Source organism: Panthera pardus, unplaced genomic scaffold (genome assembly GCF_024362965.1).
Source record: "Panthera pardus isolate Hobbes unplaced genomic scaffold, ASM2436296v1 HiC_scaffold_6, whole genome shotgun sequence".
NCBI classification, from domain to species: Eukaryota; Metazoa; Chordata; class Mammalia; order Carnivora; family Felidae; genus Panthera; species Panthera pardus.
The window spans coordinates 426,569-553,033 of NW_026526991.1; the positions used below are offsets into that span (position 1 = coordinate 426,569).

The window sequence follows — 126,465 nt, forward strand, 5'->3', positions numbered from 1 at the left end:
GCTCTTAGTTTGCATATGGGGAAAGGGGGCACACAAAAGCAAACGAAGGTAACTTGTCCAATCTGTGGTCAATACTGAGCCACTGAATACAAGTGTGCAAGCCTTAAAAGGGCGCTGAACCCGGGTGGCAGGAATCTCAGGGTCAAGATCTAGATCTTATACCACCTGGGGGGTGGCTCCGGACCAAAAATCCCTTGCCTTCTCTGGCATTGAGTTTCCTGGTCGCAGAACTGGGATTAGGCTCCAGGGGCCCTAAAAGCTCGGAGACTGTCATTCTAGCAGAGGAGAAACAAACAGCACCCTAAGACGGGGTGCTGAAAATCTGAGAGGGTTTGTATTCCCCTGAACTTCGCCGGAAGCCTCCGCGCCCAAGGATGCTTCCGTTGCCAGGCAACCGCCCGGCCGGCGTGGTCCCCCGCGTCCCGCTGAGGAAGCCGGGAAGAACCCTACCCTTATCAAGATGGCGGCGGCCACAGGGCGGGGGGCGGGGTTGGGCGCTGTCGGCCCGTCCAGACCTTTCCTCTGTTTCCGCTGTTTCATGCTAAGGGCGAGCTTCCGCCCATACTTGTTCTCGTTTCTGGTTCTCGGAGCCCAGGGAGCCAGGGAGGAAGGCTTGTCTGCAGGGATCGGGGCAGATACCCGGGTGGTGGAGAAGGCGGGACTTCCGCGTCTCGCCGGAAGTGACGCGACAGTCGCGGCCGCAGACAGGTGGAACGGCAGGTGGGTTCAGGTGCCAGCCCGGCCTGGACCCGGCGGAGGGACTGACGCTTCCGGTGAGCGACCGCGGTAGCTCCCAAGGGCCTGGAGACCCGTGGGGCGGCCTCTGGGGTCTGAGTCCACCGCCCTGGCCTGGAGTTCCCCCCTGTACCCAGTAAGAACCCTTTACCTTCCCGCCCCCAAACCCCGGGGACTCCCCCCACCGGCCAGAGGGAAGGGGGAGGGTCCGGCTCTCCCGGATCGCCGCGGTGGAGGTTGACATCTGGGCACTGCGGGTCCCTAAACCCTACGCTCTTTTCTCTCCCTGATCCAGTTCCCCATTCCTCTGCCGAGCTGGGCAGTTAGCCAGCCCCCCTCAACTCTCGGAACCATGTTTGCAGACTTGGATTATGACATCGAGGAGGACAAACTGTGAGTATTTTGTTCCCTTCAAGTCCCAGGGATGCACGAGCCCCAAGGGCCTCCAGATCCCCAGACTTCCCAGGTCCAGAGACCCTTGCCTCTCAGCCCGCGGCGGTGGTGGTGGGGGGGGATTGGGTCTTGTCCTGTAGCAGAAATGGACCCTGCCCTAACAGGAGCTCACCCTCTGTAGGGGGCTGTGGACACATTAGCAGATGATATTCCAGGAGAATGGCCTGGCGACAAGGAGAGATCAGATGGGCCAGGGCTTTTGCTGGGATGTTCAGGGAAGACTTCGGAAAGAGGTGGCCACTGAGCCAGGTTTTGAAGGTGAACAGGAATCTCGTAAACGTAGCTTGCTCCCCGGCACAGATGATGAGTGGGACAGATTTTTAAAAATTGTTCGCCTCCTTACCAAAATGTATTCCCCATCACTCCGCTGCCCGTGTCCTTAGTGCTTCGTACGGTGTTCGACGTCAATAGGTTGTTAGCCAACGTTTGCTGAACGAGGAAGTGAGCGAAGGCAAATATTTTTCCACAACACATAAATAAACGCTGACCTCGTAGTGAAAGCTGAGAGGTAATTGAGCAGAGCGATTGAGAGATGGGTGACGGATAGTTTAACAGGAGCCTTCCCTGTGCCCTCGGTCATCCTTCCTCCCGGGGAAGCAGTCTCATGTCTTTTCTTTCTAGCGGAATCCCTACTGTGCCCGGGAAGGTGACCCTCCAGAAGGATGCTCAGAACCTGATCGGGATCAGCATAGGAGGAGGGGCCCAGTACTGTCCCTGCCTCTACATTGTCCAGGTACTGGCTGCCTTGGAGGTGGGGGTGAGGTCCTGGAAGGGGCGAGCCACCTCCCTACTTGGGCATGACCAGGGCAGGTTCATCCTCCACTCTGCAGAGCTGATGGCTCCCCGTCGCTGAGGTCTGACCTCCTCAGAGAGGCCTTCCTGACCCCTCCCCCTCCAGCCGGCGTGCCCTGGTTTTCTTGTCATTTCAGTGTGTTCTTTTCCTTCTCAGCACTTGTCACCGTCTCTAATCACGGGTTTGCCGGTTAGTCGTTCTCTATCTAGCCGCTTCCCAGACTCCGCGCGGTGAGGACAGGAGCCGAGTTTGCTTTGTTACCGCAGTCAGCACCCAGTGGCGTTCCTGGTGCGGGGTCGACCTTCGGTAAAAATGCCTCTCATGAATCCACGGAACCGAGTCTGCCCCGAGTCCTGGTGCAAGTCGAGTGTAGGGGGGAGTGTGCAAGTCCGTGAAGTAATAACGGTCTGAGTTCAAGTGTCACCTTCCCTGCTTAGCAGCCAGTTACTTAAACTCTCTGGGGCTCAGTTTCCTCACCTGGAAGGTGATGGTGTAAAATGTGAAGGTCACGGTGGCGGTTAAACAGAATGCCCCAAACAGTGCCTGGCATCCAGTAAACACCCATGAGGTAGTAGCTGTTACTATGTTTATGGCGGCTGTTCATTTTCCCAGACGATCTCCCGGAGGTGCTGAACAATTCCGTGGTTCTTGTCAAAGAGACTGCCCTGGTGATACTCTGTCAGCCGTGACTCAGGAGTGGGGACAGTTTTCTTTACCCCGTGGCTGGTCAGGAGTGACTGGTTTTTCGGTAGCCTCGGAAGGAAACTTGCCACCTCAGACGTAAACTTGACCTGGCTTCTACCCTGATCTAACTTTCTCAGCTAGGTAGTCATCGATGGCAGATGGGAGACTGTAGTCTCCCAGGATCTTGCAAGAGTTGCTTCTGGGCCTTGGAGACCGAGATTCCCGGGATCTGGCCCGGCCTGCTCAGGCTCAGGGTGCTGCCTTCACGAGCAGTTTGGTCTCCTGTGACCCAGGAGGTGTTAGGGAGGCCTGGCCCAGGCCTGGCCTCCTTGCTATGTGCCTTTTGGGCCCCTGCCCCCTCCGCCTCCTCACCTGTTTGGAGTCAGTTTTGCTTAAAAGAAACTGGGATTATACACTCATAGAATTTGGTTTTCTAAAAATCGAATTGTGTTGGGTACCTGCGTGGCTCAGTCGTTGAGCATCTGACTTTGGCTCAGGTCATGATCTCACGGTTTGTGAGTTCGAGTCCTACATCTGGTGAACGTGAGCCTCCACTGCAGGGAAAAAAAAACAAAAACAAAAACGCAAACCCCACTTTGGGTGAGACCTGCTTCCCTCTCTGTCTCTCTCTCTCTCTCTCTCTCTCTCTGCCCCTTGCTCACTTGTGCCCCCGCCTCCCACTCTCAACAGAAATTGAATTGTATTTTTATCAAAGCATATCCGATTTGCTCTGGACAAGTCAAGAGCACCAGAAGGCCTGTGTCAAATAACAGCCCACCTCTCCCACCCCTTCTTACCACCCTTCCCCACCCCCATCCGCCCTTCCCCCACCCCATCCGGCAGCAGCACCGCTTTTCCTCCCTTGTAGCTGTTTCTTCCGGTGCGTTTCCATTTTTCTCAGACGCTTATCTTGTTACTTCTTGGTCTGTCACTTGTAAATATCTGTCAACTTTTCCCAGTCCGGTGGATGGGAACGTTAGCTGTCTTCCAGAACCACTCTGCTTTCTCTCACCCCAGCCCCCCCAGCATAGTGAGTTTGCAGTTTCCGCGAACCCACTGTCACCACCGTCAGCGCGGCAGGCCAGGCTCCAGCTAGGGATCAGGACGTGAAGAAAATAAAGAGCCCGTCCTCCCTAGCTCGTGTTGTAGGAGAACGGTAACGCGCTGTTCTGCATACTGAGCTTAGGGATCCTCCATGGTTGTGCCTTTTAAAAAGATTATTTAAGGGGTGTCTGGATGGCTCAGTCAGTTCAGCGGCCAACTCTGGATTTCGGCTCAGGTCATGATCTCACGGTTCACGAGTTCAAGCCCTACACTGGGCTCTGCCCAGACGCAGACGCACAAATTAGCGTCTGTGCTGGTTATTTTATTTTATTTAATTTTTTACAGTTTATTTATTTATTTTGAGAAAGAGCAAGCATTAGTGGGGGGGGGGGGGCAGAGAGAGGGGGAGAGAGGGAATCCCGGACAGGCCCTGGGCTGTCAGTGCAGAGCCCGACGCGGGGCTGGATCTCACGAACCACGAGATCGTGACCTGAGCTGAAATCAGGAGCCTGACGCTTAACCAGCTGAGCTACCCAGGCACCCCGTGTGCCGGTTATTTTCGATTGGTTGGTCATCTGGTTATTATAGAGGTTGTTTTTTTCTGGATATTTTATAGAAAAAGAATCTGCACACGTCACCTTTCGTATCTTGCTTCTTTCATAATGTTTTTGAATTTCAGTCAAGCTGTGGCATATTTCAGTAATTCATTCTTTTCACGGCTAATCTTCCATTTTGTGGATACCCCACAATTTGTTTACCCGTTTGGTGGACATTTGGGTTGTCTGCACCTTCCGGCTGTTACGAACGACACCACCGCAAACATGCACGCGCAGTTTCTGTGGGGACACGCGCTTTCCTTTTTAGGGGGTGCGTACCTGGCAGTGGCAGCGGCATTGCTGGGCCCCCCGGTGCCTCTGTGTTTAACTTTTTGAGGAACCTCTGTCTCCATTCTTAACTCAGTTTTGTTTTTTGAAGTCGTTTCTTGGGGGGCACCTGGGTGGCTCGGTCGGTTCAGCGCCCAACTCTTGATTTCAGCTCAGGTTGGGACCTCATGGTTTGTGAGTTCGAGCCCTCGTGCTGACAGCTCAGAGCCAGCTTGGGATTCTCTTTCTCCCTCTCCCTCTGCCCCTCCCCCGCTCATGCTCTCTCCGTCTCAAAATAAATAAACTTAAAAAAAATTTAAAAATGAAGTCATTTCCTGGGTTTTCTCCCTTTGCACTCTCCTCGCACATTCAGGGCCCTTTGGCTCTTGTCGATAGCGCTGCTATAAACGTGGGTGTGCACGTGCCCCTTCGAAACAGCACACCTGTATCCCTTGGATAAATACCTAGTAGTGCAATTGCTGGGTCGTAGGATAGTTCTATTTTTAATTTTTTGAGGAACCTCCATACTGTTTTCCAGAGTGGCTGCACCAGCTTGCATTCCCACCAACAGTGCAAAAGAGATCCTCTTTCTCCGCATCCTCGCCAGCGTCTCTTGTTGCCTGAGTCGTTGATGTTAGCCGTTCTGACAAGTGTGAGGTGGTATCCATTGTTTTGATTTGTATTTCCCTGATGATGAGTGATGTGGAGCATTTTTTCATGTGCCGGTTGGCCATCTGGATGCCTTCTTTGGAGAAGTGCCTATTCATGTCTTTTGCCCATTTCTTCACTGGATTATTTGGGTTTTGGGTGTTGAGTTTGATAAGTTCTTTATAGATTTTGGATACTCACCCTTTATCTGATATGTCATTTGCAAGTATCTTCTCCCATTCTGTCGGTTGCCTTTTAGTTTTACTTACTGTTTCCTTCGCTGTGCAGAAGCTTTTTATTTTGACGCGGTCCCAGTAGTTCATTTTTGCTTTCGTTTCCCTTGCCTCCGGAGACGTGTTGAGTAAGAAGTTGCTGCGGCCAAGATCAAAGAGGCTTTTGCCTGCTTTCTCCTCGAGGATTCTGATGGTTTCCTGTCTTACATTGAGGTCTTTGATCCATTTTGAGTTTCTTTTTGTGGATGGTGTAAGAAAGTGGTCCACGTTCGTTCTTCTGCATGTCGCTGTCCAGTTTTCCCAGCACCACTTGCTGAAGAGACTGTCTTTATTCCATTGGATATTCTTTCCTGCTTTGTCAAAGATTAGTTGGCCGCACGTTTGTGGGTCCATTTCTGGGTTCTCTATTCTGTTCCATTGATTATCTGTTCTTGTGCCAGTACCATACTGTCTTGATGATGACAGCTTTGTAGTATAGCTTGAAGTCCGGGATTGTGATGCCTCCTGCTTTGGTTTTCTTTTTCGAGATTGCTTTGGCTATTCGGGGTCTTTTCTGGTGCCATACAAATTTTAGGATTGTTTGTTCTGGCTCTGTGAAGAATGCTGGTGTTATTTTGATAGGGATTGCATTGAACACGTAGATTGCTTTGGGTAGTATCGACATTCTAACAATATTTGTTCTTCCTATCCAGGAGCATGGAATCTTTTTCCATTTTTTTGTGTCTTCAATTTCTTTCATAAGCTTTCTGTAGTTTTCAGTGTATAGATTTTTCACCTCTTTGGTTAGATTTATTCCTAGGTATTTTATGGGTTTTGGTGCAACTGTAAATGGGATCGATTCCTTGATTTCTCTTTCTGTTGCTTCATTATTGGGGTATAGGAATGCAACCGATTTCTGTGCATTGATTTTATATCTTGCAACTTTGCTGAATTCATGAATCAGTTCTAGCAGTTTTTTGGTAGAATCTTTTGAGTTTTCAATATAGAGTATCATGTCGCTGCAAAGAGTGAAAGTTTGACCTCCTCCTGGCCGATTTGGATGCCTTTTATTTCTTTGTGTTTTCTGATTACAGAAGCTAAGATTTCCAGGACTATGTTGAATAACAGTGGCAAGAGTGGACATCCCTGTCTTATTCCTGACCTTAGGAGGAAGCCCTCAGTTTTTCCCCTTTGAGGATGAAATTAGTGTTGGGTGTTTCACATGTGGCTTTTATGATCTCGAGGTATGATCCTTCTATCCCTACTTTCTTGAGGGTTTTTATCAAGAAAGGATGCTGTATTTTGTCAAATGCTTTCTCTGCATCTACTGAGAGGATCATATGGTTCTTGTCCTTTCTTTTATTGATATGATGAATCACGTTAATTGTTTTGTGGATATTGAACCAGCCCTGCATCCCAGGTTTAAATCCCACTTGGTCGTGGTGAATAATTTTTTTAATGTATTGTTGGATCTGGTTGGCTAATAATCTTGTTGAGGATTTTTGCATCCGTGTTCATCAGGAAAATTGGTCTGTAGTTCTCCTTTTTAGTGGGGTAAGAGTCTTTTTCTTGTTTTGTCTCTCTCTCTCTCTCTCTCTTTTTTCCCATTTGTACTTTTGTTTTTTTCTGAAATTCCACATATGAATGAAATCATATGGCATTTGTCTTTCTCTGACTTACTTCGCTCAGCATCATACTCTCTAGATCCATCTATGTCTTTGCAAATGGCAAGATTTCCTTCTTTTTTATGGCTTTGCATATTGTGTCTCTATATACCACATCTTCTTTATCCATTCATTGGTCGATGGACAGTTGGGCTGCTTCCATATCTTGGCTGCTGTAAATAATGTTGCTATAAACATAGGGGTGCACGTATCCCTGTGAATTAGTGTTTTTGTGGGGTGAGTGGGTAACTCAGTCAGTTAAGCGTTCAACTCTTGATATCAGCTCAGCTTGTGATCTCGTGTTTCGTGAGATCGAGCCCCACATTGGGCTCTGTGCTGTGCGTGGAGCCTGCTTGGGATTCTCTCTCCTCTCTCTGCCCCTCTTCCCCGTTCACACACACACACTCTCTCTCTCTCTCTCAAAAAAATAAATAAACATGAAAAAGAAAAGAATTAGTGTTTTTGTTTTCTTTGCGTAAATACTCAGTAGTGCGATTGCTGGATCGTAAGATGGTTCTATTTTTAACTTTTTGAGGAACCTCCACACTGTTTTCCAGAGCAGCTGCACCAGTTTGCATTCCCACCAACGGTGCCAGAGGGTTCCTTTTTCTCCACATCCTTGCCAACACCTGTTGTTTCTTGTGTTGTTGATTTTAGCCGTTCTGACAGGTGTGAGGTGGTATCTCATTGTGCTTTTGATTTGAATTTCTCCGACGGTGAGTGATGTTGAGCATCTTCTCATGTGCCTGGTGGTCATCTGGATGTCTTCTTTGGAGAAATGTCTGTTCAGGTCTTTTGCCAATTTTGTAATTGGGTTATTTGATTTTGGGGTATTGAGTTTTGTAAGTTCGTTATATATTTTGGATACTAGCCCTTTATCAGATCGGTCACTTGCAAATATCTTCTCCCATTCTGTCGGTTGCCTTTTAGTTTTGTTGATTTTTTCCTTTGCTGCCCAGGACAGGAGCCGCCTTCCTCGGCTTACTTCCTGATCATGGTGGAACACATCCTCCTGTAGCTTTCTGAGAAAGGCTGCCGGGGAGGTGAATATTTTGAGAGCTTGTGTCTCTGAAAATGCCATTATCCTGTCTTTGTTGTGATTTTCATTTTCTTTCCATCTGACGCTTGGCCAGATCAAATTCAAGAATGACAAGTTTCAGGGGCGCCTGAGTGGCTCAGTCGGTTAAGCGACCGACTTCGGCTCAGGTCATGATCTCGCGGTTTGTGAGTTCGAGCCCCGTGTCCGGCTCTGTGCTGACAGCTCGGAGCCTGGAGCCTGCTTCATATTCTGTGTCTCCCCCTCTCTCTGCCCCTCCCCTGCTCACGCTCTGTCTCTCTCTGTCTCTCGATAACAAATGTTAAAAAAAAAAAAAAGAGTGACAAGTTTGAAAATAATTTTTCACTTAGAGATTCGATGGCATTTTATTATCTTTGGACACGAGCACTGTTGTTATGTCTGATGCTTTTCTTATCTGTGACTCTTTATCTGTAATGCGTTCTGTCCTTGAAATGTCAAGACTCTTGGGAACTTCTTCTTGTCCTTGGCAACTTGAAGGGCCATGACGATGTCTCTTGGCACAGGCCTTTTTCTGTCTGTTGTGCCGGAGCCTCAGAGGGTGTGTTCCTCAGGGAGCCTTGTGTCTTTCTCTGCCCTGGGAGTCTTGAGTATTAGCTCTTTGATGAGATCCCGCTCTCTGGTTTCTGTTCCCTCTTGTGGGACCCCTCTTGGTTGGTGTTGGGCTTCCTGAATGAACCTTCTTATATTTTTCTTTCTCTTTTCTTCTGGCTGTCCAGTTTGTCAGTTTCCTCGGCTTGGTTTCCCTAGCTTCTTTGACATTGTACATTTCAATTAGATTTTGCATTGCTAAGAGATCTTTCCTATTTCTGAGTCGATCCTTTTACATCATCCTGGTTTCCTTTTTCTAATCACCTTGAAGATGTTAATTATGGTTTTCCTTTTGTTTTTCTGTTACCTCTGCTTTGTCGCTGCTTCCTATGGTTCCTTTTTTTCTGTTTAAGTATTTTTCACGTGGGGCACCTTTCTCAAGTGCCCGTCCTTACATTAAGAATGAACCATCACAGGCACTTACTACCATGAAGATCCGTGTGCAGGCCGTGTCGGGTGGGCTTCCCGTGGGGCGGTCGGGCATCAGGCAAGCTGTGGGGGGATCTCCCAGTGTCTACATCGACGGGCCGTTCAGGGCAGGGGCCTCCAGTCTCCCTCGGGGAAGGGCAGTAAGCCTGGCTGCTGGCATTCTGGGGCCCCAGTGGGGCTAGAGGGCTTTGGGACTCGCTAAACCTGAATCTGTCTAGACTCGTGCCTCACTCCCACCTCCCTCGGTCCCTGGGCCTGAGTCGGGAGCTTCTCTGGGGAAACCCATCTCCATCTTGCCCAGAGAAGGGGGAGTGGGCGGCTGTGTGGACAGGGAGGGAGCCCAGAGTTGAGTCCGTTCCCTACTTTCTACACCTTGCCTTCTACCCACCTGTGGCTGTTTCCAGAGGTCCGCTTCCCGACCCTCTGGCAATTTCCAGCAAAGATTAGATCTCTCTTACTAAAGCCCCTCTGCGAGCCCTTGGCTTCCCACTGTCCAGCTTCCAAGGACAGGTGGATCCTCTCGCTGGTGCGGTCTCCTTTATCAGTTTTTAAAAAAATAATCCCCGGGGCGCCTGGGTGGCTCCGTCGGTTAAGCGTCCGATTTCGGCTCAGGTCATGATCTCGCGGTCCGTGAGTTCAAGCCCCGCGTCGGGCTCTGTGCTGACAGCTCAGAGCCCGGAGCCCATTTCCGATTCTGTGTCTTCCTCTCTCTCTGCCCCTCCCCCATTCACGCTCTGTCTCTTTCTCGGTCTCAAAAATAAATGAACGTTAAAAAAAATTGAAAAAGAAATAATCCCTGTGTTCTTAGCGTGATGCTCTGCCCACCTCCCCCACCCTGCACCCACAGGTGTTTGACAACACCCCGGCAGCCCTGGACGGCACTGTGGCGGCTGGCGACGAGATCACCGGTGTCAACGGCAGGTCAATCAAAGGCAAAACGAAGGTGGAGGTGGCGAAGATGATTCAGGAGGTGAAGGTAAGCCTGCTGCGGGGGTGGGGACACAGGCACCCTTCTGGGACGCCCAGCCTGCCAGAGGCCCCGGCGGGCCTGCAAGGAGACGGGCCCTCTCTCGGCTACCTCCTTGGTGCGCCGGGGTCTGGGCCACACTCCAGCCTCCCTCGGTGGCCCCCATGTGTGGTCAGTAAACACCGCTCCTACTCGAGGACTGGCGCTGCCTTGGCGGGAGAGTGGGCACCTTTCGGTCCCCTGCCCTTCAGCTCCCAGGGGAGCTGTCGGACTCGAACCAGGGCCTCAGGGCAAGCCAGCGTGTCCCCCCCTCAGGGCTGGAGCTGGAGCTGGAAGTCCAAGGTGATCCCGCCGGGGTCAGTAGACCCTCGATAAATGTCAGTTGGGCCATGCTGGGCCTGGGAGGGGAAGGAGGAAAGAGAAGCCCCCCCCTCCTCATCCCTGTAGGGACTTTCAGTCCCCTGGGTCCTCCTGGGCTCACAGACTCCCCCCCCCCCCCCCCCGTCCTCTGAGCCCCCCATGGTGCCCACGAGGACGAGAGCTGTTGTGTGTGCACAGCCTTGACATCAACACAAGGATCTCCCGGCTCCCGTGTTTGGGTGCGGGCAGGGACTACCGTCCCCATTTCACTGGTGCCCGGAGAGAGGAAGGGATTGGCTTTGGTCACACGGCGGGACCAGAGCCCAGGTCTGACTCCCGCTGCTCCAGCCGCTGTCGGTCCTGGGGCCCTGGCATGCTCTGCCGCAGCCCGAGAGAGAGCCTCGTGCATCCGCGCGACTCTGGTGGCGTCAGGCCAGTTTGGTTCCCCTTCAGGACTCATTTTTGAAATCCTGTTTCGCATTCGAATGGATCCTGCCCCAAGTTCAAGGGTCTTAGGATTGCGTGGATGAGAGTGCCCGTGGTGGCCTCACGTGGTTAGGGAAGGCTTCTCAGGAGAAGCCGGGCACTTCTCTTCCAGATGTAGAATGCGACGTGCGTCAGCCTCCCTTGCTGCCTCGGTCCCTGGGAGGTTGGGGCCGCCCTGCACCTGCTCCTTGGAGCCCCAACACCGGGCACAGAGAAAGTATGCAGACATACTAGCTGAGTGAATGGAGGGACCCCTCAGGATGGGGTGGCTTCGAGCGCAGAAGACACTCCACGTGGGGCAAATGGCGTAGCGAAGGCTTGGAGCATGGCGTGCGTCGGGGAGGCGGGGCACCTGATCCGGCCGGAGCACGGGACATCAGGGACTGCCACGCCGTGAGCTCTGTGGCAGCAGGGACTGTGTCTGCCCTTGTCCCCGCTGCTTCCCCGGGGCCTGGCACATAGCAGGACGAGGAGGGACTGGAAACAAACCGGTTAAGGCAGGGCCGTGTCACAGCCCTTGGCCTGGCATGGCAGAATCCATAGTTGGTCTGGGTCCTTCCCGGGGCTCAGGATTCTCTCGTGACCGCAGATTTGGGGGCGGACAGGCCTTCCCCAGGGAAGGGGCCTGGGACCCAGGAGACTCCATCTGAACTCTGCCTATCCTGCTTTTCCAGGGGGAGGTGACTATTCACTACAACAAGCTGCAGGCGGACCCCAAGCAGGGCATGTCCCTGGACATTGGTAAGCTGGACCAGAGCAGGGGCCCCACAGGCACCTGGCCCCTCCTCTGCCTCTTTATGACAGTGTGTCAGGAGCTACGTGGCTTTTGACCAAGCCAGTGCAGAGGGCCTGGGAGGACCCACGATGCTCTCCCGCCTGCCACTGGCTCCCAAGAATCAGTCCTTGATTTCGCTCTGCCCCGTGTTTCAGCCCTCTCCCCTGGCCACCTCCTCTGGGACCTTGCTGCCTTAGGGTGGCCCCTTAGAGGCCAGCCCCTCACCCTTCCAAAAGGGAGGGCGGCTCACAATGAGGCGTGGTGCCCCATGACCACCCGCACGCCCCTGCTCGGCCCTGGCCTCCTCTTCAGCCTCCCTACTCCCGGGAGGGCTCGAGGTCTGAACTGGACCTCAGGCCTCGGGCCGAGGGTCGCAGGCCAGCCCCTCCTCCCACGGCATTCCCTGGGACAGGTTGCCTCCTGCAAGGGGGGCTGGGTTTGGCTCTGTAGTAACTTCAAAACTCCAGGCTGGACAGCAGCTTCGAAGTCCTCTGGACCAGCCGCCTCATCCCGCATCAAGGCCTGCGGCCCAGAGAGGGCTCTGCGTCCCCTGGGTGAATGCACGCGCAGATCTCTGGGCTCTGGAGCCCGGCACGCTTTTCCTCCACCCTAGGGCCGCAGCCACCTCCTGTTGTTTTTAAAGGAAAGAGGCTAAGAGCAGGTCAAGTCTGTCCTGAAGGTTCTCCCTAGAAAAGCCCTGTGGTGCCATCCCGGTCCCCTTCCAGGGACTAAGTATACGAACACATACACGATACTTGAGTCCGGGGTCTGAGGCCACTCGTGGTTGAGGGCACCTCCGCTCCCAGGTGCGGAAGGGACAAGAGGCTCTCCCTGGTTTGCCTCTTGGCATTACACGTATTTAGCTCCTTCCAGCTCCCGACACTGCCCTCGTGTGGAGTGAATAGGGCAGGGGGCCCAGCACGCCCTCCTGGGGCTCCCCCCACTCCACGTTCACCCCTGCACTAAACATCAGCGCGGCCCCTCAGCCCCTGCCGTCGCTTGCAGTGGGAGATGAGCTGGGGCAGGGATGGCCTGAGGGCGCTGCTGTAGATTACCTGTCACTGAGTCCACTGAGACCCTTTCTCGCCTGGTCCCAGTGTTGAAGAAAGTAAAGCATCGGCTGGTAGAGAACATGAGTTCGGGGACCGCGGACGCCCTGGGCCTGAGCCGGGCCATCCTGTGCAATGGTGAGTCCTGTCCTCCCGCCCAGCTGCCCCGGGGACGAGGTCTCAGGCCCAGGCTTCCGGAGAGAGGGGCGCCTTGGCTGCCCACGTTGCTGATGTGGGTCCTGCTGCCTGTGGGGCTGACGGTCACCATCCACTTGCCCATGGGCCTCTCTGCCTCCCCAAGAGCACCCGCAGCCGTCAGCCCAGGCGGCCATGGCCCCCACACCCCGGTGGGGATCCTGCGCCCGGGGCACAGATGAGACCAGCACACAGTATGGAGGTGCTTCCTTCCAGCAGCCCGAGCCGGCGCCTTCGCCACTGCCCCCGGCTGCTGTCACAGCGTTGGCCGCAGCCACCGCGTGCCCTCTTCTCCAGTGTGGCCCCGGCTCCCTGCTCCTGTACCGCCCACCTCGCGCCTACCTTTCTCCAGAAGGTGGCGCTGCTGCCCTCGTCTTGGTGGTTTCTGCCCGGGACTGGGGGTGGGGGCGGGGAGCCACGGACACGCACGTTCACACCCACGCATGTGTGTGGCCAGCAAAACACTTGGTCCTGCTCCGACCGTCCCCAGCCCGGATTTATAAATAGCAGTTCTGCCGTATATATATGTGGGGGCGGCTATAAATGCCTATATATATATGGTAGGCTCAGCTGGGCCTCATTGGCTGGGACGTGGGGGTGGGGTCTGAGCCCGTTCCAAACGGCTACAAAAGTGGCAGCTGCTATTTTCAGCTTCTTGGTGTCTATAAATCCCGGTCACTGTAGTTACCATGCCTTGAGACAAAATTAGAACTGGTTGTTGTGTTTTTCCCCCCAAACCTTGCAATTTCCCCAGCCTTAAATAGGGTTTCTAAAATTGAAGCTGTCATGATGTCCCATGACCCAGCTAAAAACAACAGCGCGGCCCTTACGTGGCTCCTTTCCTGCCAGGCTGGCCAGGTGCCAGGGCTCCGGGGAGCCAGTGCCTGGGGGCCGGCCGGTGGCCAAGCTCCTGAATGCCCCCTACCAGGTGCCCTCCTCCCCCAGAGCCCACCCTCCTCCCCGCCCCCTGACACGCGGCCACTGTCTCTGCCCGCACTCCGCTTCTGCTCCCCTCCTGTCACTCAACAAGCCCTCAAGGTTACTCTGGTCATTTGTTGCCCCCCCCCCACACCCCCTCTGCTGGACCGTGAGCCTCGAGGGCATGACTTGGAGCTCATGACTCCGGCACACGAAAGGTGCTTGAGAAACACAGCCGTCAAGCGGGTGGAGATGTCCACCCAGGTCCGGTGCCAGGTCTGCCTCCAGGCCCCTCCCGAATTGGCCTTCCTGCCCCACTCGGTTCTCCCTTCTGAGCCCGAACCTTCTGAGCCGTCGCGATGGCGATGGCGATGGCTTCTGCGGGAGGGGCTGCGCCGTGCCTGCGTGAGAGTTGTCAAAACAGCTCCTCTCTGGCTCCTGCCTTCCTCCTTGGCTGTGGGCAGGGTTTGTGTTAGACGTACGGGAGCCTTGACTGCTCGAGAGGGCCCGCCTTTGGCTGGCGGTGGGGAGCCACCCCCGGGTTGGGCCTCGGGGAGGGCCCAGCCGGTTTTCGCTGGTGACCCGCACTGGTGCCTCCGTGGCCGTCGCCTTTCTGGCCCTCTGATATGCCCGTCCTGCGTGGGGCGTCGGGGGACAGCTCGTCTCAGGAGCCGCCCCGGGGGCGGCCCTGCCTGTCCCACGCTCGCCCGTGGTTTGGGTGGCCCGGGTCGCTACGAAACACTTCCGGGACCGGCTGAGATGCCAGACCCCCCCGCCCCTGGGACCCCGGCCCGTGCCAGTCCTGCTTCTCCTCTGGGCGCTGCCTCTCCCCTCCCCAGCCTGGCTCAGGCCGCCCCTGGCTCTCTCCTCGCCCCACGCTCGCCGAGACTCACTGGCCTCACCTTCTCCTCTGACCCCCGCAGACGGGCTTGTCAAGAGGCTGGAGGAGCTGGAGCGGACCGCCGAGCTGTATAAAGGTGAGCGGGCGCACACTCTGGCCGCCGGCCGCGTGCCCGGAGGGAGGTGTGTCCGGCCGGGCGGTAAGTGCCCAGCACGGCTCCGCCCTGGGGTAGAGCTTTAGGGCCCTGCGGCCATTAGGAACTCTTCAGAAAAAGAAGCCTCTCATCACTTCCTTTTTCTGACTACGGAAGTAACACGCATCCACAAAAAGTCGAGCGGTGGCACGCGTAGACAAGGCGAGAGTCTCTCAGAGCCCCGCCGTCTCCCGGAGACGAAGCCCATAGAAGGCCTCGTTCACCTTCTGCCCCCGCCAAGTCCTGGCTCCCCTGTCTGACGGTTGTTCCTCTCGGGTGGCGCTGGGGGCTAAGCCTTCGACCCCAGGCCCTAGTGTGACTGTGGGAAAAGCCAGCGAACTCAGGAACAGTGAGGGCCCGGGGGTGGGGGTTGGAGGCCGTGTCCCGGGGGGCCCTTGTGGTCTCACCACGTGCCCCCGTTCCCCTCTGGTTGGGTCTCTCCCGCAGGAATGACAGAACACGCCAAGAATCTCCTGCGGGCCTTTTATGAGCTGTCACAGACCCACCGGGGTAAGGGCACCCCCAAACCTGCCAAGTGGCCCCGGGAAGACCCTCACTCCCTCATCAGCTCAGTCCTTCCCCGTACGGTGAGGGTGTGGCTGATCCCCTCCCCGGGACCTTTCTCACGCCCCCACTCGGGCGGACCCCACAGCACCTGACCTCGGGCCCTTTCCGGGCCGGGCCTTGCCTAGATGCTGGGATATAGCAATAAGGGAGGCCAGTCGGGAACGTGTGGACCAGCCGGTCTTCTGTGGGGGCCCAGGCTCTCGTCTGGGCCCTGCCCAGTCTTACCTGTACCGCCTTACTGCGTACGGGGCCTTTCTTACTTGTGGTCTCATTTCCTACAAGGCTGTTAGCTGGGCAGGGCAGGGCAGCTGCAGTTAAGCCCCGTTTCCGGTTGGGAAAATGAAGCCCCGACAGAGGAAATAGTCACGCAGCTCCTTAGGGCAGAGCTGGCCTTAGGACCCAGGCATCCAGACTCCCAGACCGGTTCTCCGCTGTCGGGCAACGCTGGCTTCTCCAACCTTGACCGAGCCTCCTTCCCTCATGCGCCGGTCACTCTGGGGAACGAGGGCCACTCCGTCAGGTACAGCCCCGGCTCCCTTAGGGGGTACAGACCCAACTCGCTTCAGGCGTAGAACCACCTACCTGGGTTTGTAGACTTCATGCGGACCTTGGCCTTCAGCCTGCCGGGCCCCCCTGCCCTGCCGCTTCTCCCCACCGAATCCCGGGCTCCTCCACGAAGGGGTCAAGTAGGGGCAGCCTTCAGGGCAGACTTGTCCCGCAGCCTTTGGGGACGTGTTCTCCGTGATTGGGGTGCGGGAGCCCCAGCCAGCTGCGAGCGAGGCTTTTGTGAAGTTTGCCGACGCCCACCGCAGCATCGAGAAGTTCGGCATCCGGCTGCTGAAAACCATCAAGCCGGTAGGTCACGTCGAGCACGCGTGTGTCAGCCTGTGAGGGTAGAGAGGGGGCAGCGCGGCACGCAGAAAGCGTCCCGTACTGGAGTTGGAACCCTGGGGTGCGGGTCCGGCTTGGTCACCGACGTGGCCGACTGGGGGTAAGTCGCTCTGTCCCCCCGGCCTCACTCGGCATTGACCGACTCACTCGTTAAGTCTGCCCTTGGCCTGGCCTGGCCTCTCGCCCTTCAGTGGACAGAGCCGTCTGGGAGCGCCCTTTGGCTCTGACGCCTGAGTCCACTAGAAGGATTGACGGATCGGTGTCATGCTTTGTCAGCTGGCCAGCCTGCCCCCTGCCCCTGGGGGACTGAGCATCCGCCCCCTCCATCCCTTCCAGATGCTGACAGACCTGAACACCTATCTCAACAAAGCCATCCCAGACACTCGCCTCACCATCAAGAAGTACCTGGACGTCAAGTTTGAGTACCTGGTGAGTGGAGTCTCCAGTCTCTGGGGAGGGAAGGGTCTGGCACCACGGGGAGGGAGCCCCCCTGGAGGTTTGCCCCTTAGTGGGCCACAGGGTGGCAAGCCGGATGGGGCCAGCCTCGGTCGTGTCTGATTGAGGGTGTGGGACCAGGGACCTGGGAGGTACTGGAATTGGGCAGCAGCCTGGACACTGGCCCCAACTGCTGAGAGGGGACTCTGGGAGGCTGGGAGCCTGGGGTAGGCAGAGGGCTTATTCTGGACCACTCTGACCTCTTGGGATTTTGGGGTCACTTTTACCAGTGGGTCAGTGGTTATAAAGTAGGTACCAAGGGACATTATTGAGTTTTATGTTTACGTAATAATTCTCATGGTCAAAGGAGTTGAGGGAAAATACTCTGTGAAGCAAGCCAAGGTTCCTTTGCTGCAGGACTTCTCAGAGCCTTTGACAGGCCTATGTGTAGCATGAGTCTTCAAGGGCCTTCCCACACTCTTTTGACCACGGAATCCCTTCTTTCCCAGAGCATCTTGAGTTTAGTAAACGCTGGGCTGTTTTCTCAGGCCCTTGCCAGCCTCCCGGATGCGTGCTCGCTCCCGCGTGCTCCCACGTGCACCTCGCCGCGGGCCTCCCCGAGCAAGGGCCGGTCTGAGTGAGGTGCCAGCCTGCCCCTGACATGTCTCAGCCTATCCTCGTTGAGGATGCGCAGGGCCCAGGAGGCCTGGCGTGGCTGCTCCTTGGCGGGGGGCGTAGGGGTTCTGTGGCGTGGGAGGAAGTGGGGCACAGGGTGGCCAGCCCGAAGGTGCCGCCGCCCTGACATCGTGGCCTCGCCCGTCCCACACAGTCCTACTGCCTGAAGGTGAAGGAGATGGACGACGAGGAGTACAGCTGCATCGTGAGTCCTCAGGGGCTGTCGGGCGGCCCTGGTGTGGGAAAGGGGGCTGTACGCACCCCCGCTTGTCTCCCAGGCCCGAGAATGTCCTGGGTCTGCCAGGGGCACCGGGGCGGGGGGGTCAGGCCTACCTGGGAGAGGCTTGGGGTCTGGCCGGGCTTTTGTCTCTGGAGCTGTGGGGCTCTGCGCCCCAACCCTGGCCAGCTTGCCGTAGGACCCCCCCCCTCCCGAAACCAGCCCCTCTGGGCCCTGTGAGGCTCTTGCGGGGAAAACCTGACTTTCCTCCCTCCCAAGAGGTGTTTTTGATCTAAATTTTTCATATTTTTAAAAAATTTTTTTTTTAACTTTTTTTTAAAATTTATTTTTGAGACAGGGAGAGACAGAGCATGAACAGGGGAGGGTCAGAGAGAGAGGGAGACACAGAATCCGAAACAGGCCCCAGGCTCTGAGCCGTCAGCACAGAGCCCAACGCGGGGCTCGAACTCACGGACCGGACCGCGAGATCCTGACCTGAGCCGAAGTCGGCCGCCTAACTGAGCCACCCAGGCGCCCCTAAATTTTTCATATTTTTGATGGCAGGATCCACCCTAGGACTAGATGTTCCTTGTTTAATGTGGCGAGGGTTTGGTTTTTTGTCCCCCCCCCCCCCCCCCGCCAAAGGTATGAGCAGGTGCTTCTGGCCATCCCTGGCGTCCTCAGCAGTGGTAGCTTTGACGAGTGCCCTGTGTGCAGGGGAGTGAGCTGGCGGCTGGGCTCTGCAGCCTTCCTGCCCCCTGCCCCCATCTGTCCCAGGGCAGGCCCCGCCCGCCCCCTGCCAGGTCCCTGACGGTCACCTCCCTGCCCCAGGCCCTGGGGGAGCCCCTGTACCGCGTGAGCACTGGCAACTACGAGTATCGCCTGATCCTGCGCTGTCGCCAGGAGGCCCGTGCCCGCTTCTCCCAGATGCGCAAAGATGTGCTGGAGAAGGTGGAGTTGCTGGACCAGAAGCACGGTGAGGGGCGTAGGTGGGCGCCGGGGGGCCTCGGGGGCGTGCCCCGGCCCAGCCCTGTACCGCCCTCCGGGTTGGGGGCGGGGGGCGGGGGCTGCCGGCCTCTCCCCATCTCAGAGCCGGGAAAACCGCGGCCTGGACAGGTAGGCGCTTACGTGAGGTCCCACGGCCAGGCCATGGCGGGGCTTTGAGTCCGACCCAAGAGGGACGGTCCTGGCAGAAACGCAGCCCCCTTCCTGGGGTCTGGCCTGAGTGGGGCCGGTCCACGCCCTGTGGGCGCAGTGGGGTGCGGGCCCGGCTCCCCCTCTCCCTGACGCGGGAGCTGGGAGACCCGGCCTTGCCCGCTCCCAGGGCGCGAGGCCTCCGCGGGGCGCGGGGGCGGGAAGCCCGGGGGGAGGGGCAGGGGGCGCCCGGGCAGGCTTGGAGGGGCTTCTCCACCGGCGCCTGTCCGCTTGCCCCCCCTCCCCAGTCCAGGACATCGTGTTCCAGCTGCGGCGCTTCGTATCCACCATGTCCCAGTACTACAACGACTGCTACGCGGTGCTGCGCGACGCCGACGTCTTCCCCATCGAGGTGGACCTGGCCCACACCACGCTGGCCTACGGCCTCAGCCAGGAGGAGTTCACCGACGGGGAGGACGAGGAGGACGAAGACGACGAGGACACGGCAGCTGGGGAGCCGTCCAGGGATGCGCGAGGGGCCGCCGGGCCCCTGGACCAGGGCGGGAGCTGGTGTGGCTCCTGAGTTGCCCCCGTGGGGTGCGGAGCTGGGGGGGGGGGGGGGGGGGGGGGGCAGGGTGAGCGGGAGGACGGCGCCCGGAAGCGGGGGCGGGGCCGCCGCACGACAGGGCGGAGCCGAAAGGCCCTGCTGGCTTGGGGCGCCCACCTCCCTGCTCCTCTGTCCTAGCTCAGCGAGCCCGAGCCCGGGGCCCCCGTCACCAGCCCCCTCCCCCCTCCCTCCTCCCTCCCCAGCCAGATGGAGAGCTTGGCCTCTGGAACTGCCTTAGGAAGGAGAGAGGGGGCGGAAAGGAGGAGTGGTGGGAGGCGGCAGAAGTCCAGGACCCGTCCCCCCTGGGCGGCGCCACTGTCCCCACCTGGAGCCTGCCGGAGCTGGGGGGCCGTGGGTGGACGGCCGAGGTTGAGGCCAGCGTCTCACGTACACCCGCACCTCGCCCAGGGCGGCCCCACCGCAGCCCACACTCACACCTCGGCGGCCTTTATTTATTTCGTGCCCCCGGCTCAGCCGCTTCCCCGGGGAGGGGCTGGGCGCCGGGCCTGTATCGAATAAACACGAACCCAGACGGAGCTGGGCTCTTCGCGGTGGCCTCAGACCCCCCCTCCCCTCAGCGCCCCGCCTGCTGCCTCCCCGGTCTCCGGGGAGGGTGGGCGACAAGATTTGTGGACGTTCCCTTCGAATATGTCATTTACGCCTCACACTAGCTCTGTGACTGGCACTACCGTCCCCGTTGACAGACGGGAAACCGAGGCTAGAGACGTGTCTTGCTCAGGGCCACCCAGCGTTACAGGGACAGGGTGGGCTTTGGAGTTCAATCTGTCGGGTCCCCGAGGCTCTGGGGAGCCTTTCCTGTCCTCCCGTATCTTTGATCTGTCAGTGCTTCCGGCCAGCAGCCCAGCCTTTATTTGGGGAAGGACAGGACAGACCCTGAGTCAGGAGGCCCCGAGGCCCCACGTCGGGGAGAGAACGTAGGGTGCCCCCACCCTCCGGCCGTGCCTGTTCTGCCAGGGCCGTGGGAGAAGGGCAGTGGAGAAAGCCACCCTCGTACCCCGTGTCTTTGCAGGGTGGCCGTGTGTCCCATGAGCCGCGCATCAGTCTCTACCTGCGGTCCCGTGTAATTAATAGTGTCCTTGTTTGGACACTGAATTATATGGTCATCCCAGGAGGGAAGAGTCCGGGGAGGGGGGGTGGGGTGGGCAGAGGCTAACGTGGGGTGGGGGGGAGAATGGCTTTCTGCTTATTAGCTGTGAGTTCACGGGTCACGGGCAACAGCCCGAATGGGACTGTCAAGCGTGGAGGGAGGGACGGGCTGTCGCTAGGAGCCCACGCAGGTCCCCCGGAGCTGCCAGACCAGACCGCCTCTCTGAAGGAACAGCCAGTGTGGAGGCCAAGGGCACAGACTGCAGCCAACCACCTGGATTCCAGTCACAGCCTCTCTAACCCTGAGCTCCTCCCTGACCTCTCTGTGCCTCGGTTTCCCTGTCTGTGATTGTGGCCAATAACAGGTCCCTGCCTTAGTGGGCTATTTTGAGCATCCGAGGAGGTGATGCCTGGAAAGGACTTAGTGCCTGGCACAGTCTGGGCGCCGTGAGTGTTAGATCAAACGTAGTCACTGCTCCAGTGACCCAGGGGGAACCTCAGACCTGTGTGAGCCAGCCAGGCACCTGGAGGGCTCCCCACATCCTGTGTAGGGCCTGGATGGAAAATGAGACCAACAGGGAGGTCGGGGGGGGGGGGGGGGGGGGGGGGCGGTCGCTGGGAGGATGGGCTCTCTTGAGCCCATGGCTGGATAGTCCGGGTCTGTGGCGGGAAGGCTCTTCCTTCCCACGCTTGGGCCTGGTCCCCACACCCACGATTGGGAGGGAGAGAAGCCGAGAAAGTGGTGTCAGGTTTGTGGGAGGGCTCCCCGCACTTGGATCAAAGCGCAAGAGGTCAAAAGTCAAAGTGCAAGAGAGACCGCTAGTGCCCCGGAGTCTGGGAACACCTCCCCCTCCACGCCCCACCCTTCCCCCCCTCTGCCACTTCCTCCCCCGACAGCTTCCAGGTCTGAGGGCCCCCGAGCAGAGCCTCCCAGGCTCCTTCCGACCACCGCCCCCCACCCCCGACCCCCCGGGGGGGGGGGGCAGCCAGAGCCGCCAAGACGCAGGAACAGGACTCGGTCTCTCAGCGGAGCTTTATGCACTTGAGTTTCACGCAGGCCCCGCCCCTGGCGGTGCACAGCCGCTGAGCGAGGGCAGGGCCTGGCCGCGGCCTGCTGGGCGGACGAGGGAGGCGGCCCACCCAGGACCCCAGGGGCGACCTCTGCAGAGCAGCCTGCAGTACTCCAGGCCCCCTCGGGACAGCCAGGGCTCTGAGAGGGTCGGCCCCGTTTCCAAAGTCACCAGCCACCTCGCCTAGTGCCCCCCGAGCTATACAGACTCGGGGTCCACGCCCAGCTCTGCCTCCGCCTTTGGTTCCCCCGGCCCAGCCCCGGGGCTTGGCGCCTCCAGGGCCTGGAGGCTGCCGGGCTCCTCAGCGCCGGCGGGCAGGGCCTCAGCGTCCTCTTGGGCCTCAGCGTCCTCAGTGTCGCTGGCCCCGCCCTGGGCGCCTTGGCTGGGCGGGGTGTCCTTAGAGCGGCGCAGGCAACACTTGGTGGCCACAGCCATGAAGATCCCAGCCAGGGCCACCTCAGAGCCGGCCAGGTAGAAGATGATCTCGTAGTTCTTCAGGGCGTCCACCAGGCGGCCTGGGGGGCAGGGAAGGGGAGGTAAGGGTCTGCCGGAGGGGGGGAGGGGGGGGGACTCCACCCACTGCCCTTCCCTGCAACCTCAGATAAAGGGCAGTGCCCTCCCTGGAGTTGGTGGGTTTACATTTGAGGGATGCAGACACCCACCCCGGTCTTTGTTCCCGTTTTACTTACGGACGCAAAACACCACCCGGGTTTTGCCATCTGAGACCTTAAAAACGTCACCACCTCCTGGGGCCTCCCTCAATTTCTTAAGTCGTGTGGACTCTTTGGGGAGGCAGCACCTTTCAGTTTACAGGGCACCCCGTCCACCCCCAGATCCAAGCCCCACACGTTCCCCGTGACTTGCCCAGCTAAGGAGTAGGGAGGGGACACTGCGCTTAGCCTCGCCCTCCTGGGGGTCCCCAACTCTTGCTCTTTCCACCCAACTTCAGGGGCCTGGCCCAATCTTCAGGGGCCTGGCCCAGCTTTCCCTCCAGCTCCCTCCCGAGCCCCCTCCTGCCTCTGCCAGGAGGCCCCGGTTCCCTCGACTGAGCTTCCCTAGACTCTGTGGGCTCCGTCCTCTCTGGCCATTTTTGTGGCGGACCGCCCCAGGCTGTGACCTCTTGGTCTACAGCTCTGTGGCCTCGGGGAGGCTTCCTTGTGTCCCCCTCCCCACCCCCCACCCAGGCCGGCTGCCTACCTGAGTCCCTTTGAGCACCACTCCCAAACTTGCCTTCCTGCCCTGCCCAGCCAGCCACCAGTCCTGTCCCTGCCCCTCCCACACTTGGCCCTGCAGTGTCCTTCACTGTCTCACTCCCTGTTAGATCTACCCCCCCAGGTCACATGAGAAAATGGAAGAGGGCTCCCTGAGCCTCTGCAGGTGGTGGGTGGGGGTGGGGGTTGTGGCTGTGGGTGGGGGGCTTGGAGGCCACCCTCACCCAGGTTAGATGACAGAGCTGGATGAGGCCACTCGGCCAGCCCAGCCCTGGAAGGAGGGGGCAGCTCACTCCACCTCAGGGGCAGCCTGGGTCCCAGCAAAGGTGGCTCCCCTCCGTCCCGCAGCCTGACCTCAGCGCTGCTCACAGGCAGGCCCCCTGCTGTCTCAGGGACGACCTGCCAACCCTGGAGAACCCTAATAGCCACCGCCCCGCCCCTTCCCAAGCTTAATTCCTGCCTCACTTGTGAACTGCCTCACAGTTTAGGAACACTGTCCCCTAAACGTGCCCTATGCTGTCCTGTGTCCTCTCCTGTGGGGTCTACCCTGCTCCGTGAGGCTGCCTTCATGCCAGCCTCTGCAAGAATCCTTTCCTGGCCTCTCATCATGGCAATTTCCAAGAGGCAATGACTGCAGAGTGCCCAGGGGGCACGCACCGTGGAAGGCCCAGATCGTGTCGGGGCACAGCAGCTGCACCAAGCGAGGGCAGGGCCTGGCCGTGGCCCGCTGGACAGATGAGGAGGGAGCCCCTCCCTGGGCCCCTGGGTCACCACCCCATGTGCACACTGAGCACCCCCACTCTGCTCCTGGTCTCACGGCTGGTTCCTCAAACACACCGTCCCTACGTCCCTATCCTGGTCACCCTTAGAGGCTGGGGACGCTAAAGCACTAGGAGGCAGTGCTCCAAACTAAGGGCATCTAGCACTGGGCAGGGCTCTGCTCAGTTTGGGGACTGCACCTGTACTAGACCTCTGTGCCTCAGTTCCCCCCATCTGCGAAAGGAGAATAAGCATTTGCACTTCACAAGGCCTTTGTGCCAACGCTTGAGATGACCCAGCGGGTCAGCAGCCGTCGATGGCGGGCTCTTCCTGGGCCTTCTTGGCCTCTCCGTCCCCACCCAGGGCTGGTAGTACTGGCTTGGAGGAGGGGTTCATTGGCCACGGGCAGCCCCACCCCCCACCCCACCCCCAGGCTGTCTCGGCCAATGGGTCCCTTCCTTTCATCCCTGGAAGCTCCATCTGGGACAGAGAGGGCGCTTTCTTCCATCTAAAGGCATTAGCCCGTCACCCCCCTCCTCCCGAGGGGCGCACCGGCAGAGGGGGGTCCAATGAGCACAGCCACGGCCTCGACGAGCAGCACCAGGCCCAGAGCACTGGGAAAGCGGTGCGACCCCACGGCTGCCATGAGCACCTCGAACTGCAGCGCGCCCACCATGCCGTACGAGAGGCCGAAGGCGACGCAGAAGGCGACAAGGGCGCCGTAGGAGCGCGCGCGCGCGCTGCTCAGGTCCGTGAGGCCATTGGCCATCAGGGCCAGGCTGAAGAGGTAGGCGACGTGAGGTCGTAAGCGCGCCAGGCCCGCCAGGGCGCCGCACGCTGGCCGCGCCACGATGTCTACGAAGCCCACGATGGACAGCAGGAAGGCGGCGTCGGCGTCCGGCACGCCCGCGTCCTTGGCGTAGTTCACCAACAGGATGGCGGGCACGAAGAGGCCGAGGGCCATCAGGAACTTGGTGACGGCGTACACCCCGAAGGCGCGGTCGGCGCACACGGCCACGTCCAGCAGGCGGCGGCGGGTCCGGCCGCCAGGGGGCGCCTCGCGCAGGCGCAGCCCGGCGCGGTCCGCTTCCGCCTCCCCGGGAGCGTCGTCCGCGCTGTCCCCGCGCGGCCGCGGGCCGGGTCCCGGCGGCGGCCGCATGACGGCGCCGCAAGCGCAGCAGTGCAGCAGGAGGCCGCCGAGCAGCAAGAAGCCGCCGCGCCAGCCGAAGTGCTCGAGCAGCTGTTGGCCGAGCGGCGACAGCGCCGACAGGAACACGGGGCTGCCCGCCGCCGCCAGCCCGTTGGCTAGGGGCCGCCGCCGCTCGAAGTACAGCCCCAGCATGATGAGCGACGGCTGGAAGTTGAGGGCCAGGCCCAGGCCTGCGGGGCGAGGCGGCGCTGTGCCGGGGTCCCCGAGGGCGCCCCCACCCCAGCCCCGGGCAGGAGGGAGGGGGGGAGGGGGAGGCCCCGACGGGGCAGGCAGACCCCCGGGGGAAACTGAGCCGAGGGACGTCAAGGACCGCCTTTGGAGGGGAAACTGAGGACAGAAGGCATTGCCACAGGGACTCCCGACCCCACCCCCACCCCCCACCTCACGGCCGGGCCCCGTCCGGTAGGGGAGGTGAGCAGTGGCCGCCCTCACCTGTGAGCACCCCAGCCGTCAGGTATAGCTCCAGGAGGCGCGTGGCGAAGGATGCTAGCACCATGCCCGCCGAGGCCAATAGCCCACCCACCAGCATCACTGGGCGACAGCCAAAGCGGGTCACGAGGATGCTGGAGACCGGACCTGTGGGCCGGGCACGGTCACCGCTCTGGTTGGACTAACCTCCTTTCCCCGTGGACACTCCGGGCTTTGCACCTCCCGGCCCCAGAAAATGGCTCAAAGGGATAAGGTCACCAGCAGTTCAGAGAGGGCAGCGTCTGGCCAAGGTCACACTGCTTGGCTGGGCCAGACCAAGGAGACAGCGGCCGGCCGAGGACTCACGGGAGGGACCCGTCTTCGTCCAGAGCCCCCATCCATCCCCAGTCTTCCTGAGAACAGGGAACCCCAAGCAGAAGAGGTGGACCCCACTCCCTTTTTTTTTTATCTGCACAGCAGGAATCGCCCCTTGGGCTGCCCAGGCTCTTTCCAGAAGAAAGAGGAAAGCCTCCTCCTTTCCGCGAGGCTTGGTCAGGGTAACGCCAGCATTTCCCCCACCGCAACAGGTGGTTAGGGCTCAGGGGAGCGGGGAGCCGGAATCTTATTTAGACCGATTTCCCCACCTGTAACACAGGCGGGCGCAGGTCTTTTGGCAGAACTGGAGGGGTCCTGCCGGCTGGCCAAGCTTGCCAGGTGTGTGGGCTCTTCAGCCACTGTTCCTTTCCTGCCCTTTCGTCCCCTCTCCCTGGTGCCAGTGTTCACAGGCAGAAAGTGGTTCCCGCGCCCTCCCCCCGAGGGGTCTGGGGAAGGCTCATGGGGTCCGTGTCTCCTAGTCCCTGATCCCTGCTCTCAATCCCGGGCCCGGGGTTGGGGGAGGGACCCGCGAGGGGGGCGCTGACCCGTGCCGTAGAGCATGGCGAGCATGATGGAGGACACCCAGGCCGTGTCGCTGTAGCCCGCTCCGAAGTCGCGCATAAGGGCGCGGAAGAAGACGCTCACCGCCTTGGGGAAGCCGTAGGCGAAACCGGTGATCACGAAGCAGGCGCCCAGCACCGCCCAGCCCCAGCCGCCGTCTGGGGGGCCCGCGCCCCGCCGGGGGCCGCCAGCGCCCATCGCGGCTGCCTCTGCTGGCGGAGGGGGACGAGAGGGAGCAGCGAAGGTTTGTAGCCCAGACCACAAAGGGGGATGGAGACCCAGCGTGGGGGAAACCGAGGCACGGGGCTACCCCTGCTCAGAGAACGAGCCAAGAAGGGAAACCCAGGCAAAACCTCACCCCAAGTGTCCCCTCCTCCGAGGGGCCCATGAAAGATGAAGGGGGGGCGGTGGTGGTAATGGAATCGCTCCCACCTGAGCCTGAACTTCAGGAAGACTCCCTCTGGAAGACTCCTTGCCCAGGGACCTGGTGGTGGCAGGAGAAGGGGTGCTGGTGAATGGGAGCGCTGGGCGGCCAGCGTGTGCCCCGTGTGCTTGGGAATCCCCAGTGTCCCCAGTGTGCAGGTGTGAGGGTCTCAGCACAGAGGGACTAACCCCACGTGTGGGACAGAGAAGCAGGTGCCAGCTGCAAAATGGGTGGGGTTTATTTTCTTCCTTGGCCTTGCCGTATGTTCCTAATTTTTCTCAATGATCAGAAATGACTATTGTCATTTAGGGGAAAAAAAGAAGAAGAAGAAAAGAAAAACCCAAGAACATGTAAGAACATCAGCCTTGCTTCAGGAGCAAGGGAGCCGAGTTCCGGTTCACCCCGGCTTAGCCATGGATTTGCTCTGTGACTTGGGCAGTTCCCCTTCCCTCGCTGAGCCTCTGTTTTGCCACCTGTAAGATGGGTGACGGATTATCCCAGGCCAACCAGGAGTCTTGGTGCCGGGGTGGGGGGTGATCAGATCTCTGGTTCCACTGGGCAGATAGGGACCTCTGAGGGGGCACCAAGAAAGAGAGCTTCTGCTCTCCAAATCCCTAGCAGCCTGCCCCCCCCCGCCCCCAACCCTCCACAAGCAGAAAACAGCTCTAAGGCCTCTCACACTCTTGGCTCTCCTCCCAGGGGTCCACACAGCAGCCTCATGCACCCCCGTAACAGACGAGGCTGGTGGGCCTCCCCAGTAGGGGGGACCAACCCACAGCCGGGCAGAAGCCTCCTTCCCTCCCACCGCCCCTCTGCATGTGGGGTCTCCTTCCTGGCACTGGGGAACACCAAGATACCCGTGGGAATCTGGGACTCTGACCCTCTCTCACCAGGACGGGGTCCTGGCTTTTCCTGCCTGTTGTCCCCTCACCGCGGCCGCAGCCACTTGGAGGCCAGGACAAGGGGGTGGTCCTGGCGGCCCTCGCCCCCCACTCACCTGAGCCGTCCTGTGGGTTTGGGCGTCCAGCCTCACATCTCCCGAGGCCTTCCGGGAGGGGTTGCCCCCCCCCACCCCGGTTCCCCCTTGAAGCCTAGCCTGAGGGGGGCGCACAGCCGAAGACCCCCCCCCCCCAGGCTTGCCTACAGATCAGCCGCTGGTCAGACTCACCCACGGCTCCCTCAGGCCTGGAGCTTAGAGTGTTCCCCACCCCCACCCCGCTAAGAGGCTTTTGCCTGGAAAGGGAGAAGGGACGGGGCAGTGACCGCAGCACAGGGCCAGGCTGGACCCCACGGTGGGGGTCCCTGTCTCAGGCCCTCCCAGCAGAGCTAGAGAGATAATGAGGCCCCTCCACTGGGCAGAGGACACACAGAGCCCTGCTCTGGTGGTGATGGGAGAGGAGGATCCTACTGGTGCTGGGGGCGCAGCCCTGCCCTGGAGAGACCCCGCCAGCCCTACTCACCTCAGCGCCTCGCCTGCCCCCCACCCCCAGACCACATTCCAGGAGGGGCCTCCGAGGCTTTCCCCTGGATCAGGCTAATCCAGGTCAGAGAGCCTGGGACCGAGGGGGTGGGGGGGCGGAGGGGCCAGAACAAAGGGCGCTGTGTCCCAGGCTGTGGCAGGGTGACTGCTGGTGGTCCTGGACCTTGGCCACTGCCACCCCTCTGCCTCTGGAGAGGCCACCACAGCAGCAAAGGGACTGGGCCCGAACTGGGTGGATAGACCCTGAGGGCTTCAGGGCAGACCTAAAGATTTGCTTAAAATGAGGGATGTGACAGGTGCCCGGGGCGGGGGCTCAGTCTGCTGAGCGGCCGATTCTTGTCGGTTCAGGTCGCAATCTCACGTTTCGTGGGTTCAAGCCCCGCATCGGGCTCTGCGCTGGGATTCTCTGTCTCCCTCTCTCTTTGCCCCTCCCTCACTCGCTCTCTCACAAAATAAATAAACTTAAAAAAAAAAAAAAAAAAGAGGGATGTAAAGGGCTGTGAGTGAGCGGGTCCTCTCGGGGAACTCCTAGTGACCTTCAGGACCTCCTAGACACCGTCCTCCAGTGGGAGGCTTCCACGCCCCACCCCCCACCTGTCCCCCCAGTTCGACACCGCCACTCCTGCTGCTGTCTCCTTGCTTTATTTCTCCCCGTTTACAAAAGTTAAACCGGAGGACGTATGGGGGGTGGGGAAGGGGGTGTGCGGGGCTCCTCCCTCCTGGGGCAGAGAAGGGGAAAGGGGGTGGGGTGCACGAGACAGGCCCCCAGGGAGAGTCCTGGGGCCCTTGGAGGGGAAGAGACTGTCCTGTCCCCCATTCTGCCTGCTTTACTTTGAAGGTCCCGGACCCCAGGTCAGTCCCCTGGGAGGGGCAGCCACCCCCAGTTCCAGGGCCCCGGCTTCTTGGGTCCACCGCTGCTGCTTCTGCTGCTGCCCCCAGCTCCCGACAGCCCCTGGGCAGGTGTAGGGACGAGCTCAGACCCCGGATGGATGAGGGCGCCTCAGCGGATGAGGGGCGCTGAGCGGTCGTTGGTGACTGTGGGCCGCAGCTTTACGGTGGCAAAGGGGTTTGTGCCCCTGCGAGGGGAGAGGTCGGGGTGAGAGGGGCCCAGGTTCCCCCCCACGCAGCTGGCTCTGGCTCCAAAGAAGGTCGCCAGGTGCCTGAGCCAGTGTCCACCCCGACCTCCTGCCCCCACTGGTCACCTCTCACCCCTGCCTCATCTCCCCCCTCCCCAGAACCCCTGCCGAGCCCCCACCCCCACGCCGCCCCCAACTCCTGTCCTAGGACTCACCGAGGGAAGAGCTCTGGAGGGTGCTGTTCCGAGGACATAAGTTTCTGCAGTGAGGGTGGAGGAAAGGCCAGGTTTAGGGGGGGAAAGGGGCAAGTGAGCCCCCACCCCTGCAACTCCCCATTCCAGGAAGGCAGACGACTAGACCAGAGGCCCCTGCAGGCCAGGCTTCGGGGAAATCAGGCCCGGGCATTCCGAAGCTCAGAATTCTGTGGATTTCAGACTTGAGAAGCCTCTGGGCCAGGGCACCAGCTGCTCTCCCTGCACCCCCACCCCCCACCCCCGGTCCTGCCCAGCCAGCCCCAGCCCAGGCTCCGTCCGACCCAGGACCCTGCTCTTGCCTCTCCCGGGAGGTGGGAAGGACTGGCCTTTTCCAGTGCTCCCAGCAGGACCACGGGGGCTCCAGTCCCTGAGAGGAATGTTTTCCCCCCACCCTCTGCCCCAGGCTCAGAAGTCCATCCCACACCTCCCTGCAGATTAGGCAAACTGAGGCTGGGGAGGGAGGGCCCCCCTCCAGCCAGCCAGTGGCAAAGCAGGGAGGGTCACCCGGTCTCCAGTCTCCCAGCCTGCTGGATGAGCCCAGGGCTGGGGACTGGCTGGGGGGGAGGGGGCTCACCTTGACGTCACTCGCCACCCCCATGCTGCCCACGCTGCTTCGGCGGTTACTAGGCAAGGGCGGAGGTGCAGGGCTGGGGGCGCGGCTCGGTATCCGGCTTGGGGTTCGGGAGCCGGATTGGCCGTCCCAGTACTCCGAGGGTGCTGTAGAGTTGCCCGGCCGGCCCAGGAGGTCATCAAGGCTGTGGCTGCCCCGGAGGGGGTAGGATCTGAGTCCAGAGCAAGGAGGGACAGGAAGGGGGTCAGGCGTCAGGCCCCTGCTGCTTCCCCCACCCCCGATCTTGCTGGGCCCCTCAGCATCCTACAGCTTCTTCCCTTGCAGGGGGCGGGGGGGAAGGCCACAGGGCTTGGAGGCAGTCCTGCGAGGAGGCAGAGGGACGCAGTGACTCTGGCATGCGGAGAGGTAAGGGTCCCCTTCCTCCGGGGACCGAAGGAGGCTGGGTGCACTCAGGACTGCCACTCACAGATGTCCCCCTGGGGGGTGGGGCCGCTCCCCCTGAAGTCCCCACCCCCGCCCCACCTCCGACCACCCAGGTACCTGGAAGGTAGCTCATTCATAGGGTTCATCAGGTTCATGGAGGTCACTGGGGTCAAGGGGTTCGTGGGGTTCACAGGCACCTCCTCCAAAGGCTTCACGTAGGCCTCGGGGAACCAGCCGCTCCTGCGGGGTGGAGGCAGAGGGTCCCATAGGCAGAAGGCCCAACAACCGTGCCCAACAGAACGCTTCCGAGGGCAGTTACTGGGCAGCGCTGTGTGCCAGGCCTTGCTCGAAAGGCTGTGCCCAGAGTAACTCATTGAATCCCCCCCAGGAGACCTTTCTCCACCTTCAAGCCCAACTGTCCAGCTTCATGTCCCGCCAGGGGCTAGGTCACCTTGGGGGAGCTGGAAGTCCAAGGAGGAGAGCGACGTGTCCGAGGACACGTGGTGACCGGCTTCATTGGCTACTCGCCGAGTACCCACCACGTGAGGGCCCACAGAGAGCCCGACACACTTCCTGCTCCCCGGAGGCCCCCGGCCCGGCCGACAGGCCCACAGACGGATGATTACCAGGGGACAGGGGACAGGGTGGGGGGCCCGGGGATCACGGGCAACTGTACCAGCCAGGGGAAAGGGCACTCGAGCCTAAGGTGCCTAATACCAGCCAGTGCCCTTTCCTCCGCAGCCCTGCCCCTTCCCTCCACCCTAGAACCCTGGTTCCGGGGACCCCGGGCACCCTGCCCTTAGAGTCCGTGCCTGGCTGGAGGCTCATCACCGCCCCTCCAGAACAGCCAGGGTTCGGGGAGAGGCACTTCGCGTGACGTTCCTTAGCTTTTTCAGACCCCGCAGAGCCCAGCGGATTCTGGCAAGCACTCTGGAAAGCGTTCCCCACAAAAAGCCACCTTAGACCTCCAGACCCAACCGACAGCGCGCTCTCGCCTGAAGGTAACTAGGAGCTATTTCGCCTCAAACTGACAGACCAGAAGCATTTTCCACGCGTTTTGCTTCTGTCTTCACCGGATAAAACTTGCCACCTTCTTCCCTGACCTGTGAGGCACAGAGGGAACGGCAAAATGTCCCGGGAACGTGGGTGGAGAGCACCGGCCCCCGGTGGTTTGACACTCAGGTCCCCGGGGGGGGGAGGGGCAGTCTGCTACACGCCTGTTGTGGGGACTTGCGCGGGTCCACGAAGCAGGTGTTTCCAACCCTGGTGGCTGTAGCCATCTCCCTACGTCGCCAGCACAGCCTTCCGTTCTTGATCCAGCAGTCCCCGGGCCTCCACCCCTCCATCCATCCGTCATCCCACCCTGCCTCCCGCATCCAGGATCCACGTGGGCAACCACGCACGGACCGCCAGTCCCTAATCCGTCTCCACCTGCCTGCCCTTCTACCAGCCCGTTCACATGCTTCCCCACTCACCCCTCAGTCTATATATGCACCCCACATCCGTGCATCCTCTCGCAAGCACCTTGACGTGCACCTGCTGACTCCTGCCTCTAAGCCTCCATTCATTCACTCAGGCCCCTATTCTTGCCCTCCTTCCTCCCTTCTCTCCCTCGCATGAGTGCGAGTGGGCACCACACCGTCTCCGGCCCGTAAGGCCCCGTGGGGGGGGGGGTCACTGCCTGGCTCCAGCAAGCCCCCACCTCCCCTTTTCCTTTGGTAGAAAGAGTAATCCTTGCACACTCTCTTTTCTGGCCGCCAACACCTGCTCTCCTCCAGGCTCGCGGCGACCACAGAGCACTTCCCCACCTCCCCGCTTCCATTCACGGGCGCGTCGAAACCGACCCCCAATTTGCCTTCTTTAAGGATCTGCACGGCCCGCGACCGCCCCGCTGGGCCTGTCGGCCTGCTCGGTCCCCGCTTGGCCTCTGGGCCCGGCCCCGGGGAGGCCACAGCCTGCTGCGCTCTGGGTAAAGAGGGGCCGCCCTGTTGACCCCACAGTAAGTGCTCAAGCAGTGGGGTTGCTGCAGCCTTCTGCAGCGCAAGAGAGAACCTTCCCGTTCGTTCCTCTCGAGGGCCACCGCCCTGTACTTCCTACCCCCCTTGGACTGGATGAGGACACTGAGCGCCGCGCGGGAGAAGGGGAGAGCCGTCTACCGCCCTGGGGCTGGAGGTTGGGGGGCGAGGAAGCCTGCGGGCCGGTGGGCGGGGGGCGGGGGGCTCCTTCCACCCCCCTCCCCTGCGCCCCGGGGGCGCCCACTCACGTGGACGAGCCCTCCAGCTTGCCGTAGAGCCAGCCGTTCTGGGCCTCTGGCACTAACACCTCCACGACGTCTCCGGCCGAGAAGCGCAGCAGCGTGTGGTTGGCGCCCTCCGAGTGGGAGACGAGGGCGCGGACTCTCCGGGCGCCCCCGCCGCCGCCCCCGCCGCCCGGGCGCTCGCCGAAGGAGTTGGAGCGCGAGCGCTGGGTGCTGCCGGCGTAGAGCGAGGCTGCCGGGGGCGGGGAGAGCGCGGCGGCGCGTGGGTGGCGGGTTCTCCCCCGCGATCTGGGCCCCTTCCCGGCCCCCGCGTCCCCGGCCCTCCCTCTGCGCTGCGGGGCGCCGGGGCCACTCACAGGCGGACGGCGTCCGGGGCAGCGACCGGCGGTCTGGCTCCAGCTGGGACGCGGACCTCGCCTCGGCGGCGGGCTCGGGGCCGGGGCCGTAGGAGCCGGAGCCGTGCCGGCTGCGCGGGGAGCTGAACTCCGCGAGCGGCCGCTGGGGCTGCGAGGGGAGACGGGCAGGGGAGGGTGGGGCGGGGAGGGGAGGGGTGGGCCGCGGCGCCCTAGTCCAGCCCCCACCCCCAGTCCCAGACGTCGGCGGCGTAGGGGTTCTGGGGCCTGCGGCCCAGCCACCACGGGGGCGCCGAGGCCGCGCCGGGGAGGAAAGGCCGGCCCAGGGGCGCTGCGTAGACGGGGAGCCTGGGGGGCAGGAGGCTCCATGGGGGGGGCCTCGGGCCCCAGGGCGCCGTGGCGGGTGCGGGGATCGGCGGGGGCGCGAACAGCGGCGGGGGCGCCCGGGGCCTCACCATGTCCAGGCGGGTGGGCGTCAGGCGGCCCGAGGGGTAGGGCGGCCCCAGCACGGGGCCCAGCAGGCCGGGGGAGTGGGCGCGCGACGGGCTGCGGCTGGCCTCCGACTGCTCCTTCCACAGCAGCACGCGGTTCTGGAGCGTGCTCCGGGCCTGGCCGCGTGGGGGGGGGGGGGGGGGGGAACACCGGGGTCAGCCAGATCGGAGCTGGGGACTCAAAAGTGACACCCTAGGCCTGGGAACTCGGGCCCTGCAAGCTGTGGATGACGGGATCGTCAAGCCGGAAGGAGCCAGAGATGGCGGCGGGGTCACCTCGTAGGGTTCGCTAAATAGAGTGAAGCCAACCCAGGAAACTACAACTAAGGAAACGTGGCAAATTTCCAATCGCACGTGTGCTCCTAGATCCAGCCATACCTGAACCCCTTGAACTAAAGGGATAAACTAACCAAAGGGATAAATACCTCTCCTGGGTAAGCTAGTTTGAGTGGTTTCCTAAAAGAGGCCCTTCAAATACAGTTTTTCCAGTGTATTCCTTTCAGTCTACGTAAGCACCCCTAGTGCCCCTGGTACATAGGCATCTGTTTGAATACTTTCAAGGACAGGAAACTCAGCAGTTGACCCCGCAATTCATAACAACCTGGGGTGAGAGGGCTTTAAATGTCAGACCTGCTGTGTGCATTTATCATTTTTTTAGGGGCGCTTGGGTGGCTCAGTTGGTTGAGCGACCGACTTCAGCTCAGGTCATGATCTCACGGTTGGTGAGTTCGAGCCCCACGTCGGGCTCTGTGCTGACAGCTCGGAGCCTGGAGCCTGCGTAGGATTCGGTGTCTCCCTCTCTCTCTGCCCCTCCCCCACTCATGCTCTGTCTCTCTCTCTCTCTGTCTCAGAAATAAGTAAACATAAAAAAACGTCATTTTGTTAATTTTCTGTATTTTGCGTGTTGACATCCCCGGGGCTTTGTTAATCCTGCCCAGATTGCCCCTCCCGGGGCCCAATAATTCCTAGAGATAGTAAGCAACTTGCCAGTAAGCAAGTATGCAAAACAGCTGGTTCAAAACCCACATCCCTAACCACCTCCCTTATCTAACACACACCAAGCCAGTATTTCCCCTGACCTCAATCACCCCAGTGCCAGGTGCCAGACAGTTAGAACCAACCCCTAGAGCCCAGAGCCCAGTGAAATTATTCACACCATCCCATCTTTCAATGGCCTTGACCTCTCTGTGCTGTCACTCAGTCACTTCTATCAATTAAATCCCAGGTATGATCAAAACACCGTGCTCTCCTCCGTTACAGAGGTCTCCCCCTGGGAATGCAAGCTGGTGCAGCCGCTCTGGAAAACAGTATGGAGGTTCCTCAAAAAACTAAAAATAGAACTACCCTGCGACCCAGCAATCGCGCTACTAGGCATTGATCCACGGGATACAGGGGGACTGTTTCGAAGGGACACATGCACCCCCATGTCTATAGCAGCACTATCGACAATAGCCAAAGTATGGAAAGACCCCGAATGCCCATCGATGGATGAATGGATAAAGAAGATGTGGTACATAGATAGAATGGAGTATTACTCGGCAATCAAAAAGAATGAAATCTTGCCATTTGCAACTACGTGGATGGAACTGGAGGGTATTATGCGAAGTGAAATTAGTCAGAGAAAGACAAAAATCCTATGACTTCACTCCTATGAGGGCTTTAAGAGACAAAACAGATGAACATAAGGGAAGGGAAACAAAAATAATATAAAAACACGGAGGGGGACAAAACAGAAGAGACTCTTAAATATGGAGAACAAACTGAGGGTTCCTGGAGGGGTCGTGGGAAGGGGGAGGGGCTCCCTGGGGAAGGGGCACTAAGGAATCGACTCCTGAAATCATTGTTGCCGTAGATGCTAACTAACTTGGATGTAAATTTAAAAACTAAATACAGGGGCGCCTGGGTGGCGCAGTCGGTTAAGCGTCCGACTTCAGCCAGGTCACGATCTCGCGGTCCGTGAGTTCGAGCCCCGCGTCAGGCTCTGGGCTGATGGCTCGGAGCCTGGAGCCTGTTTCCGATTCTGTGTCTCCCTCGCTCTCCGCCCCTCCCCCGTTCATGCTCTGTCTCTCTCTGTCCCAAAAATAAATAAATTAAAAAAATAAATAAATAAAAAAATAAAAACTAAATACATAAGTAAACAAACATTAAAAAATAAATAAATAAAGGCCTCTCCCTTTTCCAGTCAAACGTCTCCTCCCCCGAGGCCAAGCTCAAGACCGTCACCTTAGGAATAAGCAAAGCTTCCCTTTGTGGAGCATTTACTCTGCGCCAGGCCCAGTGTTAAAGCTTCACCCGTTATCATCTTATTTGATTCTTGCAATAGCCCTGGGAATTAGATGTCACTATTACCACCATCTTATCGAAGAAGATACTGAGGGTCAGAGCGGTTAATGACTGGCCCCAGGTCTCACAGCCAGTGAGCCTCGGCGTGGCCTGCACTAGTCCGTCTTGAGGCAGCTTCCCGGGACGGCACCTTTGGACGCTTCCTCCCTTCAGTCTGGGCCAGCTGCTGAAAACCTCATGGGGATCTCGGGCAGCCAAACAGCAGCGACTCCGTCACAGGAGCAAGTGGCCAGCGGGTCACTAGGGTGGACAGCCCCTCCGTTGTCTTGTCACGGTGCTAGGGCGTTCTGGGAGGAAAGGTCCCGGCACCAAGTCCCAGCCTGGACAGCGCAGAATTTTACTGGCTTTCGTCAGTCCTGCCTCCGGGCGGTGTAGCCAGGGCTCGGGAAGAAACACCGCACAGGCTTTCAAAACCATAAAGAGACCGTGGGGGGATTTCCAAAACAGGGATGGGGTGGGAGAGCCAGTCTAAGTATGATACGGACCCACCCCATGCTAGAAAAGACGGATACATTTGATTAAGTCAAGATAATTCTTTTAAGCACGGCAAAACCTACAATAAGCAAAGTCAAGCGATAAATGACAAACTGGGAAGATATGTGCCTCTCATCACCGAGGAAGCTCTAATCTCAGTAACATATATAAAGAGCTCCGAGAAACTAATAAGAAAAATGGAGGAAACGATGCTGATATCACAGTGAAGGGCGTCCGATGGCTCTGAAACACGAAAAGGTATCAGTCTCACTTGTAAGACGATAAAATAAAACCACGTCTGGAGAGACCGTCTTTACCTCGCTGGCTGGCAAAGAGGGAAAAGTTTGCCGTCACGCTGTCATTGAGGAAAAGAGGATCTCCTATTTTGCTGGCAGAAGGGTAAACTGGCACAACGAATGCCTACATCCCTGGGCTCGCCAATTCCATTCCTAGGAATGTATCCTGGACATACGCTCGCACAACTGCGACGAGCCCGGAGAAGCTGAGGGCGAGGTGGGCCGAGAGGCATGCTATCGACCAGACGCAGACTCAGCCAGGGTTGGTCACGGGAGGTGCGTGAGAATGACCGCTTGCTGAGCTCAGGCCCTCATCATTCTTTCTTTTAAAAAAAAAAATTTTTTTTTTATGTGTATTCATTTTTGAAAGACAGAGAGAGACAGAGCAGAAGCAGGGGTGGGGCGGAGAGAGAGGGAGGGGACACAGAATCCGAGGCAGGCTCCAGGCTCCGAGCTGTCAGCACAGAGCCCGACGTGGGGCTCGAACCCGCGACCGGTGAGATCGTGACCTGAGCCGAAGCCGGATGCTCAACCGACTGAGCCACCCGGGCGCCCCTCATCATTCTTTCAATCTTGTTCCAAATCTTGTGCGTTCTGTTTATAGACAGAGTGACAGGTAAACACGTATGTTTGACTATCTTCGGGAGTTAGATCTTGTGTGTCCTAAAAACCAGCTGGGTAGAGCAACACGATACCTACCCCACATCCTTAGCAAATCCATCCCCTAGAGCCACGAGGAGTGAAAACGTGTCCACGCAAAAACTTTCACTTATATCCCTGCTGGCATTATTTCTAATAGCCGCAAAGTAGAAACGACCCAGATATCCATCCACGGATGAATGGATAAATAAAATGCGGTCTATCCAGACCATGGAATGTTATTTGGCAATAAAAAGGAATGATGTACTGATTCCTGCCACAACCTTGATGAATCTCAAAAGCGCGAAGCTTCGTGAGAGGAGCCCGTCACGAGGGACCGCGTATCGCATGATCCATGAATTACGTGCTGTGTGGGTCAGATCTCAAGAAGACCATTTAAAAGAAGGTAAAACAGCTCTGGAATGGAGCCCCAGTCCGTGGGAGAGAGGAGGGGCAGGGGGAGAAAGGCTGAGCCCTGAGCTTGGGGCTGGCTGTGGGGACAGCGTCTCCCACCTCTGCTCAGCACCGGGGGGTCCCTGGGTTCAGAGACTGGGGAAGGGGCTTGGCTGAGGCGGGGAGGCGGGAGTCTGCTGCTGGCCGTGGAGGGCAGCCGACTGCAAGCAGACAGATCTCCTGAAGGGTAGCTTTTGTTTTCATCTTTGGAGGCGGGGACAGAGCAGGGGCCGGGAGATCCTAATCCCGCTGGGCTCCTTCGCATGAAACTTACATCATTACATCAACCTTGTGAAGAGGGGATCATTTCCTTCTTTTGCCAGAGAAGAAATGAGACTCAGAGAAGTGAAATCACTTGCTAGGTCTGCAGCCGGGGCGCAGAGGCTGGGAAACTGAACGAGAATACGAAGAAAGAGAAATAGAAACGAAATAAGAATGCACAGAAATCGGAAGCATTGGACAGAGGGATGAGGGTGGGGCGGGGGGAGGGGGTGCGGGGGGAGGAGCCCTGTTGGGGGCATCAGGAATAGAGAAGCTGCCTGGGTGGGTGGGTCAGGGACCCAGATGGAAATAGAGACAGAGCCTCTATTTCATAGACACAGCGGGGCTTTAAAAATATTTATTAAATACGTGAATGGGGGGCACCCGGGTGGCTCAGTCGGTTAAGCGTCCGGCTTCAGCTCAGGTCATGATCTCGCAGTTTGTGAGTTCGAGCCCTGCATCAGGCTCCGCACTGGCGGCTCAGAGCCTTCTTGGGATTCTCTCTCTCTCCCTCCCTCTCTCTCTCTCTCCTTCTCTCTGCTCCTTCCCCACTTAAAAAAAAATACATAAATGAAAGAACAAACGATATTGGAAAATGCAGGGACAAGGTCATCAATTTATGAAGGCACGGTGGAAAGATCATGTCCCAGTGTCCTTGGCACCTCCTTCTGTACATCCCACCAGCCCCCCCACCCGCCCCCCAGAGGGGTCAATAGCTAGACTAGGCCAGGCGGGTAGGAACTGTGAGGCTTCAGCCCCTGTTGGACCTAGAGAAGACAGCAGGACAGAACTTTGACCAGTGCTGGGCTGGCAGGGGCCTGAAGTGCTCCCGGACAAAACACAAGAGGCTCTTAAATATGGAGAACAAACAGAGGGTTACTGGAGGGGTTGTGGGAGGGGGGGGCTAAATGAGTAAGGGGCATTAAGGAATCTACTCCTGAAATCATTGTTGCTGACCAATTTGGATGTAAGTTAAAAAAAATAAAATTAAATACAAAATAAAAATAAAATAAAATAAAAATGTCAAGAAAGAAAGAAAGAAAGAGAGAGAGAAAGAAAGAAAGAAAGAAGTGCTCCTTTCTCCAGGGAAACACAGTCTGCACGAGTGTGTTGAGTTTTGAGGGTAGAGCATAGCTCCTACTCTCAACCAGGTACCCTTGTGCAGTGCACGACCTGTGCAACCTTCCCCGGCAGCCCTGTCTGCGGGGGTTCTCCACATGGGTAGGCTACATTAATCCCTATTGCTGAGGCTGAGTGAGAGCTGATTTGCAACAGGAAGACCTGAGTTAGAGATGGGGTCCCACTGGAGTCGAGATGGCTCCGCTGCCCCCTCCCCCCACATTTGTCAGTACCTCTGCCTGAGCCCTTGCAGCTCACCTCAGAATGGGAAGAGGACCATGAGGAGGCAAAGGAAAGAAACAAGGTACCTAAGAGGACCCAGTGGTCAGGGAGGAGAACCCAGCAGACCACCCAGGCAGCTGAAAGAAGGGGTGACAAGCTTAACAAGATCTTGACCGGAGCCTTTGCTGCATAGCAAACACCTTCCTACCCAGACAAAGGTCAGGACTGTAAGTTTTAAAATTCAACGGATGAACTGGGGCGCCTGGGGGGCTCAGTCAGTGAAGCGTCCGACTCTTGATTTCGGCTCAGGTCACGATCTCACGGTTGTGAGATCAAGCCCCGCGTCAGGCTCAGCTCGGAGCGTGGCGCCTGCTTGGAATTCTCTTCCTCTCCTTCTCTCTCTGCCCCTCCCCCGCTCATTCAGCCTCTCTCTCTCTCCCTCAATAAACGAATAAACCTAAAAAAATAACACAGTGAACAGATGAACTCTAAGAGAGAGTAGTCCTGTTGAGAACACAATCCGTTTCCTGACAAGTCAAGGGGAGAGAGATCTCAAAATACAGACCAAGAAGAGACGAACACATGGGGGGGGGGGGCGGGGGAGGGGTCGTAGATGTGGAGTTCCAGAAGGAGGAAAAGGAATGACGGCAGAGAGCTAATAATTTAGGAACCAGAAGAGGAAATAGCTCCCCTGACCTGAATATAGGCCTGAGCCCGCAGAGGGAGGGGCCCGGACAGGCGCTCGTCTATGGGTAACCAGACAAGTTTCTGAGTCCCAAGGACACCAAGAAAATCTCCAAGCATCCGGAGAAAGAGCCAGGACACAGACCAGCACCCGACTTAGCATCCGCAACACGGAGCGCTAGAAGCCGGAGGAACATCATCTTGGGCCACAGGAGAAAAGGGCCACAGCTCTGGAGTCCCGCAACCAGCTAATGTGCCACCCGGCAGTCAGGGTAAAAGTGGGACATTTGCAGCTATGCAAGGATTCAGACGATGTGTCTGCGGAACATGTTCAGTTAATTGGGACAGAAACCTCAAGACAGTGGGAACGGAAAGGAATGAAAACAGTGGCGAGCGGTGTATCTGGTCACGTGGGTCATGATGCAAAGAAATGACGAGTGAGAGCCTGGAACTAAAAGTCCCGAAGTTTTTTGGCAAAACCAAGAGCCGGAGTTGGGGAGGATGAAGGGAGGAGTAAGGCCACATCTTAGAGTGCCGGGGAGGGCAGGAAAATTCTTCCCAAGGCCTTATCTTAAGGGCTGGGGAGGGTGCTCGATGGACAGAGTAGTGTGGGGGGGGGGGGTGTCCGTATATTTTGGAAAAGATAATAGATGAATATCGATTACCATGAGGGTCACAAGGTGAGGTCATCGTGAGTAGCGATGAAAAGGACAGTAGGATTTGCAAACTAATAAAGGGGAAAAGGAGGGGCGCCTGGGTGGCTCAGTCGGTTAAGCGGCCGACTTCGGCTCAGGTCATGATCTCGCGGTCCGTGAGTTCAAGCCCCGCGTTGGGCTCTGGGCTGACAGCTCAGGGCCTGGAGCCTGTTTCGGGTTCTGTGTCTCCCTCTCTCTGACCCTCCCCCGTTCATGCTCTGTCTCTCTCTGTCTCAAAAATAAATAAATGTTAAAAAAAAATTTAAAAAAAAAATAAAGGGGAAAAGGAAATGTATAGTAACACAGCCACAGCGGCAAGAACGAGCGTGGAGGAAAAAGAGGCAACAAACAAAAAAAGGAAATGCATTCGACTCAAGTTATACAGAAAGAATAAAACAGGTGTATCACTTGTCGGGTTCAATGGGAACGAACTGAATTCTGCTATTGGAAGAGGTGGACTGTCACTGGTAAAAAAAATCAAAACTGAGCTATACGTTAGTAACAGAAAACACACTTAAGGAGATAACAGAAGAGAAAGGAGGGTAATTTTAATCTCAGGCAACGTGAAATGAAAAGCATCAGACTGGCTTCTGAGAGGCCTTAAATACATAACTGGTAATATTTACAGAGAAGATTAGATAGTTATAAACCCAACAGCACTAATCAACAGGGCAGCTGAATATGGAAAGCAAAATCCATTAGAAATCCAATGAAAGGGGCGCCTGGGTGGCTCGGTCAGTCGGTTAAGCATCTGACTCCCGCTCAGGTCATGAGCTTACGGTTTGTGAGTTCAAGCCCCGCAGCGGGCTCGGTGCTGACAGCTCAGAGCCTGGAGCCTGCTTCGGACTCTGTGTCTCCCTCTCTCTCTGCCCCTCCCCTGCTCATGCTCTGTCTCTCTCTGTCTCAGACATAAATAAACATTAATTTTTTTAAAAAAAAAAGAAGAAATAAACATTAAAATAAATAAGTAAATATTTTTTAAAAAAGAAATCCGGTGAAAAACGAAAGACTCTCTGATCGGTCTAGCAGACAGAACAGAGCAAGAGCACAGAGGATTTAAATAATACGATAAAATGATAGGCCATAACTCAATACGCCCATGAATTAATGAATTTGCAAATAGTATCTGCACGCAGGAATGAGAAAGTAAACGGTTCCTACGTGAACGAAGAAAGGCGTGAATTAGTGAATGAGTGTGAGAATAAGCAAAGTCATGAACGAAGGAATCAATGAATGAATAGCTGATGACACAAATCAACATAGAAACAAACAAAGAAATAGATGGGGAGAGTAAACGAATAAAATAAATATCTACAGAGGGGACGGAAGGAAGGAAGGCAAAGGCAGGGGACTCTCTGGGGGTAGCCAGCTCACAGAGAGCACAGACCTGAGGAAGGCCCCCCATTAAGCCCGGCCCCAGCCCCCGCTCACCCGGCCAAAAAAATGCAGGAAGGTGTTGGAAAGCAGCAGGTGCTTCTCGGCCAGGAAACGATAACGCCGCTTCTCTTCCAGCTCAGCTGCCCGCTGGCTCTCGGACATGAAGGCCTGCATCTGTGCGTGCAGCCGGTTCACGCTCTCCTGGGGGAGAAGCGGCTTCTAGCAGGAGGCAGCGGGTGGGTGTCTGCCACATCCCACCTCCCCCCAGTGCCGGCTGTCCGAAGCCCCCCTGTCCTGCCTGAACCACCTCCTCCTGGAGGCCCTCCCTGGAGCGCCCAGCCCATCCTGGCTCCCAGGCCCGCCTCTCATGGGCATCCTCGTGCTCTGTGTCCGCCCGGCCCGGGGAACTCCTCACGGCCATGCCTCTTTCCCTAGCTCCAGGCACCTGGCCAAGCATGGAGTGGGGCCCGGGGAGGTTGGTTTAAGAAAGTGTGAATGATGGGGCGCCTGGGTGGCGCAGTCGGTTAAGCGTCCGACTTCAGCCAGGTCACGATCTCGCGGTCCGTGAGTTCGAGCCCCGCGTCAGGCTCTGGGCTGATGGCTCGGAGCCTGGAGCCTGTTTCCGATTCTGTGTCTCCCTCTCTCTCTGCCCCTCCCCCGCTCATGCTCTGTCTCTCTCTGTCCCAAAAATAAAATAAAAAACGTTGAAAAAAAAAAATTAAAAAAAAAAAAAAAAAAAAAAAAAAGAAAGTGTGAATGAGTTGATTCATAAGCCCCTACTTGGGAGGGAAGATTCTGAAGAGGAGAGGTAAGAGCTTATTGAAGGAGCCAGAAGACTGGGGGCGCCTGGGTGGCTCCGTGGGTTAAGCGTCCAGCTCTTGATTTCCCCTCAGGTCATGATCCCGGGGTCGTGGGATCGAGCCCCGCGCTGGACTCTGTGCTGACTTTGCGGAGCCTGCTTGAGATTCTCGCTCTCCCTTTCTCTCTGCCCCTCCCCTGCTTGCTCTGTGTCTCTCTCGAAACATAAATAAATAAACATTACAAGAAAAAATAAAGGAGATAGAAGACGAGACAGGAAAGGAGATAGAGGTCTTGGAGACAGAGGCCAGTCAGGGCCAGGGCCAGGACCCCCGAGCTGGGGAGGAGGGCCGGTCCTAGCCGGGGGCAGGAGGGAGCGGAGGATGGCAGGGACCTGCGCTACCGTGATCAAGGGGCAGCATGGTTGAGGGCCTTCGGTTTTCTCAGTGAAGTGGAAGGCGGGAGGCCTGGGGAGGGCCAGGAAGTGACAGCCCAGGGAGCAGCGCTGAGGGTGGCCCCGGAGGGCCCGTGGTGCCCAGCCCCCAGGGGCTGGCTGAGCGCTCTGGCTTTGCTCACGGCAGAGGGCATGGCAAGTGGCCCTCCTAGAGTTGGGCTGATGCTGGGCGGGGGACCTGGGTGGCAGGGGGGAAGGGCGATTGTCAGGGCGTTTCCCCCCCCCCCCACCGGAGCCTGGCTTGGCCCCCCAGCCCACGCACCTTCATCTCCCGCGCATTCTTGTCCCTCTTGCGCTCCATGCGCCACAGCTCAGACATGTACTTCTCCAGGTTGGCGGCTCGGTGGCGGTATTCGATCTCATAGTGCTGGCGGCTGTCCTTGGGTGGCGTGGCGAGAGGGGGGGGTGGGGGCTCAGCTGGGAACACGTACAGCCTGGGGCCAGTCGATACCCAGCGCAGGCCGCAGTGTGCTCATCCATCAAATGGGGAGGGGCAGTCTTGCCTGTGATGGGCTGGGGGGGGGGGGAGGGCCAAGGTGGGCGGCCAGACTTACTTTGATGAACTGCATGTCCAGCTTCGTGTTCTTTTCCATGTGTTGCAGCAAATCTCCATGGAACGTCTGCACCTGTGTGGAGTACAGGGTGGGGGTGGGCAGGGTGGCCCCGATCCTTCCAGACCCCAGCATCCCTCGCGCCGCCCAGTCTAATACAGCCCACCGCGTTCCTCACACCCCAGGCACCTGCCCAATCGTCAGAGACACGGTCATAATAAAAGCACCCGGAGGGAGGGAGGATTAAATGGTTAAAAATGCGAAACACTCAGTGCGGTGACTGGGTCGCAACACACGGTCCGATACGCGTAGCAACGTCTTCTGGTTCTTAGACTCAGTCTGTGCTTTGGTCATGCGGTACCCTCTGCCTGGAATGTGCTTTCCAACTTGAAATACCAGCTTCCCTGCCCCCTCTGCCAGGAGGCCTCCCCGACTTCCCCAGCGGAGTCCACCGCTCTCCCGTTTTCTTTCCGGAACGTGTATACGTTTGTTCGTTTACTTTTCATTCTTCGAGCCACAGGCCAGATTTCTTCCTGCGCCCCTGGTCGCAGCCCCTTTGGAGATGCAGCGAGCCGCTGTGGGCACGAACGTCGTCTGACCCATCTCCGTGTCCCCAGCACCGTGGGCGGGGCCCGACCCAGGGAAAGCGCTCACAGCTGTTGAGAGGTCCTAACTGAGGGGTGGCCGGTTCGCGTGACAGGTGGGACGGAGGCGGCTGACCGCCTGCGTGGCCAGGAGGCCGGGGAAAGCTACTGGGCTCAGGCTCAGAAAACCTGCATTCTAGATCAGCCTCCAACTTGCTCTGTAACTTTGGACAAGATGCTGCCCTCTCTGGGCCTGTTTCCCTATCTATAACAGGGAAGTTTCGGCCCGATGCTCTTGAAGGTTGAGCTTTATGAACCTGAAGAGCTTTGACGCTATGGGCCTTGGTGGTCACCCGGCACATTCCCCCACCCTGCACCCACTCCCGTCTCTGCTCAGCCTTGTCTGCACACCCTCTCCCCTCAGCAGCACCTGCTCAAGAACCCTCAGTGGATGCCGCCTGCTGCCACAGGGGTCCCCATGCTGTGCTGTGGGCGCTCTGTCCCTTGGGGCAGGGCACTGCCCAGAAAGAGAATGCTGGTAATCTTCTCCTCGTATGCGGGGAAAACCAGCCAAGTATAAAAGTTGCAAGTTTCACGGGCCCCTGGGTGGCTCAGTCGTTTAAATGTCTGACTCACGATTTCGTGGTTCGTGAGTTCGAGCCCTGCGTCGGGCTCTGCGCTGACAGCGCGGAGCCTGCTTGGGATTCTCTCTCTCTCTCCCTCTCTCTCTGCCCCTCCCCCGCTCTCGCTCTCTCTCTCTCTCAAAATAAATAGATAAACCAACTTTTTTTTTAAAGTTGCAAAATTTACATTTTTTTCCCTCCCATAATTGTTTCTGAAACCCTGGTAACGGCTGGTCTGTAGGGGAGCTTGAGTGTGGCCCCCTCGGGACTGGCCACGCCTTGAACCCTGAGTTGTGGCTGCTGGTGAGTGTGTGTGTGAGGGGGGGAGGGGGGTCAGTGTTATGAGTGGCACCAAGTCCACGTTTCTGCCCTTATCTGCTGGACCCAGGAAGTAAGGAAGTGAGCCACCTCAACCCGCACTGCGGGACCTCCCAGTGGAGCCCTCGGGGCGCCTCACTTGCCCCTCCCCGGGCTCTGCTTCCCCCTGACCGGGCAGTCTAAGACTTGTGCTTGAACTCCGAGCGTATGTTCTTGAAAATCTGCACAAATCGCCCAAAATAAACAACGGGGCTTGGGGGAGATGAGGGGTTGGAGCAGACCTTCAAAAAGCCCGGCAACTTTGTAACCAGAGCACTAATAAAATGGATGAGTGGTACCCGGAGACGAACTTGAACCACGCCGAAGGCCACAGAAAATATCTGCAATGCGCAAACCCGACAGAATGGACGCGGCAGCTCCGCCTGAATTACCTCAGCGCTGGCAGGCTGAGCCGTGCAGGGGGGTAGGGGACGGGAGGAAGTAGGACTGTCACAAAGGTAGGCAAGGGAGGCTGTGCAGCCTGCCCCCAGCTGAGGGCCCTGGGTGGCTGGGAGCGGTCTCCCCAAGGAGGCTTGAGTGCAGGAGCTCTTTTCAAATGTTCTTAAAATACAGATCAAAGGGCTCTTGCTGTCAGTGCAGGAGACAAGTTGGGGGCCTTTCCCCGCCTCCTAATTCTGTTTGCCTTTTCCCACTCTCACCTGGGAGATGTCGCTGTGAATAAGCTAACCTTGCATGTGATCAGATGTCACTCCCGTCACGTATGAACGGAGTCACACCGTGGATATGTGTGTTAGAACAGGGCGGCTGGATTGTAATTCTTCCCATTGCCACAGTTTGGCTGTGATCGCCAAAGGGGTAGAGGGCACAGACCCAGGAGGTCCCATTAACATGGGGCCCAAGCACCAATGGGTTAATGGAAAGTCTTTGTCAGGCTCCAGAAGAAACGAATCTATTAAGAGGTTGATAACTGATGTGAACTTTGAGCTCTTGTTATGGGGAAACCATAGGACTGTTAGCAGGTGGCTTCTGAAACAAGGAAGTCATCAACCCCGGGCAGGTCAGATTCCCAGCAGGTCAGAAAAGAGACTGCCCTTCCCAGAGTTTCCTCTCCTGGCATATCCTTCATTACGGTCCTGTGAGCACCTCAGTACAGAAGCTGAGAGCAGACCCACTGTAGAAAACACTCACTGTAAGCTCTATGTGTTGACTTCCTTCAGTAACTTACAAGAGATCTTTTTGTCGCCTACACAGGAAAACCCCCTGAAAGAATTGTCCCTGTGAGCTGATCCCACTCCTGCCCTCTCGTTTGCTCGGGAAGCCCCTCCAGTCAGTCTGTGCCCCACCATGCCAACAAGAACGTCCTTGTTGAAATCACTGACACTCCACAGTGCAAAGCCAGCTGTCAGGACTCATCTGACTCGTCCTGTGGTCATCATCTGACACAGTTGACCATTCCCTCCTCCTGAAACACCTTCCTTCCTTGGCTTCCAGCCCACTGCCCTCTCCTGGTTTTCCTCACACTCCCTAACCTCCACTCCCACTCGCCACCCTCACTGCCTCTTGTCTGTCCCGCTGATTCCCCCTCATCTCCTGATCTCCCAGGGCCTCTTCCCTTCCCTTCCTACACCCACTACCTCCATGAGCTCATCTGTCCACGCGCTCACGACTCCCAGACGAACAACCGAACCTAGACCTCGACCCCAAACTCATACATACAACTGATGTCCACATCTCCATTTGGTTTTCTGATAAGCATCGCAAACTTATATCTAAAGCCGAGTCCCTGATCTCTCCCCTCCACCCAAACTGCTTGCTCCACACTCAATATCTCCCACATCAGCTAATGGCAACTCCACTTTCCAGTTGATCAGAACAACACCTTGAAGTTACTCTGACTTTCCCTTTTCTTCTACAACTGACGTCTACTCCATCAGAAAGTCTTATTAGCTCTACATTCAATCTGATTTCTTCTCAACACTACCAGTGCTGTCACTTTCCCAAGTTATTTCAGTCCCCCCCTAGATTATTGCAACAGCCTCCAAACTGGTCTTCCTGCTTTTGCTTTTGCCCTCCACTGCTGATAATTTTTTTTTAATGTTTTTATTTTATTTTTGGAGACAGAGAGAGACAGAGCATGAGCGGGGGAGGGGCAGAGAGAGGGGGAGGCACAGACTCCGAAGCAGGCGCCAGGCTCCGAGCTGTCGGCACAGAGCCCGACGCGGGGCTCGAACCCACGGACCGCGAGATCGTGACCTGAGCCGAAGTCGGTCGCTCAACCGACTGAGCCACCCAGGTGCCCTGGTATTTTATTCTTAGTACAGGAGCCAGAGTGATCCTACTAAAATAATGTCAAACAATGAACAACTCGAGACAAATTGAAAAATTCCAACTGTAGGAATGCCTGGGTGGCTCAGTCAGTTAAATGTCTGACTCTTGCTTTCAGCTCAGGTCATGATCTCAAGGTTCATGAGATAGAGCCCCACATCAGGCTCTGTGCTGACAGTGAGGAGCCTACTTGGGATTCTCCCTCCCCTCTTTCTGCCCCTCCCCCACTGGTGTGTGTGCATGCACATGCTCTTGCCCCCTCAAAATAAATAAGTAAACATTAAAAATTCCAATTATAATGGCTAAAAAAATCAAATATGTAGGAATAAATCTAGCAAAAGATGTGCAAGACTGCTACCCTGAAAATGACAGGGTGTTGCTATGAGAAATGAATAAATGGAGAAGTATACCATGTTCATGGAGCAGAAGTCTCAATATTGTTAAGATGACCATTAATTTATGGATTAATGCAATCCCTCTCAAAATTTCAGCAGACTTTCTTGAACTGACAAGCTGATTCTAAATATGTAAATGCAAACATTGTTGAATGTCCAAATTAATTTTGAGAAAGAAGAACAAAATTCTTAGACTACTTGATTTTTAAGACACACTATAAAGCAATAACAATTAGTACAGTGTGGTATGGTTGTAAGGATAGACAAATATATATCAGCGGAATAGAGTAGAGAGCTCAGAAATACACTCACACATATACAACAAAAAATTTTTTGACTAAGACAGCAAGTGACTTCAATGGGAAAGCAAAGTCCTTTTGAAATGGTGCTGGAACAATCGAATGTCTATACAGGGGGAAAAAGAACCCTGACTCTATGTCACTTCATACACAAAAGCAAATTTAGGGTGGGTCATAGAAATAAACGTAAAGCCCAGAACATACAGCTTCTACAAGAATACTTAGAATATCTTTGCCAAAGGGGTAGGCAACGATTTCTTAAATAAGATATGAGCACAAGCCATTTCTTAAAATTGTCAAGTTAGTAGAGACAGGTGCTCTTTTTGGTGTTTGCTGTTGCCACAGCATTGACTCGTGAACTGTAAGGTAGTTTACTGAGTTTAAACAGATTCCACCTTTTGTAAAATGAAAACCATAAAATAGCCAAACTGGGCTTCCCAAAAATCTAACTTTCTGTTCATCAAAGACACTATTTAGAAAATGAATAGACAAGCTATAGGTTGGGCAAAAAACTACGCACCATGCATATACCTGACAAAGGACTCATATCTTGACTATATAAAGAACTCCTATAAGTCAACAGTAAGTATTACCTGATAAATGGGCAAAGTACTAAGCAAACACTTCATGAGACAAGATATGCAAATATCTGGTAAGCCTGTTAAAAGTCTTCAGTCACTGGCAAATGCAAAATGAAACCACAATAAAGTACCATTCCATACCGTCTAGAATGGCTAAAATGAAAAAGGCTGACAACATCCAATGCTGGCGAGTGCCTAGAACAGCCGCAGCTTTCAAACATTGCTGGCAGGGGTGCGGCTTAGCACAAGAGGCTGGGAGAGCTCTTTGACGATTTCCTATTAGAGCTAAATACATGTCAACCCTGAAACCCACAGATTTTGCCCCCAGGTATTTTCCCAAGAGGAATGAAAATGTATATCCACAAAAGACTTGTATAAGAGTGTTCGCAGCAGCCCTCTTCACAATAATCGCAAACTGGAAACAACCCCAACAACCATCAACGGAAAAACCAGATAAACACATTGTGGTATCTTCGTTCAGTGGAATACTAAGCAATCAAACAACAAAGCAGCGATGCCCGTGAAGTTCACCGAGGGAACGAGGTGGGACGCAGAGGGATACTCATGTACGATTCCCTTCATATGAAGTCCAACAACAGGCAAAATGAATCTCTAGAGCTAGAAATCAGAAAGTGGTTGCCAAAGAGGAGGAAGACTTTTTAAAATTCTTTAAAAAAGGCTATTTCTTTATTTTGAGAGAGAGAGAGGCAGAGAAAGAGGGAGAAAGGGAGAATCCTAAGCAGGCTTCACGTTGAAGCGTGGAGGCTAACGCCTCAGGACTCGATCTCACAAACCCGTGAGATCATGACCTGAGCTGAAATCAAGAGTCAGATGCTTAACCGATGGAGCCACCCAGAAACCTTTTTTTTTTTTTTTTTTTTTTTTTTTTTAAGGAAAAGTGAAGAAATGAGAGTGACTGCCAATGGGAATGGTGTTTTGGGGAAGGGGGTGACAAAAATGTCCTAAAATTAGGTAGTGGGATGGTTTCAAAACTCTGTGAGTACATTAAAATCTTCTAAATCGTGCACTTTAAGGGGGTGAATTTTGGGGTGCCTAGGTGGGTCAGTTGGTTAAGCATCTGATTCTTGGCTTTGAATCAGGTCATTATCTCATGGTTCATCAGTTCAAGCCCAGCATGGGGCTCTGTGCTGACAGTGCAGAGCCTGCTTGGGATTTTCTCTCTCTCTCCCTCTCTCTCTGCCCCTCCCCTGCTCGTTCTCTCTCTCTCAAAATATATAAATAAACTTTTAAAAAAGGTGAATTTCAAGCTGATATTATATATTTAACATAGATTATATCATATATAATATATTTATATTCATATGTACAATAACATATAATATATATTATATTATATATGATAATATATATTATTGTGTATACATATACAACTATGATAGGACTTCTATTACGGACTCCATTCGGGGTCTAGGTATTAAATCATAATATCTGGAAGTGGAGGAGAAAAAAAAGAAATGAAAAAAGTAAAAATAGCCGAGGAAGAAACAGATATTGAAGATAAGCTATGGAGATCTAACATACAGATAATAGGAGTCCCTGAAGAAGAAAGGCAGAGACAGAGAACAAAAATATTCTAAAAACCGGGATTCAAGACAACTGCCTAAAATTTAAAAAACGATGCCTAAAATTTAAAAAATATATATTTAAAACTACATATTGAAAAAGCATATCATATAACTGATCATATTGACCCAGACTGATCAACATCAAGACACATCTAGAAAAACTGCTGAACTTAAGAAACAGAAAAGAAATCTTTCGGGCATCTAGGTTAAAAAAGTAAGTGATTTACGATGGGAAAAAATAGACGATCAGACCTTTCAACACCAACACTCAACATTCCATGCCAGAAGACAACTGGGATATTTGAATGCTTTCCTTCTCTGTATCCTTGAGAATCAGGATTTTTTTTTTTTAATGTTTATTTTTGAAAGAGAGAGAGGCAGACCGACAGATAGACAGAGGATCAGAAGTGGGCTCCGGGCTGACAGCAGAGAGCCCGACGCGGGGCTCGAACTCACAAACCGTGAGATCATGACCTGAGCCACAGTAGGACGCTCAACCGACTGAGCCAGCCAGGCGCCCCGAGAATCAGGATTCTTGATGAAGACCAGGAACAAAGGAGATGCTGGTATAATACCAGAAGAGGCTGAGCAAAGCAAGACACCCAGCAAGCTATCAAAACCAGTAGGGTTGTGCCCAAAAGAGTCAGGAGCCAGACCAAAGAAGCTTCTACTGGCCAAAGAGGGGACATTTTCAACTTTGCCAAAGACAATAATCACAAAGGACTGAAATACATCAAATGTGTTGAAGTCTATGATACTGGGGGCGCCTGGGTGGCTCAGTCAGTTGAGCGTCTGACTTGGGCTCAGGTCATGATCTCAAGGTTCGTGGGTTTGAGCCCCGTGTCAGGCTCTCTGCTGACAACTCAGAGTCTGGAGCCTGCTTCTGATTCTGTGATTCTGTGTCTCCCTCTCCCTCTCTGCCCTTCCCCCACTCATGCTCTCTCTCTCTCTCTCTGTCATAAACATTAAAAAAAATTTTTTTTTTAATTGGAGCCCTCCAACACTTGCTATCCGCCTTCCCTGCTCTTTCCTCCAGAGCACATTTTGCATCTAAGCTGTCACTTGCTAGTCTAGGGTTTTGCCCGTCTCCTCTCTTGGGGAAGGCAAGGGTCTCCCCAGTGCCTGAACAGTGCCTGGCACCCGGCAGCAAATGGCTGTCGAGTGAATGAGCCCAAGGGGGAGGCGGCCTCTGGCGTCCTGGGTCTGGTACGGTTCTGGCCGAAGGCCCTGCCTGCTTGTCACAGCCAAGACACTGGTACCCAGAGAGGGCAGCTCTCCTTACAGAGAGGCCCTGGATGACACTTGTCCCTAGCCAGCCCAGATGTGCCACAAGTGACACGGAGAGCCATCAAACCCGAGAATCGGAAGTCACCGGCTCCCCGCACGACGTGTGCTCCGTAACTCCCGTCCTGAGCCCCAGGAAGGGGCACCGGCTGGGCTCCCAGCCTGCGGGTGGCCGCCAGACGGGCGCCCAGGACCAGGGTTTCCTCCTGTGCAGGATGCACGTTCTCTGCTCGTGACGTCGTTCCCCATTTTGACATAGTGACCAAACTGCTGAGTGTTTTTACGGCGTTCCCCCAAAGAGCACCCTGACTTCCAGCGCTTCCCGGCCCCCACCCCACATTTGAGAGCCACGTGCCGTGGCAATGAGCTGACATTTCCTCCCGAGCTTTCCGAGACCCCTCACCATCAGGTCCTCTCTTGCTCTGCCCCGGCTCCCCATCGTTGGCTCGCTTCTGCCCAGCACACACGCGCCTAGCCCGCCGGCGCCCTCTGGGAATGCCCTCTCGCCTCCTCTCCCTGCGGCCAGGCCGCACCCCCTTTTCAAAGCTCGCTCTTTCTGTCCAGACTGAGCAAAGCCCTGCTTGGTGCCACGCTCCGGCCCAGCCCTCGCAGGGATCCGAGTCCCCGCAGAGATAGAGACGGGGTGGTAGGTTCTGCCTCTAATCGTCACAGCGGAGACGCACGGAGGGCTACAGGTGGGTGCCAGGCCATAGGAAGTCGCTTAGGCCGCACAAGAATCCTGCCAGCCGTTTTTACGGTCGTTTTCGTTTCACACACAGATAAGCCCAAGTGCAGAGAGTCTTGTCCAAGGTCACGAGCCAATGATGGGTGGCGCTGGGCTTTGAACCCAGGTGCCCCGGCTGCAGAGCTCGCTTTCTTAACCACCATGTGCTAAGAACGGATAGAAGCAGCGTTGGGAGTCCAGAGGGGGAAGTGATGAACGCGCCCAGGGGTCAAGGGAGGCTCAGGAAGGTGCTGGCCGGCAAGGGTAGGGGTGGTTCTAGGCTGACAGAACGGCATGAAGATAGCCCAGCGGTGAGGGCACCAGGCCGCGTCTGCAGAGGGCAGCTCTTTGGGGTGCTGGGCTGTGATGGGGGGGCGCCACGGGGAGACTGCTGGCTCAGCAGGGCCTGGAATCCCTCACCGAGAAGACTGGGTTTGGTTCTGTGGGTGGCCGGGGGTGGAAGGGCTGTCCTCATGGGCATGACAAGGTCAAGTGCCTGGCTACTCTCTTGGGAGCGTGGAGGGAGGGGCCGCGGAGCCAGGGAGGGGGCAGGGCCTGGCCGGATGCACCCGGGCAGTGGTCCTTTCTCTCCCCAGCTCCTCCACTCACTCTGGAATTTGGGGCAAGGGACTGGATCTCCGAGACTCAGTTTCCTCCTTTGTAAAATAGAGATGGAAGTAGTTCCTGCCTCCTAGGGTTGCTGGAGGCTTGCACAATATATGGCAGAAAAACACGCCCAGCACAGCCTGGCGCTGGCGGGTGCCCAGAAGGGCAGTGCTTGTGTGTCACTAAGGGTCCCAGGGAGTCCTCCCTGAGAAAGGATGTGGGAGGTCGGGACCCCGGTCTTCCTTGGAACACAGCCCAGTCTCCTCCAGGCCGAGGAGTCTGATACTCACCACCACCTCCAGGTCGGAGTTCAAGTGCCGCTGGGTATCTGACATCTGCACCAGGATCTCCCCTGGAGGCAGGGGGAGCAGCCGCTTCAGTGGGGCGGCCTGCCCCGCCCACCCCTCCTCCTGCTAGAAGCTGCTACAGGGGGCTGCCCGAGGCTGGATTTGGGGACCAAAGTCCAGGGAGTTCCCAGATGGCTCTGGGAGGATGGCAGTGCCTGTCCCAGCCCCGGAACAGCCCTGCAGGGAGTGGTGGGGAGGGGCTTGGGCTCCAAGGAGTCTGGGCCGTGGCCGCAAGGCCTGTATCTTGGGGAGATTTCCTGGAAGGGCAAGAAAATAGCGGGCACGCTCCCCGGGATCTCAGGACGGTGGGCGAGGCAGGCCTCGGGCCTGAGGGGTGGCAGGAGGGAGACAGAGGGGCCTGGACAGCAGGAGGAGGCCTGGGGTGGAGGCAGGGCTAGGAGGAGAGCACCCCCAGGCCCAAGCAAGAGTGGGGGGTGTAGTGGGAGGGGGAGCGCCTCACCCAGAATCTGCGAGGTGGAGCTCTGCAAGGCCTGCTCCCCGATCTTCTGGATGGCGTTGAAGTATACCTCAGCCGCCTCAGACAGAGCTGCGTGGGGATGGGGGATGGGTCCGGATCCAGCCCCCCACCCCCCGCCCCCCGATCTCCATCCTCTGGAGACGTCTCCTGACAGGGCACGTGGAGGGGACACTGTGGGGTCTGCCATAGGCGTCTGTGACAGGGAGGGGTGTCCCGGGTGGTGCGTGAGGACAGGTGGCGTCGGCCAGAGGAGAAAGCGGGTGTGGAGCGGGGGGTGGGCTTCCCCCCCACCCCCCGCGGAGGCAGGGCCCAGGGCGGATGCACCGAGCACAGGGATCGGTGCTGAGCCGGACATCCGGGGGTTTGTCATGGGCAGGGGCGTAGGCACCTGCGTGTACCCGTGTGGAAGACGAGTTCTGATGCGCAGGGTAGGGGTGGGCTGAGGTTGCTGGGGGTGGGGGTGGGGGGGAAGCAGGCTTTGACTCTGAGGTCCGAAACGGCAGGGAGGGCTTGGGTGTAGCAGCGGGCTCCATGGATAGCATCAAGGTGACCTATAGCATCACGGTGTGTGTGGCTGGGGCTGTGTCGGCCACCAGGGCCTGGCTCTGCGTCTCTGGGAGCATCCTGAGGGCACTTAAGAAGTGGGCAGAGGAGGGTGTGGGGGTGTGTGGGTGAGGGTGGTGGACAGGGGTGTGTAGGGCTGAGCCTGAGCTGAGTGTGTGCTGTGGGGTGCAGAGAATATGGGTGGGGACACCAGTGCACGGAGGGACCGGGTGGGTGCGGGCAGTGACGGCCGAGGGGCTGGGTGCCCTGGGCTGGGCACTTACCGTGGAAGGCCCGGAGGTAGTTGTTCCCGAGGTACACCAGGTTCTCCAGGGCAGGGTTAAACTGCTCCATGATACTCTGGAGCCGGAGGGCAAGGGGTGATGGGGGATAGATTGGGAGAGGAAGAAACGTTGATGGGCAGGGAGGCAAGTCACTGGGCCTCAGAAGCAGGGCACCCCCGGACCCAGAGAGAAGCCCGACCCTAGGGGAACCCCTCTAGAAATGCAGAGTCACCCAGGATCCTGACTCTGCTGCAGGGGCCTCGGAGGCCATCTCTTGGGCTCACACGCCTGCCCCGGCAGGAACTTGTTCCCAGGATAATGCGCCTGGAAGGTTCTCCTCCTCCCACTGGGTTGAAGGCTGTGGTCCATTGTGGGCCCCCAGCTGGGTGTGGCTCAACCCTGCCCCGGGTCCAGGCCCCGCTGGGCTGAACACACAGGCGGCCGACAATCACCTCAGGGGCAAGGGCAGATCTTGCCCTTCCCAAAGAAGAGCCCCTCGGGAGCAAGGCTGTGGCTGGGTCATAGGCCACCTCAGGCCATGGCCGGCAGGAGAGTACCCTCCATGGTGGAAAGGGCGCTGGGCATGGACTTAAGACTTGGGTCTTGGTTCAAATCCCAGCAGCCTCTTTGGGATCTCTGGTGACCTTGAACAAGCTGTTTAACCCTGCTGGCCTCGGTTTTCTCATCTATCATTTGGGGTGATTATTTTCTATCCTACAGGCAGGCTTATCTGCCATGAGGCTTATCTGTGAAAGGGTCTTGTACACAGTAGGTGCTCAATAAAAGTCTATGCAGACTACAGTAACCTCTCTGGAGTGAAGCAGAAAATTTGAGTGAGGGGTTCAGAAAGGACAGACAGACAGAGACGGGAAGATAGAGACAGACAGAGAGGGACTCTCCAGTCGTGGGCCAGGTGGCTCTCCGGCCCCCCTGTCCCACCTCTGGCCACCCTGGGTCCTGTCCTGCCTTGTCCGGCATCTAGGAGTGCTGTCTCAGCAGGCCTGTCGCTCCCTGGGTAACTGTGTGGACAAACCCCTGCCCTGCGAGCCTCAGGTTGGGGCTGGGGTGGGGGCCTTCGGTCTGCATGTGCCCAGACCCTGATGGCCGGCGGGCCGCGTCTGGGGAAGAGGTGAGAAGGCTGGCTGCGCCCAGGGATCCCCATGTCATGCCCACAACCCAGCCTGGTTCACAGACCATGCTGCGCCCACGCACACCCTCCACCCTCCAGCCCTGGGAACGGATGTTCGGGCCCCGGGCCCCCGGCCACACACACATACGCTCACCTTGTAGATGGCCATGGTGGACCTGTAGAACTGGTCCATCTCGGGGGCCATGGAGTGGGCTTCGACCCAGGTGCTGAGCAGGAGGCTGGGGGTGCTGGCAGGGTCGGGAGCGCTGAGGGTCAGTCCCCTCCAGTGCCCACTGCTCTAAGGGACTGAAGAATCCTGCAGAGTAGCACGGAGGTGAGGGCCTGCTGGCGGTGGCCGGGGAGGTGGCAGCTTAATTATTCACCAGCCAGGGATGTCAGAATGTGATCTGGGGCGTAACCAGACCCGGGGGGAAGGCATCCTGTGACGCGGGCAGGTTCGTGTGACCTGCCCTTCAATTATTTACCCCTGTGAGCCGTGGGCTGGTGGGCACGCGTGGATGGGCCGTTCTCTTAGGTCGCCTCCTCCTCCAGGCCGAGCTTTCCCCAGGCCCCGCAGGGACTCCTGGCTATGGGGGGACCCCCGCCCTCCCGTCTGCCCACATTGGGCCCTGTCCAAGTTAGAGGGGCCAGAGCTGCGGGGGTGCCCTCCCCCAGAACCCTCCCCGACAGACCCAGCCCCTGAGGCCAAACGTACCAGTGGGCATCGCCGTTCTCTGGCCTCTTCTCTACCCCAAGCCGCTCACACCCGCGCTTCAAGGGCTGAGGATCCCGCATCTGCCAAAGCCTGCCCAGCCCCTCTCATGCTGGAGAGGCGGTACCACAAGCCCCAGAGCCACACAGACCCGGGCCAGACCTTGTCCCTCCGCACTGGCCGTGTGACCGTGCCCAAGCCCCCTGCCCTTTCTGGGTCTCATCCCCTGCCTGCCCCGGCAACTGGGGCTCGTCCTCACCCCCCACCGTGGGCAAGTGGACTTAGCTGCCGCCTCTGAACACCCTCACGGCCTGATTTGGGGGGGCCTGGAGCAGAGAAGTAGTATCCCCAGGGGAGCCTGGAAAACAGCATTCATCCAAGGGGGCACAGGAAGAGGACAGTCAAGGCTGAAGGGAGCCGGTGGGTGCGGGGCCCTGGGGGACTCTGAGCACAGTGCACACAACACAGGTGAGCTCGAATCAAACCGTTTATTTCAGTTAAGGGCAGGCTCTGGATCCCCGCCCCACCCATCAACCACCTCGGGTCGGGAGGAATAACCGAAGTCACAGAAGTGACCTTTGAGAGCTGAGGGGAGCTCGCAGGGTGGGGCAGTTCCGAGGGGTGCAGGCGGCTGCATGTGTGTTGAGGGCAGAGTCGGCGGGGCTTGGGTTTCCCTTGCTGATGGGTGGGCAAAGGCCTGTTTCTCCAAGCCCCCCACCCCAGGGAAGAGGACAGAGAGTGGAAGGGGTCTTGGCATCCCCCCTCCGCCAGGGGACCTGGGAGAACGCCTGGTGTCTGAGCTAACAGGGCTGGGGGCCCAAGCGTCAGTTGTCCTTGGCCATCAGGGAGAGGGCCCCAGTGAGGCTCTAGGATTTCTAAGCGTGGAATGACAAAAAGTGCCAGAAGGCGGGGACGGTGTGGGCAGGACCCAGGACCAGCCTCAGGCAGGAAGCCCAGTGCCCTCTGAGGCCTGGTCTGGCTGGTCTGGAGATGCAGAGCCGCCGAGGCCCAGCTCCGCCCAGTGGCGCGCTGGTTAGATGTCACCTGGCCTCTCCATCAAGGGCTGGGTGGGTGGGATGGGGTGGCGGGGGGTGCCCAGCGGCCTCACGGTGACAGCAGCAGCTGAATGAGCTTCTGGAACTGTTCTCGGTGCTCATAAACATAGACCTCCGTCTCCCACAGGGCATTGACCAGCACTGTGTCGCTGACCTCATCCAGCATGATGTCAGTCCCCAGCTGGGGGTTCAATCTGTCCGGGTCAAGGAGGAGGGGGTCACCCCACGAGGCTCGGCTCGGGCTGGGGACGAGAGCTAGGACTGGGGAGGGCTTGGGGCAAGGAGCGGCCGCGTGGGGAGAGGGGACATCCACACCGAGGGCTGGGTGGGTTAGTTCACTGGGTCTGGCCAGGCCGGGACACGGGGCTGGGGCCTCACCTGAAATACTGGATGCCGACCATCTCACACCAGGCCCGGGCCCGGTCCACGGCCCGCCCATCCGGATCCGTGCACTGGCAAGAAGCAGTCTGTGTGAGCGTCCTACACACGCTGTACCCACAGCGCCTGCCCAGGGACCCCCAGGTTCTAGTCTGGCTTAGCCACTCCTCCGCAGTGACCGTCCCAGCTGTGTCACACAGGGGCGCGGTCTGAGGTTTTCTCAGGTGGTTCAGCAGCCCCTGACCGGGGTCAGGGGGACAGGCTTTTGTCCGTCTGATATCCTGGGCTTCCGCACGGGGCTGTGTTTGAAGGGGGGCTGTGTTTGAAAGCCCCAGGTGTAGGTGGCCACTAAGGGTCCCTGCCAGCACTGAGACTGAATCAGGAACCCCCTCCCCTGGGCCGGCTAAAGAGGTTCAACGGAGCCTCCCTGACGCCCCGGGTCCCAGGGGGCTGAGATCCAGAGGGGAGAGGACATGGGGAGGGGCCCATACTCACACAGTCCACCACCATCTTGCCCAGTTCCTTGGCCCCGAAAACAGTCTTGGCCAGTTCCCAGGGGTTGCTGGGACGGAATACGTCCACACAGGTCACGGGCACCTGTGGGGACCTCCCTGTCCCCAGAGAGACCACGATGGAGAGCTTCTTCACCTTGCCTTCCTGGCCCTGTTGGGGACAGGACAGGGGTAGTTGGAGGGGATCTGCCCACCGGCGGACCCTTCCCCAGGTGGCAGAACCAGAGCCTGTGCTGTCCTCTCTTCTGCTCCCCAACAAGCTCCGCTTCCAACATGCTGGGCAACCTTGACAAGTCTCCCCGCCATCCAAGGTCCTCATCTGCAGTAGGAGGCGACTCAGACAGAGGATGACCCATGACCCTCCCCAACCAAATCTTTGAGCCCTTCCTCCTCCAGGACGCCTGCCCTGCCCGGTCTGGCCGCTAGAGGGCGCCTGCCTCTCGGACCGCCACCCCTGTTGTGTCACCCAGGGGCTGCGTCCTGGGCTTCCTGATGACCACAGTGAGAACCACAGCCCGCAAGGATATGGCACACTAGGGGTCAGGCACCGTCCTAAACATTTTACACAAAAGCGCATGGACGCCTCATGACAGTCCCCATGCCGGTACCACCCATCCCCCGTGCAGTGGCTAGAGCGAAGCACAGGCAGAGCCAGCGTCCAGACCCTGAGGCCATCTGGCTCCGAGGCCTGAGCCCACGTCTCGGCACCTCTGCTGGTAACACACGGGCCTAGCCCCGCCTCTGCGCTAAGGGCTAAGGCCCACTTCTGTTCCTCTGGGTCACTGACTCTGCCCGGTCTCCTCCCTAGACGTCTCTTCCACGGGCCCTTTGCAAGCCCCCAGGTCTCCCAGCACAGGCTATCCTCTTCCTGGGCTCCTGCGTGGTCCTCTATCTCAGCAGCCCAAACCCCTGGAGGGGCGTATCCTTGTTTATAGATAGCCCTGCTTATACAGGGCAAGCGTGTGTCCCCAGGCTGGGCAGGGTAGCCAGCACCGAGGCAGGCACGGACCACTCTGCCTGCTGCCCACTAGCCGCCCTTCACCACTCGGTGCAGATTGGGCCTCAGAATCCCTCTGATTAGCACAGACCTCTGGGCAGACACGGCCCATCAAGCAAGTTCGAGCGTGAGATAAAGCTGCTGTCCAGGGCACCCACGAATGAGCACGAAAATAAGTGCCATCTGGTCTCCTAGGAGTCCGTCCTTAGTAAGATTTGCTGAAACAGGGGTGGCTACGGTGGACGGTCACGTCCAGCCCCTCTGACCCGCGGCGCTCTCACCTTGCGGATCATGTCCTGGTTGTACTCATGGATCTCGGTCATGGCGTCCAGCGTGGGATTGTTGGCCAGCAGCCCGCCGTCCAGGAAGCGCCCGTTGGGCCGGAAGTAGGTGGGGGCTGCCCCACTGCTCCGGGCAGCTCGCCACACCAGCTGCTCTGGGGGTGAGGGAAGAGGGTGGCCCAGTGGCACGAGGGACGGGTACAAACCCATGCAGTCCCAGGGTGCACGTGCCTGTGCGTGTGCGGGTCTGTAGGGAGAGGTGGAGAGGCTGGGGGCTCTTCTGAAGCAGGACCCACAGGCCATGCTCTCTGGCCCCGCCGTCCCGGTGGAAGGCAGGGTGCAGCTGAGGACCTCCAGGGGCCTCCTCCAGCCCGAGACTGGAGAGCGCCCCGGTGCGGCCTGCCCTCAGCTGATGAAGACTCAGGGCAGTGTGAGGGATGGTGGTGGGCTGGGGGTGCCCAGCAGCAAGCCTACGACTCCCACCCACCACCCCGCGGCCTCTCAGGCCGACTGTTTCCCACGGATGCAGCAAACATAGTTTTCACCTGAGGGCTGAGTCGGAGGCTTCAGGTTAATATTCTGGCTGAAACGAGGTTCCCGTACACACTCCGGGGCCTCGTAATTCCGGAAGAGGTGAAGCTCAGCAGGCTGCCGGTCAGACAGCGTCCCCGTCAGCATCACCCTGGAGAGACACGAAGGGCAAGACAGCTGAAGTCCCTGACTTACCCACCCCTGAAAACCCACATTGGCCGTCTGCATCCGAATCACTGAAGGCCTTATCCTTGGACCCATCGGTCCTAGTTCTGGGAGTTCATCCTAAGACATTCTCACGGACGCACGCAAAGCTGTCAACAGCGGCATCGGTGGACAGAGAAAACCACTGGAAGCAGCTGAAAGGTCCACCAACGGGATGGTCCGATGCATCGTAGCTCCCCTACTCCGTGGGCTCTGTGTCACTGCAGAACGACCGAGGAAGCACTTGATGCACTGATAGGCCGTGAGCATCACGGTTTACAGTAAAGTGCGAAAAGTAAGGGTTAGACCGGTGCGCGTCCTATGCCACCATTTATTTGAAAACAAAACCCCAAAAATTGATGTGCCTATTGGCTTGGTCAGAAGGACCCATGAGCGGAACCTAGGAGCGATGAGCTGCCTCTAGGGCAGGGGACAGCTCGGTGGCTACAGCTCACAGACAGCAGTGGGAGGAGACTTCTCACCGTGTCACCTTTGATAACCTCTTCAACGTTCCACCGTGTGAGTCTATAATCTATTAAAGACTCTTACTTGTCTCAGACAAGACGAGCATCCTTAAATAGTGCAGGGAGTGCGGACTGGCATAGCCCCCTGGGAAGCTAATGTGTACTAAGATCTTACAAATATCCTGGCTCTTTGATCTGAGAATTCCATTTTGGAAAATCTATCCCAAAGGAATAATCTGAGCTACAGTAAGAGCTTCTTGCAAAAAGCTATTGGTTGCAGTGCAATTATTACAGTAAAAAATGGCCCGGTCTGAGGCACCTGGCTGGCTCAGTCGGAGGACCGTGCAGCTCTTGATCTCAGGGTCATGAGTTCGAGCCCCATGTTGGGCATAGTGATTACTAAAAAAATAAATAAATAAACTTGGGCGCCTGGGTGGCTCAGTCGGTTGAGCGTCCGACTTCGGCTCAGGTCATAATCTCACAGTCAGTGAGTTCGAGCCCCGTATCGGGCTCTGTGCTGATGGCTTGGAGCCTGGAGCCTGCTTCCAATTCTGTGTCTCCCTCTCTCTCTGCCCCTTCCCTGCTCATGCTCTGTCTCTCTCTGTCTCAAAAATAAATAAAAACATTAAGAAAAAAAAATTTTTAAAAAAATAAACTTAAAAAAAAATAAACAGTAGCAAGAGAAGGGGTAAGTAAATGTTTTGCACCCACTCCAAATCGTGCCAGCCGACTAACAAAGAAATAACGTTTGTTATGCTGTAAAAACAACACCACCACCACACAGGAAAGGGGACAAAAACTCTGCCTCTGCATAGGAAAAATATACTAGTTTTTCATTTCTGGGAATACTGTGGAAAGCTTATTTGAACAACCTCCCCACTGAACAAAAAGTGAAATGCTGGAAAAACTACTTTTAAAAATCCCCTTAGGGGTTCCTGGGTGGCTCAGTCGGCTGAGCATCTGACTTCGACTCAGGTCATGATCTTGCCGCTCCCGGGTTCAAGCCCTGCATTGGGCTGTCTGTTGTCAGCACGGAGCCCACTTTAGATCCTCTGTCCCTGTCTCTCTGTCCCTCCCCATGCTCTCTCTCTCAAAAATAAACATTAAAAAAAAAGAGTAAAAATAAAACACAGGAGACCTGACAAGACAGAAGGGAAATACCAGGGTAAGCTCTGAGGATAAGCAAAAATCCAGAGAAGTAAGTGAAGCATAGACCTAGGTTTGACCTGAGGCAGATACCAAACTCAGTACATTTGAGTTTCAGTTTTGATGGCTTCATGGGACTTGGGAGACAAAAGTCAAAGCCCAGGGCCCACCAAAATTTCAGGGTCTAATGGGAGACCCCCACATTAGGCTGGGACCCCAAAGGACTACACTCTTGGGTAGGGGTGAGCCAGAAATAAATCTGCCCCTTTCCCACCCCAGAGCCTGTGAAGAAAGTTGCTTTGGCATTGGATAAAAGAGAGAGAGAGAGAGAGAGAGAGAGAGAGAGAGAGAGAGAAATTCCTGAAAATGTATAACCACAAGCTAATCCTCCTGCAGATTTGTGGTCTAAATTCATATCACCTCGGGGAAGTCCCCAAACTTTATGTCAAGACTTTAGTTATAGTGGCATTAGATGGTAGGGTACCTAGTACCTGGAAGACACAACACAAAACAATCTGGAGGGAGATACTTGCATTCTAGGCCTCATAGAATCTAGTCATATTATATTTCAACACTAAGGAACACCACACAGTAAAAAAGGGAGGGGAGGACACACAATGAAATAAAACATCATAAATGAAAACCAGTATAAACCAACATAAACAGTAAAATATACCTATAAAGACTGCAGCTATTTGAGTCCTTGAACACAGATGATAAAACAGCTATGCCTACAATGTTTAAAGACATCAAAGGCAAGTGTGATAAAATCACCAAGGAATAGGAAACTATCAGTAATGACCCAGAAGAACTGAAGAAGAACCAAAGAGAACTTCTAGAATTAAAAAATAAAAAAGCAATAGAATTTTAAAAAATCAATGGATAGGTTAAATGGAAAATTAGATAAAGCTACAGAGAGAATTAGTGAATTGGAAAACAGGTAAGAAGAAATTGTCTGGTATGTAACACAGAGAGACAGAATGACAGAATATACAGGAGAAATTAATAGAAACAGAAGACAGAAAAGGTCTAGCACATGTTTAATTGTAGTTCCACAAGGAGAGGAGAGAGAAAATTAGGAAGAGGCAAGGGTTGAAGAGATAACAACTCAGGATTCCAGAACTGAAGAAAGGAAACAATCCAAAGATTCAAGCCTAATAAATACCATGCAGGTTAAACTGGAAGTAATTCGTATCAGGCAGAAAGAAAGTGGTCACAGATGGAAGTTTGAGATGCAAGAAACACTGTAGAGCAAAGATGTAATACACACACATATGCATACACACACACACACACACACACACACACACACACACACACAGAGCCAATGGTGTGCAGAAGCCAGCTCATACTGGCTTGTAAGAACCTATTGCTAACTCCCACAAGGTGGTTATTAAATGGTTGGTAACTTGAAATTGGCCATGGTGGGAGTGTTCATGCCATGGGAATTAGCGAACACTACAAATCAGGACCTTTTCCCCCCCAGAGATCTGGTTTACCAGCACACTACTGGGTAAGTCTAAAGGGTAAATCTAAATGAAAACCAACTTCAAAAGCTAATAATAATGTCTTGTGATGCTTAAAAAAAACAAGATGGAATTAAATTATTTTAAAATCCTTGATTATCTGAGGGGAGGGTAATGGTATCAATTAAATTTAGGCTTTCATAAGTAAAGTATTCACTAACAAAAAAAGAAATAAGTTCACAAACTTGAAACTATGGGGGGGAGGAGTATAATGATCAAAATTATTCAGCAATTCTAAAAGAAGGTAAGAAAGAGAAAAGAAATGGAGAACAAAATAGGATGGCACATATCATCCCAAATATATCAGTAATCATATAAATAAAAATGGACCAGCCATATAAACTATTAGATTAACCACATGAACTTTCTGATAGTCAACTCAATCAACTAAATCAGACTTAATTAGTTGACTTAAATCAATATATTACTATGCATTTAAAGCCTATAAATGGACTAAATGCTCTAGATAAGAACAAAGAGTAAAAGATTACAAGTAAAAGTACAAAAGATATCTCTAAAACATAAGGATTCAAAGAAGTTTGAATTAGAGGGTGAGTACAGATCTACCACACAAATATAACCAAAGAAAGCTGATGTCACTGTATTAGTATCAGGACAAAACAGGCTTTAAAGCAAAAGGCATTCCTAGAGGTAAAGAGAGCTGCTTCATAATAATAAAAGATACCAGTCACTAGAAAAATACACAAAAATTTAAATACACATGCACTTAATAGCATTGTGTCAAAATATTAAAAGAAAAATTGACAGCACTCAAGGGCAAAAGGGCAAGTTCCCAGAGTAGGAGATTTCAACATGTCTCTCTCAATAATCGATAAAAGAAGTAGACAAAGAATTCTTAAGGATATGGCAGATTTGGACACTTATTTTATTTTATTTTATTATTATTATTTTTTTTATTTTAGAGAGAGAGTGCACATGTGAGTGGGAAAGAGGGGCAGAGGGAGAGAGAAAGAGAATCTTTTTTTTTTTTTTTAATGTTTATTTATTTTTGAGACAGAGAGACAGAGCATGAACAGGGGAGAGTCAGAGAGAGAGGGAGACACAGAATCCGAAGCAGGCTCCAGGCTCTGAGCTGTCAGCACAGAGCCCGATGCGGGGCTCGAACTCACAGACCACAAGATCATGACCTGAGCCGAAGTCGGATGCTCAACCGACTGAGCCACCCAGGCGCCCCAAGAGAGAGAATCTTAAACAGGCTCCATGCTCAGTGTGGAATCTGACACAGGGACTGATCCCACAACCCTGGGATCATGACCTGAGCCAAAATCAAGAGTCAGACACTCAATCGACTGAGCTACCCAGACGCCCCTGGAAATTTCCAGCAACATTTCTAGCCGATATGACTTGATCGATTTGTGCAGTACTTGGTGCCCAATGCAGACTCCATATTCTTTCAAATTAGATGTGGGACATTTATAAGAATTGACTGTACAAGTAAGTCCACAAAGCAAGTAATAACAAAAATACAACCGGAGAATTCCCTAAGTTTAGAAATTGAGAAATGTAGTTTTAAGAACAGAAGGTTAAAAATCAAGGAGTTAAAAAATAACACTGAAATAAAACCAAAGAGAGTGCAAGGAATAAAAATAAAAGCAGAAATATATGAAATCAAAAAGCACACACAAGAGAGAACCAATAAATATCCAAGAATTGGTTTTCTGAAGGACCAGTCCAATGGAAAAGCCTGTGGCAGAACTGGTAAAGACGAGAGAAGGTGTACATAATTGGGACTGAAGGGCCCATCACAGCAGATGCTGCAGACATTAAAAAGATAATAAGAGAATATTCTAAACAACTCTAGGCCAATGAATTTGAAGATCTGATGAAATGGACATATTCCTAGAAAAACATAACCAAAACCAACTCACGAAGACATTTAGAAATTCTACCACTAAAGAAATTAATCCCATCATCAAACATCCTCCCCGAAGCAAACTCCGGGCCTTGGTGACTTCCCTGGCAAATTCTACCAAATACTCAAGGAAGAATTAAGTCTTTCTTAGACCAACTTTTCCAGAAAATAGAAAATGAGAAACACTCCCTCAAAACCAAAACCCAGCAGCCCCCAATGGGAAAACACACGTCCCGCTCACTCGTGAACATGGGATGCAAAATCTAAACAAAATATTATTAGCCAACGGAGCCCCCCAGAATTCTCTCTGTCCAAGGCACCAGGCATTGAGAGCGGGATCTAGGAAAGGTACCTGTACACCCCTGTGGATAGCAGCGTTATCCACAATGCTCAAAAGATGCAAACAGCCCAAAAGGCCATCGACAGATGAACGGATAAACACAGTGTGGTGTATCCAGACAGCGGCGTGTTATTCGGTCTTAAAAAGGAAGGAAACTCTGACAGGTGCTACAACACGGATGAAACTCCAGGATGTTATGCTCCGTGGAAGGGGTCAGCTGCAAAAGGACAAATATTGTACGGTCCCCTTACAGGAGATCCCTCTAGAGTCATCAAAATCATAGAGGCAGAAAGTTGAACGGCGGTTGCCACGGATTGGGGGAGAGGCCAATGGAGGGGTGTTTAACGGGAACAGAGTTTCAGTTTTGCGGGATTAAAAAGTCTGGGAGGCCAGCTGCATACCAGTGTGAGTCTGCTGGGCACTTAGTCAACTGTACCTCGGACGGTTCAGATGACGCATTTTATGTTACGTATATTTTACCACAATTCAACACTGTAAAATAAATACGCGGTATCCCTAAAAATGGGTAATTTACAGTAGCACGAAACACATGAAGTACCTGAAACAGATACAAACACCCCATTGTGCTAGATCTCGACAGAGAAAATTATAAAGCCACGGGGAGACACTTCAAACAAGCGGAATGCTTTCCTATATCCTCTGATTGGAAGGCTCCGCGTTTTCAGATGTCATTTCTCCCCCCACCCCAGATAAACGTACAGATTCAATGCGATCTTAATCAAAATCCCAGTAGGAGGTGATATTCTGTAGAATTTGACGATCGGATGCTACCATTTCCGGAAGCACAAAGAGCAGCAAGTAACCCTTGAACCTCACATTGTGTGCCGCGCATGCTTTTACATAGTAACTTTTTTCCTCCTCCTGGAAACCCCACGAGGCAGATCTACATTATTTCTATTTTTGAGAAGAAACTTCAGGGCATTTGCTCCTCCTCCTCCTCTTCTTCTTCTTCTTCTTCTTCTTTAGTTTTATTTATTTATTTTGAGGGAGAGAGAGTGGGGAAAGGGCAGAGAGAGAGGGAGAGAAAGAATCCCAAGCAGGCTCCGCGCTGTCAGCAAAGAACCCGACGTGGGGCTCGATCTCTCACGTACGTGAGATCATGACCTGAGCTGAAATCAAGAGCCAGATGCTTAACCAACTGAGCCACCCAGGAGCTCAAAGCACGCGCTCTTAACTACTTCTCTATGGTGTCTCTAAGAACAGTCATGATACCCTTGGGGACGGACAAGGTGGGAGGCCTTGCTCTCCCAGATACCGGGAAAGTTGAACAACGGGAAAGTCAGGGCACGGGCACAGGGACCCAGCCCACGGAACAGAACACAGAAACAACCAAGCAAGGACCCCCGAGCCACCTCTGTGGAAGCATGGCCTACAGAAATGCAGGGAAAGACGGGCTTCTTCACAGGTGAGGCTGGGGAAACTGCTTGTTCATGTGGGAAACGTGAAATTGGGTCTCCCCTGATACAAAACCCAGCTCCAGGTTGATAAAGCCCTAAACGTGAAAGGCAGATCTTGAGAGATTTCTGAGCTGACAAGAAAATCGCTCCCTGCCTCAAGGTTAAGGAAGGGTTCTTGAACAGACATAAAAAGCACCAGCCATAAAAAGAAGAACATTTATAAATTCTACCACATTACGAACATCCGTTCATCAGGGGCACCGGGGTGGCTCAGTTAAGCGTCCAACTCTTGATTTGGGCTCAGGTCATGATCTCGTGGTTTGTGAGTTTGAGTCCTGCGTCGGGCTCAGCGCTGGTCGCTCAGATTCTGCTTGAAATTCTCTCTCTCTCTCTCTCTCTCTCTCTCAGCCCCTCCCCTGCTCATGCTCTCCCTCTCTCTCTCAAAATAAACAAATAAACTTTAAAAAATCCATTCATCAACAAAACGCTGTAAAGAGAATGAAAGGTCAAGCCACAGAGTGGGAGAAAAGATTTCAAATCTATATACAAGATTTCACATCTATATACCCATCAAAGGACTAGTTTTTAGGATATAAATATCACCGAGACACCTAGGTGGCTCAGCCGGTTGAGTGTCCCACTCTTGATTTTGGCTCAGGTCATGATCCCAGGGTCACGGGATCGAGCCCCGCCATCAGGCTCCACACTGAGCGTGGAGCCTGCAATTCTTTCTCTTTCCTTTTGCCCCTCTCCCCTGCTCACGTTCTCTCTCTAAAATAAAATAAAATAAATCATTAAGAAGCTTCTTAACCCCTCAGGGATGTGGGTTTGAGTCCCACATTGGGAGTAGAGATGACTTAAAAATAGATAGATAGATACATACATACATACATAGAAGCCTCTTAACCCCCAAATCCCACAACCCCATTTTACCAAAAATAGGCAAAACATCTGAACAGGAACTTTACAAAAGAGGAACGCAAACAACCTCTAAACATATACAAACGTGTTCAATCTCCGCAGTAAATCAGGAAAATGAAAATTCAGGCCACATGGAGACACCACCTTTCACCACCCCCACCCCCACCCCCGGATTTGTAAAGATAAAAACGTTTGATAACAACCAAACATAAACAAGAATGCAGAGCAACAGAAACTCCCAAACATGGCTTAATGAGAGAGAAAACAGAAACCGCACTTTGAAAAAAAGAGTTGGTCAGAATCTATGAGCTGAAGCCATGCATTTTCTGAGAGGTGGAGACATGTACAGCCGTGGGTCAGAAATCAGGTCCGGAGGTGTTCACTGCAGGACTCCTCCCCAGAGGTCCAAAGTGGAAACAACCGAAATGTTGATGGAAGGTACTGGGAGAAGCAAACTGGGCATCGCCGTCCAGGGGAGTCCCCCACGGCAATGGAAATGAATGCAACACAGCTTCGCCCAGCAGCGGGGGCCACGCTGACAAAATGCGGCATGGACGGAGGGGAGCTAGAACATAAAATGCGTCCGTCCAAGCCCAGAGACAGGCAAGACCCAAACCACGCTGTTCAGGGCTGCAGTCACAGGCGGTGAAATTGTACAGGAAATCCACATGACCGCAGTCAGGAGGACAGCGCCCCCAAGCGGCAGGGCGGGGTTGTGATGGGGCTGGGGACGTGCTCAAAGGGCTTTTGGACTTGGCTGGTGGTTACGTGGGTGTTTGCTTTCTAATTATTCACTGAACTGGTTTATGTACTTTTCTAAATGTTCTATTTCACCATAAGAAAAAAGAGCAAAAATGTCTAGGATAAAATATATAAAAATGTTTTAAAAAGTTATCTTTGGGGAGCCTGAGTGGCTTAGTCGGTTAAGCGTCTGACTTCAGCTCAGGTCGTGATCTCACGGTTTGTGAGTTTGAGCCCCGCGTCTGGCTCTGTACTGATGGCTCAGAGCCTGGAGCCTGCTTCGGATTCTGTGTCTCCCCTCTCTCTCTGCCCCTCCCCTGCTCATGCTCTGTCTCTCTCTGTCTCAAAAATAAATAAAAACATTAAAAAAAAATTTTTTTTTAAACCAGTTATCTTTATGGGGCGCCTGGGTGGCTCAGTCGGTTAACTGCCCGACTCTTGGTTTTGGCTCAGGTCATGATCTCACAATTGGTGAGATCGAGCCCCACTTCGGGCTCCACGCTGACAGCACAGAGCCTGCCTGGGATTCTCTCTCTCCCTCTCTCTCTCTGCCCCTCCTCTGCTCTGTCTCTCAAACTAAGTAAGATTTCAAATAAATAAATAAATAAATAAATAAATAAATAAAATAAAAACAAAAATAGTTATCTTTTGGGTTTTACTACGTGGATGAGATTTTCCTCCTTCTTACTTTCTGTATTTGCCAGATTTTTTTAGAAGACTAGGTATTATTCTTAAATGGAAAAAAAGAAAAAGAAAAAAGAAAAAAAGCTTTATTATGAAAAGAAATCCTCCCTAAATTTCTAGGGCCTTGCTGACATGTTACTTCCTCCAGGAAGCCCCCGTGACCACCTTGCCCTCAGGCCCTCAGTTCGTTCTCTCTCTCTCTCTCTCTCTCTCTCTGACAGTCAGCTCATGAACACTTCTCAATGCCCTGCTCTGGGGCAGGCACTGTGCCAGATGCTGGGGGTGCAGGAGAAACACACGGCCATGTTTCTGCCTCAGGGAGCTCTAGCCTGGCGGGGAGACAGGCAAGAAACGGACGAGAAAGTAATTCTGGGGTGGGGAGTACTACAAAGAAATAGCTGTGCTGCAGGCTCTTCTGGAACTTCTCAAGCACGGGCGGCCCTGCGTGGCTGTCGCTTTTCAGGTCAGTTACCTCCCAACCAGCCTGCAAACGGCGCACCAGCCTTTCCGCCCAGTGGTTGCACCTTTCACCCCCCACGGCGCACATGCGATGCCTGGGGCAGAGCCCTGCTCAGCAAAAAGGTCCTGAGTGTATGGTGGACCAGACGCGACCCCCTCGGACCTGGGGTGAGGGTGTCCGCCATGTCCTCCAGAAGCCCCCGGTTCACTTGGGAAGAAGCGTCTCGCCTCCCCGGCCCCTCAGCTTTAACCAGACCAGGACAGGGAGCCCTCGGCCCCGCGGGGGAACAGCCGAAGGGCTGCCTAGCCGGGGCCACGGCCACAGCACTCCCGCTGAGGAGCCTTACTTGGGTTTCTTGACGTCGGTCATCTTCGTGTGCTCCCCAAACTCGCGCTTCAGGAACTCCTCCAGGGGCCCCGACTCGTAGGGCCGCGAGCCTCGGAACACCTCATCCTTCATGCGAAAGTACACGCTCCGCATGTAGGCCATGGACTTGCCTAGAACAAGATCGGGGAGACACGAGGGCCACGCCCTGACAGCCGCAGGACCACGGTGGCCGGCAGGGGATGGCAGGAGGGGACCGGATTGGCTCAGGCACTACCCAGGCTTGGGCTCCTGGGCCTCTCCTGGGAAACTTCCCACAGAGGCAGAAATCTCCTTCAGCAGCCCCGCGGCTCTGGGCCTAATTCTGTGTTCCCAACTTTGTATTATTTTCCTTAGAGAGGGCCCTGAGAGTGTAAGAGCTTGTAAACTGAATCTAGAGGCACCTCATGTGGCTCAGAACAGAAGGGCCAGCCCTGTCCTGTGGGCCTCTGAGGACAGCCAGAAGGAGCAGGCCGCACCTGGGCTGTGCGCGCAGAGGGGGCTGCGGAGAGGAGGGGGTCTGCCCGTCTGAGACTTCTCAAATCTCTCCCATAGCCCCTGGGAGTCTAAAGAAGGAAGTGACCCTTTCTGGACGAGGCCAGAACCTCCGCCGCGGACCTCCTGCCCCACCGAGCAGAGGCAGATCCGAGATAGCTTTGCGCTCACGGAAGGCACAACTGGAGACCCCGAGAGGGGATGTGGGGCCCCTGACGCTAGCAGTTTACTGACTGATAATCCTCCTCGTCCCGGAGGAGCTCGATGGGACGCTGCTCTCGGCCACCGGCTGAGCAGGCTGCCCCATGTCCCTGACACTCCGAACTGCTGGCCCGCGGCCTTTTCACACAGTGAGTACCCAGGTACCTGTGGTTCCCCCAGGGGACTGGGGCTCCCGGAGCTGGAGCCTGCACCTGACCCACAGGCCCTGCCTGGGGGCAAGAAGGTCCTCTCCTGGTGCCTTCAAGACATGGGCGGGGGGCGGGGGGCGCCTGGAGAGCCTGGAATCCGCCAGGCACTGGGGCAAGGACGGCAGGTTAGGGATGCCGAGGCAGAGGACAATTGCCTGGGTGGTTGCTGGCTCTGGGAGGGCCCCCCACAGGCAGCCCAGCTTGAGTGGAGACAAGAACTACCCAGAAGCCTGTCTGGTATGCAGGGCGCTGCGGTGCAAGGCCCTGTGGCCTTGGGAAGTGCTGGGCTGAGAGTCTAGGGGACCGTCCTAGCCCCAGTAACCCCATGGGTGGGCTATGTGACTTTGAGTCACCTCTCCCACCGGGGCCTTCATGTCTCTGGGGGTAAAATGAGACGTGTAGGCCGGGGCTCCGGCATTCCGTGGCTCTGTGGCTCCTCCTCCCTGAGACCATCCACCATCGGGATGGTTTTCCTTATTTTCAGCAGGTTTTGAGGCCCTGAGGTGCCTGCCTCACAAGGCTATGGGCAGGAGTGGTGGAGGCATAAAAATGGAAAGGCAACCAGTTCTGTCCCCTGTGGAGGGCAGGGCACCATGCCCCTAGCCTGCCTCCAAGCCCTTCTCTTTCGAGCCTCAGACCCCAACACCCTCACCCGCCCCACAAAGGGCTTACAGGCCTCCCCGTCCCCGGTGACTCTCTTTGCAAAGCCCTGAAAAGAAGCTGAGCCCAATGTGAGGGCAGATCCCAACCGCCCCCCCCCCCACACCCTGCCCCCACCGCCCCCGGGGCCACCCTCACTGTGCAGAATGGCCAAGGCCAGGATGCCTCCAGTGCTGGTCCCCGCCACCCAGTCAAAGAGATCCTTGGTGGCGACGCCCGAGGCCTTCTCGATGGCAATGAGGAGCTGGATGATGACGAGGCCCTTCACGCCCCCTCCGTCCAGGCAGAGCAGGTGGTCGTGGCTGTGGTGGGGACAGCAGCGGGAGAGAAGAGGGCCCGTTAGAGCCCAGCTCCTTACGTGGGTCTGTGTCCCTGAGCATCTGTGACTGTGTGAGACAAGGCCCTGTGGAGCTCGTGCTACTGGGCTTTTAGGGGTGTGTGTGGGGGGGGGGGGCGGGGGGCAGGTAGGGGGAGCGCAGTCAGTAAGGAAATAAACATACAGTATTTCAGGAGGGGGAATGTCACCTCAGCAGACACCTGGGTCTGTCTCTCCCACTGGGTTTTGGTCGGGCCTAGATTCCCAGTCGGGGGCCTGACCGGAAGCAGGTGCCTGAGAAAAGTCTGTCTGAATTAAACGAAGCTGGGGGAAGGGCTCTCCTGCAGCCAGGAACGGTGGTGGAGAGGGAGGAGGGGGGCAGGGAGGAAGCACCATCTCTGTGCCAGGGGCTGTGAGGGGCTTTCACCCGCATGAATTCACTTAGATGTCCCACACCCCTTGGAGGCAGACGCTCCCTGCTACCCCTGTGCACGTCTGGGAAGGAGTGAAGCTCAGAGGTTAGGTGACCACCCAAAGTCACGAGATGGGGAAGCGATGTGGCCGGACCCAGACAGGGATGGGGGAAGGGGAGGGTCTGCTGACTCCTGAGTCACCTGCTGGGCAACACGACCCAACACGTCTCCCTCGGTCCTGCCGTGCCCAGCTCCCTGCCCTAAGGCTTCCACTGTCTGTGCTCAGACTAGGAAGCTTCCGTCTGGCCTCCTCCTCCTTCCATCTCAGCGTAAAAGTCACCGCCCGGAGAAGCCTGCTCTGATGCCATTAGCACCCTCCGGCTCAGCCAGCTCCTTCTCCACCCACTTTCTTGCTGTAGAGCCCTTCTCCCTCCCACAAGCAGGCGGTTTTCCCTCATTCACTTTCTCCCCCAGTGGGTGGGACAGAAGCTTCCAAGGGCAGGGACTGCCCTGCTCCGCGCAGCGCTGCCTTTCCAGTGCACTCGGGAGGCGTCCGATGGACTAACTGGTGAATGAAGGAGGCCCGGGTGGCCCACCTCTAGGGTCCTTCTTCTGGACAAGCTGCCCAGCCCCGCAGCAAGCCCAGAGCATGGCAGGGGATGCTGGGCCGTCACTGGAGGCCTGCAGGGCCCATGACCAGGGGGCCAGGGCAAAAACGCAAGAGACCCTTCTGAGGATGTGGGGCTTACAACGGAGACGTCAGCCCCCAGGGAGCAAGGCTGAGCTACGAGGCTTGCAGCCTTTCGTGGGAAGGTCCCCACGGGGGTGTCCTGATTGTCGCCTCAGTCCCACCTCCAGGGAGAGTACTCAGGCTGCTGCAAACCATCTGAGTCCTGCTGGAGAATCTGCCTCCTCCCGTCCTACTGGTCGGGACGTTACCCTCCTCAGCCCCTGTGCAGGTGTGTGTGTGTGTCTGTATGTGTGTGTGTGTGTGTGTGTGTGTGTGTGTGTGTGCGCGCACATGTGCGCCTACATGCAGGAAGTTCATTGGGAGCAGAGAACTACAATGCTGATGCAGCAGGTGCACCCCCATGGGGCACGTTACAGGGTGGCCTTGGAAACAAGTAGGACTTACCAAGGGGAAGCCAACCCTTCAGGCAAGGGGAGGCAGAACCACTTGCCACTGCCTGGCCCTAGGAGCAGGGACTGAGAGCTTGCCCTGCGGAGGCCGGCACTACTGAGGCAGCCGGGAGAGTGCCTGCGGCAGCAGAAAGGGCAGGAACTCAGGAGACAGGGGCTAGAGTCTCTGCTCCCACACTCATGGTGTGAGCTTGAGCAAGGCACTTCGCCTCCCGGGGACTCAGGTTCTGTCTGCGCGAAACAAGGATCCTAATCCCTCCCTAGGAAAGCTGTTAGGGACGTGGGACAGTCGCAAATGGAGAACAAGAAAGCAACTCTATCACGGAAAGGAAGACAGAGCGCAGTCGAGCACACACACGTTTGTGCTCCGGGAACTTGCCGCGCTGGCAGGCACCGCTTCTGAGGCCCCAGGGACCGCCCTCAAGGACAAAGGCCTCTGCTCTTTGTGCCCATCACGCAGGCCTGCCTCCAAGAACGGGCCTGGACGTACAGCAGGTGCTCGGGAAGTCCGCCCGGCCCACCAGCTCTGTGGAGGGAAGCAGGGCAGGGGCCAGGACGGAGCCAGAGGGAAGGAGGCTCAGCATCGCGGTGGGGATCTGGGTGACCTTCCCCAACAAACCAACACAAGCTCAGGAGGGACGGGACAGGCTTGCAGCCAGCTCTATCGTGTAACCCACAGCCCGCACGGTCCCTGATGAGAGAGCAGACCCAGGCTCTCCGAACACCCAGTCTCCTGGCTGTGAACTACAGAGGACACAGGCCACCTCATAGGGCTGTGGTGTGCACTAGACAACAGCCCCGAGCCTGCCGGAGGGCACCAAACAGAGGCCTGGTGCATGCGGTCCCCCTCCCTCCCTCCCCCACTTACGTCCGCTTCTCGTCCCTCATGGAGCTCAGGATGAACGCCGGCTTCCGGGCCCGGGAGATATGCATGATGTCCTGCAGTTCTGCGAGGCACAGGGCAGAGTGGGCTGGGGCCACGCAGGTGCCAAGCACCGCCCCCGCCCCCCCCCAATCCCACGGGCCCTGAGCAAATCTGGAGCTGAGCCCTCACCCTGCTGGCCCTAGGGGGCGCACCTTGCCCCCTGCCACCAGGAAGGGCCCTTTGTCCCAAGACACAGCTGAGCCAGAGGCCACGGGCCCCTTGGGGTGAAACGGGCTCGAGTGCAGAGGGTGGCCCCCTGCCCTGGGAAGCATCCCTCACCCCCGCCCGGCCACCTCCCAGATTCTCCGCAGTGCCTTCCTCCCAAAGCCCCAGAGCACAAGCACCCCTTCCGTGGCCGGTGTTTCCAGCCCACAGAGCACTTTCTCATGCACCGGGCAAGTGGAGTTGCTGACAGCCGCCGTCACCAGAATCCTTATTCCCAATTTACAGAGGAGGCTCAAAGAGGCTACATAAACTCGTCCAAGGTCATTTAGCCAAAAGGAGTGAGTCAGGACACTCCTTTCGGTTTAAACCCATGAGCAAAGGGAGATAACCGACCACTCTTCAGAGGCTGCTCGCCCTGATCCCACGTCTGGAACTTTCCTCAGCGGCCTCTCAGACCAGCCGCACCCACCCCTCTGCCCATGTTCTCCTCTGGGCCCGAGCCCGCCCCCCCCCACCCCCCCGGATGGACTGGCTGCCCTCCTGGCCAGCAGCTCGGCCCCGGGGGCCTGGCCCAGCACCGCCATGCCATCGGATTCTGAATGCCTCCCCACCACTGTGCAGAGTCTAGAAGCAGCAAAGCAGGAAGGCAGGCTGCAAGGCAGTGTATCTACCCTCACCAGAGCGGGTGGCCAGAGGGTGGGCGAGACAAGCGGAGACCGGCCAGGAGAGGCAGTGGCCAGAGTGCCAGGGGGAGGGTGGCCAAGGATGGTTCATGGTTCGGGCAGGCAGCTGAGAAGAGGCCACTAGAGCTACAGCTAACTCGGGGCTGGGCAGGCTCTGCAGCCCCTCCAGGCCCAGGGCGTTACCCATCGGACGCTGCGCCCCAGGCCCACCATCCAGCCTGGCGTGGGTGACTGCCTGCCTGTAAAATTGAGAGATAAAGACGGGGTTGGGAGGGGGGGCAGGTCCTAGACGGGGACGGGCAGGGGAGCGGAGAGGAGGAGCCAGAAGGACAAACTGTGGCCGCGGGCTCTGCTCTCCTGACTCCTGGTTAGGCTGGGCCATCCAGGCTACAGGTGCCGGTGTCTGCTTCCACAGCAGCGGGGAGAAAGGCCAGCTTGCCAAGGACTGGTTGCCGACAGCCCTATCCAGGGGACCCGGCTCTCACACAGTCTAGGCCGTGGCTGGGTCAGCCCACAGAAAGCCCAGAGACGGGACCCCATCTCCTCGGGGGCCATCTCCACGGGCACCAAGGTCACCTAGGGGCAGATGCAGGTTGCCTGGTCATGTTCAAAAGCCTGTAGGTCACCAAAGGGCCAGCAGGGGACAGACACACAGGCCCCAGGCCTGACAGAGACACAGCAGCACGGCAGACACACTCCTCATTGAAGCCAGAGGGCCAGGGGTGCCCGACCCCAACAGCACTCCTCACCGCCCCACCCTGAGCTCCCAGTGCACAAGAGGCCGAGACAGTCCTCACCGCAAAGGTGCCACGGGGACGCCCAGACCGGAGACCATGTTCAGAACATCCTCTCAGGAGAAATGGACTGCGGGCCATTAGCCAGGGGCCCCTCTCCCCCCAGGCCTCTGGGCTCCGTGGGTGCTGGCTGCCTCCAGAGGCTGACGAATCCTGCCCCAACCTCCCTCGTTCCTTTCAACAACTTCTACCCTGGGCCCCGTTTCCTTCGCATCAGGACTGCTCCGATCCCAGTGCCTGGGGACCAGCTGGAGAGGAGGGAGTGTGGCAGGAAAGAGGCCTACCTAGGTTGTTTAAGCTGATCGGTGGGGGCTGAGATCTTTCCTGGGAGAACAAGGAGTGATGTGTCGCAGTGGAGCCCTGCTCCGAGGGGGCCCCTTGGGTGAGTGGGAGGCGGTGGTCGGCCCCTACGTTTTTCAGCAGAGTTAAGAGCGTCTTCCTGGTAACAACTAGTAAGGTTTGGGGAAGGGGAGATCGCACAGGATCACAAATGATGTCAACAAGCAAGTGAGAGGCCCCTCCTTTCCACACACGGTCCCCTCTCTCATCTACCAGGCGGCCTGGGTATGTGGGGGAACCGGGCGCCCGGGAGGCCTGACCCCACCCTGACAGGGCGTGCTGACTCCAGTCGCCTGTAGCCCAATAGTTTCCTGGGGCCCAGGGCAGGTGCTGAGGTCGACCACAGAATCTGGAAAGGGGTCGAGGTTACCCGGTCTGAGTATTTGGGGTCCCCCTCTTTCCCTTCACTTCTGGTCAAGAAAACAGGACTCCCCCCTCCATACACACATCTCTACAAGCTACCATGAACAGTCAGAAATCAAAAATTTAAAAACAGGAAAAAACAAAACAAAACAAAACAAAAAACCCACGACAATGGGGCGCCTGGGTGGCTCAGTCAGTTAAGAGTCCAACTCGTGATTCGGGCCCACGTCATGATCTTGTGGTTTGTGGGATCGCGCCCCGTGTCAGGGCTGCACGTACGGCAATTCTCAAAACTGCCGAATGCAGAGTCCCTCCCGGGGCTCGAAAGGGACGAGCCAGTCCGCGGGCATTTACCCTCATCTAACAGACAGGGTAACTAAAAAGGATGTTTTCAGGAAGTAGCACACACACACGTGCGCACACACAGTCACCTGCGCGCCCACGGCAGCCTCCACGGCTCCCTGAAACCCCCCGAGGGGCCCCGGGCTTCTGCTGAGGATGATCTTTCTCCAGCCCGGACGCCAGGGCTCACCAAGCGAGCATGCAGTGTGTGCCTCAAGCCCGCGTGCACACACACTCGTGCAGCGGGCATGCATCCACCCGCGGTTCTTCCTGCCAGTGGCTCCATCCGGGAATTACTTACTGCCTCCCCCACGTGCCTCCCCCCGCGTCCTGGCACCCGGAGGTGGGATGAGGGCGGCACAGAAGGGGACACTGGCTTGGCAAGCCCCTTGGAGGGTCCCACCTACTGGGTATGGCCCTTGTGCTCGGGCACAGGAAGCTTCCCCTCTCTGCCTCCCAGGTGCTCCTGGAAACCCTATGCAGGCAGCAAGTGGGGTGGGTACGGACAGGATGCTGGTGCCGGGCTGCTGGGACCACCCCTCCTCCCCAGTGCATGCATCACCACCCCCACCTCCCCCCCCCAACTCTGGGACCGGAGTGCAGGGCACTTACGTTTGCTGATCTTGGAAGCTATGAAAGCAGGAGTCTCTCCGAGGTCATTTGGGGTATCCACCTCTGCCCCAAACACAATGAGGGCCTTGATCATCTCCACGTTGTCTTTCTGTTGGGGATGAAGTGAGGGGGAAAATCCAACGGCTCAGGGAAAGGAAGAGAAAAAGGACGCCAGCCTCTTCCGCTCTGCCTACCGACTCGGCGGGCCTCTCACGGCACGGCAGAAGGTGCTAGAACCCTTCAGGTCCCCCACCCGTTTAATAACCCAGGCAGAAGCTGGAAGTGACTCACCCCAGGTGCCAGCCCCACCAGCTCCTGGAAGGAAGCAGTGCATCTATGACCCCCTGCCCCAGGGGCCACGGGGCCACTGAAGGGTCAGCTGCTGATCACTTCCAGAAGCAGCAGCAAAGGGTGAGCGGGGAAAGGGAAGGCCGTCTTGTCCATCAGGTCTAGGGTGCCACTTCTGAGGGGGTAACTGGGCACACGTCCTCCCTGAGGGCAACCTCCAAGGGCAGCTTGCCTCCAAAGCGCATTGTGCGTTTAACATCGGAGGCTGGGCGGGGCAGGGCGGGGCGTGGTTTCCCACAACAAGCCAATCAACTGGCTGCCTGGAGACCTCGCTCTGGTCTTATCACCTCCCTCTTGCTGGGGCCTGATCTCCTGGCTTGGGGAATGAAGACTTGTGTCTAGAATGCAGTTTTCCAAATAGTGGTTCATGTACATTAGGATTTATACGGGCACTGGTGATTATGCATGCTTGAGTCATTAGTTACGCATTTCTGTCTTGGTTTCCTTCTTTTCGTGTCACTGGTTTACCACTTACGGTGGCGACAGAACATCTCCTTTGAAATAAATTTAAGTAAGATTTAAAAGCAGGCCAACTTAGGGGCGCCTGGGCGGCTCAGCGGGTTAAGCGGCTGACTCTTGATTTCAGCTCAGGTCATGGTCTCACGGTCTGTGAGATCGAGCCCAGCATTGGGCTCTGCACCGACAGCGTGAAGCCTGCTCGGGATTCTCTCCCTCTTTCTCTCTCTGCCCCTTCCTGGCTGGTGCACACACGTGCTCTCACTCTCTCTAAAAATAAATAAATAAAAACTTTATAAAAATAAGTTGATAAAAGCAAACCAACTTAAAGAAATGATTGAGCACTAATTGTGCAAGTGACACATCAACGTGCCAAAAAATGTGAGGCCGGTCTGCAAGTTCCTGAGGTATGGGAACCAGTGAATGTCAGCAGTCCTCAAAGTGACACGTGTGCCCCCCCCCTCCGTCCCCCACCGAACGTGTGAGACCCTCTAGAGGGTTTGTGAGGTTCAAACTGTTTTCACAGGGACCTCTGGCTGGCTCAGTTGGAAAAGTGTGCGGCTCTTGATCTTGGGGTTGTGAGTTTGAGCCCCAGGTTGGGCGTAGAGATTACTAAAAATAAATTTAAAAAAAAAACCTGCTTTCATAAGACTATCAAGATGGTGTTTGCTTCTTGCATTGTGTTGACTTTAGCACTGATGGCATAAAAACAATGATGGATAAAGCTCCTCGTGCCACAGCAAGACGGTGACACCGTTGTGGTGTTCTTCTCTGCCACTCACTAGCAGTAAAAAATCAACCAATTAACAGGCGCCTGGGTGGCTCAATAGGTTAAGCATCTCAGGTCACGATCTCATGGTCCCTGAGTTCGAGCCCCGCATTGGGCTCTGTGCTGACAGCTCAGAACCTGGAGACTGCTTTGGATTCTGTATCTCCATTTCTCTGTGCCCCTCCCCTGCTTGCACTCTGTCTCTCTCTCTCTCTCAAAAATAAATAAAGACATTTTAAAAAATCAGCCAATTAATTAAAAAGCCAGTCTCACTTTGGAATGCCCTTCATGAAGCAGTAAGAATGAATTTTATTACGATTTGACATCGTGTACTTGTGTTGTAAGATAGAGAGAAAGCCTGGGCATTTCTGTGGCATACCAGAGTACAACTGTTATCTTGAGGAAAAGCACGTAGGCAATTTGCTGGAGTTGTGAGCAGAAGCACGCGTTTTTTTCCCCGGGAACACCATTTTTATTTGAGACCACGACTGACAAACTACGATTGTTCAGCCTTGGGTATCCAGAAGACATGTTCTCAAAAATGAACGCAGTGAGCCTGGCACTTCAAGAAAGAAAAACATCTGACGATATTTTGTGCCAATGACAAAATTCAAGCTTGCAAACAAAAATGGCAATTCCAGAAAACTTGTACATGCCACAAGTGGGCTTGACAGCTTTGACGGCTTCCCCAAACTGAAAGGTTTTTCTGATGAGATCAGTGGGGATATTTACAAATGTGGGGTTTTGATAGCGTCTGATGAAATGGGTCGCCGTTTCTACGCATACATGGTGAACCGGTATTTTCTAAGGAAATTATGCATGGGTAAGAGATCCATGCCAAGTACAAGAGATACCGGTGGAATAAAGTGTTTAATGTAACAAAGTGTGAAAAGCTCCTGGAGATGGCTGCTCTGCCCACTGCAACTGACTTGTCAGAAACTACCCTTGTCCAGTTTTGGTGCAACATCAAAGAATATCCATGATTCTCTGAAAAGGTGCAACTGTGCATCTTTTCCAACATAGCATTGGGAGGCCAGATTTTCTTCTTATCCCCCAACATATATTCAACAACATATTGCAAGAGAATAAATGTAGCAGAAGATAGGAGGCTCAGTATGTCTTCTCTGAGGCCAGGCATTAAAAAGATTCACAAAGATGTAAAAGGATGCCAACTCTTCTGGATTGTTTTTTGTTTTGGAAAATAAAGTTGTTTTGCATAAAAATGTTATTTAATTTGGCTAGCTTGTGATTGGTGAATTGTTATTTTTAAATGAATCGATATTTTGAGGGGGACCTGGGTGGCTCAGTCCGGTAAGCGTCTGACTTCGGCTCAGGTCATGATCTCACAGTTCGTGAGTTCAAACCCTGTGTTGGGCCCCGTGCTGACAGCTCAGAGCCTGGAGCCTGCTTGGGATTCTGTACCTCCCCCTCTTTCTCTGTCCCTCCCCCACTCATGCTCTGTCCCTCTCTCAAAAATAAGCATTAAAAAAATTTTTTTAATAAGTGAATTAATATTTTGAAAATGTCTTATGTTTAAACTCCAATCTATGGCCAACAGGCACATGAAAAGATGCTCAACGTCGCTCCTCATCAGGGAAATACAAATCAAAACCACACTCAGATATCACCTCACGCCAGTCAGAGTTGGCCAAAATGAACAAATCAGGAGACTAGAGATGCTGGAGAGGATGTGGAGAAACGGGAACCCTCTTACATTGTTGGTGGGAATGCAAATTGGTGCAGCCGCTCTGGAAAACAGTGTGGAGGTTCCTCAAAAAATTAAAAATAGACCTACCCTATGACCCAGCAATAGCACTGCTAGGAATTTATCCAAGGGATACAGGAGTACTGATGCATAGGGGCCCTTGTACCCCAATGTTTATAGCAGCACTCTCAACAATAGCCAAATTATGGAAAGAGCCTAAATGTCCATCAACTGATGAATGGATAAAGAAATTGTGGTTTATATACACAATGGAGTACTACGCGGCAATGAGAAAGAATGAACTATGGCCCTTTGTAGCAACATGGATGGAACTGGACAGTGTGATGCTAAGTGAAATAAGCCATACAGAGAAAGACAGATACCATATGGTTTCACTCTTATGTGGATCCTGAGAAACTTAACAGAAACCCATGGGGGAGGGGAAGAAAAAAAAAAAAAAAGAGGTTAGAGTGGAAGAGAGCCAAAGCATAAGAGACTCTTAAAAACTGAGAACAAACTGAGGGTTGATGGGGGGTGGGAGGGAGGGGAGGGTGGGTGATGGGTATTGAGGAGGGCACCTTTTGGGATGAGCACTGGGTGTTGTATGGAAACCAATATGACAATAAACTTCATATATTGAAAAAAAATAAACTCCAATCTAATAAATATAGATGGATAAAATCCATATAAACAAAAAAATCTTTGGGATCGTCAATAATTAATTTTTTACACTATAAAGGGACCACATAGACCTCAAATTTTGAGAACTGATGGACTAGATCATTCTAATGGCTCATTCAGTGCTGAAAATGGCCATGGTTTTATTTACAGTTTCCACCTCCCAGGGTAACAGTGTCTCCACCACAGTGATGGCCTTTGCTATAAAACAGGATGTCTTTGAGTTTGCCCTAAATCTACATCTTTAAAATTTTTTTTTAACATTTACTTATTTTTGAGAGACTGAGAGAGACAGAGCATGAGCAGGGGAGGGGCAGAGAGACAGGGAGGCACAGAATCCGAAGCAGGCTCCAGGCTCTGAGCTGTCAGCACGGAGCCCGACGCGGGGCTCGAACCCACGAACCGTGAGATCATGACCTGCGCCGAAGTCGGATGCTTTACCAACTGAGCCACCCAGGTGCCCCAAATCTACTTTTAGAGTCCCAGATGCCTCTCCAACTCCATCACTTGGAAATCTGTTGAACATACTTATGTATACACGGTATTGCTACGGAATGGGAACACACACACATCCGTAACGTAGTAAGAGTCCCTTCCCTGTATTCCTTATGTTCATACTCCAGTTGTCTATCCAGACTGGAGGGGGGAGCTCTGCTCTATAATAAACCAAAAGCCGCGGCCAACACCTACCATGGGCCACGGAGATGTACAAGCAGACCCTGCCTCCCAGGAGCTTATAGCCCCCCCAAGGAGATAGAAACAGCATGCAGACGGGTATTTTTCCCTGATGCAGGAGAGGAGAAGTGACATCTGAGGGTTGCCCACTGGTGCCAGGTACCACATGTGTCGTCTGGACATTCCTCCTGGGGTTACCGAGCATCCACCACTCACTCCGCAGCCAGTACGACACCCCCGGTTTCCAGATGAGGAAATCGAGGCTGACAGGCGTGACGTGACTTGCCCAAGGCCACAGCGGGTAGCCAGAGCCATCGCACCATGCACTTGTCACATGGGGGACGCGGGAGCCAGAGGGACAGGGGCATAGAGGAAGGAGACGACACTCTGGGCTGAAAGGGGGACACGGAAGGTTCCTAAGGGGGCAGGCAGGTCTGAATGGAGTGTAGGCAGGTAAGAAGATTCTGAGAGGCGGGGAAAGGAAGAGGGTGTCAAGGGAGGGAGCGACGGGTAGCCCCCCACCCACCCCTGCAGGCTCACCGACATGGCCAAGTGCAGCGGCGTGTTGCCCTGCTCTCCGCGGGCGTTGGCGTTGGCCCCGTAGGTCAGCAAGGCCATGACACAGTCCAAGCGGTTGCGCATCACGGCCACATGCAGGGCTGTGTTCCCCAAGCTGCTGGTGCCGTTCACGTCGCAGCCCCGCTTCAGCAGCATGCGGGCCATCTGCGGGAGAAAGGGTCCGCGCCCAAGGAGACGGTCACTAAGGGCAGCAGGGGCCGGCGACACCTGGGGGCCGCCACTGCCGCCCTGAGCGGCCGTCAGGTATCGGGCCTCCGGAAAGCACTAGCAACAAGAGCTCAGGTGGCAGGCCCCAGTTCTGGGGGTGGCCCTACATCTTGGCTCCCACATCATCAGCAGGACGGTAGAGGACAAAGAGCTGATTTGTGCTGGCTGATTTAAGGGGCTCCTGGGTCCTTTCCTGGAACTAACGGGACCCCACGCATCTCAGCAAAGTCCCACAACTTGCCCTGCTCCCTGTGACCTTCCCTGGGATCCTGCCAAAGTCTGGCCACTCCCTGGGCCTTGGCGACACCGGCCCCTGCACGCCCCACAGCCCTGGGGAGCCTGGTACGCGGGGAGGGGCGTGGCCTTTGGAGCCTGGGACGGGGCGAGGGGCGTGGCCTTGGGAGCCTGGGCCCTGGGGAGGGGCGTGACCTTGGGAGCCTGGGCCCTGGGGAGGGGCGTGGCCTTGGGAGCCGGACAGTCCTGAGCCCACAGCTCAGCCTTACTTCCTCCCAGTCCTGGGAGCTTGGGTAGGCCGTCACACCCTCTGGACCTCAGTTTTCTGTGGCAATAGAAATGCAAGTCCCTACCTCACAGAGGGGTGACAACGAATGACAACTCGTACACTCGAACACGAAAGGCCGGACTTGGCGACTCGCTCAGGGCAGGAAGGAGGTACCCTGAAGAAGTTGGCAATCTCCTCCCTCCTGGCCCGTCACAACGGACCACAATCTCTGGGGCATCCAGGGCCCTGTGAGCTGTGCTTCCTGGAGGTGAGGGACCAGAGGCCTCCACCCTCCCAGGGGCATGGAGCTTGGCTTAGGGGCGGCCCGTGGAATCGCTGCCCCACCAGGCTCTCTGTGGGCACAGCCAGTACCAGCACCAACTTCTGTTTGGCACTTTATGAAGCCTTTTCTCACACGTCACCTTGCTGATTTCACGCCTCCAAAGCCAGGCCATAGGACCCCCAATTCATACACAAAGAACCCACAGACAGGGCCCTGAGCCTGCTAGCAGCAAAGCCTGCGGGACCACTATGAGATCAACCCCCCAGAATCATCTCAGGGACCTCCTTCCCGCAGGCAGCTGAGGAACATGGGGCCCTGGGACCCTGCCCCCTGCCCCCTCCCCCCCACCACTCACCCTCAGACTCTGCCTACCTCTGCGTTCTTGGCCCAGTGGAGGGGGCTGGCTCCATAGCGAGGGTCTTTGCTGTGGATCTGGCTGCTGTCCATGCTGATGATCATTTCAGCACACCTAGGGGGAAGAGGAGCCAAGGGGCAGTATAGAAGGCCATGGGATGGTGGGAGGTGGCCTGGGGATGGTGGGAGGTAGCCTGGGGATGGCTGGAAAAGGCCACGACTTGGGGGCTTCAACCACTGGGGAAGAAGAGTTTCTGCAAATAAAGTTGCAACAAAACCAACCAGCACGTGTACTGTGGTATGTCCAGGGTATCCTGGGCCCCTATACACAGCTCAAGCCCCCGCCTCCAGGAAGCCTTCCCTGACGGCAGCAATCGGCCATGATCACTCTCACTGGTGCTGGCTTTAGGGTCAAGCCCCAGCCTCCTCCCTGGTGATCTCCGGAAAGTGGCTGAGGCCGTCTGCGACACGGGCGCGGTCCTAGCCGGACTCGTGGGGGTTGAGGGAGAGAAGACATTTCATTTCTGCGCCTGGCGCGTGGTCGCCCTCCATCCCCTGGCCCTCCCTCCGCTCCTGCTGTTTCACGCAGTGACCTGCGTCCTGCGGGAAGCACAGGCACAGCAATTAAGGCTGCAGCGACTTCCCACTCCCGGGCGTACAGCCAAAGGAACGGAAAGCAGGGACTTAGACAGATACTCGTTCCCCCACATTCCTAGCAACACTGGCCAAAAGGGGAGACAACCCAAGTGCCCGTCAACAGATGGAGGGGAAAACAAAATGTGGTCCATCTGTATATTACTCTGCCTTAAAAGGGCAGGGAATTCTGATACGTGCTACAACACTAACGACCCTTGAAGACGGCTGGCAAAGTGAAAAGTCGAGTCCCTGGCCCCAACCTGGCTCTGTGAAGGTCAGCAGAGTTGACGCTAACAGCGGAGGGGCTCCCAGATGGGAGCGGGGACGGAACCCCTCTCTGTGGCCCTGACACCTGTGATCGCTGCCACCAGCTGCCGCGCGGTGGCAGAGGGATGGCCCCGCCGGGGCCCTGGGAGGACGCGGCTGTGGCAGGAGTAGGGCACGCCCGAGGTGTGAGGCTCCCTGCGTCGTCTAATGTGCGACGACCCCTTGCCATCTCTGCCAGCCCCACAGGGGAGGCCTGGCAGGGGAGAGAGGAATGCGGCTAGGGGTGTCCAAGGAAGGCACAACGTGGGCAATTCCAGGCCCCTGGACAGCAAGGCTTGGGGAGGCTGAGCTGAGCAAGAGGGAGGCCGCCGTGTTACGTCTCAGCTATGACACGGCATCACCCACCACCTGTGCCCGTTCCGGCTGCAACCTGCCCCCGGGGAACCTGACCCCTGGGGGTGAGGTGTCAGTACTGTCTCCAACCGTTTGGTCAGGTCGTTCTGAAAGTTCTCCATCTTGGCTGTGCTGGGGAGGACATGGCAAGGGGGGCTGGCCCAAGCTTGGACCAGACCTTTGAGGGGATGGCGTCGCCAGAGGGGCCGGCACGGTGGGGGCAGACTCCAGAAGAGGAAGAGCCTGAGGGACGGCCAGGCTTGCCCCCGCCCCCATGTGCGTGCAGCCCTCTCTCCTCTTCCCCCTGCCTGTTTAGCACAGCCCAGAAGGACCGGGTGACCTCTGTGTCTCCTGTCCCAGAGCTGCTTTCTTTTCCGTCTAAGGCCAGCGCCTAGCACAGTGTCCGGACTGTGGGACCGACTGCCTCGTTCATTCATTCATTCAGTCAGCCATTCCAGACAGCGTTCCCACTGGGCCACATTTTAAGATATTCCTCTCTTTTCTCACCCCCCACCCCCCCCCCCCACACGCATACACACATACCCACACTCCACATGGAGAATCTTCCCGAGAACAGGGTTCCCCAGGTCTCGGGAGAAGGGAAGAAGCCCCAGGTTGGTCTGGGGCTCCCCACGGCATGCGCCTGGTACCTGCCTCCCAGCGGTGCCACCAGCCAGGAAAGATGGGGCAGATGGGGCTCTGGGCCACCTTGCCAAGCATTCCTGGGCCTCGAGCCAGGAAGCTGCAGAAGCCACAGGGCAGCACTGTAGCCAGGAAGGGGTTTGGATCGGGCTGGTGGGCTTGGGTGCGAGAGGACCCAGGTCGGGTGGGCCCCTCCCTGGGGCTGCATGTGACTCCAGCCCAGGAGGACCACCTGGGGGAGGTGGAAAGGGGAGGAACCCCAGGGAGGATTTGGATCGTTCTTCTCCAGTTTGGGAGAGGGAGGTTCGTGGCCAGAAATTAAGGTGCGTTACGGAAAACATCTGAAAGCTCTGCTCTTTGCACAGCTGACTTTCTGGATGGAGATTCACACCTGCTACACGTTCATCGAGCACTCTGTTCGTGCCAGGCCGGCCCTGGGCACCAGCATCTGATACACATCTAATGAGCCTGGGGAAGCCACTGCTCACTTGGGCGTGAGGACAAGAGATGTCAGAGCTAGAGAGCCAGCCAATGGGGCAGGGGGCGGGGGGGAGGGGGCGGTCTTACCCTTTATGGGAGAACTTCATGGCTGTGTGGATGGGGTAGCCACTGGGCCCCATGATGTTGCACCGAGCGTTACAGAGTAACAGTACTCGGACCATCTCTTGCTTCCCCATCTGGCAGGCCAGGTGGAGTGGGGTCTGCCCTTGGTTGTTCACCCGGTTCAGGCCGGCCGATGCGTTCTTCCCTAGGAGCTGACAGAGGGAGACTGGGGTGGGCTGGGGCCTGACAGAGGCAAGCCCCCTGCGTGACCCTCCCCGACACCTTCCGGGCCAACCCCCTCCGCCGACTTGAGGGGAAGGGAAGTCTGCCGATGAGATAACACGGGTAGGATTATAACCCGGGTAGGAACGTTAAGGGAAGCCCCGGAGAAAGGAGGTTTGGAGGCAAACAGGAAGCTGTCTGTGCCAGCCGGCTGGGGGCTGGTCCGCCATTGCTGTGGCTCGTGGGAAAAATTCCTGGGGGTGCCTGGATGGCTCAATTGGCTGGGTGTCTGACTTCGGCTCAGGTCACGATCTCACGGTTCGTGGGTTCGAGCCCCACGTCGGGCTCCGTGCTGACGGCTCGGAGCCTGGAGCCTGCTTCGGATTCTGTGTCTCCCTCTCTCTTTGCCCCTCCCCAGCTTGCACTCTGTCTCTGTCTCTCTCTCTCTCTCTCTGTCTCTCAAAAGTCAATGAACATTAAAAAAAAATTAAATAAAAAAATTTTTCTGAATTAAGAAACTTAAAAGGGGGTTGTTCCCAGGGATGGGCACTGGAGATCTGGTCCCACCGGACCATGAGCCCCTCCAGGAAAGGCTGAAATGAATTCACCCAGCCCAGGGTCAGGCTCGGTGGGTGCCTGGGACAAGCTGAACTAAACTGACTGGCTGGACTGGACCTCTGACTTCATTTCCTGGGTTGGAGGACCTCCCGAGGGTGGTCAGAGTACAGTGACCAAGGATGTGTCTCTCCTTGGCGAGCAGGAGGAGGGAAGGGAGGAGAGGGTACACCCTCCAGGAAGGAGCTCGGGGCCAAGTGGGGACAGCGGGGTGTGGCCAGCACCGGTCACCCCCGCTCACCTGCAGCACCTGGGAATTGTCCCCCTGGACGGCGTAATGAAAGGCAGTCTCTCCGTTGTTGTCCGTGACGTCCATCTGGGCGTGGCAGTACTGTACCAGCTCCGCCAGGATCTCCCCGTCGCCCTTGCGGCAGGCCAGGTGCAGGGGGGTACAGCCCTCCTCATTCTCCCGGCTATTGGCACAGCTGTGGCGGGGGGGGGGGGGGGGGATGTGGGGGAGGGAAGGAGGGAGGGGCGCTGAGAAACTCAAGTGCAGAAGAGGGAAGTGGGCTTGGAGCTCAGGGGCATTCACGCCATGCTCAGGCTGCCTGGTTCAAACCACTTATTTGTGGCTGATGTGATCTTATCAGTTGTTCAGTGGCACATCCGTACAAGACACGCGTCCTAGGCCCACGCCAGCCTGAAGTGGGAGGCAGGCAGGGTGGGGTAGAGAGGGTCGGAAGGCAGAAATCTCATTAACCTCGGGCAACTGGCTTAATCTCTCGGGGCTTCAATATCCTTATCTACGAAAAGATAACAATAATAGCAGCTGTGCCCGCCCTAGGAAATGGACAGAAGCACTGGGAAATGAAACACCATGATGGTGTGCAAGAACAGGTCTGTAGGCTGTAAAGGGCAGTGAGGAGTTTTGAGCCTAGGGCCTGGGAGCTGAAACGAGCTGCAGTCACCTCAGGGCAAGCAGGCGAGCCGGAGTCCTGCGGCGGGGCCCACATGGTCCCTCTCGGGGGTCACTTCCACTGACCATTGGAAGTGTTGGCTGAGGGGCCATATGCAAGAAAGCGGTCCAGCCACCAGGAGGGCACCCGGATCCTTGGAAGGAGATGCAAGGATCTGAGGCCTCTTCAGCCGTCTCCAGCGGAGTGACCTTGCACGGGCCATGTAGTCTCTTGGGGGGACGATGACCCTTCATGCGGGTATTGGAAGGACTCAAGTTCATGGTGGGTATAACACACCAGGTGGGCCTGGCACCCGTCGGGCCCTACGTTTCTCCTTCTGGCTTCAGTCCGGCGTTCGTATGCTCCCCACTCAGAGGCAACACCGTCCCGCAGAGGGGAACTGAGGCAGGGCTGAGAGACTCCCCGGACCCGCCCGTCCACACACACAGACCCGCGGACCTTCCTGAGGGTCCGGCCCTCCTGGCCCACCTGATGATGTGGCTGTGATGGAAGCACTCTCGGATGCCCAACTCCACCGCCAAATGGGCCGCCGACCAGCTGGGATGGCTGCGGATGAGGTCGGTCAGCTGTTGCAGGGCCTCGACGTTCAGGACTTGGCTGGAGCTCTCGTAGAAGGGCGGCAGCTGGATAGAATAGTGCTGGAAGTTCACGAGGGCGTCCGTCTCCCTCTCCAGCTGGAAGAGTCTGTGGAGCCAGGGCACAGGAGGACGACACAGAAATGAGCCAGCCTCAGCCCACACCCTCGCTGGAGTCAGAAGCCCTGGGTCCCCGCGGACGGCTCACTGCCTGCCTCTGGCTGTGCACTGACCTGTTCCAGCTGGACGCCCCTCTCCACCACGCACACGTGCACACGCATGCACGCACACACCTCTAAATGGAGTCAGGATTTTCTTTTTCTTTCTTTCTTTCTTTCTTTCTTTCTTTCTTTCTTTCTATTTCTTTCTTTCTTTCTTTCTCTTTCTTTCTTTCTTTCTTTCTATTTCTTTCCCTTTCTTTCTTTCTTTCTTTCTTTCTTTCTTTCTTTCTTTCTTTCTTTCTGTTTTATTCATTTTTGAGACAGAGAGAGACAGAGCATGAGCAGGGGAGGGGCAGAGAGAGAGGGAGACACAGAATCCGAAGCAGGCTCCAGGCTCTGAGCTGTCCGCACAGAGCCCGACACGGGGCTCGAACTCACAAACTGAGAGATCATGACCTGAGCCGAATTCAGACACTTACCCGACTGAGCCACCCGAGCGCCCCAAACCCCTGCCACTGTTCTAAATGGAGGGGTAAGTTAATGAACGAAACAGATGACATGGCCTGCCTTCCCGGAGCCCATGTTTTTGTGGGCGAGATCAACACAATGAGTAAGGTAAAAATCAAAATAAGAAAGTACATTAAACAAACTGCCGCGGAACGAGCGCTATAGAAAAAACAAAGAAGAGAGGACAAGGAAGGAAGTTATTCCTCATTTTCCTCGGCTCCTCTTTGTTTCATCCTGCCAACCTCTTAACATCAGCGTGCTCCACGTTAAATAAATGCTGTTGCTCTGTCGGGTATAATGACACTAAATGACAACTAGAAATGACACTGAAAATTGGGGCGCCTGGGTGGCTCAGCCGGTGAAGCGGCCGACTTCGGCTCAGGTCATAATCTCGCGGTCCGTGAGTTCGAGCCCCGCGTCGGGCTCTGTGCTGACCGCTCGGAGCCTGGAGCCTGTTTCAGATTCTGTGTCGCCCTCTCTCTGACCCTCCCCTGTTCATGCTCTGTCTCTCCCTGTCTCAAAAAGAAATAAAAATGTTTTTAAAAAAAGGAAATGACATTGAAAATTGATCATTGGGCTTAGCATCCACTGACGACTTTGACAAGACACTTTAGGTGGAAAGCAGAGCCTGACTCGAATGGTTTAAGAAGGAATGGAATGGAAGAAGCCGGAGAAGTACAGACAGTATGTTGGAGGGGTTTTGCTGTAGAGGGGAACAAGCAGAGGTAGCTAACGGGGAAGGTGGAAGCAGGCGTTTGAATTCCGGTGAGAAGAACCCAAAAGAAAACAGGATCTCTCTGAGGCCTTCCACTCCCATGGCAGACTAGGTCATGTGAACGGGAGCACCTCCTCGGGACAACCAGAAATGCGCGACAAAATATAAAAGGCCATCTGCTTGAGTCGCTGGATACCTAAGTAGACTGGGATGAAGTGCCAGGCTGGACGGATTACAGAAATCTAGGAAGTGAGCCTGGTGTTGAAGGCTGCTGTCACTTGAGAGGCCGGAGGGATACACCAGAGCATTAACAACCTCTTAGGCTCGGGGGACAGGGACCGGAGGCCAGGGGTGGGCCACCTCTTACCGTGGGTGGGCACCCTGAAGGGCTAATGCTACCAGGTACCTGGGAGAAGCAAACATAAAAGAAACAGAAGGCCAGGCTTCGGGGCACCTCGGTGGCTCAGTCGGTTAGGTGTCCGACTTCGGCTCAGGTCATGATCTCGCAGTCCGTGAGTTCAAGCCCGCATCAGGCTCTGTGCTGACAGCTCGGAGCCTGGAGCCTGCTTCGGATTCTGTGTCCCCCACCCCTCTCTCTGCCCCTTCCCCACTCATGCTCTGTCTTGCTCTGTCTCTTAAAAATAAATGTTAAAAAAAAGAGAAAGCCAGGCTTCAGCTGATTTCTACAAGCACTGGTACAAATCCAAAGTGTAGCACACAATCAAAACTCACCAAGCACAGAGGAGATACACATGAAATGCAAAGAAACCAACAGAAACAGATCTGTAAGTAGGGGGCTGCAAACCCTGAAGTCTTCTGACACAGGCTTTAGAATAACTGTGATAAGGGGCGCTTGGCTGGCTTAGTCAGTAGAGCGTGCGAGTCTCGATCTTGGGGTCGTGAGTTCGAGCCCCACGTTGGGCATAGAGCTAGCTTACTTTAAAAAACACATAGGTACAACAGCTGTGATAATATTCAAGAGGCTAAAATAGAAGGTTTAGAATTTGGGCAAAGAACTTGAAACTATTTTAAAAATGGAAATTACAGAATTAAAAAATACAATTGTCAGGGCACCTGGCTGGCGTGGTCGGTAGAGCACACAACTCTTGATCTTGGGGTGGTGAGTCTGAGCTCTGTGTTGGGTTTAGAGATTACTTAAAAATAACATCTTAGGGGAGCCTGGGTGCCTCAGTCGGTTAGGCGTCCGACTTCGGCTCAGGTCATGATCTCATGGGTTCGAGCCCCGCGTCGGGCTCTGTGCTGACAGCTCAGAGCCTGGAGCCTGCTTTGGAATCTGTGGCTCCCTCTCTCTCTCTCTGTCCCTCCCCCACTCATGCTCTCTCTCTGTCTCTCAAAAAATAAATAAACGTTAAAAAAAATTAAAAATACATCAATAAAAATAAAATCTTAATAAATAAGTGAATACATACATCCAATTGCCAACAGTTAAGAACCCAGTGGCCAAATATAAAAGCGGACCGGATGTGGCCTGAGTGGCTCAGTTGGTTAAGTGTCTGACTTTGGCTCAGGACATGACCTCATGGTTTGAGAGTTCGAGCCCTGCATCAAGCACTTGGCTGTCAGCACAGGGCCCACTTCAGATCCCCCGTCTCCCTCTCTCTCTGCCCCTCCTCTGCTCGTACTCTCTCTCTCTCTCTCTCAAAAATAAACATTAAAAAAAAAAAAAACTTAAAAAAAAAAGCAGAGAGGGAAATGCTGAAGAGAAACTAGTGAATAGGAACATAGGCCAGAAAAGAGTAAACGGAATAAAGCCTGAAGAGCCTAAGGATGAAAAGGCAGGACAGGAGAAAAAGGACACAGAATATATAACGAAAAGATCTACCATAGGTATAAGTGGCACTACAGAAGCAGAACAGAAAAAGAACGGCACAGAAGCCATGTTTGAAGAGTTCATGTCTGTGAACTTTTCAAAATTGATGAAACCTTTTTTTAGACTGACTGAAAAATATCTACACGCCCTCCCACACAAACACAAAAATAGAAATTCGCACTTAGGGACCTCGTGCAGGTTGTTAAAACATGGCCCCCAAATTCTTTGACACTGCTCCCATTGAGTAGTGGTGCCTTATGGCTCTTTACCCTTTAATTTGACTCTGTAAATGTTTTGCCAATAGAATATGGCAGAGGTGATGCCACTTTAGTTTCTGGAGCAAGGTCTTAAGAGACTGGAAGTTTCTACCTCTTTTTTCTGGGGACCCAGTTATCATGCGATGGGAGAACTGACACAACCCACAGGGATGACTCTTGACCTTGGACCCTTAGCTCTGGACGAACTTCCAGGCAACAGCCAGCTCCAACCTGCCCGCTGTGAATGAGTCATCTTAGAACTGGACCCTGCAGTCAAGCCACCCTGGCTAATACCATGCAAAGTAGAAGAGAGCTTTGCCCACTGAGCTCGGCTCAAATTGCATATTTGTCTGGGCTACACAACTGATTGTTGTTTTGAGGCAAGTTCTGGGGTAGTTTGTTACACAGCAGTAACAGAGGACGACACACATCCGTCAACATACTGAAACACAGCAGCAACTGACAGGTACCATATTACAACGGCTGTAAACAAAATGTGGAGAAAAATGCTAAAAACAGCAGAGGAAACAGTTGTCTTCAAACACTGGCGGCTGGCTTCTCAGCAATGGAAGCCAGAGACAGTGGAATGACATCTTAAAGAGCTAAAGGAAAATAAATGGCAATGAGAATTCTATACCAGCACGCTTCCCTTTAAGTAGGAAGCTGATATTAAAACATGTCACTCGTCGCACAAACAAAGAGAAAGAGAGAGAGGCTTTGTCATTAGCAGACCTACACAAAAGAAAACAGAAACGGATTTTCTCCAGAGAGAAGGAACTTGATCCCATATCGATGGCCTAAGATACGGGAGGTGGGGGGGGTGGGGGGTGGGGGGTGGGAATGAAGTACCAGGAAAATGGCATTTGTGTGGGTGAAACTAAATAAGTGTTGGTGGCATCATGTCTTGTGTTTAAAATAAAAATAGAATTAAAAAAAACAACTAGTATAGAAGCCTAGAGAGGAACAAATGGGGTTAAAAAGTTCTAGGACCCGTTTGTTGTTCTGGGAGACACTAACGTACCAATTGTACTTCAGTCAGTCCAAGGATGTGTGTTCCGATCTCTAGGGTTCTATCAAGAACTGGGAAGGGTTTCCGATTTTGCCCTACTTGCAAACTAACAAGTTAGCCTGACATAGTTTCATGGATGCTGGCAGAAGACACAAGATTCCTGGCTCAAAGACAAAGGCCAAATTGTTACTCACAGCAACAGCAGTAGCCAGAGGATCAGCGTGTGCGCCAGTTCCCTGGGATCCAGTTCCCACAGGGTGACGTGAAGAGGGCCAGGTGACACCTGCCCACGTTGCATTAGAAGAGAGAAACCCTGAGTGTAGGGAACTTGGATCTTTTACCATTGTGAATAAGCAAATCTGTCTCAGCTTTGCCCTGGAGGAGGATATGATTTTTATTCCACAAGAGAGTAAGCAAATGTCCCCTCTGCTCTAGGGAAAGACCCAATCTCTATTTTCTAAGGCTGTTCGCTGTATTAACCTCCTTGTAAAGATAACCTGAAACAGAGGAAGTCAGTGTCTCTGCTTGCGAGACACAAGAGAGACCCACAGACAACTGTCCCCCAACAGTTATCACTGAAAGAGAATGACAAAAAAAAGAGAGAGAGAGAGAGAGAGAGTGAATGACAGAATGCATAACTTTCGGACTGACAGAGAGGGGACAAATGGAATAATAAGAAAACGATCATGAATTGCAAAACCATTACGCTAAGTGGAAAAAAAAGTCATAAGACTACATGCTGTATGATTACAAGGCAAAACCTTAGTGACAGAAAGCGTATCGGTGTTTGCCAGGGGCTGTGGTGGGTGCCGGGGACTTACCACAAAGGAGCATGGAGGGAATTTTGGAGACCACAGAAATGTTCTGTATCTTAACTGTGGTGGTGGCACATGGGTGTGCCCTGTCACCGAAACGCACCAAATGCTACACTTCCAGTTGGTAAATTTCTCATTTTTGTAAATTGCATCTCAGTAAAGCTAACTAAAACAAAACAGAAATAAAACTAAATGTGTAAGAAGACAAGAAAGAAAGGAATAAAGAAAATAGGCAGAACAACAACAAAGAAAATAACAAGATGACAGATTTAGACCCAAATATATCAGAATTGTATGAAGTAGACAGAGACTTAATGTTCCAAATAAATGTAAGGAATAACAGACAAAGATAATCTGGGAAAAAAGTCAACTCTATATTCTTAACAAGATTAAAAATATAAGGAAAATGTATATATATATAAAGAGAATATTTATACATTTTTATATTTATTTTATATTTATGTTATATTATAAGTTATATATTATATATTATACAATATAATACTAACCTAAAAGATCTGGTGAAGCTGTAATGATAAGAGACAAAATAAGAGTTTCAGGTAAAAAGCCTTACTGGAAACAAAGAGGGACAATTCGTAATGATGACAGTTTCAACCCACCAGGAAAATATGACAATTAAGTTAATACGCACTTCATAATAAATCTCCAGAATAAAGTCACACTTGATCGAATTTTTAAAACCAGACATTTCTCAAAACAATGAAATCATCCATAATTCCAGCAAAAAAGAGAAAAAACGAGACAAATCCACAGTCACACTGAAATATTTTAGTAACTTTTACCACTCGTAAAACAATCAAACCAAAAAAAAATCCCTACTGGATCTAGAATGATTAGCAAGCCTGACCTGGCCGACATAGATGAAACACTATCAGCTACAAAATAAGCTTTCTTTCCAAGCACGTGCAAACAAAAGTTAGAAATACTAGGCGTAAGCTGGGCCGTAAAGTACATCTGAACAAATTTCAAAGGTTTTAAAATATTTATTTTTTTTAAATGTTTATTTATTTATTTTTGAGGGGGAGAGAGAGAGAGAGAGAGAGAGAACACGCGCACACAAGTGGGGGAGGGGCAGAGACAGAGGGAGACAGAGAACCCCAAGCAGGCTCCATGCTAATCTGCACAGAGCCCCACACTGGGTTTGAACTCACAAACTGTGAGATCATGACCGGAGCTGAAGCCAAGAGTCGGACATTCAACACATTGAGCCACCCAGGTATCCGTCAAAAGCTTTAAAATATTTAGACCGTGTTCTCTGACCACAGTGAAACTAGGCAAGAGGCCAAGAACAAAAAGGGAACGAAAAGTCTCCCATACGTTTGAAAGTTAAACAAGGTACATACAAACTATCTATGGTTCAAATAAACCTAAAAAAAAAATTTTTTTTTAATGGGGCGCCTGGGTGTCTTAGTCAGTTGAGGATCCCGCTCTTGATTTTGGCTCAGGTCATGATCTCATGGTCTGTGGGTCTGGGCCCCGTGTCGGGCTCTGTGCTGACAGCTCAGAGCCTGGAGCCTGCCTCGGATTCTCTGTCTCCCTCTCTCTCTGCCCCTCCCCCACTCACACTTGGTGTCTCTCTCTCTCTCTCAAAAATAAGTAAACATTAAACAATTGGTTTAATAAATAAATAAGCTTAAATTTTTTTTTTTTTTAACTATCTATGGTTCAAACAAGAAGTCATGGGGAAATCTGGCAAACATCCTGACTCAGTGATAATGTAAATATTCTCTATGAAATTTGTGGAGGAACCTCTGCCTCTGGGTAGGACAGAGGAGCTTATACCAAACTAGCCTGCCTGCCGAAAACAAATAGAAAACCAGGACTTAATGCAAATGAGTACAGGAAGGTGTTGGAGGGAGCCCAAGGCCAACAAGAATACAGGCCAAGGTTGTAGAGAAGAGGAAAGCCCACTGAGGTATGCCCCACATTTTTACTCAGGGCACTCTGGGACCTGTGATGCAGGATATAAAGGATACAAAGGCTGGGAGGCAGCCAGACGCTGCCAGAATTCCCGCTTAGGATGGGCAAAGAGAAGCCAGTATTCAGAGTTTTCCAAGAAGGCCAGAACTTGAGGGAATTACAGGGAAGTAAGCCCAAAATTCTGCAAGCAATTTTCCCTCCTAAGCTAGGCGGAGCAAGATGTCAAGAAACCACAGTGTCACCGGGGTGGCTCAGTCAGTTGAAGATCCAACTTCAGCTCAGGTCATAATCTCACAGTTCACGAATTCGAGCCCTCGCATAGGGCTTGCTGCTGTCGGCACAGAGCTGGCTTTGGATCCTCCGTCCCCCTCTCTTTCTGCCCCTTCACTGCTCATGCTCACTCTCTCTCTTTCTCTCTCTCTCTCTCAAAAATAAATAAACATTTAAAAAAAGAAGAGAAAGAAGAAAGAAACCAAACGGAAAACAGCAGCAGAGAGGTTACAGAGCCAAGCAGAAACTGTGGCAGTTTTTCAGTAGTTCGAAAACAGAGATTGAAGTTCGAGGCCTACCAGGTGGAAGGAGCCTGGGGAAACCAAGGCCTTCAGCTGAGGCCTCAGAGCTTCTAGGCCCTGAGAGTAGACATTATGACCTAGGAATCAGTTCCAGGTAGATAATGAATCTACTTACAAAGGGCAAAATAATAAAGCTTCGGGAAGATACTACAGAACTACAGAAAAATATCCTCAACCCCTCATGGTAGAGAAGAACTTTCCTATACAGTACATGAAAGCAAACAATAAAAGAGATCAGAGACTCTGACTTCCTTGAGACTAAGAATTCTGTCTTGTCAACAGATAGCATTAAGAAAGTGCAAGGGTTGGGGCACCTGGGCGGCTCAGTTGGTTAAGCGTCTGACTTCAGCTCAGGTCATGATCTCACTCATGGCTCGGTCCATGAGTTCGAGCCCCATGTCGGGCTCTGTGCTGACAACTCAGAGCCTGGAGCCTGCTTCGGATTCTGTGTCTCCCTCTCTCTCTGCCCATCCCCCACTCATGCTCTGTCTCTCTGTCTCTCAAAAACAAATAAATGTTAAAAATTTAAAAGGTTAGGCGTCCGACTTCAGCTCAGGCCATGATCTCACAGTTCCTGAGTTAGAGCCCTGCATCAGGCTCTGCGCTAACAGCTCAGAGCCTGGAACCTGCTTCGGATTCTGTGTCTCCCTCTCTCTCTCTGCCCCTCCCCTAGTTGTGCTCTCTCTCTAAAATAAACAAATAAACATTAAAAACAAAAAGAAGAAGAAAGTACAAGGGGAAGCCATGAGGGGAATGGCTGCAACACACATAACCAACAAAAGGTGTGCGTTTGAATATAGATGCTAAAACTGTAAGAAAAAGAACTTTATTTTTTAAGTGTTCAAGAGCATGGGGCAGGTACTTCACTGAAGGGAGAGTGCCAAATGGTTCATCACCTTATCCAAAGGTGCTCAAACTCGTACGTAACCAGGCAAAGGCAAATGAAAGCCACAACGAGACACTACTACACATCCAACAGAATAATTTTTTTTTAAGTTGTCAACACTATACATCAGAAGTAACGGGAATCTCTTTCACCGCTGACGGGAAACCGGATGGGCATTATCCACTGAAGCTCAGGATGTGTATGGCCTCAGCTCGGGAGCTGATTCCACTCCCCGATAGATGCCCACCACAAATGCACACATATACACGCCAAGAAAACCAGAAGCAGCCCAAATTCCCACCAACACACAAATGAATAAGTGAGCCGTGATGTAGTTAACACAGCAGAATTGTACTGCACATAAGCCGGACCCAGTTCCATGCAAAAACATGTTGAAATCTCACGAACCAAATGCTGCGCAAACAAGGCAGGCACAGAAGCAATAACCAGTAAGTTGGGTTAATGGTTACCCTTAGGGGGGCAAGGGAGCAAAAGGGGGGCTTCCGGGGTGCTGCAATGTTCTATCTTTTGACATGGGTGCTGGTTACAGAGGTATTTGTGATCATTGAGCTGCCCGTGCTTTTCCATGTGTGGTGTATTTCACTATTTTTAACAAGTTTAAAGAGGGAGAACAGGAGGAGGGAATTGGGGACGGCTGAATAGAGGCAGTGCCTGAGGGGAAATGAAGTCAAGAATGAAATTTTTTTTAAAAAAGGAACAGGGGCGCCTGGGTGGCGCAGTCGGTTAAGCGTCCGACTTCAGCCAGGTCACGATCTCGCGGTCCGTGAGTTCGAGCCCCGCATCAGGCTCTGGGCTGATGGCTCGGAGCCTGGAGCCTGTTTCCGATTCTGTGTCTCCCTCTCTCTCTGCCCCTCCCCCGTTCATGCTCTGTCTCTCTCTGTCCCAAAAATAAATAAAAAACGTTGAAAAAAAAAAATTAAAAAAAAAAAAAAAAAAAAGGAACAAAGAAGGAACGGCACATTTGTGTAGCAATGGAAAAAACCTGGTCAAGAGGGGAAATTACCCAGGAGAGAGGAAAGAATTGCTGAAGTGGTGTCCTGAGGCGGATGAGGGGATGTTGACCTTGACGGGGACTGGCCTCTGCAGTGACAACAGGGAAGGCCCAGAATGCTGGAGCAGGTGTGGGCAGACAGGGTGGAGACGCAACCGGCTGCAGGTGAGCATGAAGGGGGTGGGGAGGGAAGGAGGTGGAGGACAGGGTCAGACATACCCGCCGGCCCTTTGGGGTGAGGGCAATCAGCAGGGAGGGGAGCTCCTCAGGCCACGGTGGAGAACTGGAATTAACCAGCATTAGGGTTTTGCCAAGCAAATATGACAAAGAAAGAGAAGCAAGGAAGAAGAGAGGGTATGCAAGGTGTGATCATAATGACAGTTTCAGCAGGGCAGGAAGTGAAGTCCATGAAGGGGACGGGGACCCTAGCAGGGTGACACCTCGGTCTGTGTCTGCAGGGGGAGAACTTGGCATTGAGAGGACTAGGGAGAAGAAGCAGGAAAGACAGGAGCAAGGGTGGCACGTGGGGGGCTTGTATTTGCAGAAGAGCCGCCGTTACTGGTGATGACAAGATCCAGGGAATGGCCATGTGGGCTGAGGGAGGTCTGGCACCAAGAGCCGTGGGTGTAAGAGGGGGCGCCCTGCAAATTTCACAGTCACCGAGCATCAAAACAGGTAGTGATGGTGACAGGGCACTCTGGGCCAGGGGCACATGTCCCCAAGGGTGTGGGGAACCCCGGGACGGAGTGTGGATAGTACAGGATGATGATTTCAAGGCTGGGGGGCAAGGGGCACCCTGTCCCTCCTCCAGGCCCAGTAGGGGAAAGACCGGGAGAGAAAACTCTTGAGGCTTTCAAGGGAGAGCCAGCCTTGGGTTAGGGCCAGGGGTGCAAGATTCAGAGAGAAGACTGAACACTGAGAGGGCTCGTGGGGCTGTCTTTTCCCTCTCTTCTAGAACTGAGCCCCCAGACAAAAACCACCTGGCATCAGCTCTGGGAAGCCTCAGCCTTGGCTGCGAGTGAGCTATAGATGTGCCTCAGGGGCTCCGTGAACTTCAGGAAATCGCATGCCATGCATTTGGGGGGGGGGTGGGGGCCGTGGAGAGGTCCCCTGGGGCTTTCAAGGGCGTCCTAGACCAACACATGGGCAAGAACCATTAGGCTAGAGTGGTATCTAACTCTCCAGTTTCAAAGCTGAGCACGAGCCCTTCGGCACGGAGGAGAAACTCTCTGCACGTGATGTGCCTCTCTCTGCAGAGCCCTCTCTCAGCGCCTCCTCCAGGTGAAATCTTCCTCCTCCCCCTTTTAGGCCCATCTCTCCCCCAACTGCCCCCGAGAGGCCTTTTCCAACCCCTTCTGTTAAAATTTTTTTTTTAACGTTTATTTATTTTTGAGACAGAGTGAGAGAGAGACAGAGCATCAACGGGGGAGGGGCAGAGAGAGAGGGAGACACAGAATCGGAAGCAGGCTCCAGGCTCTGGGCCATCAGCCCAGAGCCCGACGCGGGGCTCAAACTCACGGACCGCGAGATCGTGACCTGAGCCGAAGTCGGACGCTTCACCGACTGAGCCACCCAGGCGCCCCTAACCCCTCCTGTCAAAGACACATCTACCTTCAGTGGACGCGGGGGCAGCCACACTCGCGACAAATACTCCTCACACACCTGAGTGCCTGCCTGGCACTACCACGGGCATTAGGGGAGATGACTCTGAGCCAGGCGCTGTCCCTCGGGACCTCTGCGGTCTGCTGGGGAGACACAGGTGCAAACAGACACATAGCGATCCCAGGCAAGAGGGGTGGACAGAAGTATGGACAGTGCCGAGGGAGAAGAGAGTGGGGGAGGACCCGCCCACAGAGCAGGGAGCCAAGGGTCGGGCAAATGGGGTGGGGAAGAGCGGCGGCAGTGAGGACAGAGAAGGAAGGGGCAAAGGGGGAGGTCTGTTTGGGGAACGTAAGAGCTTTCCTCGTTCCTATTGTAACATATTTCCCACTGCACGCTGGGTACGGATCTACCTTTTCTTGCTACTGTGTGAGCTCCTGAAGGTGTGCTGTGTTCAGCTCTGCTCAGAGAGGGTGGGCTGTGGGCTGGATGAATAGGGAGGGAGCAAGCCAGGATACAGGCCACTCAGCTTGTCTGAGGTCCCAGTGTTGGGGGGAGGGGGGGGCTGCCTCGAAGATCAGTCCCCTTTCAAGAAGCAAAGATCACATGTCACAAGCAAGGGGCAGGAGTAGGTGATGCATTCGCAGCAGGAACGTAAGTCTGGATGTTATCAGGATGCGCACGCAACGCTCCCAGAGACCACCAGAAGAGCCAGGGCTCTGGACCAGACGTCAGGCCCGGGGTGCCCAGGACGGGCCCAGGCGAGCGGAGTCCCGCCCAGCTCTCCCGTACTGCACGGTGGCCCGGCGGGGGGAGGGGAAGGAAGACCTGGGTCCCGGAGCCAGAATGCTGGGTCTGGACCCCAGCTCTACGACTGACCAGCTATGTGACTTGGGCAAGTCACTGAAATTCCTTCGGGGGGGCGTTTTCTCCTTTTGTAAGACGGGGTCAGTAATACCCCCACTTCCTGGGACTGTTTGTGAGGATACAGTGAGTTACTATTTAGACCTCAGTGCCTCACACATAGCGGATACTGTTACTGTTGTCGTCGCCCTCTGCACCAGCCAGCGCCTGATCTCTCCACCGGGTCCGGTACGGTGGGTCCTTACCTACAGGCCCTTATGTAAATAAAACCAGAGGATCCAGAAAAGCCCGATTCCTTGCCCCATCCTGAAGGTGTGTAGCTGCAGGACAGGAAGCCCTCTACCCGGAGCCTGAGGCTGGAGGCAGCCCCTCCCTGGCTACCTGTAACGGGGCTGTGTGCCGTGGGGCAGTTCGGAGCCCTTTGGGCGAGCAAAGGCAGGGGAGGCCTTTCAAAGGCAGGACGTCAGCACCCCGGAGAAGTCTAGAACACCACACCTTCCTTCTACGAACTGCAGGGGATTGGGAGCAGCGGGGGAGACCCCGTGATGACTACCTCTAGGAGAACCCCTGGGCTCTGGCCCCCACACCCCCCCCCCCCCCCCAGGCCTCAGCACGGCCATTTCTGCACCTCTTCATAACTTCCACCCTGCTTCCCAGCTCACCTCCCCGACTGCCTTGAATCCGACAGTCCCCAGCCCCGGACAGAGGGCATGGCGCACAGCGAGCCCTCCGTAAATACCGCCGAAGCTGCGTGAATACACGGTGCTCATCTCGCAAGGCCGGGTGCTGGGGACTGTACTGGGCTGAACAAGACACACACGGCTGCTCCCCCTCACGGGCTCTGTGGTCCACCAGGAAGGCAGTCTACTGAGCGCAGGGATGGGGTGCTATGGGGCCACACAGCAGCAGCCCCTGCTCTAGCCTGAAGGTCAGGGAAGGGCAAGCAGAAGTGAGGCAGGCCAAGAAAAGGAAAGCATTCTAGGCCGACGGAAGAGTCTGGGCGAAAGCCAGGAGCACAGGGTGGCAAGAGCTGAGACCAGAGGGAGGAGCAAGGCTTGACCACGCTGGTCCTTTCAAGCCAGGCTAAGCAGCTGATGAGTTAAGGAAATAGGGAGTTCTTGAAGAGTGAAGCAGGGAAGGGAGGGATCAGATTTGTGCTCTGGAAAGCTCTGCTCTGACAGCAGCTTGGAAGAGGATGGGAGGAGAGCCAGAGGCTGGGGGGCGGGGGGTGCAGCTGGAGTCTGTGTGTACAATGACCACGGCCTGGAAAGAGAGGCGGCAGCAAAAAGGAGAATAACAGAGCCCCGGATTTTGGATTGGCACGCGGCTGGAATACAAGGCTCGGCTTCCCAGCCTCCCTTGCGGTTAGCTGTGGCCACGTGACCACCACGTCCGGGCCAAAGGGATTCAGGTGAAAGGCTTCTGTGCAACCTCCGGGAAGCCCCTAAGAAGGAGAGCGTGCCTTTTCTCACCCTGTGCTTCATTTTTCTGCCGACTGGGAAGACGGCCGTGATGGCCCACCTGGGACCAGGTGGTGACCTAGAAAATGAAGGCCACCCACGGCAGAACAAGACAGCAAGAGCCCGGGCCCCTGGGGTCTCTGCAGAGCAGAGCTGTCTGCCGTGGCTGTCACTTGGGAGAAATCACTCAGGCCAAACCTAAGCATGACTGATGGAGAAGCAGCGGCAGACTCAACATGTGCTTGGGAGGGGCACCCGACAGAACTCAGTCGTGACCCGGATCTGGGGGTGACGGAGCCCGAGGAACCGAGGATCACTCCTGGGTTTCTGGATTGCACAACCACGCAGATGGATGGTGATGCCACCTGCTGAGACAGAAACGCCTGGGTGGGAGCAGGGCAGAAGAAGAGGAGGAAGAGTCCAGAGCCAGGTGAGGGAGGTCAGGGATTCTGAGAGGAGACGTGCGCTTGGCCCGAAACCACACCCGACGCTCCCTATTCCGTCTAAAGGCTCGGAAAAACACAACGGCGCAGGAAGAGAAAAGGCTTAGGAACCAGAGGACACAGGTTCCGTTTCCTCACTGCTTCCCGTGCAACCTTGAATGACTCCCTTATCTTCCCGAGCCTCAGTTTTCCTACCCATAAAATGGGATACTGCCTTCCTTGCTTCCTTCTAAAGGTCACTGGAGGATGTGCTCATGTACCATATGTGAACGTAGTATAAAGTGGCCCCCTAATTAAAGGTAGTAAATAAACATGTAGTTGGGGCGCCTGGGTGGCTCAGTCGGTTAAGCATCCGACTTCGGCGCAGGTCATGAACTCACAGTTCATGAGTTCGAGCCCCGCGTCGGGCTCTGTGCCGACAGCTCGGAGCCTGGAGCCTGCTTCCGATTCTGTGTCTCCCTCTCTCTGCCCCTCCCCTGCTTGTAAATAAATTATTTGTTAAACAAATCAATAAACATTAAAAATAAAATACATGAAAAAAATAAACATGTAGTTAATAAGCTGTTGGCAAAGGACTGAACCCCCTGGATGGAAGTGTGCCCACAGTGGGGCTCGAGCTTGCTGAGTCGGATCTGGAACCCTGTCAAAGGACATTTGTAGTGGACAGGACCTGGGTGATGGGGGAGGCTGGTAGAGCTCCCAGGGCTGGGTGCCCCAAAAGCGAAGCTGAGTGGTGCTCCAAAGAGGGGACCCACCGCCTGCTCAGCTGTGCGTTCCCCACCGGCTGCCCTCAGCTGCGGGCCTGGGGAGGAGTTCTGGAGCCACAGGAAGCCTGCCTGCCCTGTCCTGACCAAGGCCAGCAGGATGGCCATCTGCTCAGGCCCATCTGTGCCCGGCGTGTGGACTAGCTCTGCTGTTTAAAACTGGTGTCCCCACTGGCTGCTGAGCTGTGTTCTTTGCCCACCGTGGGGGCCTCTGCCTCAGTTTCTCTGTAGAGCCAGGCTTGGCTTCTCCCCTGATAGGCCGCCTCCACTTTCCTCCTGTTGGCTGGACACTGACCCCCCAGCTCACCGCTGAGATCCTGCTGGCACGCCTCCTCGATCGGAACGGCCCCGGAGGCTCCCTCCGGCCTCACTTCTCACCAAAGCCTCGCACGCACCGGGGATCCGACCCGGCCTGTCAGCCTGCAGGCGCCCCCCACCTCCACGCCTCTGCACGTCTGGGATGACCTTATCCACTCTCCTCTGCCGGGCACGTTCCTACGCATTCTAGGCTCGGGGTAGCCCATCGGGAAGCGATCACCTCCCGCGTCCCCACTGTCCGCCCCTGCCACGGCTCTCCGCACGTGGCTGTTACGGTGCCTGGCTGTGCACGTGGCCTCCCCCGAAGACTGCACATTCCGTAAGGACACGAAGCGTGTCTCACAGCGCCAGCTGGGCCTCGCCCAGGGCCTGGGACTCCCGAGCCACTGGAGACGCCCGGTGTGTGGTGAAGGGGTGGACGGTGGGCCGGCCAGACGGATGAACGGATGGAAAAAGGCCCACCAGCACTAGCCCAGTGCCAATCCGCCAGGCTCCTCTGGACCCTGTGTTTCGGGTGCTCGGCCGCTTCTCCACTCCTGCGCCACTCGGCTCTGCAGCTGGCTCAGTTCTCTTGGCCCTGTCCTGGCTTCCCGCCCTTTCCTTCCAGCCCACGGGAGACCCAGCATGCCCTGAAAAGTGAGCGCTGTCCACTCCTTACACATTCTCCCGCACCTTGGCCGGCCCCTACAAGGACAGTCACGCCTTTAAAGATCCAGGGTCTACAGGTGATCCCTCGATCTGACCCGATCTGACCCTTCGCGGCTTTCCTGTCCCTCCTCCTTCCCTCCCGCAGCATGGGTCCAGCCTGGAGGCAGGACGAAGCCTAGGCTTCTATCCCCACACCCCTGCTGCAGGGCCCCTGACAGGCCAGAAGGTACAGAGACTAGGAGGTGCCCCCCCTCCCCCCCCCCCCCACTCCAGAGCCCTCAGATGTTAGGCCCAAAGAAGCTGCTTTTCGCCCAAGGGACCTCCGGTGCGAGGAGTCAAAGGAAAGAGGTGCGTGTGGGAGCCCGTCGTCACCCACCGGAATCCGTTCTGTGAGTTCCTGGGGTTGACCAGGATGCAGTCCCATGTGCGGCTGGGAAAGTTCTGGAACAGAACCAGCTGCCCTTCCTCCCGAATCCGGCCACTCGAGACGTAGTCCGCCACAGCCACCTCCTTCACCCGGAACGGGTTCGAGAACAAGTTGGTGACGCTATTGAGGGTGTTGACCAGGCGCCCAAAGAACTGCATCTTCCGCGGGGCAGGTGGGGAGGCCCTGCCACCTGCCCCTTCGGTCTGGAAGAAAACGGGGTCTCTGGTCAGCTGGGCTCGGTCTCCCATGCCCACCTCACCAAGGGTAGCAGTTTCCTGCACGGGCTCCCAGATCTCTCCCCACCAGTGCTGCTGGTTCTGGGCCTGGAGGGACCTGGAAAGGAGGGAGAGAGAGAAATGACACTGGGTAGGGGGTAAGAAGGCCTGATGGGAAGCTGCCACCACTCCCAGGGGACCAGACCCCTCCTGCTTCCTGACCAGTTTCCCCAACGGAGCCTCAGCTTCCTCGTCTGTAGCGTGGAGCCGTGTCACTCAACGAGACGGCAGACAAAGGGGCGCCTGGGTGGCTCAGTCGGTTAAGTGTCCGACTCTTGATCTCGGCTCGGGTCATGATCTCACAGTGCGCGAGTTCGAGCCCCACGTCGGGCTCTGCGCTGACAGCATGGAGTCGGCTTGGGATTCTCCCTCTCTCTTTCTCCCTCTCTCTCTCAAAATAAATAACTTAAAAAAAGAAGATGGCAGATATGAATACACATAGACGATACTGCTCTGTCCAGATGGAGGGGTTCTTGCTACCTGAGGTTCAGAGTCAGGATTTTAGCATTCAGAAAGCTTGCCATGAGTCATTTCAATTCTGCAAACGAAGCCAGTGTCCCGTCTCTACAAGAAGCCGCAAGGGGACCAGGATCATCCCACACTCCATCGGGGGGGTTTTGTCTCCAATTTTTGGTGCCTGCTACCACCGGCTTCCCAAGTGCCTCGGCAATGAACGTGAACGTCAAGACTTAGACGCCACAAACGTGTGTTTGGATGGAAACACATTCACATGTCAGGTTCAAAGGGTCACGGTTTCTGCCGTGGAAACTGTTCCCAGTTGGGATGACAGAATCAGACGTCCCACTGTTGCCTAGGCTCCCAGAAAGCATGCTGCATTCCTGAGGCAGGGCCACCAAAGCTGGGTGACATTTAGCTACAGGCTGCCCTCTGGCTCCGGGTCGGGAAGTCGCCTGCCAGAAGAACAGACATAGAGGACAGAGAATGGGAGTGTGGGCACCCCGGGGGAGGGTGGACATGTGGATGGACCCTGGCCACACTCTGGCCCAGCTCTTGAGGAGAGGATCGAGCATGTGGATAAAAAGAACAAGAAGCCTATGGAAGAACCACCTAGGAAGGGAACAAGTGTCAATGACGATAATTACATCAGGGGACGTTTACTGAGCCCTGACTGACTGGGCAACAGGCCCTGGGCCAAGCATCTTACGTGACTGTCTCGTTCCATTCTGAGAAAACCACACGAGGCAGGGTGCTGGAGCAAAACTGTGTTCAAATCCTTACCAGCTGTGTGTCCTCGGGCAAGTCACTTAACCTCTCTGTGTCTCAGTGTCCTTATGTGCACCGTGAGGACCGTAACGGTGCCCAGTAACAGAACCTGCAGACAGCGAACGTTCAATAAACACTATTAGTCCTCTTTACTCCGATCGCCCTCCCTCTGACAGATAAGGAAACTGAGGCTCGGAGACCGTGCTTGCCGAGTTTTGAAAGTGCTCTACAGCTGTGCAGCACCCTTCCTCTTGTGATCGGTAATAAGATGTGGCGGGAGCAGGCTGTGAGCCTCAGTGTCCCCTTTAAAGTGAGGCCAGTGCTCACCTCTCGTGTGCTCTGAGGTTAAATGAAAACTTCCTTAAGAATGTTTAGACCTGTGCCAAGGTCCTCCTTTCTCCTGCCCTTGGGAACGGAAAGGACAGAGGTGCTGGGGGGGGGGGGGGGGGGCTGCGCCCCTCCCCATAGCCAGAGGAGACGGGAGGGACCCCAAAAGACGGCATGGGAAATTGTCCCTGGAAAAGACGCCCCCGAGACAGAAGGCGTGGCACACGCATCAGTGTGCGAGGCAACAATGTTTGTTTTCACCCAGAAACGGAAGTAACTTCTACACCCAACGTCACAGGAATTGTAAATTCCGCCGTGTTTACTCCAGAGAGCCCCTGGAGTCACGAGAGACAGTCATGGTGACCGTTACAGCTCAGGAAGCACGCGGTGGCGTTACAGGCTCCGTGGCGTCGAGTCCTCGACGCTCCCTGTGCTGTTTGTGAACCGCAAACTCGACCGCAAGGCCCCTGCCTCTCCGCGCAGCCTCTCCCGGTCGGTCCCACCCACTGGGCTCCAAACCTCACAAGGTTCCAGAAAGCAGGGCTGTCTCGCACCGCCTTGCCTGTCCATTGTTGAGCTGTCTATCTGCTATGTCCTTCCTCTCCTTGATCCTCCTGCCTGACACCACACCAGCCGGACCAAACACTCATGTGCCTCTCTGTGCTCTCTGGCCCTGGGCCAAGAACTTGACATATACTCATCTTTAATCTGTACCACCACCCTATGAAATTGTTACCATTACCATCCTCGTCGTACCTATGAGAAAATCAAGGAACAGAGAGGTAAAGCAACGGGCCCAAGGTCACACAGCTAGTGGGTGAAGGAACAAGGGTTAGAGCCAGACAGGCTGGCTCTAGAGAGAGTCTGAGCTTCTTAAGAACAGGTGCTTGGTCGTTTCACCAACATGCACTCACCCCTGGCACAGGCGTGACCCACAGCAAGCCTGTTAAAACGTAATTTAACTGAGTAAAAATTATGCAACAACCACGACGGAAGTGATAGAAAAATACCAAAATACTAAGGGGAGATGAGGATATCGGGTTTATGGGCCATTTTTTCCCCCTTTTTCCTATTTGTCAAATGGAATGGAAAAGGATTTTTTGTGTGTGATGATTCTATTTCTTTTAAAGAAAACAGGAGTGCGGGCTGAGCCCCTGGGGCCCACAGCTGGGGAAATGGGGGCCCACGGGGGTCAGGACCGGCTTAGAAAATCAACACAGGGGCGCCTGGGTGGCTCAGTCGGTTGAGCATCCGACTTTGGCTCAGGTCATGATCTCACAGCTCGTGAGTTCCAGCCCCGCGTCGGGCTCTGCGCGGACAGCTCAGAGCCTGGAGCCTGCTTTGGATGCTGTGTCTCCCTCTCTCTCTGCCCCTCCCCTGCTCGTGCTCTGTCTCTCCCTCTCTCTCAAAAATAAATAAACATTTTTAAAAAAAAAGAAAAAAAGAAAAAAGGAAAGCAGCACAGAGGCTTCCCAGAGAGCAGGCGGGTGGCACCAGGAGAGGGGCTCAGAGGCAGTGGGTACAGTCCAGAGCACCAGCGCCCATGAGCCCACTGGAGGTTGAGGGGAGGGTCACCACGGGCGACCAGCTGGATGTAAAAGCAGACATCCGGCCCCAGAGGAGAAGACGCCTTCCTCAGGGTCCTGGGGCTGGTGGCCGGGCTGCCTCCCACATGCTGACGACAGCCTGGCCACAGAAAGGACAGGTCTGGCCATCGCCCGGAGGCTTCCAGGGTGGGCGTGAGGGTGAAATGACACAATGGAGGGAAAGCGTCCCAGACGCTGGCCGACCGTGGGCACACAAACAGGGGCCATTGTTATCACAAGGTAGAAGAAAGGAAATGAAACCCCTGGGCCACATCCTGGAACAATCATAACAGACCAGCCCGGAAAGCAGCAAGTGAGAAGCAGACAGAGCGCATGCCTGTGCTTCCCTCTTGCCTCGCTTCTGCGCTCTCCCTCCCATCCTGCCCCTGACCTTGGAGCCCACGTTGTTTCCAGCGAGGCTGCAGGGGGGAGCACGCGGCTGCAGGGGGAGCACGCGGGGCTGGGAAGCAGGCTGCCATGGGAACAGCGCCCCCCCCCCCAGCCCCCTCACCCCTGCCTTCCTCCCCGCTCTGGCTTCTCACAGCTACTTGCCCTTGACCTCCCTCCCCAGATCATCAACACTCGCTTTCATCTGCTGATACCCGGTCTCTACGGCTCCTCACCTGGGCTTGCTCCCTGCACGTAGGTGGTGGCGCAGGGGACACCAAGGTCATCTGACAGGGACTGTCTGCTCCTGGGCACCTAAGGCTTTGAGCAGCTCTCAGATGCCACAGGCAGAAGAGCAGGAGCTTTTGTGGTGAGGGGGACGCTGCCAGTCCCGCCTCTGTACTCCTGCGATTTCCGGGCGTCCACTACGTCTTCCCTTCAGTGAGGCCGGATTTTTCTGGCCTCTTCTCCTTATTTTTGCTGACCCATCCCCCTGTCAAAGGCCCAGCCCGCCTGCTTGGCTTCTTCAGGGAAGACTCAGAAAGTCTTCTTCTGCTGGGTGAGGCGCCCCTAGGGGAGACGACCTGTCAGGCAGGAAGGACGCGTCCTAGTGTCCCCATTTTAGAGATAAAGTAACTGAGGCCCGGGGAGGCCTCAGACTGTGGGTGTGGGAAGGGCAAGTTCAAGGGGGACATACCGATGTCCACCAAAAAAGAAAACAAAACAAAACAAAAGAACCAGTACTGGGGTCACAGGCAGATTGGAACCAACGGGGGGCGTCTCTGGTGAGTTTCCCGGAAGCGGCCGGCTGGGTTCATAAAATGAGCAGCCCCGGGGGGACCCAAGCCCAGTCTCTGTCCCCTGGTGGAGGGTGGGGGGAGAAGAGTCAGGAAAGGAGGACTGCACGACGTGATTCTTGAGCTGAACTTTGCAGTGGGGTCCCGGGTGAAAGGCCACCCCACAGACGGAGCACAAGAGAACCTGTGGGAAGATAGGGAGACGGCCCGTATGACGTGTCCGGGGACGAGCACCTTCACGGGGCCTGGGCGGCGTGGATGGGCACCACGGGCACTGCTGGGATCAACATGAAGACTGGTCGCCACGGAGCCACTCTGCCAGCATCTAATTTAAAGCGGGGGACGCCTGGGGGGGGGGGCGGGGGAGGGCTCAGTGGGTTGAGCCTCCGACTCTTGGTTTCGACTCGGGTCACCATCTCACGGTTTGGGAGTTTGAGCCCCACGTCAGGCTCCCCGCCGTCAGCGCAGAGCCTGCTTGGGATTCTCTCTCCCTCTCTCTGCCCCTACCCTGCTCGCTCTCTTCTCTCTAAATTAATTAATTAGCTTGCAGACGACACAGCTCAAGAAGTGCCATGAGGAGCGGGGAGCACGTGGGCTGGTTACAGCCGTGGTTGTGGAGAACTCCGTCCCCAAATGTCTGGTTCCACCTCTGCCGGGAAGTCCCCGAGGGACCGCAGGCAGGGGTCAAGCAAGGGAGGAAGTGCAAAGCCGCCAGGTCCTGGGCCCCGTCCCCCGTCCTCCTCCTTGGGACGGTTCTCTCTTTCAGAGACAGGGGTGGCCCCGCGTTTTCAAACTGTCTACCTGTCCTACCTGGATCGTCCTCTCCTTGCCCCCGCTGCCCCCTGTGGAGACTCAGGGTGCCACACAGGTCCCCCCTGCCACACTCCCAGCCTGCACTATATCCTTTCGGTGCCCGTGCGACACGAAAGCCAGGTCGGCCTGTCCAGCCCTACAGCCCCTCTGTGCCTACCGCAGGATGCAGATCGGATGCCCCCACCTGCCCACAGACTTCCCACCACCTTCCAGAGGCAGCCCAAGTTCCGGGCCAGGGAGGCAAGCGCCCACAGGAGCTGGCCGAGCCCACCTCCTGCACCCCTCCTCCAGCCACGCTGCACCAGAGACCTCCTGGAACATGCCCACCCCCCCCCCCCCCAGGCCTCCCCGCACCTGCACACACACCCCTGCCTAGACTGTGTTCCCCTGCTTTCCTCCTCTGCCTCATGGTACGCTCGCACCGTCAGACAAACGAAAAAACCCTCCGCGTCCTTCAAGAACCGGCTCACAGGACTCCGCATCTAAAAGTCATACCCTAGGCCTCCCCTACTCTCAGCCCTGCGGGCACCCTCACACAGCCCAGCGGCTCCCCCAAAGGAGCCTTTCTCCTGTGATGATGACGGTGCATCTGTTGGCTTGGGTCGCTCCCCTCTATTTTTTTACCCAAGCACATGGCACGCTGCTCCCAATGAACAGTGGATATTTAATACATGTTTCGGGGTGCCTGGGTGGCTCAGTCGGCTGGGCGTCCGACTTCGGCTCAGGTCACGATCTCGCGGGCTGTGAGTTTGAGCCCCCGCGTCAGGCTCTGTGCTGATGGCTCGGGGCCCGGAGCCTGCTTCGGATTCTGTGTCTCCCTCTCTCTCTGCCCCTCCCCTGCTCATACTCTGTCTCTCTCTCCCTCTCTCTCAAAAATAAATAAACATTAAAAATTTTTTTTTAATAAAAAACAAATAAGCGTTTGGCGAATGAGAACAAATGAGCGAGTGCCACCGGAAGGCCACGGGGCCGGCACCTTCGAGGCACCCTCCCCTCCTCTCTTACTCCCTTGCGGGTGGTAACAGGCCACACACCCCCATCCCCTACCCACTGCCCAGCACATCGCCACCGTGGAAACCTCGAGAGAACCTTTATGGGGCACCTGCTGGGCTTCCCGAGTGGCACCGAGCTTTGGTCTGGAAAGCCTGGCTTTATACACCTGAAGCTGAGCTCATTCCGAGTCTAAGCAGGGGACCTCTTTAAGCCCTCTGCTTCCTTCTGGACGAAGCCCAGCCAGAGGCCCAGGACAGCTGCCCGGGAGAGGTGCGTGACAGGATCCCACAGGCAGCCGGGCCAGGAAGCTGACCTCACAGGCCTGGCCTCGTGGGGGATCCTGGGAGCACACACAGGACCGCTCGAGTTGTAAATCAGGCTTCCCGAGCCCCGGCTGCTTAGGACAGGATGTCCCATGATTGGAACAATTGGCACGGGCCAGCGATCCCTCCTGTGCGGCTGATGTGTCCCCCCCGGTCCACTGCCCGGGCAGGGTGGTCAGGGCACCGAGCCCAGGCCGAGCACCGCCTTCCTTCCTTCGTCCCCGCCGGCCGCACCTCTCAGCACGTGAGCGCACCGCCTCATGAGGCCCTCTCACGAGACCACCCCACTTTATGGCTGGCAAACATGTCCCACCCCTGTTGGCTGTCCCAAAGCCCACAAACACCCGTGAAGGAAGGAAGGTGCGGGTGCTGTCCCTGTCTGGCACACAGGGAAACCGAGGCCCAGAGAAAAGAAGTGGGAGGTACTGCCTGGTGGCTGGACTCATGGCTTCTTCTCCTTGTATTTAATTTTTTTAATTTTAAAGTAGGCTTCACGCCCCAGGCGGAGCCCAACACGGGGCTTGAGCTCACGACCCTGAGATCCACACCCGAGCTGAGATCAAGAGTCGGAAGCTTAACCGCCTGAGCCACCCCAGGCGGGGGGCCCCTCGTGCCTTCTTCTTTGGACTCCTGAACTGCGGTACGCACGGGGCCTGCAAACAGTCGGTGCTCCATTAGTGCATGAGACAAGACTGGATGAAAGTAGGGGTAGGTCAAATGTCCTTTCTTTCCATCCCCCCTCCAGGCTCTGGACCGCCAAAGCTGCCTCCAAACCAAAAGTTTCCTCCAGATGTTCTCTTTGATCCCAGCGCATCCCAAACCCCTGATGTGAGCGAGGAACGAGTAGAGCTGGCTCCCGTCCCTGTACCCAGGAAACAACACTGCCACGTGCACTCAGCACCCACGGGGCACCCAGCACCTCACCGTGTGGCTGAGGCAATTATCGCATTTAATCTTCACGACTCTCCTAAGAGAAGGTGCACTTCTATCCACGTTGCGCACGGGAAACTGAGGCGCAGGACGTTATGTAACTTGCCAGGCTCTGCACCCAAGGGGTCGGCCGCTGGCATGCCATCTCGTCATCCTCAAACTGCCTTCCGGGAGAAAGCCTGAACGGAAAGTGGCCGAGTGGCTCGACGGTCAACCTCTTGTCCTCCTCCGAAAGCTAAGGCTCCCGTCTGAAAACGCAACGCCATTCACACGCGCCAGAGGCAAACGCCCTTCAAGAGAGGAGAAGGTTTCTGTTTTCAGTTGCTCTGCTTGGCTGGACCACAGCTGACAGCGGGCTGCCCCAGATGTGTTGCTGGGGCTCCCAAGGACGGGAGACACCGATCGCCTGAAGAGATCTTTGGGCTCGTGCCTAGGTACAGGGTGGCCCATTTTATGAATCACTCCATAAATATTTATCGAGGCCCTACTCTGTGGTAGGCATTGTTCTAACAGCAGAGATTCCGCTGGTGTGAGCAACATAGACAAAAGCCCCTGCTGTCCTAGAACTTCTATTTTAGAGAGAGCTATAAATAATAATAATAATAAAAAAAAAAAAAGATAAATGGGCAACACAGATACGTTGGTTTTAGGTGCTACTTAGATGCTGAGAAGAAAAGTCAACCAAAGAAGAGGGATAGGAAGTGTGGAGGTAGAGACTGAAATTTTGGACAGGGTGACCGGGGAAGTCCTGACGAAGGACGTGACCTTGAATAAAGACTAAAAGGAAATGAGGGTAGAAATGGTACGGACACCCAGGTGCAGAGTTTTCCAGGCAGAAGGAAGAGCGAGTGCAAAGGCCCTGGGGCTGCAGCATGCCTGATGAGTTCCGGGCACAGCGAGGGAGCCAATGAGGTCAGGGGGGTAATGGAGCGCCAGGCGTGTACAAGTGAGAGGAGAAGCCATTGCAAGGCCTAGAGCAAAGGAGCAACATTAACAGATCACTGGCTGGACGGCAGGGTGTAGAGAGGCTTCAAGGATAACCTCACAGCCCTGGTCTAAGCAACTGAAGAAGAATACTGCCATTTGCTGGGGCACCTGGGTGGCTCGTTTGGTTCAGTGTCCCCCTTCGGCTTAGGTCATGATTTCGCGGTCTGTGAATTCGAGCCCCGCGTCGGACTCTGTGCTGACAGCTCAGAGCCTGGAGCCTGCTTCGGATTCTGTGTCTCCCTCTCTCTCTGTCCCTTCCCCACTCGTGCTCTGTCTCTCTCGGTCTCAAAAATAAAGTTTAGAAAAAAACAAAAAACAAAAAAACAAAACAAAACAATATCGTTAAAAAAGAAAGAAGGGGCACCTGGGTGGCTCAGTGGGTTAAGCGTCCGACTTCAGCTCCGGTCATGATCTCACGGTATGTGGGTTTGAGCCCCGTGTCGGGCTCTGTGCTGACAGTGTGGAGCCTGCTCAGGATTCTCTCTCTCTTCCTCGCTCTCTGCCCCTCCCCTGCTCACACAGTCTCTGTCTCTCTCAAAATAAATAAATAAACTTACATTAAAAAAAAAAAAAGAAAAGAAAAGAAAAGAAAAAAGGATACTGCCATTTCCTAAAGATGGGAAAGTAAGGGGCAGGGAGGAAGGGAAGATTTTGGTGGAAGGTGGGGCAGGGCCGAAGGGGGCGCAGGAGATGAATGTCAGGAGCTTAATTCTGAATGCTTTTAACTCGGAAAGGCCTCCATTTGAGGTGTTGGGCAAGCCATTATATGCAAGGTGAGTCTATCATCCAGGGGAAAGACCTAGACTGGACTGGAGACATAAATTTGGGAGTTGTCAGAGTAGAGACGGTGCTTAAAGCTATGAGACCGGATGAGATCGCCCGCAAAAATGAAGACGGATCAGAAAAGACAAGAGGAATTTAAGGCACAGGTCTATTAAAACGTTCTCCCAGGAGCCACCCTCTATGAAGTGAAGCTCGTAACACAGTCCCTTCACTACACCCCCTCACCCCGTTCATACACACCCAGCACATGTTTGCAGACCCACACACAGCACTTCCTCTATCTCTTGGTGACGTCATTCTGCTGAGTGAAAAGGAAATTCTCCTTTGAGGATGCTATCCCTTAACGAGAAAGCAATCCACAGAAGGGAGAAAAAGGGCCCTGGGCCCTGAGACAACACGAGTGACCCTTGCCCAGCAGGGCAATCACACGGGCGTTATAAAGTACGGTATTCAGGGTGGGACTCCAGTCTCCTCTCAACACCTGGTGCCTCTCTTCCTTACGTGAAATAGGAATGACATTGGCTACGTCAAGAGGAGCCCAGAACATAATAAACAGTCCATAAATAGTTGTTCAATAAATGAGGAATGAATGGATGGTAAAAGCAGCAACACACAAAAGAGCCTAACTCACAGCAGATGAGCCATAAATACGGCCAAATGCTAAATGAAGACAATGCTCCTACTTGCCTTTCCCTCCTTGCTTTTTGTCCTTTTATCCCTTTCCCTTTCCCGCCTATGACACAATAGCCAACCCATGCGTTTGTACAGGACCGTGCCGATGACGAAGCTTCATCTGCTACATTTTCTCAAAATTTCAACCTCACGGCAGCCTTCCGAGGGCAGGAAATACAATCCCCCTTTCACAGATAAGGAAACTGAGACTTGGGACAGAAAACAGCCTCCACACTCCAGGAACATTTTAAAGCAGAGACAATGACAGAAACACTGCATTCAGCGCAAGGGTGGGGCATCTGTGTTGCCAACCCAAACCTGCCTAACATCCTGTTGGGTGGGTGAAAGGGCAGGTGAGGGAAAGACCCAGAAGCTCAGGGGAAGGGAAGGTATTTGTTTATGCGTAGTCCACTAAAAAAAAAAAAAAAAAAAAATGGGCACAGATCCCTGAGCCCTGTGCCCTCCTTGTCCCATGCCCACGGGCCTGCCCATCTCAGTTGCATGGTCATACAGGTCATGCACTCCCTGTCACCAGATGTCAGGGCATCTCTGGGAGCAGGAGCTGGACACGGATTGGTGGGTTGGGAGACCCTGGGTGAGGAAGCTATGGGGAACCTGGTGGGGAGCAGGGACAGATGAAATCTGGAGACACATGAGAGACAACAAGCAAGGAGAAGCCAGTCAGAAATGGGGGAGAGTAAAATGGACAACAAGGGAGACACAAATGGAGAAAGGCAGAAAAGAGGTGAAATGAGGGATCAAGTGGGAATACAGAGGCAGAAAAGTCGGGAGCACTGAGAAAGGCACAGGAAGGAAACGGGTCAATCAACGCGGCCCAGAGTGAAAGCTGAGGGCATTGAGAGGCACCAGAGCTGGAGGGAGACGGGGAAGGCCTCACTAAGGAAGTCAGGATAGAGGACAGACACATCCAGGAGACCGGGGTACTAAGGCCGGACCCAGGGTCGAAGGTGGCGACCCAGGGGGTGGGGGTGTCACAAGCTCGAGATGAGACAAGAGCTGTCACAGATGGAAGTTGGGGACGCTGAGGATCAAAGGGCGGAAGTTGCGGGCACTCAGGGGGTCACACGAGGGCCAATGGAGGACACGACTAAAAACCGGGGAACACAAAGGAGGTCCGAAGGAGGGTCCGGGTGGAGACCACCGAAATTGGGGCGCGGAGGAGGTTTGGGAAGGGCCCTCAAGGCCCGCCTCCCCTGGGCCGTCACTCACCTCGGCTTACTCAGCACATCTACTTCCTCCTACTTCCGCAAACAAACGTGCCCGAGGCCACGTGACGGTCCGGCCACGGCCCTCCGCCAATCACCGAAACCCTTACCCCGGCCGCCGCTGTGGCCCCGCCCCCGCGCCGCGAGGGGGGGGTGCGAGGAAGGCGGGGGCGGGGCTCCGCCATGTTTTATAACTGCCCAATGGAAGGGGCTCCCAGCGCCAAGGAAGGCCGGGCCCTGGGTTGGAGCCAATCCTCCGCGGCGCGGCGCGGCCACGTCTGTGCGGGGCGGAAGGTCCTCGCGCCGGCTCGTTGGTGGACATGTTGATGAGGGGCAGGAGTCTCCGCCTTCTCCGCCTTCCGCCTCCGGAAAGGGTCCGGAGGTCTGGAGTCTGAACCTAGTGTCAGGGAGACGTAGGGCGTCACGGGGAGGAGCTTGCTTTGATTTTGCCGGGGCACCCCCAGATTGAGCAAATCAAAATATGAGACGTTCAGTTAAATTTGAATTTTGGCTCAACCACCAATACTTTTTCAGTTTAAGTAAAAAAACACTAACTGCATTTGTGCTAAAAAATATATATATACATATACATATATACGTATATATATGTGTATATATATATATATACGTATATATGTATATGTGTATATATATATATATGTGTGTGTGTGTTTTAAATAAAAAAACACTAAGTGCATTTGTGCTAAAAAATATATATATACATATACATATATACGTATATATATGTATATATATATACGTGTATATGTATATATATGTGTGTGTGTGTGTATATATATATATATTCGTTGTTATCTGGCAGCCCTATAGCAAGCTAATCTCGGGAAATATCTTTTGGTAGAAACTTGAGCAAATGACTTGGTCTCTGTGGACTCTTCATCCTTAATAAGGATGTTGTGACCTGGAGATAAATTAATCTCTGTGCCTGCACATAGTGGAATTTCAACAAATGGTCGTTGTTATGATTAGTAATGCTGAGAAAGGGACACAGAAGAGAAGAGAGGAGCCTGGGTTGTAGTGACAGATTTGCTTGTGACCAAGCAGATCACGTGAACTAATACCCATTACAAAATAATTTGACTTCACATCCATCATCTCTGAATTGTAGTTTCTTTCTTTCTTTCTTTCTTTCTTTCTTTCTTTCTTTCTTTCTTTCTTTCTTTCTTTCTTTCTTTCTTTTTCTTTCTTTCTTTCTTTCTTTCTTTCTTTCTTTCTTTCTTTCTTCTTTTTTGTTTTTTTGTTTGTTTGTTTGTTTTTGAGTTTACTTATTTTGAGAGAGACAGTGCGAGCAGGGGAAGGGCAGAGAGAGAGGGGAACAGAGGATCTGAAGCAGCCTCTGCACTGACAGTAGTGAGTCCTACGCCAGGCTTGAACCCACAAAACATGAGATCATGACCTGAGCCCAAGTTGGACGCTCAGTCGACTGAGCCACCCAGGTGCCCCTGCAGTTCCTCTGGTTTGCATTTTACAGGTGAAGAAAATGTCCCTAAACCACAATTTGAATTTTGCTCAAGAGTTTCAGCTTTGAGTCGAGAGAACCAGGTGAAGACTCAGACTTCTCACTGCAAATATTTTGCTCTCCACGCCCACACAAGTGGAGTTAGGGCGATGGTTATCAGGAAGCTTGCAAAAGGCCAGGCATTCCTCCCTCTGCGGAGTAATCTGACCCAAGAAAACATGTAGGTTCAGAGGGACGAGTCCCATTCTTCAGCAGACACCCCCACTCGGGTATTCAAAGTGGGTCTGAAAGACAAGTTTGGCAACGCAGACGCACAACCGAACCTGAAATGCAGAAAAGGCCAAGGTGAGGCCGGATCAATTGTTAGAAACCCTCAGAGATCCATGAAAGAAATTCACAAAGTAGAATCTCAGGGCCTGATGAGATTCGAGTGCCCCTCCTCTAGGTATTTCCGGTGAAAACTGTTAAAGGAGTGGATAAAGCAGGAGATGAAGTATAGGGGATGATTAGGTAGCACTGAATGATCAAGCAATGGGGAGGGCCGGGGGCAAATGAGTAGGCAAGGGGAATGGACTCCATTGGGTTTCTGTTGGATTTTGCATTGGGGCCAAGAACTTCTCTTGAGGGGCTGTGCTAGAAACATCTCGGTGGGGCTGGCAGCTGCAAACATCGCAGAGCAAAAGGTCTGCTTTCTAGGAGCCCAGAAGCCAGAGAATCAGGCTAGACCAAGTCCTCTGCCTCAGAGTTGGATGGAAATGTAACTGAAATTTACCGAATGGTGCAGTTTCCACCCTTACCTTGTCTGATCCTTGCAACAATGCTGAGAAGTAGTTACTATTATCCTCCACTTTATTGTGTTTTTTAAATGCTCATTTATTTATTGTGAGAGGGGACAGAGCGCACACATGAGCAGGGAAGGGGCGGAGAGAGAGGGGGAAAGAGAGAATCTCTCTGAGCTATCCGCGCAGAGCCTGACACAGGGCTGGATCCCATGAATTGTGAGATGGAGACCTGAGTGGAATTTAAGACCCAGGAAGCTTAATCAGCTGAGCCACCCAGGCACGCCCCCTACTCTGTTGTTGCTGAAACCTAGGTTCTGCAGTGCGAAATGATCTCCCAAGTCACGCGTCAATAAAAGGCAGAAGCAGAATCAGGACCTTGTCTTCTCTTTTCTTTCCCTACTCTGTAGACGTCCCCGCTGGGTGCCAAGTAATGTTCTTGGTGCTGAGGAAACCACAGTGAACAAAATAGGTAAAAATCCCTGCCCTTGTGCTGTTTGCGAGTCTTGTGGTGGGAAGACAGATGATAAGATAAAGCCAAACACGGAGTGCGTTTTGCTAGAGTCTTCGGGTGAAGTGTCACGATGTTATTAGCATCTTTCCAAATACCTTGCATGTTGAATCTGGGGTTGTGTATATGAGTGCCGTCGTGTTAATCCCTCCCTTTTCTGTGTGTTTGAACATTTTTATAATTAAAAAGCTAAGGAAGGGGCACCTGGGTGGGTCAGTCGGTTGAGGGTCTGACTCTTGATTTCGGGTCGTGGTCCCAGGGTCGTGGGATCGAGCCCTGCTTCAAAACTTTGGCTTTCACTTGGCGGGAAATGGGGAGCCACGGGAGCATTTTCTGAGTACAAGTGACCTGATTGGATTTACATTTTAACAGATCATTATCTGTTCGGGCAAGATTAGACCATAAGGGGCAAAGCAGAGACGGGGAGGCCGGTGAGGAGGCTGTTATAGAAATTGGGGTGAGAGACGACGGTATGGCCCGTTATCCCATCCAATCACCACGACCGCAGAATCATTACGGTTGGGGTTTGTGTCATGATAGAATGCGTAAGGTGTAGAGGGCATTGCAAGAAGGCATTGGTGAGGTCTGTCCAGTGGGAAGCTTTGTGAGATGATTCTTGAACGGGGGCGGGCAAAATAACCCCCCTACCACCTGGTCCTCCAAACAAAGTTTTGTTGGAACTCAGCCACATCATTCATTCACACGCCTATGCTTTCTACAATGGCAGAATTTTGAGTAATTGTGACAGAAAACATAGGGCCCACAATGCCTGAAATATTTCTCCCTGGCCCTTTACAGAAAAAATTTACTAACCCCTGTTCTTTTGTTTGTTTGTTTGTTTGTTTTTAATGTTTATTTATTTTTGAGAGAGAAAGACAGACAGTGAGCAGGAGAGGGGAGAGAGAGGGGGAGATACAGAATCCAAAGCAGGCTCCAGGCTCTGAGCTGTCAGCGCAGAGCCCGATGCAGGGTTTCAAACCACGAACCACAAGATCATGACCTGAGCCGAGTCGGACACCTAACCAAGCCACCCAGGTGCCTCCACTAACCCCCGTTCTTAAGTGGGTTTTCAAAGGTTGAATAGGAGTTTGCTAGCTGGGTTAAGAAAGTGAAAACATGGGGCGCCTGGGTGGCTCAGTCAGTTGAGCGACCGACTTGGGCTCAGGTCATGATCTCACGGTCCGTGAGTTCGAGCCCCGCGTGGGGCTCTGTGCTGACAGCTCAGAGCCTGGAGTCTGCTTCTGATTCTGTGTCTCCCTCTAACTCTGTCCCTCCCCTGCTCATGCTCTGTCTCTCTCTGTCTCAGAAATAAATTTTAAAAAGAAAGAAAGAAAGAAAGAAAGAAAGAAAGAAAGAAAGAAAGAAAGAAAGAAAGAAAGAAAGAAAAAACATGCCAGATGGAAAGAACCGTATGAGCAAAAGTCAACATCATAAGATTGTGCGGATCGTTTGGGACAACTGCAAGAGGCTGAACCCTCCTGGAATCTGATGTGTGAGCAGGTGAGTGGGCAGTGAGCTACAGAGGCCAAGCGTGAAGGGTCTCGAGTGCCAGGCTGAGGATACGGATCTTGTTCTGCAGGCAGTGGGAGCCCCGGAAGGGTTACAAGCAGACAACTGACGTGGGGAAAAAAAAAAAAATCCCCCTGATTACATGAGAGAGGTGACTGGAGGGCACAGAGGTCACAGGCAGCTGTGTAATGATTACACCAATTACATGGCTTCCGACTTGATGCAGGGGGGTGGGGGGGTGGGAGGCATCGGGGCTTGTGCCCTCTTCTGGAAGGAAATGAGTGCAGGTGACCTTGGGCTGTGCAGCTACGTGTGTTCCCATCCCAAGGAGGAAAGCCGGTCCTGGCCAGCTAAGCCAGGACGTCCCCGCTCTAGGGGCCCCTCAGCCCAGCTCAGAGGCTCACAGGAGAGACCGTGGCCTCAGGGCCAGAGGGCCAGGGACGCGTTGACAAGAAGTTAGCCTGAACCTGGATCCTGAAGGCTGGTGAGGGTTTGCAGAGGCTGGGCAGAGGGCATCTCGGGCAAAGATGTGGGACCTGTGCCAGTGATCATGCGGAGTCTAGCCTCTCAGGATGGGGGGTCTAACGTGGGGGTCTCGGGGGTCACAGTGTGCAACGTCTTCCTCCCTTTCTTTTTTCTCCTGGGCTCCTCACTTCAGTTTCTCCAGCCAGTACGGATAAAGCACCTACTACGTGCACAGCCTCACTCTTGGTGGGGTGGGGACACGAAAGGTCCTTCTGTTCCTGTCCTTAAGAGTTCACAATTTAATGCACACTTGCCCCAGATACACAGGTCATTGTTTATTGTGACAAAGCCCTGGACTATAGGCAAATATGATTTTCCTGGTGAAATCACAAAATGACAAGGGATCGTGTGCCACGGGACCAGGCAGGATAGCCTAGGGAATGTCGCAGTCGTGAACCACGAGCTGGGAGTCATCAGCACCGATGGCCCCTGAGATCTTGAAGGGGAATGAGATTCCCCAGGGACAGCAAGAGCAGGCAGAGGCCAACTCAGAGCATCACTAATCACTGAGCTCATGGGGAAGCAGGGATAGAGACTGAAAAGGTAGGAAGGGAAGCCCAAGCCTTAGAGGCAGAGCCGAGAGAGTGTTTCAAAACGGAGAGGAGGGAGCCACACGGTCAAATGCTGTCCAAGGACAAGACTGGGACGGAAAGGGAACCTGGATTCTGTAACCAGGAGGTCCTGGGGAGGCGAGGGGGCAAGAAAGAGGGGGGCGAGAGAGATCTGGCTGTAAAAGAGAAGAAAAGGGGGGGCTGGGGGCTGGGGTGATGGGGGGGTAAAAAGTGGGGGCGGGGTGGGGGTTGGTGATGTCAGCCGCTTGGGGAAAATGTCGGTGCTGAGAGAGTGGACGGGAGCTGGGGGGGGGGGGGGGGATGGCTCCTCTGCCACTGACTGGATGCGTGGATATTGGGCTGGTGGTCTTGCCTCCCCTCCTGGCATTCAGATTTCTCGATTTCTCGTCTGGCAATGATAACACCTCGCTGCTCAAATGGGGGAGAGGACCTGTGGCAATCAGGCCCGGCACATCCAGCAACGGGGTCCCCTCTGGGCAGCTGGTGAACCCGTAAACTGGTCCGTTTCCTCGCCTTTAAAATGAGGCTGATCATTTGTGGCCCACTGCCCGCCTGCCACATGGAGGGCTTTTGTGAGAAGGAAAGTGAAGTTATAAAGACACTGAAATGCGATAAAAGCACAGGTGATGGGAGGGGGGGGGAATGGTTGGTGGATTTAGCAGTGGGAGAAAAGATCCGGGGAAATATACACCGTGCAAACAGGTCTGAGGCACTTAGTGCTGTGCCTGGCACATAGGGCCAGAAATGATCCCCGTGACATCACTCCCACCCAGCAGAGGAATGCACCCGAAACGCGGCACCTGGTTCAGTTGATGGAGGGTTGCCCCCCGCCCAAGGGGGGCTGGGAAGGCCCCAGTGTCCAGGGACAGGAGCTCTTAGGGGCCTGGAAATCAAATCTCAGGACAGGAAGCACCTCCAGAGAACACTCGACCAACCAACCGGGAGTCTCAAAGCCAGCACCGGTCCCCCTTGGGCAGTGAGCCTCCAGGCTGTTTTACAATGTGGGACCCACACGGCAGAGTCAACTTTCCTTCGAAGAAAGTTTAGTGGGTTTGAGATTGTTTCAAAATCACTGACCTAATCCCAGGCTGTCACTGCAGATGGGGAAACTGAGGCTGGGAGCGAGGAATGCCCCACATCGGGGTCAGCCAGGGGTGCGAGTGAGCTGAGAGCCCGGCTTGGGTCAAGCTGTCACCGCGCACCTGCTATTGAGCGAGGCACGACCTGTGGGCTGGGGTCCCACGGAGATGTGCTTGGGTGCTATTTGGTGTCTTGGCCAGGCGACAGGGGGGTTGAGCTTCGCAATCAGTGTTCTGCCTGACTCAGCTGGCTGAAATGCTCCCTCCCTAGAAACTGGCAACAGGGCCCCGCCCCGCCGGCCGGCAGGAGGTGGGGTCTCTGGCCCCGGGGGCGGGGTCCTCGCTGTCTTTGTGTCACTCGCCCAGGGAGGAAGCAGGTTCCTCTAGGGGACTCCGGAGGACTCATCTTTCTCTCACCCAATATATCTATCAGTCTCTTATCCCGCACTTGGCACCGGGCCACATGCTTTTAAGTGTGAACACATTACATTGTTCCTCAACCCATGAAGTCGGCACTATTTGTAAACCCAGTTTACAAAGGAGGAGAGTGAGGCAGGGAGAGGTTAAGTCACTCAGCCCGTGGAGGGGTGGAGGCCAGGATTTGAAGCTGGCAGACTACCCTGAGAGCCCCTACTTTTAGAAAAAGAAAAAGAAAAAGAAAAAGAAAAAGAAAAAGAAAAAGAAAAGAAAAAGGAAAAGAGAAAAACAAACAAAGGGAAAAAATGGTATTAAAACAGAAATGGCAGGAATGACAGAATTTCTGTATGTGCTTCACCCAGATCCCCCAGCTGTTAATATTTTATCACATTACTTTCTAACTCCCTTCTGTCTTGTTCTGAACCATCTGAGAGTAAATTGCAAGCCCCTTCACCTCCAAATATGCCCACACGTGTTTCCTAAAATCGAGGACGCTCTCTTGCCTGACGGCAGGACAAGGACCCCAAGGAGAAGGAAATTAACACCCGTGAGATTCTGTTAGCTGGTCTCCAGAGCTCACCGGGGTTTTACCAGCTCTCTTCACAACGTCCTTCATACCAGCAGGAAATCCTGGACCCCACACCGCCTTCGGTTGCCGGTTGCCGTGTCTCCTGTCAGCCTGGAACAGCTGCCCTCTCTTTTCGTCTTTCGTGATCTCGCCATTTCTTTAAAACGGCCGGTCTCTCAGCGTTAGGCCACGATCACATTCACCAGGAGTGTTTGGATGCCGCGTCCTTCTCAGTGCATCATTTAGGGGATGCACGTGTCGATTTGTCCCCTCACCGCGGATAGGAACTTTGATCACTTCGTGAAAGTGGTATCGGCCAGGTTTCTCCACGGTAGGATTACTATCGTTCCTTTTCTAATTGAAAATCATATTTAGGGCAATACTTGGAGACTACACAATTTCACGCTGCTCATCAAATCTTCATATCCATTGACGATTCTTGGAATCCATTGTTACTAGAATGCTTGCCTAATGGTCATTTTCTCACCCTGTCATTCCTTCTACTGGAAGGAGGAGCTTTGTCTTATTTATTTATTCATTCATTCATCTATCCATTCATTCATTTATTCACATTAGTATAGACTCATCGATTCTCCTTTTATTTAATGGCTTCTGATCATCATTACTGTTATTTATTTTGATGTTGAAATTGTCCTAGATTTGTCCTGTGGGAGCCCCCTTTCAAGCCACAGAGCTGCTGCTTTTAAAAACGACGTTGCTGGGGGCACCCGCATGGCTCGGTGGGTGAAGCCTCGGACTTTGGCTCAGGTCACGATCTCACGGTGCGTGGGTTCGAGCCCCGCGACGGGCTCTGGGCTGATCGCTCGGAGCCTGGAGCCTGCTTCGGATGCTGGGTCTCCCGCTGTCTTCCTGCCCCTCCCCCGCCCATGTTCTTTCTCTCAAAAACAAGTAAGCATTAAAAAAAATTAGCAAAAAAATAATAAAAAATAAAAAATGACATTGTCACTCGACCTTGACCAGAAAGGGAACCATGTCTTCGGGGAAGCAGTCTCTGCTGTGTGGGCACTGAAGTGCTGACTCCCTGACGAGGGCAGGCTGGGGATGGGAGCAAAGGCTTCAGGCAGCATGATGTCCAGGGGTGTCATGAAGGCCATCGGGGATTCATTCGCTAGTTCATTCACTACTATGGCCTCAGCTCTTGAGATGCTCTTAGAAAACGGAGGTGGGGAGAGAGAAAGACCACCAGCCACAATGGCGCAGTTTGTAAAATCAAGAACTTTTGTACCCCAGGGGTAACATGAGGGGCTCTGTGAGACGTGCAAATGTAGGGCAAGTGGGCAATCTGTTGGGGGGTGTGGTTCTTTAAGCGTCAAGACAAATTCGCCACAACATTTGGTCACTTGGGAAGCTAGTGGGCCAATCTGCATTGGAAACCCAAGGCTTTCAGGAAGTGAGAGGTAGTTGTCCCCATCCCAGATGGACCTGGACCCAGAGGCGGGAAGGCATAACAAGGGCTCTCTCATTCTGGAGCCCAGTGCAGGGCTTGATCCCAAGAACCATGAGATCATGACCTGAGCCGATATCCAGAGTCGGATGCTTAACCAACTGAACCACCCAGGTGCCCCCCAAACTGCCCCTTTTGAGTGGAGCTCCAGGCACTGAATACATCCCTCCCGTTTATACTGGGACCCACTCATTTGGGTAGAGTGCCAAACGTCTGGGCCAGGAATCAATCAGGTCTGGATTCAAATTCCAGTTCTGGTACTTTCTAGCTAGGTGACTTTGGAAAGTCACTTTCTCTCTCTGAGCCTCCACTCGCATATGTCCTCAGTATATGTTTGTTGAGGGCTCACTATGTGCTGAGCACTGTTCTAGGCTCA

At 55.0% G+C, this 126,465-nt stretch overlaps 4 protein-coding genes across 15 annotated transcripts; 1 reads left to right on the forward strand and 3 right to left on the reverse strand.

Annotated features, from left to right (window-relative positions):
• Nucleotides 1-502: 502 nt before the first annotated feature.
• PICK1 (protein interacting with PRKCA 1) lies at nt 503-19,658 on the forward strand. Of its 3 annotated transcripts, none has more exons than XM_019446864.2 (13): nt 503-871; nt 1,031-1,128; nt 1,810-1,921; nt 10,039-10,167; nt 11,679-11,745; nt 12,877-12,966; nt 14,865-14,918; nt 15,423-15,485; nt 16,264-16,397; nt 16,770-16,862; nt 17,698-17,748; nt 18,592-18,736; nt 19,203-19,658. In XM_019446864.2, the coding sequence occupies exons 2-13, from the start codon at nt 1,088-1,090 to the stop codon at nt 19,475-19,477; spliced, it is 1,254 nt and encodes a 417-aa protein (XP_019302409.1). In that variant the 5' UTR covers nt 503-871; nt 1,031-1,087; the 3' UTR covers nt 19,478-19,658. The 3 variants fall into 3 exon arrangements, with proteins under 3 accessions (XP_019302409.1, XP_053750995.1, XP_053750996.1); XM_053895020.1 differs by having other exon boundaries at nt 503-773; XM_053895021.1 differs by having other exon boundaries at nt 503-720.
• A 1,971-nt stretch (nt 19,659-21,629) lies between these two features.
• Nucleotides 21,630-27,709, reverse strand: SLC16A8 (solute carrier family 16 member 8). 4 transcript variants are annotated; one of them, XM_019446867.2, is made up of 6 exons: nt 27,624-27,709; nt 26,635-26,686; nt 26,187-26,411; nt 25,291-25,434; nt 24,201-25,028; nt 21,630-22,193 (listed from the first exon to the last, which is right to left on the reverse strand). In XM_019446867.2, the coding sequence occupies exons 3-6, from the start codon at nt 26,398-26,400 to the stop codon at nt 21,877-21,879; spliced, it is 1,503 nt and encodes a 500-aa protein (XP_019302412.2). In that variant the 5' UTR covers nt 26,401-26,411; nt 26,635-26,686; nt 27,624-27,709; the 3' UTR covers nt 21,630-21,876. The 4 variants fall into 4 exon arrangements, with proteins under 4 accessions (XP_019302412.2, XP_019302411.2, XP_019302410.2 ...); XM_019446866.2 differs by having other exon boundaries at nt 26,187-26,414; XM_019446865.2 differs by having other exon boundaries at nt 26,187-26,686.
• Nucleotides 27,710-28,757: 1,048 nt separating this feature from the next.
• BAIAP2L2 (BAR/IMD domain containing adaptor protein 2 like 2) lies at nt 28,758-56,394 on the reverse strand. Its single transcript, XM_053895861.1, has 14 exons — nt 56,158-56,394; nt 54,875-54,950; nt 54,030-54,116; nt 53,513-53,574; nt 43,901-43,972; nt 43,609-43,725; nt 42,149-42,295; nt 33,496-33,648; nt 33,044-33,191; nt 32,694-32,919; nt 30,548-30,670; nt 30,011-30,218; nt 29,398-29,441; nt 28,758-29,182 (listed from the first exon to the last, which is right to left on the reverse strand). The coding sequence occupies exons 1-14, from the start codon at nt 56,206-56,208 to the stop codon at nt 29,107-29,109; spliced, it is 1,590 nt and encodes a 529-aa protein (XP_053751836.1). The 5' UTR covers nt 56,209-56,394; the 3' UTR covers nt 28,758-29,106.
• Nucleotides 56,395-57,191: 797 nt separating this feature from the next.
• PLA2G6 (phospholipase A2 group VI) lies at nt 57,192-117,303 on the reverse strand. Of its 7 annotated transcripts, none has more exons than XM_053895855.1 (17): nt 117,189-117,303; nt 105,811-106,064; nt 89,526-89,741; nt 88,382-88,565; nt 87,328-87,515; nt 84,841-84,937; nt 83,438-83,620; nt 78,267-78,375; nt 76,895-77,059; nt 74,912-74,990; nt 72,313-72,476; nt 70,593-70,743; nt 60,484-60,620; nt 59,939-60,093; nt 58,644-58,811; nt 58,149-58,222; nt 57,192-57,964 (listed from the first exon to the last, which is right to left on the reverse strand). In XM_053895855.1, exons 2-17 carry the CDS (start codon nt 106,017-106,019, stop codon nt 57,820-57,822), a joined length of 2,424 nt encoding a protein of 807 aa, XP_053751830.1. In that variant the 5' UTR covers nt 106,020-106,064; nt 117,189-117,303; the 3' UTR covers nt 57,192-57,819. The 7 variants fall into 7 exon arrangements, with proteins under 7 accessions (XP_053751830.1, XP_053751829.1, XP_053751832.1 ...); XM_053895854.1 differs by lacking the exon at nt 117,189-117,303 and adding an exon at nt 109,897-110,186; XM_053895857.1 differs by lacking the exon at nt 117,189-117,303 and adding an exon at nt 107,376-108,049.
• Between the last annotated feature and the right edge of the window lie 9,162 nt (nt 117,304-126,465).

What these genes read in the sequence shown, in the direction of transcription:
- BAIAP2L2 (XM_053895861.1), bottom strand. Translation starts at nt 56,208, where the DNA reads ATGGCCCCCGAGATGGACCAGTTCTACAGGTCCACCATGGCCATCTAC. An exon ending in CTACCTCCGGGCCTTCCACG is followed by an intron (nt 54,117 to 54,874) that starts GTAAGTGCCCAG and finishes ATCCCCACGCAG; the next exon opens with CTCTGTCTGAGGCGGCTGAG. An exon ending in ACTCCGACCTGGAGGTGGTG is followed by an intron (nt 43,973 to 53,512) that starts GTGAGTATCAGA and finishes TACTCCACACAG; the next exon opens with GTGCAGACGTTCCATGGAGA.
- SLC16A8 (XM_019446867.2), bottom strand. Translation starts at nt 26,400, where the DNA reads ATGGGCGCTGGCGGCCCCCGGCGGGGCGCGGGCCCCCCAGACGGCGGC. An exon ending in GACGGCTGGGGTGCTCACAG is followed by an intron (nt 25,029 to 25,290) that starts GTGAGGGCGGCC and finishes CTCGCCCCGCAG; the next exon opens with GCCTGGGCCTGGCCCTCAAC. An exon ending in CATTGGACCCCCCTCTGCCG is followed by an intron (nt 22,194 to 24,200) that starts GTGCGCCCCTCG and finishes CCTGCCCCCCAG; the next exon opens with GCCGCCTGGTGGACGCCCTG.
- PICK1 (XM_019446864.2), top strand. Translation starts at nt 1,088, where the DNA reads ATGTTTGCAGACTTGGATTATGACATCGAGGAGGACAAACT. An exon ending in GCTGTCACAGACCCACCGGG is followed by an intron (nt 15,486 to 16,263) that starts GTAAGGGCACCC and finishes CTTGTCCCGCAG; the next exon opens with CCTTTGGGGACGTGTTCTCC. An exon ending in TGCTGAAAACCATCAAGCCG is followed by an intron (nt 16,398 to 16,769) that starts GTAGGTCACGTC and finishes CATCCCTTCCAG; the next exon opens with ATGCTGACAGACCTGAACAC.
- PLA2G6 (XM_053895854.1), bottom strand. Translation starts at nt 109,947, where the DNA reads ATGACCTTGGTGTCCCCTGCGCCACCACCTACGTGCAGGGAGCAAGCC. An exon ending in AACTCACAGAACGGATTCCG is followed by an intron (nt 89,742 to 105,810) that starts GTGGGTGACGAC and finishes CTGGCTCCACAG; the next exon opens with ACTCTTCCAGCTGGAGAGGG. An exon ending in GTCGGCATCCAGTATTTCAG is followed by an intron (nt 57,965 to 58,148) that starts GTGAGGCCCCAG and finishes TGACCCGGACAG; the next exon opens with ATTGAACCCCCAGCTGGGGA.